At 44.7% G+C, this 140,757-nt stretch overlaps 13 protein-coding genes across 15 annotated transcripts; 5 read left to right on the top strand and 8 right to left on the bottom strand.

The window, feature by feature from the left end:
• Window positions 1–41,421: 41,421 nt before the first annotated feature.
• LOC131294511 (ficolin-1-like) lies at window positions 41,422–42,306 on the bottom strand. The gene has a single exon (XM_058322558.1). It carries the CDS (start codon window positions 42,304–42,306, stop codon window positions 41,422–41,424), a length of 885 nt encoding a protein of 294 aa, XP_058178541.1.
• Window positions 42,307–64,824: 22,518 nt separating this feature from the next.
• LOC131281038 (signal recognition particle receptor subunit beta) lies at window positions 64,825–65,899 on the bottom strand. Its single transcript, XM_058310290.1, has 4 exons — window positions 65,760–65,899; window positions 65,387–65,696; window positions 65,191–65,316; window positions 64,825–65,120 (listed from the first exon to the last, which is right to left on the bottom strand). Exons 1-4 carry the CDS (start codon window positions 65,863–65,865, stop codon window positions 64,928–64,930), a joined length of 735 nt encoding a protein of 244 aa, XP_058166273.1. The 5' UTR covers window positions 65,866–65,899; the 3' UTR covers window positions 64,825–64,927.
• A 364-nt stretch (window positions 65,900–66,263) lies between these two features.
• Window positions 66,264–68,081, top strand: LOC131291736 (vacuolar fusion protein CCZ1 homolog). Its single transcript, XM_058320742.1, has 3 exons — window positions 66,264–66,429; window positions 66,504–66,601; window positions 66,667–68,081. The coding sequence occupies exons 1-3, from the start codon at window positions 66,346–66,348 to the stop codon at window positions 67,832–67,834; spliced, it is 1,350 nt and encodes a 449-aa protein (XP_058176725.1). The 5' UTR covers window positions 66,264–66,345; the 3' UTR covers window positions 67,835–68,081.
• Window positions 68,082–68,402: 321 nt separating this feature from the next.
• Window positions 68,403–79,593, bottom strand: LOC131281142 (spectrin alpha chain). Of its 3 annotated transcripts, XM_058310400.1 has the most exons (7): window positions 75,543–79,593; window positions 74,561–74,602; window positions 71,573–73,496; window positions 70,894–71,497; window positions 70,552–70,581; window positions 69,297–69,906; window positions 68,403–69,218 (listed from the first exon to the last, which is right to left on the bottom strand). In XM_058310400.1, exons 1-7 carry the CDS (start codon window positions 79,527–79,529, stop codon window positions 69,090–69,092), a joined length of 7,326 nt encoding a protein of 2,441 aa, XP_058166383.1. In that variant the 5' UTR covers window positions 79,530–79,593; the 3' UTR covers window positions 68,403–69,089. The 3 variants fall into 3 exon arrangements, with proteins under 3 accessions (XP_058166383.1, XP_058166384.1, XP_058166382.1); XM_058310401.1 differs by lacking the exon at window positions 74,561–74,602; XM_058310399.1 differs by lacking the exons at window positions 70,552–70,581; window positions 74,561–74,602.
• Window positions 79,594–82,153: 2,560 nt separating this feature from the next.
• Window positions 82,154–86,112, bottom strand: LOC131292349 (protein sarah). The gene is made up of 2 exons (XM_058320807.1): window positions 85,991–86,112; window positions 82,154–83,343 (listed from the first exon to the last, which is right to left on the bottom strand). The coding sequence occupies exon 2, from the start codon at window positions 83,110–83,112 to the stop codon at window positions 82,246–82,248; it is 867 nt and encodes a 288-aa protein (XP_058176790.1). The 5' UTR covers window positions 83,113–83,343; window positions 85,991–86,112; the 3' UTR covers window positions 82,154–82,245.
• Window positions 86,113–86,578: 466 nt separating this feature from the next.
• LOC131285860 (large ribosomal subunit protein mL46) lies at window positions 86,579–87,557 on the top strand. The gene is made up of 2 exons (XM_058314718.1): window positions 86,579–86,802; window positions 86,867–87,557. Exons 1-2 carry the CDS (start codon window positions 86,617–86,619, stop codon window positions 87,482–87,484), a joined length of 804 nt encoding a protein of 267 aa, XP_058170701.1. The 5' UTR covers window positions 86,579–86,616; the 3' UTR covers window positions 87,485–87,557.
• LOC131285871 (ragulator complex protein LAMTOR4 homolog) lies at window positions 87,550–88,083 on the bottom strand. Its single transcript, XM_058314729.1, has 2 exons — window positions 87,845–88,083; window positions 87,550–87,785 (listed from the first exon to the last, which is right to left on the bottom strand). Exons 1-2 carry the CDS (start codon window positions 87,991–87,993, stop codon window positions 87,608–87,610), a joined length of 327 nt encoding a protein of 108 aa, XP_058170712.1. The 5' UTR covers window positions 87,994–88,083; the 3' UTR covers window positions 87,550–87,607.
• An 864-nt stretch (window positions 88,084–88,947) lies between these two features.
• Window positions 88,948–92,762, top strand: LOC131294510 (KAT8 regulatory NSL complex subunit 2). Its single transcript, XM_058322557.1, has 3 exons — window positions 88,948–89,611; window positions 91,003–92,133; window positions 92,188–92,762. The coding sequence occupies exons 1-3, from the start codon at window positions 89,059–89,061 to the stop codon at window positions 92,760–92,762; spliced, it is 2,259 nt and encodes a 752-aa protein (XP_058178540.1). The 5' UTR covers window positions 88,948–89,058.
• A 2,317-nt stretch (window positions 92,763–95,079) lies between these two features.
• On the bottom strand, window positions 95,080–96,810 carry LOC131280931 (DAZ-associated protein 2). The gene is made up of 4 exons (XM_058310176.1): window positions 96,506–96,810; window positions 95,980–96,038; window positions 95,597–95,905; window positions 95,080–95,516 (listed from the first exon to the last, which is right to left on the bottom strand). The coding sequence occupies exons 1-4, from the start codon at window positions 96,525–96,527 to the stop codon at window positions 95,328–95,330; spliced, it is 579 nt and encodes a 192-aa protein (XP_058166159.1). The 5' UTR covers window positions 96,528–96,810; the 3' UTR covers window positions 95,080–95,327.
• A 247-nt stretch (window positions 96,811–97,057) lies between these two features.
• Window positions 97,058–99,607, bottom strand: LOC131286711 (exocyst complex component 7). The gene is made up of 6 exons (XM_058315704.1): window positions 99,560–99,607; window positions 99,330–99,495; window positions 98,672–99,263; window positions 97,828–98,594; window positions 97,298–97,754; window positions 97,058–97,235 (listed from the first exon to the last, which is right to left on the bottom strand). Exons 1-6 carry the CDS (start codon window positions 99,605–99,607, stop codon window positions 97,133–97,135), a joined length of 2,133 nt encoding a protein of 710 aa, XP_058171687.1. The 3' UTR covers window positions 97,058–97,132.
• Window positions 99,608–101,351: 1,744 nt separating this feature from the next.
• On the top strand, window positions 101,352–107,919 carry LOC131282272 (cyclin-T). The gene is made up of 11 exons (XM_058311685.1): window positions 101,352–101,627; window positions 102,065–102,182; window positions 102,269–102,479; window positions 102,601–102,646; window positions 102,712–102,802; window positions 102,920–103,081; window positions 103,148–103,301; window positions 103,365–104,027; window positions 104,100–105,261; window positions 105,361–106,498; window positions 107,340–107,919. Exons 1-11 carry the CDS (start codon window positions 101,368–101,370, stop codon window positions 107,811–107,813), a joined length of 4,479 nt encoding a protein of 1,492 aa, XP_058167668.1. The 5' UTR covers window positions 101,352–101,367; the 3' UTR covers window positions 107,814–107,919.
• A 4,560-nt stretch (window positions 107,920–112,479) lies between these two features.
• Window positions 112,480–124,976, top strand: LOC131294509 (SEC14-like protein 2). Its single transcript, XM_058322556.1, has 5 exons — window positions 112,480–112,533; window positions 122,029–122,098; window positions 123,658–124,462; window positions 124,582–124,736; window positions 124,816–124,976. Exons 1-5 carry the CDS (start codon window positions 112,480–112,482, stop codon window positions 124,974–124,976), a joined length of 1,245 nt encoding a protein of 414 aa, XP_058178539.1.
• A 791-nt stretch (window positions 124,977–125,767) lies between these two features.
• On the bottom strand, window positions 125,768–132,178 carry LOC131282574 (mediator of RNA polymerase II transcription subunit 14). The gene is made up of 6 exons (XM_058312078.1): window positions 131,759–132,178; window positions 130,252–131,686; window positions 127,865–130,010; window positions 127,585–127,793; window positions 126,226–126,957; window positions 125,768–126,145 (listed from the first exon to the last, which is right to left on the bottom strand). The coding sequence occupies exons 1-6, from the start codon at window positions 131,911–131,913 to the stop codon at window positions 125,903–125,905; spliced, it is 4,920 nt and encodes a 1,639-aa protein (XP_058168061.1). The 5' UTR covers window positions 131,914–132,178; the 3' UTR covers window positions 125,768–125,902.
• Between the last annotated feature and the right edge of the window lie 8,579 nt (window positions 132,179–140,757).

Here is a 140,757-nt window from a genome sequence, read left to right as displayed (position 1 = left end):
TTCCATAACAAAAATATTCCATACTATTTCCTCTAGCTGGTTGTTGTTAAATAAACCACGATAGAAGCAAACGACCACTTTATCTCCTGAGCATCATTGCCTCCAGGACCGCCGAAGATCGTAAACGGAATTACTCACCAGAGCTTTATTGCGGGCACGCACATTGCAAGACTTATTTGGCAGAAAATTTCCTCTCGTGCCTCATTTACCGCTTAAGCTGACGGTAATTCCGTAATTGGGCGTGGTGGCACATGCTGGGCGCTTCTTTCTTTTTTATATCCCCGCCGAAAGGTGCTCGCCGATCGTGTCCAGTTTCACGCGTGTTCTCGAGAAAGTCGCTTTCTTTTACGATCCACCAGCTCGCGAGGCGAGGTGATTTTAAATTCAATTATTCATTTACAACGACCGAAATCTGCACGGAAGAGACGGTTTACGATGGCTCTGGGGTTAAATTGAAAATTTAATTACCTGCAGCATGCAGCTTAAACATCGACAATGCCTTTGGGGCTGGCTCAGGATAATCGATGCCGATCGAAATTAAGAGAAACCGTTGGCTAAAGGTTCGTTAATTATCAATTCCGCCAGCAAAACCGGTAGAACAAGTATGGTTGTAATGTTTTTACGAATCAGTGCAGGTGACGATTGTAGCACTCTGCAATTATGTAAATACTATAATTATTTCTACCTATTTTCCGTTTTTTTCGGTAAACAGTAAACAAATTCTTGAGGAAAAATATTAATGATGTATGAATAAAAAAAGGAGATATAACTTTTAAACAGAAAGAAAACGAAATGTGATCAATGAAGTCAAGCTTATGTCGGACTAGACCGTGTGTCCTGCGCGAGATGAGAAATGTTACTCAATCGATTTGCTCGACTCAATTCCCACAACAGCATAATTTGTAAAAATAATCACCCTTCTGACACGACCGCTCCATATCGAAACACTCTTTACCCCGCCGAGCATAATCGCACACTGGATCGATCGAGCGCAATTTTCCATTCCGTCCAACAAATTAATCACAATTTGCCGCCAATTATAAAACCAGCGTGACGTTGGCGTCCACTCATAATGCTTAGAGTGCATAAGAAAGGAAAAAAAATATGTCAGTGCCTAGCGGAGGCGAACATGGTTCGAATCGCGAAATTAGTTTGCAAACGCAAACGTGCCAAAGCAAATAGCGGACGTTCCGATGTTCGTTCGGAAAGCGTGCGAACAGAAATTCGCGTTTCGTGACCCGCGAGGCCCTGTAGTGGTAATGGGAGAAAAAAATGGAGTAAAATAAAATAAATAAATGCAAACACCCGGCAGCGGTACCGGATGACGCCTACGATCGTGCGCGATCGCCACCTCTTTGCTCTCTTTCTTCGAAGAAAAATCGAGACCCTCACACGTACGATGCATCCGATCGATTGTGCCTTTCGGTGATCAAGTAGCGAGATGGCTGGCCATCGGACGACGACAGCGACGGGACACACTTGGCGCGTAACATCGGCCAAGCCACCGGCGAACACCGTGCGGTTTTTTTTGCGCCAGCCGACGGGTCGCCGTGGGGGCCCCGATAGCCGCATAATAACCTTTTAATTTTCACCTAACTGCCAACAGTGATATTTTAAATCGCACTCCCCTATCTGCAATCATTAGGCGTCGTTAGCGAGGTGATTTATTGCGATCGCACCCGTCGCGCCTTCCTGTGTCTGGCCGGCCCGGATAGATAAATCTGTCTCGGAAAAGCGACACGTACGTCGGCCGCCGGCACCTCCGCCCGCGCTCCGAGCTCACACGCAGCGGGTGGTCGCGTCCTCCAGCCAGGAAAAACCACCACACAACGCCCGACACAGCACGCGGCATGCAAGTCGCATGCGATCGACCAACGGTGCAACGGTCGCGCCGGCTGCCCGGCGAATAAATTGCTATCGAATCGTTTAATCTATTAGCCCGCGGTCGCGGTCCCGGCCCGCTAATGACGGAGGCGGCCTGCGGGCGAGGACGGCTCGCTGGGAAAACGTGCCGGCATGCAGACTGCGCGAGTCACCGATCGTGATTCAACTGCGTGCCGACGTTCCTTTGCGGTGCTTTGTGGAGGAAATCGTCGCTGGAACCACGAAGGGGGTTTGATTGGGCTGTTGGTTGGTTGGTTTTTCTCAAGACTAGTCTCAAGAGAAGATATCCTAACACCATTTAGATTGTTTTGATTCATACACCGCGCAGAGCGGCTTGGATGCCGGTAGTAAATTCAAATTTGATTTATTCAATCACTCAGATAACATGGCATGGAGCAAGCAGATCATTTTTATTGACCAAAAAATAGGGCAAAAACCATAAATAGCTACACAGTTCAGCTAATAGGCTAAAAGCTGTATTTTGCTGTGAAATTTGTATAAAAAAAATTAAAAATTATGTCTTAGAAATGTTAACTGCCAAGATAAGAGCATTTTTATGTACCAACAAAAGAGAGAGCTGCAAATAAATATAAATGCTATAAATGCTACAAATGTTATAAAAAAAAACAAACTATCTTAGAAACGGTAAGTGTTAATTTAAGATAATTTTTTAGGTACCAAAAAAAGATAGAACTGATGATAAATGCTACAAATGTTATAAAAAAAACATGGAAAATAATGTACAAAAATATAACAAAGGATCAATTTTATCCGACTTTGGAATTATTTCCACAAATAATTAGATAAGATTAAATTTCAGCATATTCACAATCATTCATTAAAAAACACTCATCGTTGGAAAAGTTGTAACAGGACATTGATACTTGTTGGTATTGGCAACTTTTTCGTCAGTGGCGGATTTACGCTCATGGGGGCCCTAAGCGGTCAAATGAACGGGACCCCTATAAAATACCATGAAAATGATAAATTTTCGTCTTGTTTATATCCTTTTCAACAAAATAAATGTTAGTAATTACTTTTATCCTACAATCAGGGGGATTCCTCGAAGTTTGATTTTATCAATTTTCTCTCAGGATGCCAAAACTTTTTTCTGTCAAAAACGCATTGCTCGATAGGCGTTGGATGAAACTGTATAATTGTTGTCTTTTGCTTGATATATCCCAAAATCTTGTTGTTTTAACGGAAATACATGCTTGGTTCCAATTGATTTTCTATAAAACATTTTTCTTATGTTACTCTTCAACTCTGATTATATACTGAACTATCCATTCAGTAGTTCGTTATGGTTCTTAGCATTCATTTTTATATTATATTATTATACAGTAAGTTATCTACTATTGCATTAAAAACTTGGCCCATGGAGGTTCGGCGCCCCTTGTGAGCTCAGGGCCCCACGCGAAGGCTCCTTCCTCCTTTAAGAGAAAAACTTATTTTAAGTAACTGCTTTGAAACTAAAAACAAAAATTTCTTTTCCGTGAACTTTATTGCCTTAAAAAGCGTCCTTGCAGTAAGCTTCCGTGCGCAGCATCCAAACGCTTAACATTTGATTACGGAATAACGTTTGGACGAGCGAAGCATTCTAATCCATTTTCACTTCCAGACGTTCGCGGGAGGGATTCCTCGAAATGAAAATTAGCAAAATATGTTCACTGAAATCTAAACCTCATCCACGACGCGCTTCGGGGGTTTCAGTTCCGTCCCGTGCCGTACTGCCTTTGCTGGTGGCATGTTTAGCTAAAATAAACAATTTTCGTGACCGCCCGAAGGGATGCTCGGTTTGGTGCAATAAAATTAAAATGGACCCAAAACCTCACCAACATCCGCCAGAGCCACTCGTGCCATACGGTGGGAGCTTCGATGGGACATGGTTCGCGCGCTGAGAAGCACGCCAGTGAAAACAAAACTCAGCAAACGCATGACGAGCCGGGCGACCGGCGGCGACAGGCGGCTTGACTTGGTGGACAGCTGAATCGTGCTCCGTTCCGTGGAACACCGTCGTCGGGACGCAGAGATTCCGGGCGCGTGAACATGCACCCAAAATATTTGTGCTCGGCCTGTTCGTGCCGAGGGCTAATCCGTCTACGAATCCACGAGTTCGCAAGTCGCGCGAATTTCTTAACATATTCCAGTCCTTTTGCCCTCTCTCGCTCTATCCACAACCAACTTTATCATTCTGTCTTTCCCAGTTCACGGAGAATTTTTGCGTGGTCCTCCTGGGCCAGACTACAACTATTAAAGTAGATTATATTTTAATTAATATTATAATTCATCATCAAATTCTTTCCGCTCGCAGCGCTCGTGATCGTCTCCTTCCCGAATGCTTCATCTTTTCTTTTTCCCTTGCCTCTTCAAGGATATCCCAAAAGCACGAACGCAACCATGGCGGATATGTTTTCCGCCGGCCACACCGTCCACCGTTCTCATGCATATAAATTGATTTATCCTTCACGAGCTCGCGGGTTTGAAAATTCAATTTTGCCCTTTTTCGAAGATGAACTTGAACGAAGATGAAAAACAAGAAGAATGCTCCAAAATAAACAGTCGCCTGCGAGAGGTATTATTTGTTTCTGAACATCGTCAAAATTCCACTCTTGTTTTTGGTACGGAATTTTTATATTATTTAAAAAGAAACGAACGAACGAAGAAAACGTCTCCGGGGAGATCTTTAAGGATCGAGGGGTTTGTGTTTGAAAGGGAAAAGGGTGGCGTTGGGTGTTGCGGTAAACGTGTCTATGTTAGGGCGCCTTAAGTCAATTTTCATAAATTGAATAAAAATCTATAAATCTTTCCCCCGGGATCTAATTTGCTTATTTTTATTTGCTTTTTGAAGAAGTTTCCCAGCCGATCCTAAGGTCCGAAGTTGTGGTGCATAATATCCGTAAATACTGTTTCCTTCGACTTGAGATTCTTCTCCCTTCACGAAAAAATGTTCAAAATTGCAATGCTCTCATCGTGCGCGTTATCTCCCTTCCGCGGGGTGTTATACTGTTCACAAGTTCGCAGTTCCGCGCCGGATCATCTGCCGAGGATCAAAATTTATGATATCCCACCACCACCACCACCACCACCACCACCACCACCATCACCCCCTCGGTTTGTAGATCGAAGGTGGGCTATGTAAACATGTTCGGCCCGCGTCAAACCAAACGAGAAGAAAGACGAAGATCACGCGGATTGGATCAGCGGAAAATTGAATTTAATTTTCAATATGTATCACGATAAATCTTCGATCGGTATCTCGGAGCGGATGCATCGTACCGGTTTCCCATAGCCCACACAGGCATCGATGCACATACGAACACACACACACACAAACTGGCGGCGAGAAGTTGTTGATCGACTGCAAATTTGTTCCCGCGTGCAATACTGCTGACTGCGCTGGCACGGAAAGGGTTTCCTGCATCTCGCATGTGCAAAAATGGCAAACCGTAAAAGCCTCCCCATTCCCATGTTCGGCGTTGCGCTCGTTTGCAGGCGAACCTAATAGTTTTGCGGGCTCGTTATGGGCTTGTTGACGGATGCGTGTGATCATAGGGTGCGGCAGGTGTTGAGTTTAATCGCGATTGCTTTTAAACGATATTGGCTCGTTTGCTTGATAAGCCACTTTGCGACGAAACGCCAGCCAAGCCCATCATGCAGCGTAGGTCATAAATTGAAAAATTAATTTTAAGGCACTCGACATAACGAGCGGTTCTTGTCTGTGATGTATGGATCGCGGTAAAATGTGTTTCAATAAACGAAATAGAAATTATAAATTACCAAACTAACAACAACTCTTCCGACCTGTTTGGATTTCATTTTTTTTTTTTCAAATAACATATTGGTAAAAATAATCTAAAGTGGAAACATAATCAGAAATATTTTATATAGTATATAACTATACTCACAAAAAGAAATTTTGAAACCTGTGTGAAATTGATGTTTTTTAAAACATAGTGATAAGAATAACCAGAAGTAAAAACATAATCAGAAACCTTTATAAATAACTTCACACACAACAACAATGATGATGAAAATAATAATGAATTTTTTAGTACAAACACTAATTTTATCGCAAAAGCAACACAAAGCTCGTTACTATTCGCTGCTGATGCACAATCGTCACGTCAATTGGAGGGAAGCCCGGGTAATCAATGGACGGAAAAACCACCGGCGAAAGATAATCGCGTCAAGTGACAGCTCGAAACTGGGCTTAGCGCTTTCGTCGGCGTCGAGTCATGGCCCATTATTCGCGAGCATCACGACCTCGACCGAGGGCGTGTCGGGCGTATGGCGCGTGACGAGAAAACGTTGCCCTCCTCCCAGCACCGGGTAATGGTGCCACATTTCCGCCGACTTTGCCACTTTTCCAACCGGGGCGTCCGGTGCCACCGAGCTTCGAGACGCGTTCCCGACACGGATCTCATGGACGCCTGGGATGCACGGTTTCAAGCTGAACAGCTCATCGGGAACCCATCTCAGCGAGCCACTTTTGTGCGGGGCATGACGTAGCAGTCCGGCTGTGGTTGCCACCGTCCGATCGATATTTATGGGAACGCGTAATGGAAGTCGATGGATCGTTTGAATAATGGCCGCCATGTCAACCGGAAGCCACCGGCCGGTTGACAGCTCTCGGAGGCAGTCTCGGGAAGCTCCCTTTTGAAAGAAGACCGATGTTCGGATCGTGATCGGGAGCAGTTTTTGGTGTGAACGGACGTGTCTTGTGCTGTTATAGATTATTTGTTTGCTTTTTCTCTCTTTTGTACCCAACTAAGCCAAATAATTTCAATCTCTAGACCTCCCATGTCAACATTTGTTATTATTAAAGTTACCTAATATTTTTCAATAAAAGTACAAGGGAACAAGAACTGTCTTCTTCCTAAATCCATGGAACCATCGTCTGATACTTGGCATCACTTCATTGAACACTTTGGAAGCCAACCATTCCAACGATGTTGTACCAAGCGTTGTAGCAACTTGTCCACGATCTCGCCCTCACCCAGCAGGACACGGACAGCTCCAGCTGTAAAACACGCTGCTCGGAATGAAATCCGACAGATTGCAGTACACCTATTGCTTACTAACATTATTTATAGCTCTCGAAAGTGCTTCAGACACGGCACACGAGGTACGACGTCCGTAAAAGTCCTCCCTGCGATGTTGCGCTGCACTTTCCCTTCCATCCTTGTTTTCGCTCCTCCATCGAACCAACATGGCGCTGGGAAGAAGGTGAGTGATGGTGTGTGTCATGCGGCATGCGGCAACCCTACCACACCGAGCCGGCATAGACTACCCGACGACACACTCGCCCCTACGCCGGATGATCGCTGGTCGTGCCTGGTCGAAGGTCCTAGAGTTCGTGACTTCACGGCAACAAGTGGGAGGAACCTGGGAAAACTGGCAGCCGACGGCAGCCCGGTGCACGCTTATTTAGACACCCGCCCCTTTCGGGCCCCGCCGGGAGATATTTATAAATTACGTGATTTCATTTATATCCCCCGCCCCGCCACCTTCCCGACCCTTGGGAATCCTCAGACTGACGAACTGACCGTGACTATAAATACGGCAGAGCGACCGGCAGCAAGGGGGTACTATAAATCGCCATATTTTATTTCTCACCGCAAACGGTCGCAAGTCCCAGGTGCATTTACCTGATGCACGCGGTGCATTAATCGAGAGCACCGAGTGCACCATTAGAGCAGGTAATTGGAGCCCACCGTCGGGTCGCCAACGCCGGCGCGGAGGAAGTTGCGCACGCCACGTTCGCACGATCGATCGGGAATGGGATTTGATTGATTTATGGAAAGTGCAGGAGAAGCTCGTCTAACCTCCGTGCAGAGTCCGTGTGCCACCCCCGCTCCCTCCGTGTGTCGGTGTGTATCAGTGTCTTAATTTATGTTCCCACACTTAGTCTCGTGGCACTTGACCGTCGGGGTTGAACGGTAAGATAAAGGATGTCGACTCCACACGCGAAATACGCACAGTAATATATCGCCGTAATGATCAACAAAGTGGCTATGATTACTTCTTAGCTTGTGAATGTTGCAACAGCTTAGAAATAATTTAGAATTGACTGTCCATTTTTCAATTCTTAAAGCCGAGTCAAACGATTGTAGCTTTCAGATATCGTTATTCGTCAAATATTTTCAGATCCTCAAACCAGCGCCTTTTACACGCCATTTCCATGTTAAAGTAAAATGTTTCATTGGTTGGTTTATTACGTTTCTTATCAACTTTTGGTTTATAAACGTCGACAAAGCAATCCATGCGATTTAATTCACTCGTAAGTCTATTAACCATTTTTTTTGTATTCTCTTTCATTTTGTTGGTAATATTCAGTCATCTAATTAAATTTGATTATATACAAATGTTTTTGAGTTGTATTTAAATAAAGTAAAGGAAGTATTACGTTACCTCGTGTTGTGAAAAACAATGTTAAGAAACTTCTAGTCCAATGCCACTCAGACTATTGAATGTAACTTATCGATCGATCAAAATTGCAACCATTTATCGTCTACTTCACTGTTTGCTTCATTAAATCAATTTAAATTCGTCTTATTTCGATTTTCATTACCTCAACTCCCGTATCTTCCAAATATCTGTTGATGATTATAAACCATGACCTTGAGGCAATATTTGCTAAAAGTTGAAGAAAAATCCCGGACCGCAACGGTTGCACATGTCCGCCCCGGTTGCATTCCGATGCACCGTCTAATCAAGATCGAGACACATTGAAATCGACGCAAAACCTCACCATAAAACGAGTTAATTAACGTTCACATTTGTATGCTAGCACCTGCTTGACCGCACATTAACGCAAGAAGAATGCATCCTCCCCACGGGATTAGGTTTCTGGAGCATATTCTAACTCCAGCCGCGCCGGTCCAGCCGCCCAAAAATAAACCAATTAAACCCGCAGCCTGCTGCTCTTCTAAGCAAACAGGAATAAACAGGTTCGCGGGATTCGCAAAAATCAGACTCCTGTCGAATGGCGGGTTGAAAAGTGTTCTTCCAGACACGAGGTGAGTCAGTAGTGTGGGGCTTCCAAGAACCCAACCCGCCCGTAACCCATTTTTCGGCTTAATATGTTTTTAAGCGCCCGTTCAGTCGGTGTTTTGCAGACACCCTGCCACCCTTCCGGCTTCTCCCAGGGGTGGCGATTTGTAATCTCTAAACGACAACCAGAAAACGAGGCCCGCGAGACAAGGCATCACGGAAATGTCGATCGAGTTATAAACGGGCTCGTGGGTTCGCGAGGTGCATCGCCGGAGCACACGGCCGCTCATAGAACTGCCATTCGTAATAACAATAATCACCAACGTGCGCGCCGATACCTTTTCCGGGAGGCATTCCGGTGCCGCAAAGGAACCCCCGTCCTCGGGGAATCGTGCATAAATGACAGACTCAGACACATACAGACGCACGACAGGGACACTGAGACCCGTCCGCTTCCTTCGGCATTGTGCCCTCTGGCATTCGCGTTCAGCGATTTGCAGGTGTCGATGGTCAGGTTCGGTGTTTTTCTTTTTACTACACAAATTCCCTCCTGGAGCGATTTTCTGACTTACTTTTTATTTGACTGTTTAGTCTTGCACTTTTTTTATACTTCTACCTCCCTTTCTTGAAGGTCCTTTGGAGGCCTGGATTGACCAACGTTCAGAGTAATCAGATGCCATCGGATGATCGCGGTCTTCTCGGGGAAGGATGCAAACTCCCGGATCGTAATGAGATTCATCCGAAAGAACTGCAGCATCATAAAAAAACCAACTTGCAACTAAGAAAATACATGCTGTGAGGTGCTTCCAAATAAGAGCAAATGAAAACGAAGAAAAAAAAACCGAACCTACCGCGGGACTAGGCCATCGGAAGATCGCGAACGGAAACCCACATCGGCCGAATAAAATCAAACCAAACCCGAAAATCCCCAAGAGATCGAGTGTATGGCGGCACCGTGATGCGTTTGTCGCCCCAGGGTGGCACACTGGATCGTCCGACACCGAAAACCGATCATTATCATCGTCTGGATTGTTTGGAAGATGGGTCCGCCAGAACGCGGCTGACCACCTCCGATGGCAGAATGCAATTATCAAATTTACATACGCCCAAAGTCGACCGAAGCGACCGGGACCCGAATGGACTTTGTCCATCCGACCGTGTTTCTGCTGAACAGTTTGATTAGAAACCGGGAACGGGGAAGGGCCAGGGATGAAACTATCCTTTTGGCTTTTTTTTTATTTTGAGACCAACATCACCGAAGTCCTGTGACCCACACAGTGCGACCCGTGCCGTGAGCGAAGAATTATCAAATCAACTCTCGCTCTTTCACTCTTGCTCGTCCGTCCAGCGTCGCAATCCTCCGAGTGGGTGTTTCCTTCCGATCGTTTTCATTTCAAATGACCGCCCCCGGGTCCCATCCGGATGATGGGCGAGTTGGAAAAGCGTCTTCCCAAACATCTTCTAATGGTCGCCGCCTTTCGCGAACGCGCACGCACTCCTTTTCAAAAGGATGTCGTTAAATTCCGTCCTGCAGCCTCCTTAGGCTCGGGGTACAAAGTGTGTACTAAGCGACGACGTTGTCCAACCTACAAGCTGTCCGGACGTTCTGTATCCCCTCCTCGCTCTTCTGCGTCTCGGTCGAAACGGAATGACTCTATTAGCCCGGCCTCGATGGGGCTGGAACGATCGTGTCGTACAGATTATCATAATGTAGTTTTAGTGAGCCCGAAAGGTGCAATCGAAAGGGGAGCAATTATTGAGCATTAATTTTGCATTCGTTGCGGCAGCTGGCCAAAGTGCCGATTCATGCGCGTTGTTTGGGGGCAATAAAATATTATTAACTAAATCAAACCACCAGGAAAAGAAGACGTACTTAGGAAATGTCCAGAAAATGGAGAGGAAAGGAAAGTTTTAGTAGCTAATGAGGAATCTGTTTGATATTTTATAAAATTGTTCAACGTTTATTTGTTTTTGAGAAAATAATCAGAAGTGTGGGGCTGTTTTGTGGTTATTTCATTTAAAAACACCTTATTTTTAATTAACAAATAACGAAAAATGAATGTTATAGGTTATACGCTCACGTTGCCAACCGCTATGTTTTTATATTACTTGTATTTGATTGTGCTTCATACAATAAACATCAATTCATAAATAACTTTAACGCGTTTTTAATTGAATTGTTGCTCATTTTTCCAAAGCTTTGCTGAAAATTGCTGTTTTTAACTTCACGAGAAAATGTTAAGCTTTAAATTCAACCCCCTGATACTAAGTACCTTTCTACGTAAGTTTTCAACAAGACAGCGGACTGGGACTACAACACTGCTGTAAATTAGAATTTTGCGTTTGATTTCACAAAGTTCTGTTTGCTTTATTTATAAAAAAAATTGTAGAGTTTTCGAAGCCCTTTATCATCAACACTTTATTTTACAAAATTCCCTATCCAAACGGTGAAGTAGTGTTTTTAAATGTCAAGTATTGATGAATAAATTATATTTGCTTTGTATTCACATTATTTTAATGACGAAACAACTATTTTTTGACGAAAGAGACCCTTCTTCATAATGAGTTTTTTTCATCAACGACTGAAAAACCGAAACGTCTTAAACTGGTCGTGGACGGGTTGACTCTACTTACATTTTAAGCAACAACCCTCGACTGGAAACTGCACGACTGCACCGTCACAAAATACCTGGTGCTATCTCGTAATTTGTTGACCCGCTGACGTTGACCTTTGGTGGCTCACAAAGTAGCAGTAAAACCACAAGTTCGTCGTCGGACGAACCCGGCTGAATCTCTCCCGCCATAATAACACGGAGCAGACTTGCCAAACGTGCGGTTCCGGCCGGTTCGCTGGCGGGTACCTCCCACAACGGCGAAAGACTTCACCACGTATGATTTAATACTCATTAGCATTCCGCGGCCGTTCCGGTCCGTGGCAACGGGATCCGGGTGACCCTGGAGATCGAACCGCCGGATGGTGGTGTGTCATCTTGTTCCCAGCAGCCCGTTCCTTCGGCCGGACTCGGGGGGTTTTCTAATTGTTTCCCGACAGCTTTTCCCCTTTTTTCGCTCCAAAAGTGGAGCCTCGGCTTCAGCCGGCGAAAGGCTAATCTCCAGCGTTGTTCATCCCAACGCCCGCTAAATCACTCGACCCTATGATCATCGAACAGCGTCAAAGGGAGGAACCCCTCCGTTCGATGGGAAGCGGGGAGAAGTGGGTGAGGTAGGGGGACCTCCAAATGAGAGGCGGCGGATCCATGCTTAACCGGGTTTTATGATTTATGGGAAACTTTAATGGCAGCCATGGGATGGGACGGATGATCCGCTGCGGGACGAAATTACGGACCCGTGGGTCAGCCGACGAAACCTTTACCTTCCTTTCCCCCAAGCCCCGTTGAAATACGGCCCTTCCCTTCGTACCGGGGTCCAATTTGCTAAGCAAACAATACCCGCAACGAAATTGGAACCTACCGATCTTCTTTTTGCCTGCCTTCGGGGGCCTTCCCGGAGATGTCTTTTCATTTCGCAGCTCGCGTCCGGTGGCGCACCGTCGCTCGTCGGCGACAACCCGCGGGCCCATAAATCACCCCGAACCGGGGTCTCCCTCCGCCGAAAGCCGGTGTGTCGTGTGCACGAGAAACGATTTCCGGCCCCCAACCTTTGAGGGTTGCGATCGGCATGACTGATTGGTTTTGATTCGGACGGACATTCGCCAGGCACGCAGCATATCGGTAGCTCCGCTTTTTGTGTGGAGCTTAATTTAATTGAACACAGCGTTACGTCCAGCCATCAGGCCGGGCTCGATCGTAAACATCATAAATTTCAGTTAGCTTACGAACCACCGAATATCGGTCCGAAGGACCCCTAAAGTATCCGGTTTCTGTTATGGGCAATTAAAAGCTTTTGATACATAGTCGGGTTTATAGATCGGGGCGGAAAAAATCTGGCTACTTGAGGGTCAAAACCTTACATAAAAGTTTAATGATACCAACATGAAATGAAATACTAATGAACAATAACAAGAAAACCCTCAAAACTCTTCCAATAACGTCATAAAATGTTTAAAAAACTGATTCTTTTTTGGAGCAAATAGATCAATGTTGATATTTTACGTATTTTGTAAACATAGTATTGATAACATAAATAAAACATAGTATCTTTCTGATTTCATACTTTATAGATGTATTTCACATACAGGTTCATCTTCTACTACAATCAGAAGCGGATCAATCCGTTCGGGGGCCCCAAGCGGTTGGATAAACGGGGCCCTCCAGACATTTCCATTGCTCTAAGTGTTTCTATACTTATGGCCAAAATTGGACTTATTTTTTACATCAGCTAGCAATCCTTGATACATATTTTCAGGATATAACCTCCATGGTTTTTGATAGGTATAATTCTACAAATCTTTTCGCTACTATGCATAACTTCGTCACATATCTTATAGTAAATATTAATTAAAACTATCTAAAATAAATAAACAAATTCAACAATATAATCTGATAGGTAACTTACATTTCCTTTCGAAAAATTTGCTTATTTTATGAAATCAGATATTAGATCTTCATTATCTGAAAATAATTACTCTGAATTAAGCATTCTGAACAAGTTAATACAATTCCTTTCGTTCTGTTTCGTTTTCATCCGTAATGAAACAGACCTATTGAAAATTAATCATTTTATTATTTTTTTGCGATAAATGTCATGTTTATCTTTTTTTAAGTAAATGCAAATGTAGATTACTGTTCACAGATGTTTTTTATGTGTGCTAAATCACAATAGGGTGTTTTAAATCGCTCTCAAATTATCAAATCATTTTATCAAATTTGACAGCGATGACGAAAACAGTTTAAAAGGGTAACAATGCAGACTTTTGCTGATGGACCGTGAATTGAGAGCATTTTAAGTCAAACGGTCATTATTAGATGAGAAAGAAGATTCATGAAAACATATTCTGGCAAGGTTTAGGTGAAAATTAACAATGGTTAAGCAATATCAAAATACATCTGTACTAACTATGATCAAAGTATGTATACCACTGCTAGAATAAATAAAATCGGTAGTTACTTTTGAGATCTGGGGTTTTCATCACGGGGCCCCCTTAAGCTCGGGGCCCCCCGCGGCCGCTCAGTCCGCTCATAGGTAGATCCGCCTCTGACTACAATGGTATTTTCACGATTTCCATTATGAATATTAAGAATGGTGAGATGTTTTAGGATCCATTTCAACTGTTTTAATCAATGAACAAAAACAAATTGATGGATAATCAAACTCTCCTGATTTTCTCTCAGCTGCGGTCACGGAACGTGCCTGGAGCGTCTCCTTCGCAAGTTTAAGATGAACCATGGAAAGAAAGGCCATACCCGAACGCGTTGAGGTTTGCAACAGAGAACATAATAATCATCGACATCCGTAGCTATCATTTTCCACACAAAATTGGAACCAAGTTTTTCTGACCCATTTCAAGACCCTGGCTGTTGGTGAACAAACCACACAGAAGGGCGTGCTTGCAATCTTTCGCTTTTCCTCCCAACCGGACATAACACCGGCAACCGCAACACGATCGACCCTGGGAAAGTGGTAAACTTTGGCGTGTTCGCACGTGCCACCGAAAGGGAAAAAAGAAATTTTCCTTCACCTCACAGTGACCGTCGAGCCGAGCGTCACCTTCATCGTTCTTGTTGCAAGCTGATTGGATTTCACTAGAGGAAATAAGTCAGGGCGTTAGGAGCTTCACCAACGACGCGGAAGGTAAGCCTCACGACGTGGCTCGAACGAAACACGAATTCAATAACGAAGAAACAAGACAGACGGCATGAAAAATTAATATGAAAACAAGATTTAACGTCGCGTTATTTTAACGTTCGCGGTAGTAGTTCCGTACGGGGGGAGAACAGTGCAGTGCGATGTATTGGCGACGTGAAAACCCGAAAGCCCTTCGCGTCGATGATCAATGACCGGGACCGGATTATCGAAACAAATCCAACGGGCACAGCTGCGTAGGTCACGTTCGCTCGGAGCGGTTTTCTGGATAAGATCCTTTTCGGGGAGGTTAAACGTGGCGTTGTTAAATGGCTGACAGTGGTCTGTGTCGCAATTTGTCACATTTCCTTATTTTATTTCCATTTTGACGGTTGCCCTTCGCGGTAAATTGAGTAGTACAGGGAAACGATTTAACGATCGTTGAACGATTGTACTTCAATCTGTTTGCGTCGACTGTCAACGGTTCGTAACAATCAAATGGGTTACAGGTTTGCTGTTGCCTGAGTTTACATTTAGCATTTTATTGTGTTCGTTTACATTTACTTAATTTCAAAAGAATAAAGATTATGATCCATCGATCTCGTAGCTTTAAAATGTGTATTATTCACTTAAATAGCACGTATGGAGCGACAAACACGATACCATTAAAAAGTATTTTTGCTTCTTAGCCTTTTGCTATCTTTTTTATGAGTTATTTAATTATTAATTTTTATTCAACTCAAATAACCTACAAAACAACATTTTTATTTTTTTACTTTTTTTTACATTTTATTATCCTTCAAGCATCACTAGCTGGAAGCAGTTTTTTAACTATTAACGACTGTATTTTCCTCTGTGTGACACCACCTTTATGCAACGATTCCCAAATGTGTTTGATCAATCAACATTTTAGCTACTTTCTCTTTTCCTGAACTAATTCTGAATTTATCGATGTCTTGTCTCTTTTGAAATGAGCTTTTGATTCGTCTTCAGTTTTTCGTTTTCAATAATTCTTTAAAATTCAGCAAGCTTTGCATTTCGGTTGTTCTAATTCAAGATAATTTATGTTTTTTTCCACCATTTCATAAATCATTTCAGTGTGTGCGACATTTTTTATACAAGCATTAATTGATTGAGCACCCATTACATCGTTCCCTTCACCATATTTTGGATGATTTGCTAACAGATGTCTTAAAGAGACAGAATTCAAATCCATCCTCCCCATCCTCACCAGCGCTAAAATCCAACTCACCCTAGACCACCCCGTGCGATCTCCAATCCGCCAACGAGGAAACACGGGTTATCAATTTGTATCACCAGCTAACTGATATTACTGACGACCGGTGTGACTCCGATGTAGCGGAAAATTGCCCGGCTTAACCTGGCAGTGAGCACGCCAAAGTACCACCGGCGAAGATCTTCGCGGTCTCCCCCAGGATCACGAGCAGGATCTCGGTGACAGTAAGGCAAATGAATGGATCCGCGGTGGCAGTCTCGCCGGTTCTGGTCGGTTCTCGTGTGAGAAACGCGAGGCCTCCCGGATCGTGGCTTCCACTAAACGGGCCCGCCATGCTCGCCGTATCGGCCGATCGATCTCATAAAAAGCAAATAAACATAAATATAAACGAATTAAAACTTATACAATTACGAAATTATCATAATCATGATCATGATCGTCGTTGTCGTTCAGGGTTTTATGTATGTGTGTCTTTTTTTTCTGTCCCTCTTTTTGCAACTGATCTTCCAGTCCGATGCTTGATCCACGCCAATTGTACAGCTTCCATATGTTCTGCACGACGCTGCACTCTCACGGTGTGCGGTGACCTTCCATAAGGAGTCCCACAGGAACTCCAGCTCACGAACGAGCGGAGGAGGGGAAAGACGAGAGAAGGATCCACCAACCACACCGGCTTACCATCCCTGGTAATCGATTGGCGCTCGAGCTCGGCGGCGGAAAACCGCAAAGAACCTGCCGCTATCGGGAGCATAAATCTTTTATTGACTATTTGAGTTAATTATTTCGTTTCTGAATTGCATTTCATTTGTGCAACTCCGCGCAAAATCTCCCGTAACGGGCGGTCGGGATCTCTTCATGGACCACACACACAAACAATTACGTATGGGCGCGCGCCCGCGCGTGCACCGGAGGATGGTTGATCGTGGCTTTCCAAGATCGTGGTTTGGTAAAAAAACCGCCCGCTGCTGGCTCCACTTCGAAAATCGTCTTGTCCGACGTCGGGTATGAAAAAATTAAACGACCAGTCAATGCTAAACTTAAACTAGCCCTCCTTGCTAACCAGGCATACGTTGTCGATTTTTTTCCTCCTCCTTCTTGAACATGAAGGAGCTGTTGGAACGTTAGCTGGAACGTTTTAATTGTAATCGGACCACCGATGTTGATGTCGCGGAGTTCAGAAGGCGAAAACGGAACGGCCATGCGCACATGGGCGTACGCTTAGCGCCCTTGATTCCTTGATTGGCCGTCCGTCCGTGGAAACGATGAACACCACGCGAGTACACTCGAGCACTCGCAAACATGGGAAAGAGATTGATAGAGGCAAAGAATGGAAACCCCACGGTGCATCGATTTTACGATGCAATTTAACGTTAATAAAGTCGAATTAATAATGGACAATACGGAGCAAGGATGTCAGAAACATGCGTAGGATGTCTAAGGACTATGAGAATTTAATGGAAGATAGATACAGCAACGAGTTGCCATCAATTGTGAACATGTTTTGCTTTGGCTAAATTTTGGACCTAAGCTACCCTCTAGAGATTTAACTCCGAGCAGTGAGGGCACAATTTCGATTTTTGTACTGTAAGCGGAACTACTCATGGTAGAACCGATGTTTATGCTCTTTGGCCAACCTGGTTTTCGTTGTGTTGATGTTTCACGTCGGTCAAAAAGTTCAAATAAACGCATTTCAGTCATAAGGTTCATTGTTTCTTTTCTGCATTCTTTTGATTGCAATTCTGACTATTGCTCACAACTTTGCCCACTTTAGAATTTTACTCATCAGACAAAGTTAACCATATTGATTTTTAAAATGTTTCTTCACAATTTGTCTTAACTTTCATTTTTCACTCTATTTGATCATGTTTCATTTCCTTTGTACTTGCAAAATTCTTTTCAAAAACTTGTTCAACTTAACAAAACACTTTCAAACGGGCACACAAGTTATCAGCTACTAGTTTATTTTACTTGTTCTCTATTTTACTCATGCACATTTTACAAATATTTCTAGTTCATATTTTAACTCTTCGATTGAAAACAAAAGCTTTTGTTAGTAGAAAATGTGTTATATCTATTTGATGGTCAGCTTACAAATGAAATTTAATGGCTACCATTGTTTGTCTTCACGTTCGTCGCTTCCACCTGTCGATCGCGGTGATGTGAATGTCATTTTTCATGATCACTGACGGACTGGCAGCACCAAAACCGCCGGCTCTGAGTTATTATCCTTTGAGTAGCTGCGGCGGCCAGCATCGGTATTGTAATATCCGAATTTTTTCGTTTCCCAAACGTTGAAACAACCTCCCGGTCCGAGGAATGGGAGCCAAGAAGGGATGATTTAGGATCGCTGGCGATAAAAATTATAGTTCTATTGAATTCTACAAAACCGACCACGGTTTCGGGTCAGCCAGCGTCACATTATGGCAAAGGGTAACAAACAAAAAAAAAGGCCAGATCGTGGTCTCAAACGCGAAACAAACTACTCAACTCATCCGCTGAACACGCATCGGGTTCCCGCTTCCAGGAACGGTCCGCGCGATCGATCATCGCTCGCGCTTCGCCCGACCAGGGTGAAACGGTTATTTATGAACTATAAAACTAGTTCGCGGATGGCGCACCGCGGCTTTGGGTCGGTGTTATTTTTTGCGAGGCTTAGGACTTTTCGCGAACCACGCGCACGTTCAAACGAACGGAAAAGATGCCGATGCATGCGATGCGCGGTCCGTCAGGATGCGAAAGATTTCCCACCCAAAGCCGGTCGGTCGGTAGACATTTAGGTCTTTTTTTTTGCCGTTTCTGTGGACGCGTTGAAATGTTTATGTGTCTTGCCGGTATCCGGAATAGGCATTTGGGGGTTTGGAACGTCCGTTTTTTGCCCTTTTTTCTGTCCCGTTTCAACCGTCTGGTTTTAGGGGTTGCCTGAGTTATGACCGCCGGTCCCGGGTTGTGCGCCGACGGAGATGTGCTTTATTTTTGCGCCCCGAGAATGGCGGACGCGCTTCATTTGTTTTCGGCGTCGGCGCGAAAAGCTGATGCGCGACGAATTCGAACCCGCGTGATCCGACGACAAGAAGAGCAAAGAAGCCGTCTCCTAGAAAGGGGGAGAAGGTTCCACGAGGATACGCCATTTCCGGAAATAGGCATCCCACTCTTCTGAGAAGATACCAAACGATTTAGTACACACTCTCAAATTTGTTTTTAATGCACAAAAACAAATGGATGTTACAAACACAAAACCGATTTTCTTTCTCTAGAAATATGTAGAATGGACCAAATTGAATAAAAAAAGTCCAAATATCGATAGATAAAATATTATAAAATAAATTTCAATACACTTTGTAAATAAAATTCCCTTCTACTGTTCTCAACAAATATATAACAAACACATTACATTAAACACGCAGTAATCAATGTTTATAATTTCATTTAACAACTGTAGCCAATTTAAAATCAACCACTCGGACTTGCCAAACCTGCCACTTTGCCCTCATTACGCTTTCGTGCGTTTGAAAGGTCTCTTTGTCAACACATGTGTGGGCAGAACCGAGCGCAACCGTTCCCTTTTTGCCAATGGCATGAACCATCACAACTCTCGGTGGATATAAAATAGTCCTTGCAGCAACCGCAGCCGGTGATGGCGTGCAGTTGAAGCTAATAAAATTAAGGAAAATAAAAGACCCACAAACACAGAACACAAACTGTGCTGCGAGAGCTAAAACATACCAAACTGTTCTGCCCCTTAACCGAGGGCCACGGGCTGCCCGGTGTCCCAAAACACGGTCGACAACAATTATTTAAAGTTAATTATATTAAGTAACATCAATTAAGGAGAAAAATTTATATATATTATAGAGCCCCCTAATGACCTCGTAATGATGCCGAAATTTGCTGCCGATGCGTAACGATTCGGCCGAGGGGTTCTGGCGACACGAAACCATGGCACCAGGCAGACCTCAGGAGTCTCAGATTTTGCACCCAGAACAAAACCCCCGGAAAGACTTCGATGCGCGTGGTGACAACGAACCCTTTGCACGGTTCGCACTTTCCTTTCTTTCTTTTCCATTCTCGCGTTGCTGGAATGGTAATCATCAAACCAAACTAAAATGAAACGGAAAAAAAATGCGAAACAGAAACAGAAAACATGCCCGTTCAGGTGTGATGCGATAATCAATGCAATGAGGTGCAATTTGATCTGCCACAAGCCGTATATGAGAATGCGGCCCGACCTGAACCCGGACAGAACCTGCAGGAATGTCCACACAGCCGGTGCGTGCGCCGATGTCACGACATTCGTTGCTGCAGCTGTCCCACAAGTCCGACACGGTACGGATCGGTAATGGTTAAACCATTTAATGTTTGTAGAAACTTTTTGTTGTAAAAAAAAGAAAGTAATTTACCTCATCGTTTGCAATGGAATGTAAAGTTTGGATTGTGTTTTGCTCAATTTATGTTAGTACGAATTTTTTATCAACTCCAACGTGTGACATATAAGTACAACAAACAATATTTTATTTTTACACCTTTTCAAATCGATCCCAAATAATCCAAAATTGTACCACTGTATTTTATGTATTGAATGTATAATTTATTGAATGTATTGAATAGATTCATTTTCAAGTCATCCTCAAGATCGATTAGACTATACTTATTTCAATTTTAAAAGAACTATTTCCATAATTTTAAAACTAATTTCAATCGTTAACTAATCCGCACATCACTTTAGTTGAGTATATTAATTATTATTCCTCAAGAGTCAAGCCAATGGCCACATATTCTAAGAGCAAACGGCCACTTGGTGTTCTAAAGCAATTATACAATTACTTGTAAAACCTTCAGCAACTCGACTGCCAAGAAAGTAACGCGTTGCCGCAAGAAACATTTCCAGCTTTCATGCGTTAAAAGGGTAATTGTTCGCTGCGTGGCACCCATACGGAGTGCTTGCCCCATAGAGACCTCTATCCACTTCATATATGTCACGTACACTTGACACCCGGTTGGGAGCGACCTCCGTCGGCTCGTAGGGCCCCATCCCGGTGCTGGTGGGTGGTGTTTACTCCCCCCCTTCTCCTTCCCAGACAGACGCAGCCAGACATCGACCATTGTCGTCATTTAACGATCGTCTCGCACCGGCAATCACTCGCTTCGGCGTCCGAGGACGATTTCAACGACACCAGAAACTCTTTTTAAAACACCCTACCGTTCGACAATCCGTGGGAATGGACAGGTACGCACGGGGACCCAAACGGATGCTCGTTACACGTAATGTGACCGCACCGGACCCCGCCCTGCGAAGAAACCGTCCCCGAGGGAATGTATTTTCGTAAACGACGATGGTCAGCGTTGCGTTTTGCTTCCAACCGTTTTGCCGGGACCTTTTCTAGCGTGCACCAGAACACACTTAAGTTGAACAATGCAAAAAAGTATACAACCAAGCGGTAACACGAGGAGAGCTTCGGGGAAGAAAAATCGACATGAAGAGCATCATCAACTTCAACAACGAACCCGTACACCGTCCTGCTGGTGGCAGAACATGACCGTTCGACTCGCCAATCACTCGTCAATTGCCTAAGAGTGCGCACGAGTGTGTGTTCAATTATCCGCCAGCAGGCGAACGAAGGCGACTGTCTCAGCCGGCGGTTGGGAAGGAGAAATTTTTGGAATTCTTTCGCCACACGAGCCGCACGAAAAACGCCCCACGGAAGTGTTCGTCAAGTTGCAGCGAGTTGTTGCTAAACCCTTTTTTTGTTTTTGCGCGTGGCACATGGTGCAAAATTCTTGTGCCATGTGTTCGACAGGATCGTGTGGCCCAAGTGTGACAGCCCACGTGCTGTATCGGACTCAGGCGATGGTGCTTTAGCCTAGCTGAGGCCAAGTGGGCGACCGAACCGGTAGCTGTATAAAAACAGCACTTCAGAAGTCGTGAGCTTTGCTGCCTTTCGAGCGCCTGCGGAATGTTAAATCGAGATGAGAGCATTCCAGCGTGTACCTTTATGACTCTAGGCATTTCGAGTTCGATTGTTTATTTGGCAAACCTTCGTTTAACTTCGTGCGGATGTTTTCTTGAACAACATAAGAAAGGCGTGCTATTAACTCACGTAACTCACAACCCAAGCAACACCTGGAATAAAAATGTTCCTCTGTTCGCGCAGCCAACGTTTCATTCCATTTCCATTGTACACGAACCCTCGGCTAATGTCCACGACCAATCTTTAATTTACAAATCAGTTCCGTTTCCTTCCACGCATTAACCTTCCGAAGCGGAGATAAACACTGACACGATATGCGGCCTGTACAAATAAGCAAAGCGATGTTTTTAATCGAACCCCTTGATTTGGTGCGTTACAGGAGAAAAGAGAAAAAAAAGAGAGGGAAAAACTTCAATCCAACGGCTCGCGGAATCAATGGCCGGACAATAAATATACCCGCGGCACATTTAATAATCGGTTATAAAAGCGACCTTAATAGGCTCTCATTATAGCCTACCGGGGAGAACACCACAAAACCACCACCAGCAGCAGCAGCACCGGCACGCACCATACTCTCCAACCTGAGGGGTGGTGAAGGGGGGAGGGGCAGGATATGTTGATCTTGGCACCTTTCGCTCAACGCGCGAACACCTTGTAGCGCATGCCTCCCCTGGGAGGCTCCGTCATGATAAACATAACCTTAGCAAGCCGAAAGGTGGATAATTTCTATTTACGCGCCTTTCGTTTTATGTTGCATGGAGTGCGTGCTATCGAGCATGCGGCAAGGATGGTTGCAAAATTATGCTTTTGTTGCGATATTTGTGTTTGCACGAAATGCGAAAAAGTTTGACTTAACATTATCTTTGTTAGTCAGTGCTAATTACCTTTCATGAACATGTTTTTGCTTGTTTGATTTATTTAAAAAGTGTTATTTGATTTCGTATCATTTCGTTATTGTAACTTTTATTTCATTTATATTTTTATTTCAATTTTTCATTTCATCTTTTTTTCAAGTTTCATATTTCCTTCTACGTAATTTTTGAACATTTCTACAGAATTTAATAGGAGTTTTGGCTACATGATTTGTTTTATGTAATCTCTTCACAAATTTTTAATTCATATCCATTATTATGATGACATTTTTTTTTCAATTTTTCACTTCATCTTTCTTTCAAGTTTTATATTTCCTTCTACGTCATTTTTGAACATTTCTACAGAATTTAATAGGAGTTTTGGCTGCATGATTTGTTTTATGTAATCTCTTCACAAATTTTTAATTCATATCCATTATTATGATGATATATTTCATGGAGCTTGTTTAATATTCTATACATTTTTTTTTCTTTTTCAGGAAGGTTTTCATTTTAATTTTGTTGTCTTCAACGTGTATCTATTTTTGAACATCTGCACAGAATGAAATGGGAGTTTTGGCAACATGATTTATATTGTGTAATCTCTTCACAAATTTCTAACTCATATCCATTATTATGGCGATATATTTAATGTAGCTTGTTTAATATTCGATCGAAAGTTAAGTCCTTCTCTTCATCAACACAAACCCACGCCCCTAGAGTATGTCGGGCTGAAGAGGATCTTCCACAAGCCCAGAACGCCAGTGACAAGTGTCAAAACCACGATGCTCGTGTGTCCGTGTTCCGTACAATCAAACGGCATTAATCAAATTACTCGAACGACCTACGACACAGCCGACGGACCTGATGGACGCATCGGGATTATCCGAAAATTGAATAATGGATAAATTGCCCCGTCTTGACGGCGACACCGAGGAGCCCTTGAAGGTCCCAGGTTTACAGTTTCCAAACACACACACACACACATACACAAAAACAGAGAGAAAAAATCACCGATTCGCCTGCCGACGCCGGCTTTCGAGCAGATCCGCTTGAGGAACGGAACGACAAACGGTAAAGACGGATCCCACTATCAACCGCGGTGATGGATAAGTGTCTCCAGTGTCGTCCGTGCCGGGCGCGGGTCCATCAGGTTGGAACCGTTTCCCACTACAAGATGAATGGGTCTCCCCGCCGGGTTTCCACCGCCGTCGCTACTGCTAGTCGCGGGTCCCGGATGATGACCGTGTGACAGGAAATAGAGTCTATAATGTTTAATTGAATAAGTGTGGTGTGAAGGGAGCTTGTTAGCTGCCGTGCTGAGCCTGCGGGAGATAATTAATCACAGCCATCGAGTACCGCGGCTCTGCGACGTTCTTAGACGACCCCCGATGTCGGTGGGAATGGTCGATTTTTTAAAGGAATTTCTTGCCAACCGTTTCGTGGTTTTTCGATAATGTTCTACTGCCTGAGGATTTTTGTTCTAATGTTTTCAATTCGGCTGAGATCTTTTCTAAGTAAATATTAAACATTCTTCAGAAGAACTAAACAACGTTAAAATGAATTAGAAGTTTTGCAAAACTTAATGTCTTTGGCATGGTTTAAAAATAAAAACAATCGATAAAACTCAGGTCACCCCAAAGCCCATTGCAGAAACAAACTTGTAGCAAACATATTCTCAACCGAAACAGTGCACGACACGAACGTCTCGCGCAGCACGTCTTTGTCCGTCAAAATGTCCCGAAGCCAGGCATGTGCAGCTGGCTGGTGATATTTTATTGTAGCATAAAACCACCGAATTATTTCAACCGTCAGATAAACGGCTTGCCTCTGCTGGAGTGGCGTTGGCGAGAAGGGCATTTGGTGGCATTTGGTGAAGAAAAGCAAGAAAAATCAGCCCCAATGCGAACATCACGCAGCGCCTAAATCGCCGTAAAGCACTGACCCGAGGGGCCCACGAAAGAAACGCGTATCCCGAGTGGCGATTTTGGGAGCACGGTGGAGGGGGGGGGGGGGGGGGCTGTCGCGGGATGCATCGTAAGTTTCTGCGGGCCTCCATTCCGTTAAGGCAGGAATGGTTCTAAGGCAACAATAAATACCGAACGTGGCCCGTTTGGTGCGTGCTGCAGTCGAACCTTTGGGAAAGCAAAAAAAAAACGCATCAGGAATGCAAACGTGCCAAGCGGCTTTTGACGATTTCGTGGGGAGCCGAAATCGTTGTTGTTGTTTTTTTTTTTATTGTTTTACTTTCAATGCTCCACCAGAATTTGAGGCCACCGATGCCTGCACGGTGAGGAAATTTCAGCCTTCGGGTACTTCGAACACAACGCGTTGGCCAAGATCAAGGAAACAAATACTAAAACAAAACCAAAAACCTACGAAAACGTTGCAATTGTAGCAACGGGAGTGCAATGACACCATGATCGGCTTTCGTCCGTCCGGCATGAAGATATTTATCCGCGCACCCAAATATATGACAGTCGTAAAAACCTATCGCTTCCCGCTTTAACGTTCGGCAAATTTTGGTGATGCCCGTTTTTCCTGAGGAAACTATCGATTTGGCAAATCGAATGCGTTTGTTTGCGCGGAAAAAACCCCCGCCTCGCGAGGCACTGGAAAGGAATTTCACACGCCCCAAAAGGGGGAAAAAATGGGATGGGCAGAGCACATGGGGATGGCCAAAAGAAACTTCAAATACCTCAATTTGCCGCACGTTTGATTGCTCTCGATTGCGGCAGCATGATAACAGAACAAATTATCACACTTGAACAATGGTATTTTTTCTTTCAATAAGATTCCGTTTTACTCTTTTTAATGCGCTCTCAAAGAACTTAAGGTTCCGACAAGTTGGCTCATACGAATTGTTGTATTCCATCCTAACCGATCACGTATTCAACCATTTTGGCTCTATCCTCCAAACCACGTCATCTTCGTCATCCTAACAACCTCGTTAGATTAGATGGCAGCCCGTTTTCTTGTCCCCCAATTACCGAACGGCCTCTAATGGTAAACATATTCCAACGGCTCGACCGAAAATTATCCACCCCAGGTGCGAACCCGTCCACATTAAAGTTTGTTTATTTTTCGGAGCCATTTGTGGGATTAATATTCTAATTTCCAATACCGAACACGACGATGCAACCGTCCGGGCTAGGAGGAAAGCGGGAAATTTGAGAGCTTTCGGGAGGGAAAGGTAAGAAAAAATTTCCTCCGCATCTGGATTCGGCCTGGACTTGAAGAAGAAGAATTGAACGCCATCTTATTCGGAGGGCCCCGAACCTGTCCACCTGCATCTCGGGGCGCACGGTGTTAAACCCTATTGCGCGTCGGTCACTTTTCCACCGCGCCGAAGCCATTTGAATGATAATGCGCGCACGATAATAACAACTCGTCGTAAAATGGAAATGATATACATATTTACATTATCATAATATTATTAACGGCACCCCGGATTTAATCGGCCCCGGGTGCGAACGGGTGTCGGTTTTGGAATGTGCCACCACCAGCGTGGGGAGGGGGGTGATGGGGCGTGCGGCATCCTTTTGGTGACACCGCCGGACCGAAAGCGAAACCCCAACCGGACCGCGCTCCGGTTTAATGTGACAATTTACAAGCCAGCGCGCGCGCACGCGAACGCACGACGCCGCTTCCATGTTGGGTCCGAGCGAAGTCGGGTGGTGGTTTGTCACGAGCGGCATGTTACCCGTACCATGTTCTTGCCCGTCCATCCACCACCCCAAGCCCCTCGGGTGATCGTTATAGCGTTGTCTATTAAGAACCGTGACGAGATCATACGTGTCGAGGCGGTTGAACGCCAGCCAGTCCCGCCCGATCGGGTTTCACGTTTTCCGTGCCATGGGCATGAGTTTTCGCACGTCTGTGGTACGCTCCGGTGGGAATGCTAATCCGTTCTTGGCTGCCAGAGAATGGAATTTACTAGATGCGTATAAAGTAACACATTGCGGATGTTAAAAATTTGAAAAGTAAAGCTTCGCAAAGTAGGTTTCGTTTTTGTCTTTTTTGTGCTATAGAAAAATCATTTCATGATAACTTTTAGTGAAATAATATTACCGTATAGGAAAATTTAAATTTGTTAACAAAAATTTAAATAACAAGTCGTTTACGATTGCCTTAAAATACACAACAAGGTAGAGCATCAATTTTACTCACCATTAAATGAATTCTTTATTGAGTAAAAATTATTTTAAATAATTCTTTTATACCCTTTCAAAGAATAAAATCTGTGGTTGACGATCTATTTCAGCCAGCACTATCCGAAATACGTTTGACTTCCACCGTGCGAGATCCGTGCACACGTGATTGGCAAGCGACAAGTCCTACTGCGAAGCTGTCAAATTAACCCCGACCACGGCGAGGATTCACCCATAAAAGTCACCTAACGAGTGAAGTCCGGGCAGGGATGGATAAAATCGCCTCCCCCCTGACCGAAAAATGAAGAAGAAGCCAAAATGAAACACTGCGCGTGGTGCCACGGTGCGCTCATTAGCATTTTTCTGGCCGCGGTTTTCGAAGCCAGAAGCAGCGGGAGTGCTGGTAGCAAATGCGCCTCAGTATGGACCACATTTAGCGCCTTCGCGATCGCGCACACCATCGCGCCAGAAATCAAAACACTCGTAAAACGCGCAGCACAGCTCGTGACATGTTTTACGATCATATTTCAGCGGCTATTAGGTCGCGCATAAAATGTAATTTACAATTCGCCGGATTCCCCGTTGGCGTGTTCCACGTGGATGTGGGTGGGAGCAGCAGCGGGAGGAGGGTGGGACAATTCGTAAATCTTCATCCGCAGCCTCGAAGACGCGGCTCTCGGCGGCGCATTTGGAATGAGTGTCCCGCATGGGGCACGGGAAGCACGTCCGTCCGGGGCGAGTAATGATTTAATCTCGGCATGAAACCGCACGTCCAGCGTGACGGCTCACGGACTCAGCATGCCGGCGCTGGGATTCCGGGACACTGGGACACTCTCCCAGCGTGCTCTCCCGGCGTGCGCTTCAACCCATTGTGGGGGACAATAAAAACGTTTCCTTGTGGCCAGAACCTTCCCTTCCCATCAGATGGGATCAGAACGAAAACACCCGCAACCCGATCGAACGCGATCGTAAAGATGTCGAAAAATTGTCACACAGATCAATTCCGTTTCCAGCGTGCCCAAGATGATGATGACGATGATGAGGTGAGGCTTTGGTAACGAACGGAACGAACCTTGCACTTGCCAAATTTTTATTTACCATTTTTCGATCGTTTTGGAGACACATGCTGCGAGAAGCGATCGGTATACCTAAACCGAGGGAACACATCGTAGTCTGGTATGAATATTCATCGGGCACCGGCCTCGGTTTCCAGTGGAGCGGCAGGTCCACGCGAGCACCGTCCGATGGACGTGTCATAAATATGTTCCGAAAATTATAGGCCTCCCTCATAATAAACCCCACAGAAGGTAGGAATTTTGAGCGAAAAATCAAAATATTTCGTTTAACCGCACTTCGATGTAAAGCAATTGACGTCAAAGCGAGAAACTAGAATACTGCAATGAAAGTAGTTAAAATATTACGAAAAAACAACTAGGTATTTCACATTTATACTTCAAAATAAAAATAGTTAAAATACCAAAAATACAACTAGGTATTTTTCACATAAGGAATATTTTTAAACACATTACAAATTTTGAGCGACAAATAAAAACTATTTCGTTTAACCGCACTTCGATGTAAAGCAATTGAAGTCAAAGCGAGAAACTTGAATACTTCAATGAAAGTAGTTAAAATACCACAAAAATACAACTAGGTAATTAACATTTATAATTAAAAAAAAAATTAAACCACCACAAAAACACAACTAGGTATTTTTTACATAAAGAATATTTCTAAACACATTACAAATTTTGAGCGACAAACAAATACCATTTCGTTTAACCGCACTTTGATGTGAAGCAATTGACGTCAAAGCGAGAAACTTGAATACTTCAATGAAAATAGTTCAAATACCACAAAAATACAGCTAGGTATGTACACAATAAGGAATACTTTTAAACACATGAACAAATAGCCTTTTAATTCCCCAATGCGTAGAGAAATTTGCTGCTAATTTAGTGAAATCTTCAATCATTGTAATTTTTCTTAATTATCGTTTGATCGGAAGTGTCCAATTTACGGATTAAAGAAACCGCTTACAAAAACGAATACTTTGGAATTTTTTAAAACTTAACCCTTAAGCCGCTAATTGTTTTGAAATACATTCGCATTGAATTCTTGACGGATAATCGCTGTTTTTGTTGTTACTTTAATCCTTTTTAAGCCTTCATAACATTTAAGCCTCAACCACCGTTTCAAGCACCTTGTTACGCGTTGTTTCAAGCCTCCAAAAGTCTTGTACTCGACGCCATCCCGTACAAGCGAAATTCTCCAACATCGATCGAGTCGTTGAATAAAAACTTAAATTAAAAAATACTCGTTCGCTTTGCCACAAATGCCACACAGCGTTCGGAATCATCCTCACCGAGCCGATCTATTTGTCAACGTATTCGCCAAAATTGTCACCAACCACCGAGGACGCAAAGCCGCGCCAGGGCGACATGCATTATCTCACCGGAGGGTTCTTGGTTCGCGTACGGAAAACACCACCATCGGGAGGAGAATTTTCGTTGGCTCCCGGAATTCGTATCCCGCGGTCGCCCGTCCACGGCCTCTACCTCCTTAATTATGCTTAATTCAATTAAATGCTCCACATTCCGTGTTCATCACATATTTGTCAAGGCTCGCACACCTGCCTTTGGGGAATCGCGCATCGTTTCTCCGAGTTTCTGGTGCCAGTCGGTCATTAGCAATCTTTTTTGCCCCCTGCGTCGGCAAAGCGTCCGAGTGGCGTCGGAGTGCCGCCTCGAGGAAAGGATGCTCGGTCCGGATCTCGATCGTTTTTCATATGCTTTCGGGATTTCTTTCTTTAAGATAAGTTCTTGCCGATGACCGGTTGGAATAAAAACAGCATGCCTTGGGAAGATGTCCTGACCCGTGCTCGGTACGCAACAGTTCCCGGCCCCGGTAATCGCATGTCTCCGGTACCGCCAGATAAGACCGACAGACCTCGGAGAAAAGGATAACGCACCGGACGCGGGGTGCTGGCGACGTACAAATTGAAACATCGCCAGTCGATGCTTAACCACTTCACAAGTCCGAACCCGGACCGGAAACGGCCCGCAGTACTCCACTTACCTGTCTGAACCTGAAGGGCCAATTATCCGGCGTACTGACCAGTGGCTCCGGCGAGCGTGCGTGCGAGCGTGTCTGTCTAGCCGTGTGCCAGTCGCATGCTGTGCAGCGCCAGCCACCGGAGCCTTATCGAACCGCAATCTGCCTCCAGCGATCTTCCGACGTTCCTCCGTGGTAAGAGCCGTTCCGTTCGGGCTGAACAAACAAAATCCGTTTGCTCATTGACTAATTACACTTGCTGCTCTCGAAGGTCCTAAAGGAATCATGTTCGCTCTCCTTTTTTCCCCAGCAGCTTCCACCGTTCGGTGCACGTGGCCCAAAGAAAATGGTCCCTTCTTCAACCGGTTCCATTAGCGCCGTAGAAAAGACGGGATGCTGGAACGGAACGGAGGACCTAAAAAACATACACAAAGATTAGGAAACTAATCGATGGCTGCCCCCCCTAGGGACCGCACGCTGCGGGGGGAGGGAGAGTTGCGGGGACTAAATATTTCCAAAACCATCACGACGAATACGTCTGCACGGCTAAGCGCAGACTATTTTTCTTCCATCGCGTTTTGTTTCAACCTTTTTACCGATCGCTTGTAGACGGGCGAGAAGAAATGTTACAAACATTTCTTATCGTTCGCCGCTTGGCTAGCGATTGCTGCCAGGCGCCGAACGGCTATGGAGAAAAAAAGGAAGACACACCAAGGACATAAATGGACTTGCCATAAACCCCCTGCGGTGTCCCAAGTTTGTCTTCAGAGATCGATTTATATTGTCCATAGGTGACATATTATTTGCATTAAGCAAACAACTTCTAATGAGATGGCATTGTATCCTAATTTTAACTAATAAGCATGTGGAGGTTAACATGAAAATCAAAGAAAAACATTTGAATATTAAACACTAAAATTAATTCTAAATTTTATGTCAATATTTTAAAATGGTTAAAATCGGAGCAGCATACTTAACTAGTTCACAAAAAAGTAACAATATGTCATCAGAAAGCAATACGCCTTAGAAGCGCACGCCGGAAACCGTTTTCCCACAAAGAATGAAAGGGAGAAAAAAATAATGGAAAGAACCAACACCGTATCGCTCAGCCCGTCAAACGCATGAATGAAAAATGATCCTCACGTCGCCGCGTGTTCGAATGTCATTTTGTGTTTTCAAAACAGCACACGGCTTCTAAAGGGGCGCTCGTTTGACGAAGGATGCAAAGGGGAAAACGGCCCGCAAAGGAAGCGAAAACCCTCTCGAAGACGTCGAAAAACGAAGGTTTGAGTCAAAAACTCACCTCGAAGCGCAATGACGAAAGTTGAAAGAGTGAGAAACGAAAGAGAAAAAAAGGATCGTAATGGCGGGCGCGACGGGCACGAGATAAACGCACACCAAAATACACACAATTTCTAACCATTTCCTGCCCAACGAACCGAGGCTAAGGCGTAAGGGGGAAGAGTCGAAGATCGGGACGGACTAGAAGTAAGCCAACGAGAAAATTACCCCAAAGAAAATGAAATAACCCTAGTTGTAAGATAAAGATGCACGCGAAAGACGATCCCTGCACGATACGGCACCGGACCGAAAAATCCAAACCAACAACGACCCGGTTTTTGCCAGGGTCTCAAAGATGCTATGCGCGGAAGCAAAAAGGGTCCGTAGAAAATTACGCTCAACCTCCTTCGAGTGCGCCTAAGATGATGACTCACGATCGTATGGACGCGTCGTGGTCGTCGTTGGGAGCGGATTATCGAACGGTTGGCAGGACAGGGGTTGTTTCGACAGGATTATGAAATTCCTCCCGATGGTCTGCCCCCGCTGCGGTCAGGATGCAGCTGAACGATGGAAAAGTATTAATTACCGCACCATTGTAAGACGACGTGGTCCGATCCCGAACCACCCGTTCGTCGTGGCCGTGGAGGAGATGATGGAAACATATTCAAAAACTAACAACGATGGACACAATAATAATAATAATAATAAAAAACGCAACACGGTGGCGTACATTCCATGGAAGGATCCGATCGGGGTTCGTCGCTTGGTGGGCAGTTTCAAAATCGTTTCCTTCGATATCCTTTTAGTCCACTGTGCAATGTTGTTTGCCTGTCCTTTCGTATCTGCGTAACAGAATCCTTTCCTCGTGACCTCGGTGGAGTTGTTGGAATTTTTACATGTGTGTGTGTGTGTGTGTGTGTGTGTGTGTGTGTGTGTGTGTGTGTGTGTGTGTGTGTGTGTATGTGCAGCTTCTGCAGTACCGCACGAAACACGATACCCATCCCCCGGGCCGTATCTGTCACGCGGGTCCCCTAATGATGGACACCGAATCCCTTCGTCGAAGGAATGCATCGGTTTTTTTTTTCTTTTTTTGTTGTTTTCGCTTCCACCTCACTACCCACACATCCTTTTTAAGTGTTCCGCGGTTTCGACTCGAAGGACACCCACCGGTGTCACACGACACAACTCCGGCCGCCGGCACACGGCAGAAAGGAGGAACACATCACCGCGTCGTCGTTTAGTTCGGGGATTTTGCTTTCGCTCGCCCGTCGTCGTCCTGTGTTGAACTTATCTTGGTTTCAAATTTCCGACAACGCGCGTGTACATCCCGTTGGCCGGTTGTGCGGTTGCTTGTTGCGTGCTGCGGGTTCGCGGCCGAAACGGGGGGTGCCGTGTGCCACCCGGACGCAACCTAGCATCTGCATCTTGCCGTCGGGCGGTCGCGCGGTCTCCCGTGGTCGCGCGGTGCACGTTAATTAAACCCCCGCTGAGCCGCCGGCCGATTACTTCTTCGGCTTCTTCTTCTTCGCCGGCGGGCCGGACGGCTGCCGCGACGGCCATTTTGCAAGCAGCTCCACGCTCGAGAACGCGCGAACGAGTAGGCGTCGTGCTTTATGAGGTGTGGGCAATCAGCGGAAAATGGCCGTAATGCACCGATCGCATGCGCCTTTTTTTCGCTTCGACTTGTGGGAAAGTGGGGCTATAGGCATTCAACCCGGTGGGGTGGAGTGGAGGGGTCTCTTAACATCATCAGCGTGTAGTAAAAATTTATGATTTGTTGCCAGTTGGCACATTCTTATTCACGGCGTGACAGTGCGCGACACATGGTGTTCGCGGATCGATCGGAGATCGGAAATATTAATTTTATAATAAATTTATTCACAGAGACGCAATCCGCGATAAAAAGTGCACTATACATGGGACACTGATTTGTAGATCTACGATTAGTGGACTGTTGTTTTCAACACCACGAACTAATGAGGATAACAATAACCTTTAGTTGAACCCCAGGTTTCAAAAAGCTGTCCGTGGTGTTGTTCGATTCGGTTAAAATCGTCTGAAATAAAGCAATTAAATCGTAATGTTTTTGCAAGTGTTGAAAATGCTACCAAACGATAATTTAATGGATAAAAAAACTATAACTTTTCTGTACAATTTGGTTAACCTTGCTTCTTATTTCGTAAAACTATGGAACACTGGCCTTGAAAAACCAATTAATGGTGATTTTAAAAACAGTTTCTTATCAGTAACATATTCGAGAACGCCTGGCTTCAAACGAGTTTGATAAAATACTATAAAAGCGCCAATGTGGTAGAACTATATTTTAATAATCATTTATGAAAGGAAACAACGATGAAGTAAATTTCAGATTCGTCTCGAATGTTTAGATTTTTACCCTTTGGTGTTTTTTCATCAAACCTAATTTTGCATTGAAGTTCGATCATTAGCATCATGAGTCAGAATTTTTTATGCAAAATTTCCTAATCAATGTTCAAAGGCACAACGCATAAGGAAAAGGTTCCATTGCCCAACTCAGCATGCATGGAAAGTAACGGTTTTGAATGAACAAAGGATGGATTTCTCCGCCAAATTTTCTTTCTTTTCTAAATTAAACTCGACACAGCAGAAAAACCATTAATTTTGATGCAAAAAAATCGAATTAAACCCGAAAAACCAGCACATCAACGTGCTTCAAAGTTTATGCAAAATCACCTTGCACCAATCAAGGTGAATTGATTTTGCAAACTAATACCAACCACGATCCGTCTCGGGGAATGCAGATGCAAAACCTTGCCATTGACCTACCGTTAAAAAAGGGTTAAACGGCGCGAATCACATAATCAATCCCTAACGGCCAGCCGATGATTAGACGGATCGTGCTCGCGTCCCTTTCCCACGAGCCCTTTTCGTTGATGTGTGTGACAAATGACAAGTGAATGATGTGACATAAACTCAACCACAACCGGTAACAGCACCATCGGCGGTATGAAAAAGGGGTTTATAAAGAATTGCACTATTCAATCGGAGCGCTCGATCGAGTAGAAAAGAAAATTATTCAATCACCCAGGGACGGAATGCTGTTGCATATTATTTTGCATAGCAAGCAGGGGGTTTGGAAACCCCCAGAAGACATAGGCTTTAGACCCGGAGAGCCGGAGGACATCATTAGTGTCAGCGTTCTGGTGGGTTCGGTTCGGTGGAACGGGCCCGAGGTGATTAATTGACCCATATTATCCGCGTCATTTCCGCCCAAGATGCACCAATGAATTGGCACCAGCTGCATCCTAGGAGTGCGGAGTCCTCCCTGGATTCCACCCAGCTGTCGCCCAACGACCGAAGAATTGATGAACCGCGAAGTATTTTGCATAAATTATTTCTTCGCGAGACACTCGCCTCGTCCGTTTAGTTGGCCGTGTTTACATACTTTGTTTGTTTACACAAACCAGCTACTTAAGCACCCGATTTGTTTACCCGCGCAACCCGTGTGTGGGGCGCGAGAAGACCCCGAAGGGCAACCGGTTTCCTTCACCAGCCGGTGAGAGATCCTTTTTTTCACTTCCTCCCGTGAAACTCGGGGATAGCGGCAGGAAACACTAGACACGGCTGCAACGTAGGTACCTGATTATCAGCGGAGACGCAAAGATTCACCCGTGCCAATGGTGGCTACCGGAGTTGTTGCTGCACGCAACCTTTTCTCGTCTTTCTTGCCTACTTTCACGTCAGGTCGAGCGGTTTGCACGCTTAATTTCCCTACACCACCTAGCGGCCTTGGAAGGGAGTGCTGTAATTTGCATAATTGTAGTCGATTAATCATGATTAATAAAGAGGTTTTCGGTCGGGTTTTATTGCTACGTTCAGGTGGCGACGATATTTAATCAAACCTTCCTCCATGCTTTGCCTTAACGCGTTTCAGCACACGTGCATATGTCGTAAGGTAATATCCTTAGAGTAAGGTGAGGCAAAAGGGCGCATCTAATGTTTGCGAAAGAATAGCTCACTTTAGATACCTGGAAGGATCAAGATTTTCTCACAAATATATGATACAAAATTTGTGGAAACGCGTGAGACAAATAATCGAAATTTTCCCGCACTTCGATAGGATGTAATGATCATGGTTTGTATCTATCTTTTGTATAAAACATATCAACTGCAAATGTCCCTTTTTGCAAAAAGTCTGTTTCTTCTTCTAATAGACTAAAACACCATTCCTTAAAAATGCATCCTTTCATAACTCGAATAGTATATTTTCATATCACGCACACTTTCTTAAGGATTATAAATCTTAATTCAAAATTCATCATTGATTTGATGGATCGCTACTCTAACGCGAAATTTATATTATTTTTAACTCTAGAACGTTTAGTTTATTTACACCGGAAAAATTTTATCGATAAACAGTTCTTTATGTTATTAACATATTCTTAAAATAACAAGCGAAAGTTCTAACGAAAATGGTGTTTCTCTTATAATATATTTCCAACACCGACGATTTAAAATCCTTCAACTAATTAAATTAAAAGAAACAGTTTAAAGCAAAATCAAACACTCGCGCACCGATTAATGCGATGCGTTCCTTCGACCCCGAAAGGCATCGAAGGCCACCGTTGGCCAAGCATCCAGGGCCGAGCAAATCGTTGAATAAATTTTCAATTAAATACCATCAGCCGGATACTTTAGTAATCCATCCCGCTTGACCTCGGCCGGATCCAGACGGGCCGTTCGTCCCCGCGTCTGGTAGAACACGACCACCAGAACCAGATCCGGCGCTAATGATTGAAGCGTTTCCCCGACCCAACGCACGTCGGCACGCAGCGACAGACAGACTTTACTCCCACGCCCGGATCCGATCGATCCATCCGACCATCGTTGTCGACATCGTCGCGGTCTGTCCCTTTTTCGGCGACTTCGAAGTCCGGCGATGATATTTATTGTGCTTCAAACGAAGTCTGGCCGGGTACGGTAGCCCTCCCGTAGCGGGCTACGCCGGGACCGGGTTTTGTTAATTAATGAATTAGTTGAAGTGAAAGTTTTATTGGCCGACGCGGACGCGCGTGGGCGGAACACCAATCGTCTCCAAATGCGGCCCGGCGGCCACCGTCTCGGGGATCGGGCGGATCGAACCTGGCCCCGGTGCAATATGCATTGGGGCTGCAGCTTTGGAGACTCTCAAACCGGTCGCCTCGGTTCGGGCCGTATTTGTTAATTGTAATGTCAACGGTGCAGTAAAAATTAAACCACCACACCAAGGTGACATCATGCAAATTATACTCATATTTCTTTAAGGTTTCCTTATATCCTGTTAATTGCTAATTGAGGACGCAATGGTGCTGAATGTAGATTTGTTTTAAATGACCTACATGCGGCAGGTGGTGTGAAAATCATTGTAAAGATATATTTAAATTATCTTTTTTATTATATTTTTGTGTTGAAGAAAACACACTCGGGATTTTTCAAAGCAATACATTTTGAGTTAGCAAAACCTTATACTCCAATGTTTCATTTTAAAATTTATTCTAAAAAGCTTAAATATGCTGTTTCTTGTATCTGCATTATGATAATTTATTTGCCCATTGCTCTTGTTTCTAAGCTGGAAAGATTCCGTACAAATTATGCCTCCTTTCTTATTTCCTCCGTCTTTGGTTCCGACTTTTTTTCCCCATTCTCCTAATATTGCTACAGCTTGGCATAATTTCATAAATTTATAACCACAGGAATGCGCCGCTGCGAATCATCTCGGCAGGTTTCGGGAGATGACATTAATTTCCCAAATATTTTTCCTACACATCAAAGCCATTGCGGAAGATCGAATCAAAGGCAGGATCTTTTCCAAGCGATTGTTTTTGCTCTTGCTCTGCAAATGTAAAAAGAATATAGGCAAGCCAAAGGAGCGGCAAAAACAAACCTCTCTTTAATGCGCATCGCCGTATAAAGTTATGTTTGATTTTATTATAACGCTTTTTCTCACATTATACCACGTTGTAATTTGTGTCATCATTATCCATCGATAGGGTCACAAATCATCCGATGCTCCGTTATGATTTCGGGTCTCTAATAGCATCTAAAACTGGTTGATGGTTAGACACTTTTTATTTTCGCCCTTTATCTTTCTCTCTCTCTCCTTCCCGGTGCATTTCTTTCGACCCATTTATTTTCCGGTCCAATTCTCAAACGTTGCTGAACGATTCAAGCTTCCTTGTAGGGCTCAAAACTTGTCCTGAAAGTGCAGCTGCTTAGCCGAAGGACGTTGCTGGCCAAAACGATGCTAAACGATTCACACGACACGGCGTTGCTATAAACTAACAAGCGATCGTACGAAAACAAACTCCAAGCCATAGCAAAGGAGTACCCAAGTACGGGAGAGGGAAAAGAGGGGCCTCCAAAAATGCAGACTAATAAAAACGACAAATGATTTTCGTTTAGTTTTCATCGATAGCTTTTTGGTTAGCGCTGAATCTCACAAAAAGGTTTTAAATAATTAAATTTTAAATTTTTCTTACGTTACTAACAAAACGCGTAAATTCAATAAATTGTTTCAGTCAAAATTAATATAAGTACGAATTGAGACATAAATTGATTTTGTATTTCATTCAAATAGCCTCCATATTGATACTGAAAATGATCAAACTATACTTACTCGAAATCAAAACAACCGAAAACGCTATTTTCTACTTGGATATGCATCGTAAAATCACCTTCCGTATTATACCGTAGAAGCACCATACTTGGCGCGGGTCCAAACTTGGCGCACTTTCTAATATTTTCTTCGATATTAGACTATTTCCAAATCATTTCAGCCTAAAATATGCAGTCAAATATTTGTTTATGTTTGTACAATACATCCGCATCAAAACATGTTATTGGCTTTTAGTTATTGAATGTATATATAATTAAATGAAAAATTCCATCTCACAAGTGCGCCATTTTTTACCCGCGTTAGCAACGCTACTAAGGAATGGGTTCAACTGTTTCCAATAATTAATACGCAAAGGAAAAATTATTAGGGATTTTATTTATCAGAAACTGTTAAAAAGTAAGTATTTTCAATGAAGCATGGTTAGATTCGGCGTTTTTTGAGATTTTTATGCTAATTTTGAAGCGAACAATTTTGCGCCAAGTTTGGCTCACAGTGTTTCTAATTATTCACCGTGGAGAATATGCCTGTTTCGCTGCTAGATATTTTTGAATCATAGAAGGCTTTGATGAATGAGATTATAAAAGTTCGCGATGAGATAGTTTTATTTCCACGAGAGAAGCCAAAGTCCGCAGCAAAAAAAGCTAAATTGTTTTTTGAATTTCTGTTGAAAAGTGATTCTATTGTTTTAAGTTGACATTTGAATATAGCTATTGAATTCAATGAACTACATCCATTTTGTTTTAAGTGCGCCAAGTTAGGAACACATCGCGCCAAGTAAGGAACATTGCAAAAACCATGCGCCAAGTTAGGAACATAAAGTGCCACACAAAGAGTTTCTGAAACTTGAAGAAATAACAATTTAAGAGTTTCTCACTTATTTTTCTTATATTCTATGGTAGTTAGGCTAGCACTGTGCAGAAAATGGTATGATTTGACCGAACATTGATTTTGTTATTCAACTTGTTATGCAGAATTTCCTTAACTGCGCCAAATATGGTACATCTACGGTATACATTATTTGGGAAACGCTTATGTCATCAGTTCCAGAAATGAAATCAACTTCTTTTTCTACTTCTCTCGCCTTCGACCATTTTTTCACCCGTTCGTCATCGCCTCGAATGCGCTTACCCGATAGTTGGTTCTGCTTTGACTCACCTCCGAGCGGACGCCTAATCGCCTCAAGTGGGAATAGTTTTTCCGACGCAAAGCGATAACGAAGGCGTTTCCTCAGAATGGGAATCAATCTTCACCAAAAATAAAAAAGAATGGAAGCCTCCTCAACTCACCCGAGGACCATCGATCAGATCATCCTAGAATCGCCTTTTCTGGCCATCCGAAACCGACGCGGACGACCGATCTATAATCAAGGGCGTGCGTGCTTTCTCACGCAACTGCGTCACGCCACGCTTCGCTTCGATCACCCGAAAGGAATGTGTGCCCTCGGAGGGGTGGGCCGCGATCACCGGCTCTTTTTACCCGTCTTCGATAATCGTCTTTCGATTTCTCGCGGTTCGATAATCTTCCCCCACCATCCCCGAGATGGTTTCTGTCGCCCTTTCACCCTCCCGCCGCAACACGAAGCAACACGTGCTTTCGCGGCGATCGTGCGCTGGGGCGGTACTCGAAAAAATCGTGACTGATAAATTCAATCAGGCTCTAATCGCGCCGACTCGTGGTCGACGGACCCGGCACTGAACTTCGCTTTTATTGAATCTAGCTTGCCCGCCAGCCGAATGCCGGCGGCTTTCGTTCGGGGGCGGGAGCCACCGATCTGTCTTCTCTCGATCCTCTGCGCTGGAACGCCATCGGGTGAAGGCCACGAGCCAACGCGGCGAGACCGCGCCGAGTCGTGGCGTGGAGTAAAACATAATAATCAGTTGATGGTTATCAACAAATGATTTATAGGCGTCGGATTGCCACCGTGTCCGTGGCCGCGGGTTAGATGGACGAAGGAGATGGAGTGTGTTTAGCGATCGCGCCGGGAAGGAAGAGGAATCCCACTGAGTTTTCTCCCCTTTGCTTGGTCGTAAAACGTGCGGCACGATAGAGAAATCTATTTCTTTTTCCGCCCCACGGCAGTCACCACCGCGCGCCACTTTACGTATGAACTTAGGACCGCTTCGGGATGGGGTTTGTCTCACGCACTTCGTAAGGAGAGTTCCCTCCCATCGAGGGAAACGTCCGGAAAGCAAAACCCCCTGACCAGCTTCTACGGGTAGTTCCATTTTGTAATCAATTTACATTAGCGTATTGAGATGCATTGCGGCTAAGATAAGGCAACCATGGCGCAACGGCGGTGAATACTCCCAACAGACGAAGCCACCCTTTACGCAAAGCCTGTCGATCCTACCGCTGGTTAAATCATTGATGGATGCCGGATTTGGACAACCAAGAGTGACTTTCCGTGCTTCCTATCTCTGTAGTTGCGTTATAAAACGCATTTAAAAGGCAGAGAAAAATACGATACGATTGACCGATAGGATCGACCGGACGGTGCGAAGGTGACGAAGGTCAACAAGTCGTCACGCCGACTGCAGTGCCGGTAGGTACCAAACCTCGACGTGGGCCGTACGAAAATCTATTTTAATCTGACAAATTCGTAAGCGCCAGTCGATGAGTTAATGAGCAATCCAGAACGATGCTCACCCACCCGAAGCGGAAGCTCGTAAATCCCAAGAGGATAGAATTTTTCGCCCGCCACTGGATGAATGCAATTGGAATGGGCTCATTATTGATAAAAATGTTTCATCGCGTTCCTTCGCGCTGAGGGCTTAAAGAAGTAATTTTTGGTCATGGAAAGTATTGCCAGTTGTTTCTCAAATGCATCACCCAAGGTTGCCTTATCGTTTATCTACACCGTTCGCGTTGACTGCCGAATTGAGAGATTAACATTAACGAACACGTTGCGAGCTATTCTGCGTGAAGATCGGGATAGCAATTCTAATAAGTAATAAAAATAAGAAGGTTGATTACGTAAAGATTATTTGAGATTTAATATTTATCTGTGCTCCACCAGGTAGTGGCAGAATCCATTTCAATAAATATGTTTTAATGAATATATCAAATGGATTTGTCAAGTGAACGACTTAAATATATCCATAACTAACCAACACTTCGCGATACAAAGCAATAAATCCAAACGATGCAATGTTTTTTGAACTATAACTCGAGTTTTTATTACTCAATTACTCCAATATCTCGATATATGATGTTTTCATTATTCAATTCGTATTTATAACTTCCACCATATCGGAAAGGTCCATATAAAAAAACTGTTAGATTTTTTAAACATAAACTATTGCTTGCCAATCATTAAACAAGTGTTTTTGACATTTCAAACTAACGACGATTAATATTGTCGCACGAAAGCGATTTGATCGAACGCATGTACATATAAATCTTGCAATTATATTGTACCAATACATACAATAAGTGCGAACGTTTTTCGGGAGCTAATCAAAAGTACGACTTCGAAGCATCATAATGGTTGATTTCAACGAGTAATTCATTCCTCGAAATTGTTGCCAAACAAGTCCCTGTTCGGCCGAATGCTCAATACCATCGTGAAAATATATTCCGTTCAAATTACTGCAATAGAAAAAAGGCTGTTAAAGAGGTGTGACACTTAAACCGTGACTAAATTTAACTCATGAAATACGAACCAGCGAAAGCACTTTCTGTACCACCAGCCTCCTTCATATGCTTCCGCACAATGAGTGCTTCCATATCCATCATTATCTTTGTCGAATGTAGAGAACTTCATTCCATTATGGTATGTCAACGAGTCTCCAGCGGTTCCTGAATACTTTCCCACGGTGAGCTTGTACTTTTCCTCCTCACTCGCAATCTTGAATTCATCATAAAGCGCATAGGCTGAGTTTCCTTCGAAATCTTCCAACAGCACCAACAGCTCGTGTCTTCCTGAACTCGTCATGATATGAAGCTTCTCCAAACCCAGCCAATGCTCTCCGTTAATGTTTCCGAATCCGTGCTTGTACATCGTCCAGTTGCGGTGAAAATCGACGGACCTATCAATCCGTCGCTGGAACATCGTCCAGCCACCGCCAAAATGTGACATGCTATTCACCGCGTTCAGTGTTTTTCTAATTTCCTGGATTTGTGCGTTATTTTTATCAAACAGTGGTTTCATCTCCTCTCGGAACATTTTGTTCGAGTCTCGGAGATCCTTGAATTTTGATTCACTTTCATATTTCACTTCCAGGAGCATTTTAATGTTTGCGGCGCTTTGATTTTGCAGGTCTTGCATTTGAAAGGATAAACTACTTTTTTGTTGATCCAATGAGATATTTATCTCCTTTAGAAGTTGTTTAAACTTTGACTCACTCTCGATTTTCATTCGTTTTTCTTGTGCTGCCATCTTGTGTTCAACATGAACTTTGATTTCCTCCAGCTGCTCCGTGTGATACTCGAGCGACAGTTGAAGATTGTCCAATATTTCTTTGCGAAAATCGATCATAGCCCGAACGATCGCTCCCATTACCGTTGGCATGTCGGCTGTAGCTTCTCCTTCTGCTGTCCATCCTAAACGCACTAAATTGCACACAATAACACACAACAGCGCTCTTTTTAACAACATGTTTCACAAACTTCACTCCAAAATTTTCCGTGGAGTCCGTTGAAGGTTCTACAAACAACTGAACGTATCATTGCGAAGAAACATTGCTCGAGTCATAAACGATCGTGCCATTTGGTGCGGTCATTTACTTCAACGTTCACAAAAACATTCCATTGATAATCATCCTAGAATGAGTTAACTTAGCTAAAGGTTTTGAGCAGTTCTCACAAAAACTTCGTTACATATAGATGTTTTTACATTTTGTTTCGTTGTTATTTTTCATGACGTTTGAATCATACTTTTGTTTTCAAAACATACTAGTTTTTATTAACCTAAAATGGGTTAATTACTTGATCATAATCAAACTGGATTTCCATTGGCGTCATTTCTGTTCAAAAATACCGTGGTTTACGTAGTTACCCAGTCGTCAGATTCCATTGTAGATTAATAAAGTTTTTGAATGTTTTACCTGAGGGCTTAAAGAAGTAATTGTTGGTCATGGAAAGTATTGCCAGTCGTTTCTCAAATGCATCACCCAAGGTTGCCTTATCGTTTATCTACACCGTTCTCGTTTACTGCTGAATAGAGAGTAACATTAACGAACACGTTGCGAGCTATTCTGCGTGAAGATCAGGATAGCCATTCTGATAAGTAATAAAAATAAGCTGGTTGATTATGCAAAGATTATGTAAGATTTAATATTTATCTGTGCTCCTCCAGGTAGTGGCAGAATACACTTCAATAAATATTTTTAGATGAATACATCAAATGTATTTGTAAAGTGAACGGCTGAAATATATCCATGGTTAACCAACACTTTGCGAAACAATGAAATAAATCCAAATTATTCAATATTGTTTGACCTATAGCTCGAGTTTTTATTACTCAGTTACTCCAATACGATGAATAATATTGTTGCACGAAAGCAATTTGATCGAACGCATGTACATATAAATCCTACAATTATCTTTTTTCCATACATACAATAAATGCAAACGTCTTTCGAGAACTAAACAAAAGTACGGCTTCGGAACATCATAGTGGTTGATTTCAACGAGTAACTCCATCCTCGATAATCTACCCATACAATACCATGTGCATTCGAGTGGTTCTGATGACATTTAAAATATTTTCCGTTCAAATTACTGCAATAGAAAAAAGGGTGCTAAAGAGGTGCGACACATAAACCGTGATTAAATTTAACTCTTGCAATACGAACCAGCGAAAGCAATCTCTGTACCACCAGCCCCCTCCATATGCTTTCGCACAATTATTGCCTTCATGTACATCATTATCTTGATCAAATGTAGAGAAATTCATTCCTTTTTGGAGAACCAGTGAGTCACCAGCGGTTCCCGAATAATTTCCCACGGTGAGCTTGTACTTTTCCACCTCGCTCGCAATCTTGAATTCATCATACAGCACATAGGCTGAGTTTCCTTCGCAATCTTCCAACAGCACCAACAGCTCGTGTCTTCCCGATCTCGTCATAATATGAAGCTTCTCCAAACCCAGCCAATGCTCTCCATTTACATCTCCGAATCCGTACTTGTACATCGTCCAGTTGCGGAAAAAATCGACGGACCCATCAATCCGTCGCTGGAATACCGTCCAGCCACCGCCCAGGTTAAAGTTGTTGTCGAAGTTACAAAAGACCAAGAATGTCTGGTCAATGTTGCCATAAGGGCTAATGTAGAAAATTCCTGTAGACTTAGATTTCATCCGGTCACATGAACTAGGAACCAACACGCTGCTAATCTCGCGAAGTGTTTTTCTAATTTCGTTGATTTCATTCTTCATTCGGTTTTCTTGTTCTTCCATCTTATATTCCACATGAACTTTGATTTCCTCCAGCTGCTCCGTATGGTACTCGAGCGATAGTTGAAGATTGTCCAATATTTCCTTCCGAAAATCGATCATAGCCCGAACGATCGCTCCCATTACCGTTGGCATGTCGGCTGTAGCTTCTCCTTCTGCTGTCCATCCTAAATACATCAAATTGCACAGAATCACACACAACAGCGCTCTTTTTAACAACATGTTTCACAAACTTCACTGCAGAATTTTCCGTGGAGTCCGTTGAAGGTTCTACAAACAACTGAACGTATCATTGCGAAGAAACATTGCTCGAGTCATAAACGATCGTGCCATTTGGTGCGGTCATTTACTTCAACGTTCTCAAAAACATTCCATGGATAATAATCCTAGAATGAGTTAACTTAGCTAAAGGTTTTGAGCAGTTCTCACAAAAACTTCGTTACATATAGATGTTTTTACATTTTGTTTCGTTGTTATTTTTCATGACGTTTGAATCATACTTTTGTTTTCAAAACATACTAGTTTTTATTAACCTAAAACGGGTTAATTACTTGATCATAATCAAACTGGATTTCCATTGGCGTCATTTCTGTTCAAAACTACCGTGGTTTACGTAGTTACCCAGTCGTCAGATTCCATTGTAGATTAATACAGTTTTTGAATGTTTTACCTGAGGGCTTAAAGAAGTAATTGTTGGTCATGGAAAGTATTGCCAGTCGTTTCTCAAATGCATCACCCAAGGTTGCCTTATCGTTTATCTACACCGTTCGCGTTGACTGCAGAATTGAGATATGTTAATGTAAATATCTCGTTGTGGGCTATTCTGCGTGAAGATCAGGATAGCAATTCTGATAAGTAATCAAAATAAGCTGGTGAATGATACAAAGATTATATTAAGTTTTAATATTCATCTATTCTCCATCAGGTAGTGCCAGAATCCATTTCAATAAATATGTTTTAATGAATATATCAAATGTATTTGTCAAGTGAACGACTTAAATATATCCATGACTAACGAACACTTCGCGATACAAAGAAATAAATCCAGACGATTCAATATTTTTTGAACTATAACTCGAGTTTTTGTTACTCAATTACTCCAATATCTCGACGATAGATCAAGTTTTCATTATTCAGTAAGTTTTTTAATTTCCATCATATCGGGAAGGTTACGGTCCATATAAAACCAACTGTGAGATTTTTTACTCATTAACTGTTGTTTGCCAATCCATAAACAAGTGCTTTTGACATTTCAAACTAACGATGCACAACACTGTAGCACGAAAGCAATTTGATCGAACGCATGTACATATAAATCTTGCAATTATATGGTTCCAATACATACAATAAATGCACACGACTTTCGAGAGCTAACCAAAAGTACGGCTTCGGAACATCATAGTGGTTGATTTCAACGAGTAACTAAATCCTCGAAAACGTGCCCATACAATACCTTGTTCCTTCACGTGCTCCTGACCCCTTTCAAAATATTTTCCGTTCAAATTACTGCAATAGAAAAAAAAGTGATTTTAAGAGATGGAACACAGAAACTGCAACTAAATTTGACTCTTTTTACACGTACCAGCGATAGCACTTTATGTACCACCAGCCCCCTCCATATGCTTTTGCACAATTATTGCCTTCATATTCATCATTATCTTGATCAAATGTAGAGAACTTCATTCCATTATGGTCTTCCAACGAGTCACCAGCGTTTCCCGAATACTTTCCGACGGTGTGCTTGTACTTTTCCACCTCGCTCGCGACCTTGAATTCATCATACAGCGCATAGGTTGAATTTCCATCGAAATCTTCCAACAGCACCAACAGCTCGTGTCTTCCCGATCTCGTCATAACATGAAGTTTCTCCAAACCCAGCCAATGCTCTCCATTTATGTCTCCAAATCCGTACTTGTACATCGTCCTGTTACGGTGAAATTCGACGGACCCATCAATCCGTCGCTGGAATACCGTCCAGCCACCGACAAGATTAAAGTTGTTGTCGACGTTACAAAACACCAAGAATTTCTGGGCAATGTTTCCATAAGGACCAACGTAAAAAGTTCCAGACGACTTAGATTTTATCCGGTCACATGAACTAGGGACCAACTCACTGCTCATCTCGTCTAGTGCTTTTTCAATGTTGGTGATTTGTTGGAAAGTTTCATTTCTAAGTCTATTTGCATCCTCCTGAAGTATTTTGAAGTTTGCGATGCTTTGATTTTTCAGGTCTTGCACTTGAAAGGATAAGCTATTTTGTTGTTGATCCAATGTGCTATTTATTTCCTCACGAAGCTCTTTAAATTTTGATTCACTCTCAGTTTTCATTCGTTTTTCTAGTTCTTCCATCTTGTGTTCCACATGAACTTTGATTTCATCCAGCTGCTCCGTGTGATACTCAAGCGACATTTGCAGGTTGTCCAATATTTCCTTCCGAAAATCGTCAAAGCGTGAACGATCGCTTCCATGACGGTTGGCATGTCGGCTGTAGCTTCCCTTTCTGCAGTCCATCCTAAACGCACCAAATTGCACAGAATAACACACAACAGCGCATTTTTCATCGACATCTTTCACAAACTTCACTCCCGAATTTTCCGTCGAGTCCATCGAAGTGTCTACAAACAACTGAACGTAGCATTTTAAAGAAATATTGTTCGAGTAAAGAACGATCGAGTAAAGAACCCTTAGGTACGTTTATTTACTTCAACGTTCATAAAAACTTTCCATTGATTATAATCCTAGAATGAACTAATTTTGCCACAGGTTTTAATGCAGTTATTCTAAAAACTTGTTAGTTGTTCCCAGCCAATATTTGTTTTATATTTTGTTTTTATATTTTGTTTTACATATGTTTTTTATATTTTTTTTGCGTACTTATTTTTCATAGCGTTTGAATCACACTATTGTTTCCAAAAACTACTAGTGTTTGTTAACCTAAAATGGGTTAGTCACACGATCATAATCAAACTGGACTTCCATTTTGGTAATATCTATGCAAAATACCAGGGGTTTACGCATGTTACTCATTGGTCAGATTTCATTGTACATTTTTAAATAGTTTTTGTAGATTTTATCTCCACCTGACTTCTTTCTCCCATGAGTAATGATTTCATTATTCTGTTGCTGTGCGTGGTTTCTCAAAGATTTTTCATCAGGTATCTTTTCTTACTTTTTGATGTAACAACCGTCTTCGGTCATATCCTGGCAGTTAAGAACTTACAAACCTTTTTAGAAAAAACGACAATCCTTTTGTTTATTATATTCTAGCCTCTATTCTAGGCCAGATGGAAAATATACAACCTCGAGTGTACTCGAACGAACTGAGCGAGCATAAACCATATGAAAAACATTTTTGGTTTGATCCGGGACGCTATTGCAACATGATGTGCAGTTAAGCTATAGTTACTCACTTTTTATTATTTCCTTTCAAAAAGCTTTGCTTGTATTAGTTGTTCTGAGCATTAATTCAACTGACACCCTTGTTATGATTATTTTTGCATGCAATTGTTTAGAAATATTAGATAAAGAATTTACGCCAAACCATATCATTCCTTTTTTTGTTCGTTCCATACGCTACATCGTGATAGTTTTTTTACAATAACATTTATGCAATCTAGCATTATACAAATAAATATAATCCACAATTTTCTTTTAACGTAGAAGACTTGTTTCAATTATATTATGAGTTGTTTTTTTTTCATCAAGATATCTATTTATTTCGCTTTATTTCGTCTGGTAATTACATTTAGTTTACAACACAGAACAGCGCAAGCAAAGAAAATCGAAGGTATAATCCTGCGATTTGCCAAAGTCACCAGAGTGCTAGTTAGTAGCACGACTGCGAAACATCATCGTTGCTGATTTTAGCGAGTAGAAATGTTTAAATGTGGCCCAACTCACTCCCCATTGCTCATGGTAACCTTTGAGAAAATATGGCCCGTTCAAATGACTGCAATAGAAAAGAATGAAACAAACACTTGTATGAGTTAGGATACGATATGGTGAGCTTGTATTTTTCCACCTCGCTCGCAATATTGAACTCATCATAAAGCGCATAGGCTGAGTTTCCTTCGAAATCTTCCAACAGCACCAACAGCTCGTGTCTTCCCGATCTCTTCATAGCATGAAGCTTTTCCAAACCCAGCCAATGCTCTCCCCTAAAGTCTCCGAATCCGTGCTTGTACATCGTCCAGTTGCGGTAAAAATCGACGGACCCATCAATCCGTCGCTGGAACACCGTCCAGCCACCGCCGAAATGCGACCTGCTGTTTATCGCATCAAGTGTTTTTTCAAATTGTTGAAATTTTAATAAAATTGAGTTGAACTTTAACTCATTTTCGTTTTTCATTCTGTTTTCTTGTTCTTCCATCTTATGTTCCACGAAAACTTTGATTTCCTCTAACTGCTCCGTGTGGTACTCGAGCGACAGTTGCAGGTTGTCCAAGATTTCCCTCCGAAAATCGATCATAGCCCGAACGATCGCTTCCATCACGGTTGGCATGTCGGCTGTAGCTTCTCCTTCTGCTGTCCATCCTATGCGGACCAAATTGCACAGAATCACACTCAACAGTGCACTTTTTAACAGCATGTTTCACAAACTTCACTCTAATTCCAATTTTCCGTGGAGTCTGTCGAAGATTCTACAAACAACTGAACGTATCATTTTGAAGAAATAATGCTCAAGCAAAGAACGATCGCGTTTGAATTATACTTTTGTTTCCAAAAAGCTAGTAGATTGTTTGTTAACCTAAAACGGGTTAGTCACACGATCATAATCAAACTGGATTGCCATTTGCGTCATTTATGTACGAAAATACAGGGGGGTTTAAGTACATTACTCATTCGTCAGATTTCATTGTAGATTTTTTATAGTTCTTGAATGTTTTACCTCTCTCTTCCCCCATACTAATTTATTCTATAACTAATGATTTTAATGCCTTTCTGCTGGATTCTCAAAGAATGTTTATGAAGTATCTCTTTTTTTTCTTTGGTGAATAACCGTCTTCGCTCATTCGCTGCCTGTTAAGGACTTACTAGACTTTTTCTCTTCGCAAACGTGGACAGTCAGCCCTCTCTTAGAGGCCAGCTTAAGCTGAGAATGCAAAGAAAAATGAGAAATTCCTTTTTATTATTATTTTTTTAAGTTTAATGTAAATCAAACATTCCTATGCTATTCATTTCTTGTTTTCGTCATGTGTACTAGAAGCTATCCTTTTTTTATTAAACTAAGCACTACAGCAGCAATTCTTTCACACACAATCGCAAGCTCAACGAAATTTACTGTGCGCCAAAAAATATGTGATACACACATATACGATCATTCAAACTAAATTATATTCTAGCCCAAATTCCAGGCCCGGACTTCAATCGCGTTGTGCAAATGAAATATTCCTTTTTTATCGTATAGTGCGGGAAAATAAGACTATACATATAATTAAGCATCCACCTCGTACACGCTCAGGTGAAAAATAGTCACTTTTTTATGATTTCCACCCTAGAAGTTTTACTTGGATTAGTTTTTCTGAGCTTTGATATAATTGGCGCCCTTGGAAAACTACGTATGTTTGCAAGTAAGTGTTTAGGAAAGTTCGAAAAATAATTTACACAAAACCATATCATTCCGTTTGTTAGTTCGTGCCATACGCTACGTCATAGCAGATTTTTGTTTTTGATTTTGCTCAGCTGCTTTTCCAGTGCATAATTTTCTACAATAACATTTATGCAGTCCAAGATTAAACAAATAAACTTTTTGCAAGCCATGATTGATCCACAATGTTCCTTTATCGCAAAGGGATGGTTTCAATAATATTATGACATGTTTTTTTTTCAATCGAGATAACAATTTATTTCACTTTATTTCGTCCGGTAAATACATTTAGTTTACAAAACAATGAAATAGATTTAAATTAACTAGGCCACAGAGCAGAGGGCCACAGTCATCCGAGAGCTAGTTAGAGCCACGACTGCGAAACATCATTGTTGCTGATTTCATCGAGTAGGGATGTCGAAATGAGTTCCAACTCACTCCATATCGATTATGGTTACCTTTTAAAATATATGGTCCGTTCAAATGACTGCAATAGAAAAGAAAGAAACAAACATTTGTATTAGCTGAGAATGAATGTATGCGTCTACATTTTACATGTGGAATACATACAATACCCCAGTGATTCCAAACCACCATGCTCCAGATAATGCTTCAGCAAGGTTGCCATCGGATTTATCATTATCTCCATCGAATGTAGAGAACTTCATTCCATTGTGGCGTGTCAGCGAGTCACCAGCGGTACCCGAATACTTTCCCAGGGTGAGCTTGTATTTTTCCACCTCGCTCGCAATCTTGAAATCATCATACAGCGCATAGGTTGAACTTCCTTCGAAATCCTCCAACAGCACCAACAGCTCGTGTCTTCCCGATCTCGTCATAACATGAAGTTTCTCCAAACCCAGCCAATGCTCTCTTCTAATGTCTCCGAATCCATGTTTGTACATCGTCCAGTTGCGGAAAAAATCGACGGACCCATCAATCCGTCGCTGGAATACCGTCCAGCCACCGCCGAGATTGAAGTTGTTATCGAAGTTACAAAAGACCAAGAGTTTTTGGGCAATGTTTCCATAAGGACTAATGTAAAACATTCCGGAGGACTTAGATTTCATCCGGTCACATGAACTGGGAACCAACACGCTGCTGATCTCGCGAAGTGTTTTTCTAATTTCGTTGATTTCATTTTTCATTCGATTTTCTTGTGCTTCCATCTTATATTCCATATGAACTTTGATTTCCTCAAGCTGCTCCGTGTGATACTCAAGCGACAGTTGAAAGTTGTCCAAGATTTCCTTCCGAAAATCGATCATAGTGTGAAAGATCGCTTCCATTACGGTTGGCATGTCGGCTGTAGCTTCTCCTTCTGCTGTCCATCCTAAGCGCACCAAATCGCACAGAATGACACACAAAAACGCTCGTTTGAACAACATTTTCACTAGTTCAAGAATTTCCGTGAAGTTCAGTCAACTGTTTTCAATAAACTGAAGGCTTAGCTCAGCTTGCATCCTTCAACATGATATTCCACATGATTCAATCAAAAATTAGATTAAGTTTATTTTTTGTATGATCTAATTTTTCTACCACTTCATTGTTTGGTTTCAGATGTTTTGTTTTTTACTTCATGTGTGACCAGAGTTTTTGTTCGGTAGAATTGCCCGAATGCTTTAAAAACAATAACATCACGATCTATTTTGAAAAAACGAAAGAATCTGGATGACTTGAATCATGTTTTTATGAATGGGTTTCGTTAGTCAAATAAGGGTGCGTAAGAGTGCAGACGGAAAACAAACAATGTTTTTTAAATATTCTGATTTCCATATGATGTTTTCTGAGAAATCTTCAACAGTGGTCCGCTTTTTGACGTTGCTACATTAGTGATTCCGTTATTTTGAGAATTTTCACATATTCCATGCTTTCTACAAGCTTAAAATGATTGAATATCTTCGAACAGTTTTTCATGAGTACAACTTTTTTAACTTCAATGTTCTGCGAAAAAAAACAAACAATTTAAAAAAACCTTTAAAATAAGTATAGCTTTAGTTCCAGTTTTCTATGGCTAAACTACACCAACAATACAATTCAGATTTCAAATCAAAACATAAACATGCTGCAAAGGTGCATCGTTCTCTCCTTAAGAAATCAAAATGAAAACAAAACCCACCGGAACGGTTATCTCACGATAAAGGAACCGAACGGCAAAAGAGACCGGCCGCTGCCCGTCTGTTTCCATGTTTTATTGTTTTATTTCCAGATTGATTTTATTGACATCCTTCAGTTGCACCAACCAAGTAAAAATCTTATGACTCACCCACGGGGCCCGATTCGAAAGTTGAGCTCTTGCGTTACGAAGACGCATTGAGGATCTCCGGCTTGATTGTATTTTATTAGTCTGGAGATGTGTTACCACTTGCACTCTGACTTCAACCGCATACGGCACGCTTTGGATGTGAGTTCCAAAAAAGCACCTTGATGGAACAGAATATGAACTTGTTTTGGAACTTTCAAATGACGTATTTCGTTCAACTGTAGTTTAAAAACGTTTCCACGTTTGATAAAAATGACATACAAAAAACTCACCGCTGAAACACGGTCAGCTGCAGCAACGCAATCTCATACGTTTTCCTTCCCCAATGCACCACCGTACATGGCCAAATGGCCCATCGAGCAATCGACATCGGTCGGCATGGAAATTTCTCATTTTGCACACCGGATAATGGTTCGCAATCGCGCGTGACTTGAACCAACGTTGGCTGACTCCAATGGGCAGAACATTTATCCACCATGCTGCTGACCTGCCGGGCCCGTCGAGACTTTCGTCGTGATATAATGCTGAGATCAAGATCGCGCTCCATAACCGTTCCGAACACCGAGCCGCGGATCGTTCGAGGGTGCGATGAAATTGATTTGCATGCTAGTAAAATTTTAATACGGATCAATAACGCCCCTGCCCCGGTGTGGGCCATGTTTTACATACTTATTTTTATAGGTTTCACTTTTTTCCTCGCCACCTCCTGTGATTCGACCGCCACAACCTCCAAAGGCGAGATGAACTGCGAACAAAAGCTTGCAGATCGCAAACGACTCCGCGGTCAAACAGCTAAACGGTGTCCAGGCAAGGAAACATTATTACCCATATGAGATGTAGCTAAGATATCCACAACACAATGTAATGTTGCCCACAATCTTCATTCCACCGCACAACCTTTTGCAACGATCTTTGTCCAGTTTGAAAAAATCTATGGAAAAAATCTATGGAATTAAACTCCGCATCCAATCACAACTAGCTTCCGTATCGTAAAGAAGCGCTTAAATGGACGCGAATAAACGATTTCATGCAACTTGTCGTGTAATATAAAAAAAAAAAACAAAAAACACAAGAACATGGTCATAACGCACGGCAAAGACGACCAACCCCAATCCTAAAGCGTGTTGTTTACATGCAAATCCCCAGTTGCAATTTCCGAGTTGTAGCATTAATGTTGCATAAATATATAATCGCAACATATGGTCAAACTCAATAAAGGTTTCAAGCCATCACTTAAATAAGGGCAGTTGTTAAGCAATAAATATTTCAGAGGATTATATTTCACATGCTTCGAAACTGCATACTCTTAATATTTTGTATCGTAATCACTGACAAATGAGATGAATCAAGATGAATGACAAAATAAGTTGCACTATGAAAGATGATATAGCTGGTTAGAATGATCATAAAACAGATTGGTTTTGAATGTAAATTCACAAACTTTAAACTTAAACAGAACTATATAAGCTGTTTTAACAACATATCTTGGGAAAAAGTAGAAAGATCTTGTCAGCAAAACTATGTCGTTCTTTCCTGTTGAGATGTTGGAATGGAGAACTAACGTAAAAATGTTTAGACAAAAAAAAACCGAAACCCAACCCCGCACTCGTCACGAAACCTCTAATTCTTTGTGTAATGTTCTGGTGGCAGAAGAAAAAGCACCAGCTCACTTCCATCGTCGGGAGATCTGTCCAATTTTCTGAACCCCCTTCCGAGCGTGCCCGAAAAGTGGACCGAAAATTGTCCCCCGAAAACCATTGTGTGGACCACCACATTTTTCCCGGGCGTTTCCCAGAGACACCTTCACTAGCGCAAACAATGCACTTGGTAGCACCATCCATCCATCCATCCATTGGCCTATCCGTCCATCTGGAGACCGACGGGGGTAAATTGTTCCTCAAACAAACCGAGAAAAAAGGGACCCATCCTCCTGGCGGGCCACTTGATCGCTAGCTCGAAGATCACGAACGGAATCGAATTCAGCCTATCCAGGGAGGGGGGGGATGAGGGAAAGGTCTTAAGCGGTTCGAATACCGTCCAACGCGCCATCGTCGTCATCGTCGTCGTGCAAACAAAGGGGTATCAGGTTTAAACGCATCGGGTCGCGACGCGAGTCTGAAAATTAACGCCACGCACGGCCCGCTCCCTGCCGATCATCTCTAATGGGACTCGCACTGGGATGGGATTTTTTGAAGGTAAGCCTTTTTTTTCCCCGCTTAGAGGAAGGGGGAGTAGATGCGAGGCAACAGGCAACAGACAAATCAGTGTTCAAGATCTACGGGTCAGAAGCGGGTCGGCGAGACGAGAACGCGCACGGCTCGACAGTTTAAACACGGGCCGTTTGTCTGTCGGGAGAAGGGCTAGGGGAGGACCCGATGCGAATGACAAAGGAAAAAGGAAAACCAACAACACCCCGAACACAAACCGGCGGCCACTTCACGCACCGCACCGTCAAGACAGACACGGGAGTCCTACGGAGTCGCTACACGATCACGATCGTAACCTCCGGCAGGACCCCTGCTGGGCGTCTCGGGGCAGAAGAAGCAACCGTTGGCAGCCGCCAGCTCCGGCCAGGAGCCTCCGCCGGCCGAACCGTGGGCTTGTGCTGCGGGCGGGGGACTTATGCTCGGCATCGGACGGGCGGAAAACAAATTCATGTGTCGCGTGGCGTGGGAACGAAACACGGCTCGGCAATGGTTCCGCGTTTCGAGTCGGACCGCTCGCGTGCAACAAAACGGTAGAGGCTCTAATGGAGGCACACGGCTCAGCGAGGCAGAGAATAGGAGAGGCCGGTATGCAGCTAGGGTTGTGTCTAGGCCGGGCGCTTCAAGCCACAACTTTACAGCCCTTACACGCCCACCAGAAGAAGGAGTTTCCCTTCTAGCGTTGGCCTCCGGGTCGAAGTCAAGGGCAGCACGCGTTCAATCTTTCCCTCCCGACTGCGGGAAGCTCTCCCGAACTTCACGTTTGGCGCGAGAACCCACCGAGAGAGTGTCATAATTTAAACGAACATCCCGAAACCCCATCTCCTCCTTGGAGCCAATCACCAAGACGTACCATCTACAGGCTGCAGTCACCGCAAAGGGCAGCACAATGAGCTGAAGGAGGTTCCGTGCTCGTCAATCCTACGTCATTTTTCCTTCTACGGCATAGGCGGCCGGACCAGACACCCTTTCGGATCATTCCGGAGTTCACTCACCATCCGACCGATAAATCTCTTATTTATTTATTCGATTTGCTTTACCCCGAGATCGTGCGGTGGATCGATCGCCCGAAAAAGGGAAGCCGTCCGACTGGAGCTACTTCTCTTGTTCCAGTTGAACTTTGCAGGATTTGTGAAGGTGGACTGAAGGAGCATTGTGCACGTTGTGAGCGGATCGCATGTTTTGCGATCGATTCGTCGACTGATCGCAGTCAATCGTGCCTCAATCTGCAATTTGATATTCGCCTTACCATCGCGCTTTCATTTCGAACGACGGTACGATTTTTGTACTAAATCGTGAGTAGCTTAAAAAAAGCAGGGAAAACCAACTGAGCTTCTCATTTGTAAATAAAGTAGATAAAAATTTTAAAAAATTGTTTTGGGAACGAAAACTCCAAACTAATAAAAACATATAAAACTAATAATTTTAAGTTCAAATTTTTACCAACCTCAAACTAAAATACTATACTTAAAATCCACCACAGGTGCACATGAGTACCTTTACTGCATGATGAAAAATGTGTCTCGTTAGCCATTTTAACGATGTCGCATATGCATAATCTTTCCACGCAGATTTTCCTTCTTCTCCGACTCAGTTTTACAAGTTGGTACATTGCGTAGGTAGAACAACGAACCAGCTTGATGCAATGTACCTGGCGTCGATTCTCATCGTGTCGGGCGGAAGGAACTCACTAAGGAAGATTCAATCCTGCAGAATCATTCCCTTCGTTTATCCGCCCGACGGAGGCGCCGCTAGCATCCAAAACCAGAAACAACTCCCACAGCAACTCCTTCCCCCATCTTCCGGTAGGTAAGCCTAAGTGGGAAAAGCATGCCGGATCAGTCCGGCAAGTGAGTGAACTAAGTGAAACTAATTGCATTTGCAACACAGATTGATTATTTATTGCACCGACTTGGTATGCCCGCGCCGAGATCTCGAAATGAAGTCGTGTTCGATTAATGTCTTTCCACGGGTGGTTTACGACTCGAGCCAGAAAGGAGGCAGGCGGGAACGGGGATGGTTTTCAATAAGGACAATCCTCTTGGCTAGTGAGACGAGAAAGACATTACATTAAATAAAAACAGCAGACGAGAGCAGGCAAATACCTGAAAATGAAAAATGTAGGAATTTGATGCCATCGGTTTACAAACATATAAATTTTTCCTAGCCTAACAATAAATAAGAATTTCTTTTTAAAAATTATGTAAAAACGATAAACAACAGTTACAGGAAATTAGCGAGCTGCTTTAGCAGCCTTCGAAACATCATATATGACTTGGGGGTAAAGTAGGTGGAAGTCACAATACAGTCCATTTGAATACCTCCTTTTTAGATGGAGGAATACGTATTACTTTTAGAACAGCATAATTACATTTTAAGCTGTTACACCATCCTGCAACTAATTCTCTCGGAAAATCGGAGATCTTTTAAAAGCTGCATCAGCTCGTGTCTTCCAGATCTTGAGCGGCAGAATTTTTGTTTTTCATTCGTTGTAATTGCTCTACCATTTTATTTTCCATATAAAATTCTATTTTTTCGAGCTTCTTCATGTAATTGTCAAGCTACAGTTGAACATAATCCAATATTTCCTTCCAATATTTATTCCAATCCAATGAATCCAATTTATTCAATAGTTCCTCCAAAGTGAAAATTATAGCTTCTTTTCTTGCCGTCCACCCTAAGGTCTGCAATTCGCACAGAATCACGTAAAATAACCCCAGTTTGAACAACATTTTTACCAACTTTACTCTCCAAGTTCACTGTAGCCCGCCCAACTTTGTTAAAAAAGCTAGATCTGCTCGCAACGTTTAATGTTTATTAGTTCATGCTATCCCGAATCAATTAAATTATTATTTAAAATAAGTAACATGCAGTTTTTTTTTTAGCAAAAACATACTTCAGTACGCACGAGCTTGGTTAAAACCACACGGGACAAATTCCTGCCACATTAAGCCCACCATTTCAATCCGTATAGTTGCAATTATAGTAACGAGAATGACAAAAACATAACGAGCATTTTAACCTTCCATATTGCAACGACTTAGTTAAGTGTTCTATGTACAACAGGCCTAACAAGAATCCATTTCTGTAGAGGAGTCTTCATAAACGTTCGAAGAGACAGAGGACTCAATTCGCGGTGTCATAAAAATGACATTTACTGGTGAGGAAAATGGTCCCGGGATGCAAACGGAACACACGTCGCCACCTTGGAAGAGGCGTCTGTTCCAGCAAGAGGTTGTCCGAACATTAATGGTGGTCTCTTAAACCCTACCCTTTAATAAGCTGGCTGCGATTTGTTAAAAACTAGCCACCGATTGCGCTGTTAGCTGCTCGTGCCTGTGCGCGCGAAAAAACCGATCACATTTGCATAAGAAAATTATTACGAAAATTAACGGGTCGAAAGGACCTTTCGAAGCGTCGCTTCTAGCTAACGAAACAAGTAAAAACCAGTAGGCGTTATCTTTAGTTTGTTCACGCTAACGAGTGTACGCACAAAGGGCCGGCGTGTCGCGAGTACAAAATTATAGCCCTTCGTGATTGCATTTGTTTTATTGCGCCACCATCGAAGAGCAAAAAACTAATTGCGCAGCTGTTTTGTTCGGCCGGGTAAAACTTATTTTTGTAGAAAATATCATAACTTTTCTTTTGACAGATGATTTACAAATCTTTCAACGCTACCTCGACGTAACTTTAGGTAGTTATAAATGGGGTCAGCAGTTGGTAGTCAGTTTTTGTAAAAGTGATAAAACAAAAAATATCGACGAAGAAAACTAGTTCATACTCATACACCTAGCCCCAAATATTTGTAAGAAATATTAAAAACATTTTTTACTAGAATTAAACTATATTATAATAACGAATTAACAATATGGCAACCCCCGTAATACCAAAATAAATAAATATAATTTAACTATAGCATCGTCAATTTGTTATTCGATTTATCGTTTCCTATTATCTAATTCTGTTTGTTTATTCAACAAACTATTTTAAGATGATTAATGTAAATTTCACTAGAAGATGATCATTGTAAGATGATCGTTGATGATCAACAAGAAGTGTTTATAGGTTTACATACCATTAATCTAATCGGCACAACACGATTAAGTACTTAGCACATTTAAAGCAACTGCTTAAGAACCATTCGCTACTTTTGCGAACAAATAATGTTTATCCCACGCGCTTATGTGATCCCACAATTGTGGGGATAAGGCAAACAACGTCCCCTCCGGCATGAATGAACATTACCAGGCATTGGCGGGTTTTTGATGGCACAATTCTCAGTTTGTTTCACAACTTCCCAAATCGGTCCCGGCGCCGGAAGCCGTAAAAAGCGCAACACCCTGGCGAGCTTCGGGGACGCCGTCCGTCCGGTTCTGTAGCTCCTAATGAATTCCTAACACCATCTTAATGAGCCCGTAGGGCGCACGGAACGGGCCCGGACGGCTCCGATCGTTTTGCTCAAGTCATGCTGTTTTATGTGTTTTTTTTTTCTCGATTTTTCAGGTGTTTTGTTTTCCTCTCCGGTGTTAATGTGTAGTACAGAATTCAATTAAACGTCTTTAAACGCTCCCTAAGCATCGAAATGGGAAGAACGGACGTGCTGCCCGAACTGGAAGTGCGTCCGCCCGGGCAATGGTGTGCCGGATGGCCATAAAGTGGCGTGTTGGGCCCATCTTCCCACCGGCGAAACTGGCTGACGCCACACTACCGAATATCGTAACACTCCGTAAATGTCCATTTCCCGTGCCGTTCCAGAGGCCACTGTCTGCGTACGGATTTTATCACTTTTCTCCTTAAGCTGAAGAATTCTTTATTCGAACCCGGGGTCCGGGTTCCGTACAGTTCGCGCTGTGGGAAGAAACTCTTTCACGGCTGCCTTTCGAACAGGCGCCCAGTCGGTTTATGGTACCAGGCGGCGGTTTGGGAATCGTGTGCCATTCATAAAATAAAAATCAATTACACAGCGAGCATACATGGATTCGGAGAATCGTTAACGGACAATCGGATGTGGTTTTGGCTCCTGGCCGAACAGGATACTGCAGGATGCACCTTGTCCTCTTTAAAAGATCATAAAAACACAGTGACAGTTGTTTAAAAACTCATTCCAAATGCACAGCCATTAGATCACTAGAATATTAATGAACCATATTTTCTTAGTACCATAAAAAACCCTCTTCAACACATAAAATCTGTTACCAAAAGGTTTAAAATGTAAAAGTGAATTAGAAACCGAAACAAAAGTCACAACTTCCAGTTTAGCAATTCAATGTGCCAAGCCGAAGACGACAACCGATACTATGGCGCCCGTTCCCAGGAAAGAAGAGCGAACGAACCTTACGAACCATCCCGCGGAGACTTTGATATATTTCTTAATCAGTTCCTGCAGCACTGGCCGGGACCGACGGCTTTCCATCAAAATTCCAACCCGCGTGGCGGCGGCTGCTTAACCGAAATTGGATCGATTTATTTATGACACTTTTTGCCACCGAAAAAGGGTCCCGCCGACAGTTCCCGGTGCGCCGGTTTTCGGTTTGAAAATGGAACCGAACTGGAGACCGAAAAGTATTCAACGAAGCCATCTCTCGATCGTGAACGGTATAAAGCGACGAAAAATAAATAACACCCAACATCCAACTAAAGCCAACCGCTCGGAAGCCGCTTTGCCTAATGCACGAATCGCTCAAAATGAACCTTTCATCGATGCAGCTTCCGGTTCGCCGGGGTCTTAAAGCCGCACGTTGAGAACAATTTATGTTCTCCACGGTTCGTCCGCAGTGTCGCCAGTGTCGTCATCGGCCAGAAGGGGTCTGTTTTGAAGAACAAGAAGAAAAAACAACTAAACTCCAACCCAAAGCTCCAACGGACTTCGGGGCAGTAGCTGCAAAGCGCGACACTGACCGCGAACGCCTCGTGGGAAAATCCGTCATAAACGAGGCGAGATTATAAATTTTAAAGCCCCTCCGCTGTCGTCTGCCGATCCCTCTCGATCGCCTCGTAAAGATCGATACGTTGATCAACAAAAAAAAAATACAAATCAAAAACGAAAAATAAAACCTGCACGCTGTCCTCACTGACCAGCTCGTTTTGGTTCGATTTGAATGAAATCCTTCCTAACCTGCCGTGAAGCAGCTCGTAAAAGAAAAGTACGAAGTGGTAGCATGCAATAGGCTGGAGTTGCGCGAGGAACTCTAAACACGCGCCGGGATTTCAATGATTTTTCTTTTTCGCTATTTTTTTCCTCTGCCAATCCAAATGAGGAAGGTGCTAAAGCCGGCGCGATGCCCTCTCATATTTGGGTTTGCCATTCGCGAATCACGACCAGAGTTGATGATTGATTCATTTCGCATGGTTTCCATATAACGTTTAGGATAGACTTTGGAGCGATAGACTGTTGTTTTCTGGGAGGATGATTTAATTAACTATGTATAATACATAACAAAATATAGTGAGAGTTTTAAGAACTTAATACTGTGGTATTTAATTTATTAATTCTATTTAATTTGTTCGAAATAAAATAAATTGCACTCCAAAAATTTTGAATTGCTTTAATTACTGAACAGGCAAATTGATTTTATATATTAAAATAATTGATTGTTATAGGAAAAGTCTAACGAAGACGCTAAACAGAAGAAGAAGAAGAAGAAGAAGAAAAGAACAATAAGACTCATTTTAAAACCCCAACTTATTGTTTAAAACCATTTAAAAATGATTTTCATTCTTGGATTTATGATGCTAATTCTATCGGATCTTTCCCAAGTGAAGAGGAAAAGTGGAAATTACAAAGTAGACAATCTCATTTGAAACGTTTGTTTTGACACTTTCCCAATGTACTTTACACCTCCCAAAAAGTACCATGTTACGCACGGCCGTAAAAGAAATCCAGGTCCAACGCAATGGCAAACAAATTCGGGTGTTAATGGTTGACACTGCTAACCTCAACTAATCTCGGTGGTGTAAGAATTGACCGATTGTCCGAGCTTCCCAAACTCGAGGGTTAACATTTCGTTTCCATTTTTTAAATTATCTAACCAAACCCGCTCATTAGGCTCCCGTCGATGTTTTCCTCTTGCTCTCAAGCTGAGCTAAAAAGACAGATTAGTAACCATCTACGGTTGAATGGTGTATTTTCTTCTACTCATTTAAAGGCTTATTTTTAAGAAAAAAAAAAGAAACAAATGAGGTAAAGAAGGGAAGCCGTTGCCACAAACGAAGCGTTTAATCTCACGTTCCCGGAGGCGATCGTTCCAACGAAGGTGACCGCGATCTAACTCACCCTCGAACGCATGAAGCTCTAGCTGTCGAATGCGTTGTAATTACAATGGTTCCAGTGTAAGTTACTCTGAACTGGCGCAAGACGAAACGTGTACCGGCACCGACACTTGGTGGCTCCTAATTGGTGCCCTTTTTGGAGTCCCAGGATGCTTCTAGCCGTCAAGACGGTAAGTAGAAGAAGGGAAAGGACACGCTGAGAGACTAAATGTGTTCCCGGATACAAATCCCAACTAATTAGGCAACCGCTGCATTGCAAGGCAGGTTGAACTCCTTGCAGGCTTGCCGAACCCCAATTGCTAAAATCAACATCGGTGAGGCGCACCCTTAGGGCATTCGCTGACCTTCCCTCAGGGGGTGGAAATGGAGAGGGGGGGACCAAAAGGAGGCTTTCGGGTGGAAGGCCATCTTCGGAGGCGACACCATTCGCACACGCATTGACAGCAATTATCATTACGGAGCAAATACGAAATAACTAGTATTATTCAATAATTTTTGCATGCTCCTCGGGACCTCGCACGGTTCGCCTCTTGTGGAATGAGCCGTGGAATTTGAACTCCATCCCTTTGACGAATCCTTTTGCTTCGTCCAAACCGAAAGAAGCCTTAATACACACACACACACACACACACACAAATCACATTGCAAGCACTCACAAAACAAAAAAAAAATTCATCTGTAAACGCCGGGGTACAAGTGCTTCAAGTTCTTGAAGTCCTGAACAGACGGAGTCCCCACAAACGGGCAGCTGTTGACAGCGCGACTGGGCGTCGCGAGTTACGTTCTCGAGCACAATCAAATTAAATGGCAATGCCCGAAGGGCCGAAGCACCGGGTAATGAAGAAGCTGCCGAACATTAAGCTTAAGCTTAAGAGTTACGTTCTAAAGCCTCTGCCATACCGCAGAGGTACACATTCATCGTGGCCATTGCTTCTCCCGTACGCGCAAAGATTCCAAACCTGAACACCCATCAAAACGGCGTCGAAGGAAGATGCTCTCTCCTGGTGGCCGCTAAACGACCGACAGGGCTTGGCAGAGGGATTCGCTTCGTTTCGATGCCTTCAACCCCAAAACCTGAGGTGGAGTAAAGTGCACGCGCTGCAACACGTTACGCCTTCGGGGCTAATCTCCTTGCAAGCCCTCGTAGCTTTGAACCGTGGGGGAAACCTCCAAATTCTCAAATACCGCACACAAAAACCCACAATTCTTATCCCTTCGTGCTTCTCGGCGAGGACACGCTTGAGAATGTGCAATGTCCAGGAACCGGAATCGTGCAGCTAACATTAGCGGGGCATACGGTGGCTAAGCAATCGGATCCGCTTAGGATGCGGCCAATTAATAACAATAAGTAACCTTTATTCCTCGGCGGCCGGTGCGCTCGTTAATCGAACGATCCCTAATGAGGAGTCCGGAATTCGTTTGAGCAAATTAATCCGTTTGTGTGTAGGAACGAAATATGGAGTATACTTTACGTGATGTTCAGGTACTTCTCAATCGTTACCGGTTTCCATAAATGGATCCTAATTGTTGTGTATTTTACGATTGTACGGTTTTATTGTCGATTTTTCGGGGTTTCCTTTCTAATAACAGCTGGAGGCGGTTTATGTTTTTTATTCATATCCTAAATATATTCTTATACCTTTTGACTATACCGGGAGAGAATGCCTATAATTTCCATAACTGCTGCATTTTGGCAATATCCACAAATCAAAAAGGACGGTATAATTTTTCTCAACTTTTCCCTTTCACGGGGCAAAAAAAAGAACCCAAACGGTCCCGTACCTTAAACAGAATTAGTGATTTAAGACAAAATGCTCCTTCGTCCAACGAAACTGGTGTTTATTCTTAGACCAATTGATAATTATCTAACGGTATCGTGTGCCGGCGCTACCACGAAAAGAAGGCGCCCGGAACGGTATGGGCCATTAGCAGCCATGCTTGGAGCACCAAATCTCACACGAAAGCTGGCTGGCGTCAGTGAAACTTTACCCGGTTCTTCCCAGAACGCCCGAAAGGGCGAGAAACGGAAACCGATCAAACGGTACACCCTTTAGGCGATAACGAGACAAAAAAAAGCGAAAGTAAATTTATTTTTCACATCCTACACTCAAAAGATGTGGAATAGAAGACACCAAATCAGAGAAGAACTATAAACCTTCCGGGAAACTTATTGAAATTCAAATTTCATCAGCCCCATTAAAAGTATCGCGCTTGTGGATTTTTTTCCCCCCATTTTAACATATCCCTTTTGTTGTCCCTTGGCATTTCTGTCCACTTGGTATGGATGAAAATTGGAGCCCTTTTTTCACCGCCCTTCACGAGATGTTCGCTTTCCCACGTCCTACGGCAGGCCAGCATCCTTTCGTTTATCGGCGCGAGGCGATCGAAGAATTTTAATCGTCCCTTCGAATCGCACCAGACCGACCCGAATGCGATCATGATCCTCCCGTAGCTCCCGTAGCCTTTTTGGGGCTACGTTGGGCGATTGGGCAATAAAAGGGAGATCGTGTGCCATCGACTATCGGGCTACCGCCACCCCGAAGCCTCAGCCTCCACAGGGAAGATGATGACGCTGCTGTGTTGCTGCCGTTTGCGTGCACCATTGCTGCTGCCAGGCTAATCTACTCATATTACCACGATGGATGGCTCTTTCACGGATATTTATGGGCTCGAGTCGGGATCGGCATTAAAACGCCAGCCCTCCCGGAGGCACTGGGCTTTCCTGTGTCTGAATAAAACTTTCATGAAGCCCATAGGGGAACCGGGAGGATCCTGCCAGTGATCTTGCGGCCCAGAATCAAATCGTTACATGTGACTTTCGGGTCGGCTTGGTAATTTATTACGGTAATTTATAGCGCTCGCTGGAAGGCTGGTCTCTTCATCAAGAAATCTTCCGTTTGGCAAGAGCGAAAGAAATCGTTATCGATGGGTCCTGCTTAACCGTTAGCGGACGCATCTATGCATGTGCTTACAAACTTTCTGTCTGCCATGTCTACCCAAGCGTTATTTAATGTTTACCCTTGTATCTGACAATTTGATTTTATTTTTTAAGCAAATATAAATTAGTAATTAGATTAAATCTTAATTAATCTATTCATCACGTAAGTTTGGAAGACAATCTTGAATTTTGACCCATTTTAATTTAAAAAAGCGAAAAAAGTCACTCACGAGGGTAACTCATTATTGCTGACGGGCTTTTTACGAGTCGGGAGCTTTTGAGCACGCGCAGAGCTTTCAAGCTGCGAAAGCAATTATTTAAATTATGTTTTGGTAAATAAAACACTGGAATAACAAAATTGATAGATGGATGGTTCGCAGACTTTTCATTCATACAAACAGGCATATTTCAAACAAATTTTAGCTTTTAAAGTATATGAGAAAGAAAAAAAACAAATGCACACACGGACCTTCCACCTACAGCGACTCCAAGAAAGCGGTCAACTCGTCGTACTGTGTTTCCTTGGCGGAGCAAGGCACGAAACGGATACGCTGTCCGACCTGATCGAACTCGAAATCAACGTTGGCGGATTTACCCAAAAATGCTTCGGACGATGAGCTGTTGTCGACCGATTTAAGTTGGCTTCTTCTGGTCTGCCGAACGATATTCCTGAAGCAAAACCGATACCAAAAGTTATTTTAGTTTTTTACCTTTTGTAGCAGTTGGTTTGTAATCTTACATTTCCTTTTCCAGCATGCTTTTGATGGCAGACTCACTTTTGGCGAGTGTTTCGTCTTGTTTGTTGCAAAGTATGATCACTGGAATTTTGGCAGTTGCTTTATCCGCCAAGATAGTGTAGAGAAAACTGAAAAGGGAAACATGTAAATTACATTTTATGTTCAACTTTTTGTCTATTCTTCGCTCAAGTTACTTACTCTGCCACATCTCGAATGTCCTTCTGCACAGTAACGCTATCGATTAGGTACACTATCGCCTTCGCGGCGTTTTTGTATTCATCGAAGAACTTTCCTCGCAGCCGCTCGTGCCCAGGAACATCCACCACCTTCAACTCGCGTCCCTTTTCGGTCTTGAAGAAGCCGACATTTTCCTTGATCGACGTGAACGTTTCCCGCCCACTTCCCAAAATGAGATTCGAGAACAGGAATGTTTTGCCGGAATCGCACAGACCGGTGAAAAGTACCGCAGATCGGACGGTTTTCTTCCGCTTCCACAGGAATAGCACCACTACGGGAGAAGAATGTTGGCGTGAAAGCAATGTGATGATTACTGTTTCGCTGAAGATCTCACCTAAAGTAAGAAGAACGACTGCTAATGCGATCAATACTGGGGTGAAGTCTAGATCGGCAAGCTTAACCGACGGTCGGGTCGATGATTTTCTGTTAACTTTCTCCATTATTTCCTACTTTCCGCAACGAACCAACGTGAATCGTCAACAGAAACAGAAATGCGCAACATGACAGTTTGCGCAAACGTCACAGCTTCGTGGACCAAACATGACGTTTTGTAGAAAGTTATGGGATTTATTGCGAATGGTCCTGTAAAGACTCCTGGAAAAAACAAAGCTTATTTTAAAATAAACAACTTTATAAACTCTTGTTTCAATATACCCACTTGTTTAGTTTCCTCCTTCGTTGGCCAGTACAATCATCAATATCTGTATATTTTGTTGATTAAAAATATTCACTTATTTTATGGAGCATTCCTATCTGGCGTGCCATATTTGTAAACAAAACATTTGTCATCCTAGCTGCCACAAGAAACCTTGAAAATTGTGAAAAAAGTGATAAGAAAACACGGTACCCTTCCTGCAACAACCGCTAAAACGGAAACATAAAACACCAATTTTTAGTGAAATAGATAACGCAGTGCTAAAATGAATAATCAAGTACTATCTGCTGAGCTTTCTCTGCATAGTTTTTACATTTTCAACTCAGTGTTTGGTCCCAAGGAAGGGGAGGTCAGTACTGCTTGTTTATTTACTGATACCTCGAACTAAAAACATTGCATGCTTACCCTCGGCTCTAATTCCAGGAGGAGAAAAAAGTGTTATTCTACCATCCCCAGGATACAGACATCGATACCAAAATAAAGGACGTTGGATTGAGTGAAGCGATCATCAAATTCAGCAAGTTAGTTTAACCAGGCCCTCAGTCCACAAGGACGGAATATAGTGTAGTAATTGTTTTATTTGCAGCACCTTCACCAAAGATGATAGCGTGCAGACCATGCATACGCAGAAAACTTGCCAATTTTACTTCCAACCCGAGCCGGGATACTGGATGATCATGACCCTTAATGTTCCGTTCGAGCGGAAGTCCCGCGAATCGGGCGACTACAACGAATATCATGGCGATACGATACACGACACCATCTTCCAGTCGGTGCTTCGTCAGTCGTACCGGATGTTTCGCATGTTCCACGGAACGTTTCAGGACAATCTGCGCCCGAACGAGGATCTGGATGCGCAGGCGAATCTGATCGGGAAACTTGAAGCCTTCTACCAGAGCTACATCCTGCACCTGCAGATGAAAAAGTGCGACGTCGTGGACGCATTCGGGAGCGTACAGTACTTGCCACTCAATCAGCTGCTCTTCCTGCGGGTGCAAAACTTTATCAACATGATCGAGGCCACATTCGCACCGATCAAGCATTGCATTTTTCTGTACAGCGATCAGGTGGTGTGGAGCGGGCTTAATCCGACCGATCTGCACACGCTGTACGAGTACTTCCACAGCCCGATGTACGATCACTTTGCTAAAAACAAAATGGCACACCCGACGTACGTCACGGAGAAGGGCAAAATCAAACGATACTCGCTCATGGTCTGCCGCAAGGTGCAGAATATTTCCCTTTGTCTCCTACTGGATGACGAATCGGTACAGAACGAACAGTCCTTATATCTGGAGCTAAATGCCGTCGTCAATCCCCAGCTGACGAGCATTTCGTCCGACATCAGCCAGCACTTGCAGACCAGCGGAGAGACGGGCTACAGTTTCGGGTGCTCCGGAGGAAGCAAGGAGGAATCTCCGACGGCACCAAAGTTTATCTATTTCAACGAAATGAACCTGCAACACCGAGGGACGGTACGGTTGGGTCAGCAGCAGTACCAGTCCATCGCGGGCAGTGGGCTTCCGAACGATGTAATGAATTTAATAGTGGATCTTCTGGATGACGTCCGTAGTAACCGTTCGAACGTAATGGATGAAACGATCGTTAAGACACACGACGACTATTGGATCGTAAAGCGCAGCTGCAACTCGCGGCACGTCTTTATCATTCTCAACAAAAGTTCGACCCTGATCGACGTGACGGAGGATACGAAAAAAATACTTGATCAAAATATCAAAGGTATCTTCTTCTAGAGAATGCGAGAGGGTCGGGGGCGTTATAAAAATCCTTACGAGAAGTTATAGCAAGTACATACGCGTTGCAAATACAATCCTTTGGGAATGTTCCGTTTTCTCTGCATCAAATGCAAGACGTGCTATATATTCTTTCTAGTATATTTCATAGCTTGATTATATGTTAGATCAATTTTGATTATTGACATTTGTTTTGCAGTTAATCTTATAACTGAAATAAAGCAATACCGCAATAAACCCTTTTTGATAACCATTCCATTAACAGAAAATTTTCCTTCTTTGAAACCACAAAAAATAGATGACAACAAATACAATTATTTAAAAAAAACACTTGAATTAATTTTTGATGCAATCATTTATTTCAAGAGGGTATAGTTATATTTCGAGAACGTTTGTCGTTCGTTCTGCCCGAAGTGATGCCAGGTGATAAATAGAATTACGTTTAGGATACATTTGCAGTGTATTGTGTGCATTGCTGTATGTGCCTGTTCCTTTCGGCTTCCGAAAGATGCGCACGCACTCACAAGAATATTTGACTTCATTGCGCTATTCATATATGTGCGCCGCACAGCTAAGCGCCCTCGACGTTAGACTCGAAATTGAACGAGATATTGGATTCGATATTGGTGTAAATAAATACTTCACGTATCTCTCACTATCAATCAACATATGCATTAAGAGTACCGGAAATATGCCGGATTTTCAATTTTAACGTCGTTTCCAGTATTGTTAGATTTAAATTTTGCTTTATCAACGGTAATATTTTGTAATCCTTTTTTTTAATTTATTTTGCTCCAAGATGGACACAAATAGCTGCTTTTGAACGCCTACACACCATTCAAAGACAGTTTCGTATGCAAGAAACTGGCCAGAAAAGAATCTCTCTATCCGTTCTAAATCCCAGAGGGTGTTGATGGTCGATCGGTTCGATTTTGCGCTCGTCGTTCGATAATATTTTTTTTCTTTAGCTGCTAAACACGTGTACAAAAGCGATAAAGCGTTTTAACAATGATTCGCACGAGGAATAAAACGGGCGGAAGGCGGATTTTTCGGCTCTCGTTCTACTATCACCACTACTCACACACTACAGTATGTTGCTTGCATGCTCGAATGTATATAAATATATAAAATCAAAGTAAAAATATATTATGTGTCGTCTTGCCGCCAAGGTGACGATCGACAGACGCGATTTTTCTTATCGTCAAAATGCGTTAAAAAACAATCGATAGCAATTGCCAGGAAAAAGTGTGGGTCCTTAGTTTTGGAATAAAGTTCTCGTGAATTCCACATAGTCCAGGGCACCCGTAATCGGATGGCCGGTCTTCGGGTCGTTGTATGGTTTCATGCGCTGCACGCAGTAGTCGGCCATATCTTTGGTGAGGTTCTGTAATTTTGAAATACAACAAACGAAGAGTTAAATAAACATTTAAAAAAATATGAATTGTTCTAGCAAAATACTCACGGAATAGAGTTCCTCCTTCGTGACGTAAGGGCGGGGACGGGGATCGGAGGCGGTGATCGCACGGAACGCGTTCTCGATCTCCTCGAAGCTTTGTACGTTCTCCGTTTCCTTCGATATCATGAAGGCGATGTACTCCTGCAACGACACCTGGCCGTCTCGGTTCGGGTCGACCACGTTCAGGATTTCCTCGAACTCCGGGTCGGGTTGGCCCTCCTCCACCATTGGCAGATCGTAACCGAGGGCACGCAGGCAGGATTTGAACTCCTGGTGGTTCAGCTTGCCGCTCTTGTCCTTGTCGAAGTGCTTGAACATCATCGAGAACTCCTTGAGCGAGTCTTCCGACACGCCGGACTGGTTGCGGGCCTGGATCTGCTGCTTTAGGTTGTGCTGCATGCGCATGGCCAGCTGGTCGAGCTGATCCCACTGTTGCGCTAGGCCGACTGTCGAATGTTCCGTGTAGCGGTTGTCCAAAATAAGATGTTCCTCCAGCGTCGCACCGAGCTCTTCGATCTTCTTCAGATCGCCACGGCGGGCACGGATTTCGTTGGCCTTGTGACAGAGCGCTTCGAATTGTTCCTCCAGTGAGCCAGATCCGTCCATCAGCGACGTTCTGTAGAAGGGTGAAATACCAAGTATGATTATAAGGCCAAAACAATCTTTTTTATCACTCGATAAGATTAAATGAAAATTTTCACACTGCCAGCATCGGTTAAGAAATGTGACAAATATTGGCATTCGGTTATGAAGCATGAGTAAACAATCATGTTATTTTAAGTGCGGCAATTGTTATGTTTTCGCTTTAGAATACCTCATTCAACAATAATCATTTACTCTGTGGCGGATCCCTTTGCATAGAATCGATCCGATCGAGTTGCCATAGTTTTCAGTCAGTTCATCATCGCGCTATACATCCATCGATGGTAACTAGATTCAATTGCTTCTATGAAAAGCGATGCACCACAGTTCTGAAACAAACGATCTTCGATTTGAGAAGAGTACATCATATTATCGAAATGTATAAACATTCTCGATTTCGCAAGATGTACCTCTTACTACAATATAATGAACCGTAACCGAATTTTATGTATTTAGAAATATTTATCAATGCAAACGCAACATCTGATTGCGTGGCATTGGCTTGCTTCAGCGTTCTGGTTAATGATGGCATTTGTTTAGCGGCTTAATTAAATAGTTTTGCACTGCGGAAAGCAGCCCTTTTTTGGCGTTTTTGTCAGTCACACATAACTTTCATTACCCATTCAAGTCCCAGCCAAGTATGTTGTATCTATTGTTGGGTAATACACACACACAGACATACACACACATGTACGTTGTGATACGGTGTTCGTGTGCGGTCGATGCAGGAGGTAACAGAAGGGTAGAGATGTGAACATAAGGAGAGTGGATTTAGTGATACTGTGTGTGGTGGGCGTGTTTGTGTGTCTGTTTTTTGTGATCTTTGAAACGTAACACACACAGGGTGGGCCACACTTCAATCCTCAGTAGATTTCGAAGGATGTGGTATGCAGTGGATGTAATTATCTGAAATAAAGAAGAAGAAAAATACCCCCCACCATAGCCCAACCCATCGACATACCTCGTTTCCGTCAGCCACTGGTGGAACAGATTGGCGTGCTTGGCAAACTCCTTACGCAGCTTATCGTTCTCCTCCTGGCGGTGCACCTCCTTGGCCAGCTCGGCGTCACGCTCCTCGATGATCTTCTGCAGATTGCGCCAGGTATCCTCGAGCGCCTCCATCGTGAACCAGGTGTACGGGTTCGGACCGACGTTGAAGCTCTTGATCTTCTGATCCAACGCGGCCAGCGCCTGGAAGTCGACCTGTGCCGACGACAGCGAAGCCTGGAAGGCGGCATGTGCCTCCCGCAGTGCCTTAATCTCCTCGATCGAATTGCAACGCACCGGATCGGTCAGATCCTCCTCGGCGTTCTCAAACCACGAGTTGAACGCGGACGCCTTCTTTGCGAACGTCAGATACAAATCCTCGATCTGGCGGAACTGATCCTGCATGTTGAGCAGGCGATACTTGCGGGCTTCCGAATCGGCCCGGAGCTTCTGCCAACGAGTCAGCACGTCCTCGTGACGCTTGAGGATGGCGGCCGACTGGGCATGGTTGGCGTTGATCAGCTGATCCTTCAGCGCGGTAATGTTATGAATGCCCTCATGTTCAAACGCCGAGAGACCTGTGAAATGATGACCATGAGGGGAAACATTAGCAACGGGAAACTGTATGTTTGGCCTTTCGTTGAATAACTTACCAGCATCGAATGTCTCCTGCTTCGTCAACAACGTTTGAACGGTGGACAAATCGCGACCAAACTCCTCGGACTTCACGTGGTTCTCCTTGTCCGCGATCCAGCTCTCGACCACGTCCGCCTTCCACATGAACTGCAGATAGGCGAAGTTATCGAGCAGTGCCGTCTTGCGTCGGTTGGCCAACGCTTGTAGGTTCTCCAGCTTCTTGTCGAGCTGCACGCAACGCTGCGAGATGCTCTCTCCGTGATGGTTATTGTTCGTCACCAGCGTCTGACCGTGGTCACGGATATCGGCACAACGCTCACGATGGGCCGCAAAGTCCGTCTCGAATGCATCGTGCTTCTTCATCAGACCCTGCACGGCCGCCATCGAATCGCCATAGTCTTCCACGGACAACAGCTGTTGTTTCTCGGTGATCCAGGCTTCCTCCTCTTCGACCTTCGCCAAGAACTGCTGGTAGATGAGCGACTCATCGAGCTTCTGACCACGGGTTGCCGCAAGGCCCTTCAATTCGGTCCACGCCTGATTGAGAGCCTTCAGTCGCTGTTCGATCTCCGGCACGCCCAGGTTCGAAACGTCCATCAGCTTCTCGCCCGCTTCCTGCACCGCCTGGATGGCCGGCTCGTGCGAAGCCAATTCCGCTTCCAAGCGCTTGTGCTTCTTCTTGAGGTTCTGTACACCGGTCAGATCGCGGCCGTAATCGTCCGATCCGACCAGCAGCTTCTTCTCCTTGATCCAGCTCTCCTCATCGGCGATATCGCGGAAGAACTGGTGCAGCGTGTTCGCCTCGTTCAGGCGGGCCTGGCGGTGCGCAGCCAGGTTGCGGATGCGCTCGTACCGCTCGTTGATCGACTGACGCTTCTCCTGGATGCCGGCACTATCGAACTGACCGCTCTCAACCAACGAATCCGCCTGGCTGTTCATGTCCTTGATGCGATCCTCATGCGCGTGGATATCCGCCTCGACCAGTTGATGTTTCTTCATCAGATTCTGCACCGACGCCAGATCCTTACCGGCGTCCTCCGACGTCAGCAGACTCTCAACCTCGCCGAGCCAAAAGTCCAGATCCTTCACGGCCGCAATGTAAGTGCGCTGCTTGTTCGCCTCCTTCAGCTTCAGCGACTTCTCCGTCGTCTTCTGCGTCAGGTACTCCCACTGGTCGGCGATCTGCGTCAGGCGCTTCTGGACCGCCTCCTCCGAGCCACTGCACTGGTTGCGATCGATCAGATTGCTTCCCATCGCCAGCACGCTCTGGATACGATCCGCATTGGCCGCCAGTTCCGCCTCGAACGCCTGATGCTTCTGATGCTTCGACTGGATGTTGGCCGGATCCTTGTAGCTTTCCTCCGTCGCCAGCTGCAGCTTCTCCGCGATCCAGTTCTCGATCTCGTCCGCGTCACGCGAGAACTGCTGCAGCGTCTGCTCATCTCCCAGCCGCGATCGCTTCTCGATCAGGTCCTCCTTCAGATGCCGCCAGCGGTCCAGCACCTCCTGGCGCTTGTCGTCGATCAGCTTGCCAGCGTAGTGCTCCTGCTGGATCAGCTGATCGGCCAGCACCTGCAGCGCGCCGATCTTCTCCTCATGCCCATTGATCGCCTTGTCGAAGTCCTCGTGCTTCTTGATCAGCGCCTCCACGTTGTCACCCTTCGAGTCGACCTCCTCCGCGTTCAGGAAGGCTTCGCGGGCGCTCATCCAGTTCTCGGCCTGCTCGCAGTCACGCAGGTACAGCTGCAGGTCGAGGTTCTGGTCGAGCTGCAGCCGACGCGCCGTCCAAGCACGCTCCAGCTCTTCCCGTGCCTTGGCCAGATTCTCGATCTTCTCTTGAATCTCCGGAGCGGCATAGTGGTTCGCCTGCAGCAGCTCGTTACCGAACTGCTCGAACGCGGAGAACGTACCGGCGCGTGCATCTACCTCCGTACGATGCTCCTGTGTACGGAAAATCGATCAACCGAACGAAAGGAAAATAAAACAATGTCATTAAATAATTCACTAAGACGGTAAAATAATGTTTTTGAATGATGTGAGCTACCACCCTGAGCCAGAGTGAAAGTGAAATCAAAAAATGGGTGTAATATGGAATTAGGAAAAATAAAATAACTATATCTCACACATTTACCGAATGAACGTAAATGAAAACTATATTATTAATAGCACATATGTGAGAGCCTTATTGCACGGCAAGCCGGAGCCAAATATGCATGAGAAGTGTGTGTGGTTTTTTGTTACTTCCACTTCGTGAACTGATTAATTGAAAATGATAATCATGTAATGGCATTTAATATTATTGTATTATGTAGGTGTAGATTAACTTCATGAAGCTCCAAACTAAGAAACCAACTATGCCATCCATTGTATCGTTAGAAAATGAATCAAGTTCTGTTTCGCTCCTGGCGCGATCGCGATCGTGAACACGATCAAAACTTATGTTAGCTTTAGCGCTTGACAAAACCATTACAGCAATTCAGGTAAGCAGCGCTATAAATGTTTATCATGTGAAAGGGGTGAAGAAAAAAATACAGTGATGTAAATAAACGGACCATAAACAACATATCACATTATTAATGATGTGTGTACCATATTACAGCATAGACCGCAAAATTATGACAGACAAAAAAAAGAACCACAGAAAACTATCAGCCAAAATATAAATATATCCATATTTGTTCCAGAGTTAATTACATCAAACAAAAACATAAAGTGTCGCCAAATTAGAATGCCGAAGTTACTATTGAAACAGAAACATTTTAAATTAAAGGTACAAAGTATTAAAACCACAATAATCTTACGTTACAAGTACAAAAACGATTAAAGCGTACGCAAAAGGCGATTAACAACAGTGAGTGTGTGGGTAAAGTTTGCTTTTAAAATGCGAAAAAGGCGAAAATGCGCGGGCGCTATTGCAATTTGTTTTAGATAAAATTGGGTTTAGAGTAAAAAAAACTAAAATGAAACGAAGATAAAGGCTGCTTTTTGCTGCTGTGGGGCTGTACCTGCGGGATACCGCAACGAAAATCTATTTCGGCACGATGATTCTATGAAAAAAAAGTAATTAAGAAAAGGTCACAAATTTGGAGAAAGAATAACATATCATTTTAGTACGTTTAAATTTTGTCTGTCCAAAATGGTAAATAAGGTGGAAGAAAGTTTCTTACAAAACGGGTTTTTTGTTTGTACAATAATTGTTTTTTGCTTTCGTGCTGCCAATAATTTCCAAAATGGTCCAAATACTTCATCCGGGGACGAATTGGGTTTCCAATCAAACGGAAACTTAAACACACAAATAAATGAATAAAATTGACCGGTCTAATATTTGTGCACATTAAACGGCAAGCCTCAATGAAGTGCTGGTTTAGGGTGAGAAAAACACGATTCCTTATGCTTTTCGTAGACGGCACAATGTTGTCCACTGCGAGGTGTGCGTGTCTCGTATTTTTGATAGCTCATTGTATAGTTCGTTGTTTGCATCAGTGTGTTCATAAAAGTTGATGGCAATAAATGAAAACGTATAGCTTGGCTAATAATATCAACTTTGTGCTTGAACGATGCTCGACCTGTGGACACTTTTAAGGGACATTCACGATGGTCAAACGGAAGACATGATAATGCACGGACCATGAATGGGAACAGACACAAATGGTAACACAAAAAACTTGGACTTGGAATGGGAGATTGAAAATTTCACACAGTATTCCATTTCAAGCAAATAATGAATGGTCAAATAATTAAAATTCGAACACTCCAATGAGAGAATGGCTTTGAAAGGGAAAAAGATCGAAACAGTCGTTCACGTTCAATTCTTTGTGGTGAATGAGATCTAGGATTCTCTTTGCTTTTGAAAAGCACCATCAAAGTCTGTCTTTATAGGGACGTTTGACTTGTAACACAGCGGAAGACGATACAGTTCGGCTATCTGATGCCGATTTGAAACTCCCCTTTACGGAAAAGACCCCCTGAAGGACCTGATTTTCTCACCTGATGACGCTCGATCAGTGCCTCCGCACCGGTCACATCGTTGGCGAGTTCTTCCGACGTCACCAGACCCATCATGGAGCTGATCCAGGCGGACAGATCGCGGTAGTCGCTCAGGAAGCGCTGCAGATCGTACGAATCGAGCAGCTTTTCCTTGCGCTGCTGCGCCTTCGTCACCACCTGCTGCCACTCCTCGTTGATTTCCTTCTGCTTCGCGTACGTCTGCTCGGCCGTGTCCGGGTGCGACTGCATCAGCCGGTTCGCCGTCTCATCAAGCTGGCGGATTTTGTCCTGCAGGGCGGCCAGATCGCGCTCGAGTCCTTCGTGTTTGCGCTGAAGCGTTTGCACACCACGCAGATCCTTGCCGAGCTCGTCGTTGTTCAGAGCATTCTCCTTCTCGGCGATCCAGTCCTTCGTCTCGTCCACGTCCCGGTGGAAGCGTTGCACCTCGTGCGCCGATCCGAGCTGGCTGGCACGCTCCTGCGTGATCGTCTGCAGCGTTGCCCACTCTTCGTTGAGCGTTTGAATTTGCGTCTTGATCTTGAGCGCCGCCTCGGTCTGGCCGAGCGAAGTCAGCTGAATGGCGATCTCGTTCAGCTTCGCCAGACGCACCTCGTTCGCCTTCAGATCGTCGTTGAAGTCGTCGAACTTCTTCTGCAACACCTCCACCTCCTCCAGGTCCTCGCCGACATCCTTGATCTGCGCGTGGCTTTCCTTGTCCTTGATCCATGCGGCCAGGTCGGCGGCCTCACGCACCAGCACGTACGCCTTGACCGTCTCGTTCAGCTTGTTCTGACGCTCGCGGGCCAACGCGAGCAGGTTATCGTACTGGCTATTGATCTGCGTCTGGCGCTTCGCAATCGAGTGCCCATCGATCAGGTTCTGCTGGCTGGCGCTGAGGCCCGGATCGATCTTCTTGATGTACGCGGCCGGCACGAATCCCTGGCGATCGTTCACCTCCACCTTCCACCAGTCCTTGTTGTTCGAGTTGAGCAGCGTCAGCACGTCGTTCTTCTTCATCGACACCTCGCGCGGCGACTTCTCCGTGTAGTCGTACAGCGCCATCACGCACTCCTTACCCGTAATGTCGACGACGGGCGTCTCCTGCTGGCGGCAGTTCTTCGCCTGCTCCTGCAGCGCCTGAATGGTGTTACCGAACGCCTCCAGGTCTGACACGAGTGCCTCGTGCTTCTTCAGCAGCGCCTCGGACGAATCCTCGTCCTTGCCGTAGTCCTGGTTCGACACGATCGGTTCCTTCTCGCGCATCCACGATTCGGCCTCGTTCGCGTCGGCAAAGTACTGGTGCGCCTGCAGCGAATCCTCCAAGTCTTGCTTGCGCTGGTTCGATTTCTCCTTCAGCGAGTTCCACTGATCCTTGAGGGCATCCAGGCGTAGCTTAATCTCCTCGCTCGACGTCGGCTGCTCGCCAAGCATCTGCTCCCCGTTGGAGATGACCCCTGCGCACCGGTTCTCGTGGTTGTTGATCTCCGCCAGCACGGCCTGGTGCTTCTTGATCAGATTCTGCACACCGATCAGATCGCGACCACGGTTCGTCGACGCGGCTACCGGTTCCTTCTCACGGATCCATGCTGCCTCGTCCTCCAGATCTCGGAACAGCTGCTGCACCTGCAGCGAATCGAGAAGCCGTTGCTTGCGCGTAGCCATCGGTTCCGCCAGTGCCGCGTATCGCTTCGACAGGGCTGCCTCCTTCGAGCGGATGTTGTCCGCATCGAAGTGACCGCTCTCGACGAACTTATTTGCCGCCACCTTGATCCCCTCGATGCGATCCTGGTGCGCCATCACGTCGGCCTCCAGCAGGGCCTGCTTCTTCTGCAGATTCTGCACGCTCGTCAGATCCTTGCCGTAGTCCTCCGACATCAGCTGACCCTCGACCTCGCTCAACCACAGCTCGATGTCCTCGACCGTGCGGTTGAATTGTTGCTGCTGCGAGGCCTCCTGCAGCTTGCAGCCCTTCTTGTCCGAAGCGCGCACCAACGATTCCCACAGCGTCACGATTTCCTGCATGCGCGCGTTCACCTTATCGGAAGCGTAATGACCCTTTTCGGCCAGCGTTTGGCCGGTCGCCGTGATGTCCTCGATGCGGCTCTTGTTCGCCGTCAGCTCATGCTCGAAGTTGGTGTGCTTCTGCACCTTGCCGTTCAGGTTGGTCGGATCGAGATAGCTATCGTCCGTGGCGAACTTCAGCTTCTCGCTGATCCAACCCTTCGTTTCGTCGCAATCGCGCTCGAACTGCTGCAGGGCGTTGGAATCTTCCAGCAGCTGCTGGCGGACGGACGACTTCTCCTGCAGGGCCGAGCGGCGCGCCAACAACATCGCGCGTCTTTGCGCGACATCGTCCGCCGCGTAGTGCTGCCCGTCGATCAGCTTCGTCGCGAATACGTCCAACGCCTTGATCTTCTCCTCCTGCGCCGCCAGACTCTTCTCGAAGTCTTCGTGCTTTTTGATCAGCGCCTCCACCGAGTCGAGCGAATCGCCCAAATCCTCGTTCGCCAGGAAGGCTTCCTGCTTCGCCATCCACGTGTCGGCCTGTTCCGTGTCGCGGTAGAACAGCTGCAGATCCATGCACTGCTCGTAAAGGATGCGACGATCCTCCCACAGCACCAGCAGCGAGCTCTTGTCGTTCTCCAACGCGGCCAGCTTCTCCTGTACCTCGGCCGCCGCATAGTGCTCCCGTTCGAGCAGCTGTCGGCCCGCCTCGGTCGTTAGCTTGAAACTGTCGACGCGGGCATCGATCTCGCCCTTGTGCTCCTGGTGACGCTCGAGCAGCGCCTCGGCCCCGGCCACGTCCTTCGCCAGCTCGTCCGCCGATATGATCGCCTTCATGCCGTTGATCCACGACACCAGGTCGCGGAAATCGGCCAGGAAACGGTGCAAGAAGTAGGACTCGTCGAGCTTCTGCTTGCGCTCCTTCGCCTTGGCCGTGAGCGACTGCCAGTAGGCGGCAATCTCGGCCTGCTTCTCACGAATCTGGTCGCTGTGATCGGCGTGGATGCTGCAGAGGCGGCCCGCCTCCGTACCGAGGGCGGCCACCTTGTCCTCCAGCGCCGCCAGATCACGCTCGACACCCTCGTGCTTGCGCTGCAGCGCCTGCACGCTGGCCAGATCGCGCCCGTAGTCGTCCGACGAGAGCACGACATCCTTCTCAGCGATCCACGCAACCGTCTCATCCGCATCGCGGTTGAACCGTTGGATTTCGTGCGCCCCGAACAGCTTCTCCTGGCGCAGTATGGCCAGCTGCTTCAGGCGCTGCCAGGCCTCGTTCAGTTCCTCCTTCTTGCGCGTGATCGTTTCCCGCTCCGGGTGCCCGCCGAACAGCAGCTTGTCGGCCAGCTCGTTCACCTCCGTCACGCGGTACTCCTGCGACGCCATGTCCTTCTGGAACTCGTCGAACTTGCGCTGCAGCACCTCCACGTGCTCCAGGTCCTGCCCAAACTCGTCCGCCGTCACGAACGCCTCCTTGTCCTTGATCCAGAACATCACCTCCTCGCAGTGGCGCAGGAACTGCACCAGCACCAGTGCCTGCTGCAGCTTCATGCCCTTCTCGGCCAGCCGGGACAGCAGCAGCTCCCACAGGCGCTGCAGCTCTTCCAGCCGCCGCTTGATCGTCTCCGACGCAAAGTGGCCCTGGTTGATCATCTCCTGGCCGGTGTTGTCCAGCACCACGATCGCGTTGCTGTGCGCCGACACTTCCGCCTCGAACGCCTGGTGCTTCTGGATCTTCGCCTGCAGGTTGGTCGGGTCGCGGTAGCTCTCCTCACTCGCCGCCTGCAGCTTCTCGTTGATCCAGCTTTCGAGCTCGTCCGAGTCGCGCTTGAAGTACTGGAAGCGCCGGGAATCCTCTAGCTTTTCACGCTTCTGGCGCGTCTCGAGCTTAAACTCGCTGTAACGGTTCAGCACCTGGTCACGCCGCTCCTGGATATCCTCGGCGCTCTCGAGGATGCGCACCTCCTTGGGCGTAAACTGTTCCATCGTTAATACTCGCTGTTGTGTTTCGTGTTACTCTAATTTAACAATATACTAGCTCCCTGCTCCTTTGTCGTTAGCCTGCAATAAACGTACCAGTCATTTCAACATTCACAATCACTCATTTTTATATTCCGCTACATACCTCTGATGATTTTTGTTCGACAGCCGAATTCTTTTCCGTTTTCTTTCCTTTCTGCGGTAATTTCTCTGTTGCTTCTTTTCTGGAAAGATCAAACATAGAAAAGAAGGGAAAATAGTACGAAGGTTGGAAAAAAAAGATAAAGTTAATAGAATTACCGGGAAAACGTGAGAAAATTATAAACAAATCGAACCGTACGCCCGTGTATAGGGAACCCAAACCCAAATCCCAAACCTTTTTCCAGAACCAAAACGCTATACACTAGATGGTTTAAATCTATATCAAACTTTATTTTGACAATTATAATATGTATATATTTCTTCTGCTCCATCAATAATAATTGATCCATTTCATTCCATCTTTTGTCTGATATTCCACCCCCACCCCGTGGTGGGGGTCACACCCCCTCGAAAGCATCTATGCATCCTACAACTCACTATTGATCATTCTCACTCCTTGCGTAACCAGTTGGGTTTTTCTATTGTAAGTCCTATTAGTTTTTAGCAGCCTGTTCGTTTAACGGTTTACTACATCTGATCCTTGGAACCACACGCACACACAGACATACAAACACACACAAACACGCATACGCTCGTTCTCGGCCACATAATACCTCACACCATCGGCGATCGACTCTTTGATCATCTTCCTCCTACCAACCACTCTCGCTAGAGATCAGTGATAAAATCAGGTTCATTCATGTAGGAAAAAAAGGAACCGTTTCTTCTGCTTTACATACTTTCAGTTTTTTTTTTCTAAACCCCCAGGTTAGTCGGTTGATAATTGTTCATGCCGTTGCGATAAAATAGGTGATCCTTTTGGCTGTGTTTTTTCAACATCCACCCGGGATTTCAACGCGTTGTTTGCGTGTAGTTAACAAACTAAAACATGTTTTTTTTCCAGTGTTAAATATTTATAACGTTCACGATATCCTAGCTCTAGGTTTATCTGTAATATTTCGTTTACTACTTGTTTTCCCACGTTCTTATATATGTTGATCCACGCTACCGTCTCTCTACGCTGTCCAATATCATTTAAACGCTTCCCGGTATACGAATCATATGTTGCTGTTTTTTTTTTGACTAAATGCAGCACATGTAGGACGTTCTGCCACACCCAGCTGCTTTTTCCTCCATTCGTTTTTTCTGTGCCCAATGGGTTTTACTGGGGTTTTCTTGCTTCAATATAACCAAGACGATGATACGCATTCGCTGATACGTACTTGGTGGTGATGGGTGTTGATAAAAAACACTTGTAAAACATGGATGGATGGACAAAACTGTTCCAAAACCTAACCGACCACCACCGAACAACAACGGTGTATTTCTGTCAACATTTACCAGGCTAGAGCTAGGACGACACCACCACGGGGAAATGGCTTTCCCCCCGGCGGTCTACAACAGCACAACGATGGGAAAGGAAGACACAGTATCTTCCGGTAACAAACATCGTTAGAGTTCAAAAATGGGATACAGTAAATACACACATATAAACACACAAGCGCACACCGTCAACCATTTTACGTGTGAACAGCCGGACACACCGATAAACCGACACCGGGAGGAAAGGTTGAGCAAAAACATTAGCCGATGGAAAGGAATGTTATCAGCCCGGAAACCCGTGGGTAAAGGGAGAGGGGAGGGGAGGTGCGATTTTGCACCCTCATGTGGGGGGTGGGTGTAGATGGTGGCGTTGGTTACGTAATTCGTCCTAACTGGAGTGTGGGGACTAGAGTCTCGATTCGATTACGATTATGAAACGGGATTAGCATCGGAGTCCGCGCGAGATTATATGATTTCATGTTGCCTTGTTTTCTTATCTTACAGAAACCAGGCAACATTACGACAGTAAATAATGTTTATTGGTTTTTAAAGTAGAGTTTTAGTTTTTAAAAACCGTAACTCTAACCTGTGAACAAACTAATGTATAACTTACTAATTTAGTTACTAACGCTCAACATAGACCCGAATTTATTACGATTTGAGATTTCATTCTTTCTATTTTTCCTATGTGTTTTCTTCCTTTTTTGATAATTTTCTTTTTTTAGTTCGTTTCACCGATTCCCCGCCGTATAAAGAGTGTACAAAAAATAATAACTACCCAACAAATCTTAAGTTCCGATTGTATATCGATTGATGCAACGCGCATCGATCAATTTGTACAATACGATCAATAAATGGTACACACTCAGAACGCTTCTAACACGCAACCTTATCAACTTAACCATAGGAAACGCAACAGATAACATATCGTTTTGTTTGTATCTCTTTTTTGTTAAATTCGAAACATAACGGTTTCGATACCGATAATGTGGTTTTAATTAACTATTACTTCTCTCCCACATGGTCTCTCGATTACGTTATGTGTTGCCAAAAAAGACGAACCCGAAGCGATCGTATTTCGCGCTGGTGTAACGGTGGAACTAAATTGATTTGAACGTTTGCCGCGTGATTTTAGTAATTTTCTGTTTTACTTCTGATTCCAACCATCTCGTATATGGCGAAGGAAGGAAGGACTTCTTTTTTCTTTTTTAATTGTACCCCGACCCTCACAAGCACCGTCGTTCTGGGGTCCTAGGACCTAGGCGGAACTCTTTCGCTCCGGACAGCGCGTCTGCATTATCCGTGGCTTGCGTACCACGTTCGAGCCAATGACGTTCTCTTTGTCCGGATCGTCATCCTCAAAGCTGCTACCCATGCTGGACGACTTGCCACCGCCCGCCGTCTCCTCATCTTCACCTTCGGCAGCCGCTGCCGCGGCCGCGGCCGCCTCGAGCTGACCGGCGGCAGTGTGCAAAATGATGCCCGGATGGTGCTCCGATTGGGCGTGAATTTCGTGGCTCTCGCCAGGCGTCAGACTGGCTAAGGCGGCCAGCAGATCATGGTTGACGAGCGGTTCGCCCTCCTCCGCCGGCTCCCAACCGGCCGGCGGGGATGCGGGTGGCGAAATGAGGAACTGCTTGACCGGTGCCGGTGGTTTGAGGTTCGTGTTCGAAACCGGCGTCACCGGCTGCGCCAGATAGCAGTTGATGATGGACTTCCCGAACGGGTACTGGTGCAGCCGGATGCGCGCGTTCGCGGCCGCCAGCGCGCTGTCGTAGTTGACGCGCAACCGGCGGAAACTCTTCAGCCACTGGAAGGTGGTCTGCTCCGAGAACGTCCGGAAGAGGTCCTCCAGCTCGCGCTTCAGCCCGTCGTCGCCAAACACCTCCGAGTGGATGTTGGTCACGATGATCGAGGTGGGCAGATCGTCCAGCAGGTCGTCGTCCGCCACCGGGTTCGACTCGCTGTCGGAATCGTACGCACTCGGCAGGGCCGGATGTTCGTTCGGCAGACCGTCGGTCGGATTGATGAACAGATTCTCATCGTCCGTCGGGGTCGTGGGAACGGGATCTTCGCTTCCGCTACCACCCTCCGAAGTCTGCCGCGCGCTCGTTGCCTGCGCCATGCCCGCCGTTCCTAGCCGTGAAACGTGCCTCTTCTCTTTCTTCTCCTTCCTCTTCTCTCTTCTGATCAGTGGGATCGCGGATCGGAACGTCGGAGTGTCGGTGGTTCGCCTACTTGGACGTTAGCTCTTCACTCCCTCCCCCGCAGCCGGTTCACTTTTGTTCTTCTTTCGGCGCCCTCTTTAAGTCTGGGGCAGCACCCAGTGCACCACCACACCGCGGGCCGCACTCTACTACATTTTGCGGAACAATTCCGTTTGCAATGCACCAGTTCATTTAAATGACATTTTTTTGTTGTACGTTCGATTCCGTTACAAACGCGTACAACATCGCGCGCACGAAAGAAGAACATAAGAATTGGCCCACATTTTTTATTATTTTGGCACATTTTTTTCACCAACCGGGAAGTGAGAATACAGAGAGAGGAAGAGAGTGAAAGGGCGAGAGAAAAATAGAAAAGAAAGCAGAAAGAGAGAGAAATAGAGAGAGTGTGTGTGTGTAAGACAGAGAGAGGGATTTGTCAAACGTTATAGATTACACAAAACGTACTAAAAAATATGTTTTACTCATTGCTTGTGAACATTACGAGATGTAATCGTTGAGCCTTCATTTAGCGATCACAAGGACAGTAGGAATAGCAAATGGGACATTATCTAACAATTGCTGTATGTAACCTTCCACTTTATATTGCGTTCTACAACATAACTGTAGTGATATAACATAAAAAAAATTGATAAGCTCTTACACCAAGAACCTTCCTTTCGCTCAGCTGGTTTATTTGACTGCAGAATCAAGTACTCTGCCGAGTTACTAGTCACATGATACCACAAACACGCAAATAATGATCGCAGCATTCATTGGAATGGGTATGAAAATGGGGTGCCCAACAGATAGATTTCTTTTTTCAGAAACAAGAAAAGATAGTAACACAACTGTTTCATGTTCAGTGTAACGTGCAATCAGCCCAGAATAACCTAAAGACACGAGCAAACTGACGGTACCCTCCAACAAGAGCAATTTCTATCAGCGATATCGATACCCACTCAAGCCGCTCGAGGAGCATTTATAGTACGCTGGGCGGAAGGAAGCGGTACAGCTGGGTACCCATTTCCCGTTGGTCCGCGGTTCGCTCGGTTATCTCTTTTTCAAAACTGAAAACGTCCGTGGATTTTCACATTTCCCGCAAACATCAACACACATCTCGTATCCGCGGGTTCTCTCTCTTTCTCTCTCTTTATGTCTCTCTTTTTCTCTCGTTCGCTTTCTTTTTCTTCTGTTCTCCATCATCTAATGTTTCATTTAAATCTCTAGCTGGTATAACCAAGCAAGCCACAGTATGTTGCCACGGAACCACCATTCCGGGTGGAATGTTCAATCACTAGTAACTGCCAGTTTTGACACTCGATAGCAGGGCACACTGGAATGTGGGGAAGCACTTCCGATGCGTGAGTAGATTTTTAAACCGGTCAAACGAGGGTTCAAACAGTTTGTCGTCCCACTGCTTGCGCTATTTACAACAATATCGATTCGACCGCTACCAACCTTGGTTAGATAATTGGAATGATAAAAAGTTCGAATTCATGTTAGAAACTCGAAAAAAGCAAACATTGTGACCAGATTAATCTAGCATGTATAGTGGAAATGTTACCATTTTCCTCTACACGACAGGTTCACCGTGCAACGTTACTTTCCAGCAAAAAAAAATTGAGAACGCTTATCTTATCTCAAAAGACCGTAGACCGCACACAGAATCGTCACGTTCCTTCCGATTCGGCCAGGGAGTGGTGTCCAGTCAATCTTACCGATGACATAGTGCGGCAAAAATCACCCCATACACCATTTCATGAATTTCCTTGCATCACATGTACAAGGCCCAGTTCTCATCAGCCCATCCCAGTCAATGATTCCAACAGCATAAAGTGGATGTTTTTTTTGTTCAATTGAATAATAATCATATCCCCCCGTTGAAAACGAATCTCGTTCTCGACAACACGAAGCTCTGCAGAGTCCCGCCGCCGGTTTGCTGCATGGCATCAGTCCGTAATGTTTAAAAATAACCCACCCAAAAGTGGTGACGTAATCCACGCAGCGGAGCTGGTTAGTTTATAAACGTGCGATGCCGTTCGTATACTTCCAGCGATCAACGGCATCAATGCAGTAAAGTGTCTTGGACGAGGGTCAACATTTACTTTAACCTGCCTTTGGACACTTTTAACCTACTGTGCACGACCCCATGGAATGTTACTGTTTACATACATTTTTCGTTTCGAAAGAAACATGTTCCTTTAAAATACAACATGCAACCCGATTATAAACAATTGAAGAAAAAAGTTACAAATAAACAAAGTAAATAACACTAACAGAAAAATGTGTAAAAACAAAATTACAGCTACATTCAAGCAGCTTTACGGATGCGTGCCTTCAAAACCGCAATGGGAAGTTGAATCAAAGGAAAGTATCGATTTTTCACTTTACCCACCCCGTCACGGCGGTGAGACGCGGGGGGATGCGTATATGGAATTTATCGACTTGTGACTAGCAGACTTTCTTCATCACGGGAAAATCATACTATTTTCCTCCTAATATATCAATCACATCGTGGGGAGGACTTTTCGTACACCACGAACCCCTAGGGGCTCCGCTTTTTTAGACTGGGTGTGTCATTTTCGCTTCCGAACTTTTTTTTCCTCTGATCTCATCAAACGCTCTTCACCTCCCCTTTGCTCTATCAACCGGGATGGGATGGGGGATGGGGAAGCGCTACTTTTTCTCGCTAGTACGGAGTACGGATCGATTTCGAGGTACCGATGCGACGGGTGAACTTTAACGCAAAAAGAAGATATTTTCTAGCCGCTCACACCAGCTCATTGCACTACTTACGGCTTTGGCAAGCGTTTGATGTAAGATTATCCTTTAGTTTTTCTCGTTTTCTTCACTTTTTACGCAACTTTTGGGAGCGTGATATCTTTTCACCGCAACAGCTAACTTTCGACTGCAAAATGGCGTTCCACGACAACTAGCTCGTTTTCGACTAGTGTTGGCAGAATCGGGACTCGGAAGATTCGAAGATTCGATCCCTAGAGGGATTCTAAAGATTCGAATCCCTGTAGGGATTCAGTTTCCCCATCACTACTTTCGACTGCAAAATGGCGTTCCACGACAACTAGATCGTTTGCATTTGTGCTTCTTTTCATATATACAGATTTTTTTCACAGGACCTTCAGAAACTGTTTGTTTTGATTTTGTTGAAGTAAATTTAATGAATTAATTAGAAGAAAATAGTTTTGCAGCTCGTTTATATTGACTAGCTAATTATTCCAAATATTTTTCATAAGCAGTTAATTTATAAAATTAAGATTTATTGAACAGAAATAAATACGGCCAATTCTTAGTTTTCTCCATGTTTTTGCACTGGGCCAGTACCCAATGACAGCTACGATAAAAACATTGCGACAAAATTGAGAATTTTGGACGTGATCTTCAGCAAAACTAAATTTTCTGATATAATGAGGTTTTTGGTAAACCCGGTAGCAACACAGGTTGCAAGGTTGCTAGTGAGTAGATCGTTTTCAGCGCAAGTCAACGCGGCAACCCCACAATCAGAACAAAAATGGGACCTCTATGCAGGAGTGCTCGTCGAAAGGTTACCGATCGTGACGAAAACACTAGAACCCCTCGAGACCAAATTTAAGGTAAAAGACACCATCCTGGGAAGGAGGATGACTGTATTAAAACCCGCCTTATTTTCCTATGCAGGCTATGCTTGATCAGATCGAATTGGAGAAAAGCTTGAAATCCAATCATGAGTTACGGAAAGAAACTGAAAAGCGTCAGCTGGAACTGCTCAAAGCCGGCAAAATCGACCTCGATTCTGAGGCACTGAAGCAAACCGCTCAGGATCTTGAAGATGCTTACAATGATGAATTAGCAAAGTTTTATCCAGCTCCCCGGACGACGGAAGCTGATAAGAAAAATGATATCCGCTCACTCGATCGCAAACTGGAAGAAACCCTCGTTCTGCTGGTAGAGCAAAAGCTGGGAAATAAAAGCCATTACCTGCTGCCCCAAGGCCGGCATAAGGCTGGCGAATCAATGCGACAAACAGCAGAGCGTACCCTGAAAGAGCACTGTGGCGATGCACTTCAGGTCACTTTCTATGGCAACGCTCCGGTCGGCTTCTACAAGTACAAATATCCATCATCTTCGCGAACTGAAACGGTTGGTGCAAAAGTGTTCTTTTTCCGCAGCGTGCTTAAGCAAGGCAGTGGGAATATTGCAGATAGTAAGCTAAAATATCAATGGATGAGCCAAAAAGAATTACAGCAACAATTACAACAAGCATACTATCAAAGTGTTGCACAATTTCTACTATAACTTACCATAGCAATGAACCGTTCCACTGAGACAGTGCGATAGTAAATACAAACTGTTAATTAGATTGTAAATCTCCTCAAAAGCATTCGATCATTTACTTTATTCCGATATTTGCGTAAAGAATTATGCAATAATTGAATGATTATCCGGTTCCATGCCGTTGTTGGTATTCGCGTCTACCCGATTTCGCTTCTTGATCACGTAGATACGCTTGTTTGAAAGGCATATGGTGTAACTATGGTCGGTGAACACGATTGATATTTTCCGGCAAGAGCGCGCTTTGAAGTTGGCTGGATCCACACTGAAAGGAACATCGTTGAGGTACAGTTTTTGTTGGGTATCATTCTCAATCATTCTTACCTCTCGGTGAGAGTCAGCAAATTGCTGATGATATTTGCACTACGTTCATCATTCTCCAACTCGCCGCCCGAAGCGTGTACGGACCCATCTTCGGACAGAACCAGATAGCCAAGCTGATCCGGCAGCGGATGACGATCGAGATCTAGCATTTTACTTCCTGCAATGGCGCTCTTATCACAGTTCACTCTGCACCGCTCCGGGTGATTGGTGCTATGGTGATGGTGCTGTAGCTGCTGAGATTGATGATGCGATTCGCAAACCACCTCCACCGATGGACAATCACGAGCGTTACTGCTGGTGGAAACGACTGCCGAGAAGCTGGAGCTGCTAGTAGCTGTTGCGGCACTAGCGAGCGTTAGCTGCCCGATGCGGTTAAATTGTCAAATGAAAAAATGCGTAAACAGCCGGAAAGCTACCAACAACCAGTATTTGATAGTACTCATCAACTACGGCGCACAAGCCAGCGGATCGCGGGCCGTATTAAATGCACGTTTTTATGGGACGTATTAACACTCACAACACGCTATCTCTTGGACACGAACGAGATTTTTTTACAAATGTCTGCTCGTCACAGTCTGGGAACTATTGATTTCGTCTAGTGGTGTTTTCTTATTGACCTTGTGTACTTCTTCAATGCAGTATTCCGTTATCAATGTTGGCCTCGGGCTTTCATGTTGCGACAATACGCTGCACCGTATTCAAGTGAACAGAATAGGTAAGAATTATTATAGAATGCACCACAAGGTCTGGAGTTTGTGATGAAAAGTACTTCAAAACTGAAAAAATACAGTAAAACTACGTACCTAATAGTTTCACGATGCCAATTTTCCCTGTTGTTGCAAGCGAACTGAGTTTCATCGATTGTTTTGATTTGTCATCGAAAACAAAATATTTTGCTTAGAAAGCTTCATCGTATTTGATACATTTCTCGACGACTCACAGGGTGCTCACAATACCTTGCTATGTGATGGTCACAGTGAGCAAAGAAATCACCTCTCGATCAAGGTTACCAGTTCTAGTAATCTTGTTCTCGATTAGTTAGTGCTGTATTCACCTTGATCCTGTCAGCCATTTCAACAAATCATAAAGCGTCAATCGTACAACAATCTGCTGCGTGTTTTGTAGTGAAAAGAAAAGTTCCTTTTCGCTGCTGAAAGTTTCATTTTCAGGCGTGTGAAATATCTGCCATTTCTGATTACTATCAACAGTTCGCAATGGGACCGGTACAGCAAGTGCGCCCAATTAATCGAAGTGCCCATGGTGGAAGCTCAGGCACGGGCATCGCATCTTCCAGCGACCAAGAGGAAAGTTTTCGCTGCCAAATTCATCAGGAAATCGAGCGCAAGGCAAAGGTATGCGCCAACACACTGTACGAGTGCTCCCTGCCCCGGGTGGAATCGTACGCCTACTGCATCCGGCACATCCTTCAAGACCCGAAAGCACCCTACAAGCAGTGCGGATTTTTCTACCCCAACGGACGCCGTTGTCCGGAACCTTCACCGCGGTACGATGCGAAGAAGGACTACGGGACGAACTACTGCTTCGAGCACAGCCGGCAGACACAGCTATCGAAAACAAAGTCCACCATCGGCAAGCTGGTCCCGGTGGAAACGACGGAAACGCTGCTCCATAGCCTGGCGCACCATGTTAAAGTGGACAAAACCAAACAGCACTACATGGGGAACAACACTCCGCTTAAAATTACCGTACACGAGGATGACGACGAAAATGATGTGGATGTCGTCACGCCATCAGTTGATCCATTTGGTGAGTTTTCGTCGGTTAAGTCAATTTGCAGAAAATGTTGTTTTTATTGGGATACAATCACGTTCTTGAAAATTAATTCAATTCATGTGAAACACATCCTCTTAGCCAATTAGAAAGGGGCGAGCATTAATGCCCAATCCAGCATTTGCATTAAAGCCCAACCCAGCATTAGCATTCACTCCAACACGAGGTATACCTCCGAGGACACTGCCAATAAGGCCACCCACTCCGGCAGCGACGTTTCCTACCGCGGCACCAGCGGCTTGCGCTAATCCTCCCAGTCCGGTTCCAACGTTGTTGATAACTCGTCCTTCCATATTGGTTTTCGCTGTAAGAAGGTTACCACCTGCATTGATAACGTTGGCAGCGCCGTTTCCAAGAAGACCGATTGCACCCGGAAGAATTCCGGGGGCAGCTACTCCCCCAATAGCGGGACGACCAAACAAACCTCCCCCGAAGCCAATGCCAATACCAATGCCTCCACCGATGAGGGGCCTACCGCCTCCATTGCCACACGTCCGGGCAGTGGTCGTCGTCGGTGGGACAGTCGTAGTTGTAGGTGCAACGGTGGTGGTAGTTGCGACCGTTGTTGCGACCGTTCCAATGGTTGTTGCTGCTGTTGCGGCCGTAGTCGCAGCCACGGTTCCGGGCGTTGCCGTGGCGACCGCAGTCGTTCCCGCAGTGGTGGCCGCAGCTGTAGTAGTCGATGAGTTTGCGATTAACACTTGGATCAGGGCAACCAGTTCTGCCATCAGAGATGGAGAAGTGGCCGAAAGGGTTACACTCTGGGAGCCATCCGCGGTCGATACCGTGTACGTGTTGTCCGAGTTGACCGTAACGATGATGTTAGTATTCTGACCCTCGACTAGCAGGGACGAACCAACGACAAGAAGCGCCAATAGTACAAGTCCTTTCATTTTTTAAAGTATTGCTTGAGTCTGCGATCTTGAATGGGCATTTCATCCCCTTTTTATACCGGCAGAAGTAAAATGTTTGATGTATTTTTTGAAGCTTACAACGTGGCGCAAATAATGATAGACACTCTGTACACATTTCCTCGGTGACATATTAGTGCGTCTTTCTTTCCAGTTCCGGATGCAACATTCACTTGTTGAAAACACTCCAAATTCGTTTTCAATCAGCCGTCTTTGATAATTTGCTATGTAGACATTACGTCTGTAAGAGGCTGGGTTCAAAGCTCTCATTGCTTCACATCAAAGCACTCATTGTTCATATGGTTTCATCGAAACTGCTATGAAAACCTTCGTTGATGCATATGACGCTCCACCATATACAAGCCATTCCATAGTTTTAATTTTTAAAGTAGAAGAAAAAAGTTGGAGTTTTATTCAATAAACCCAGTTTAATTAACAACCCTTCTCTGCTTCCAGTCGATGTGGACGTTACGGCTATCAACGATTCTGGACGCATCGTCCTGGACTATGCGTCCGATTCCAGCTCGGAAGATGAGGAAACCCAACAGCCTACGTACGGAACGTCCTGGAGGGGCCAGGATATGGACAACTCGGACAACGAAAGCGTCGACTCCCAGTGCGACGATCCACTCAAGCACGCCGGTATCTACACAGCCGAGGAGACCACCCGTATCACCAAGGAGAAGCTAGCACGCCTCCAGTCGCTCTACGTGGAGCAAATCCATCGTCTACAGCATGTGCTGCGCGAACGAAGGCGTAATTTCCTGCGCGATCAGCGCGCCGAACGCGAGACGCACTGTAGCATTTACGATCAAATCAATGAAACGCCCCACGAGCGGGCACTGTACGAGAAGCTGAAGGGATTGAACCGCTACCATCGGAAGCACGGTGTGGAGGCGATCCTGCAGCGCAAGTATCTGGAAAAGCGTGCCAAGGCGACGGAGGGACTGCAGCAGAAACCGCCTCCACTGCCGAAGTGCTCCTACACGGAGGGTGGCGTAAAGTGCGGGGAACGGACGCTGCCGTGCTGTAAGCACTGCCGCAAGCACATATTGGAGGACAAAAAGCAAGTCCTCTTTCGGGCGTGCGGTATCGAGAAGAGTGGCATCGTGTGCCAGGAACCGCTGGCCGGTCTGTTCGAGAACGTTACCTGCCCGCTGCATTTCGAGCTGCCAGCGCAGCGCTCGTTCAACAAGCGGAAGTATGAATCGGAATCGGAAGGGGAGGCAGAACCGTCGGTTACTATGGATGGGACTTTTTCTATCCCAGCAGACCACCCTTCCGGTGTGGATGACGCGAAAACTATGAAGGAGCCCAAAACTCCCGTCGTGCAAGACGATAAAAAGAAAGTGAGGCACGGCACGGTCAAACAGGAATCGAAACCGTCCATAAAGTCGGAGAGTAAGCGCAAAAGCTTCAAACAGGAAGCGCCGGCCCAACCGAGGGTACGGAATACCCGTGCCACCCGGGCAGCTTTGGGGCGTCGCCATCAGCAGGACAAAACACACGAAACGCTTGATGGAGCAGCAGCCATAAAGCAGGAAAAAGAGGATCCCCCAACGATCGATCCTACCGTAAAGGACGAAGGTAATGTTATGACCGTGCATGGTAAGAACGATCACCAGCTGTGTTCGATTTTAGATGAAGAACAACTGCCAGTCACGATCATTCAGAAGAAAAAACTAAAACTGGAGGAAGAAACGGTGGAAAAAAGCGATACCAAGGAGGAACCGATGGATACAACGACCACCACGATGGAAGAACAAACCCGCGAAGTTGGCGATTCTAAAGAGGCGATCAAGGAAATCGACGATGAGAAGAAACCAGAACCAGATGGAAAGGGGGAGGCACTAGTAGATGAGAAGACCGTAGAAGAAGTACCGGTCAATCCGACTACAGACGAAAAAGAAGATGCAAAAGGAAAGCTCACGGAAAAACTGTCGATCGCTAGGGAAAAGAGCGAACCAGATGAAACAAAAACATCTCACAGCTCCCCGGAACCGTCCAAGCGACGGAGGGTTGGTTTGGAGTCTAGAGAGCAATCGCTCGAGAAAAACAAGGACACAAAAGAGCATGCCAATACTGACGATCCGTCGTCGGATTTGTCGATAGTTGAAGGTAAAAGTACCACAGCTTCTGACGAGGAAAAAGCAGACAAGGTAAAGCAGGAAAAAGCAAACAAGGGTGTGGAAAAATCTCGACGACAGCCGAAATAAACTTTTCACACTAAAAACATTTTCTGCTAGCGTTTAAGGAATAACCTTTCTGGGAAAAAGCATAGCAGTTTGTTGCAATTCAACATGTTTTTACGAATACGATACGAACTGTTTTAAATTTCTAATTTTCAAAATAAAGATAACCTGTCAATTCAACTTAGTTTTCTCCCTTATTTTTAGACAATTTCAACCTCTTCGTTGACAATTTCACTATTTTTGACCGAACTTTTACTCAACAGAGTACACGAAAGGTTCCCTGAAGAGTCAGGATTTGTTTATCCATCGTTGAGGAAGAGAGGACCAAGGCCGAGGTTTCCCGTTTTTTGTTTCTTTATTCATATCATTCCGTGTTGAAATACCTTTCTCACTTCGTTTGACTTCAATCACAAAAATCCTATGCGAAACAACAGTTTTCGCCTCCGAAGGAACAAAACTACAGTGTGACAATGTCGTAGTAATTTATGTAAGGTTTAATAATAATGTATATATATATATATGTATGTATATATATTGAGTTATAGTTTGTAAATTTTGAAACAAAAAACAAAACTCAGATGTAGTAAAACTTGTGTATAATGAACTGATAACTCCAATGGGATTGCTTTTGTTGTAGTGACTTCGTAAATTTGCAATCGATATTTTATGCAGTCTCGCGCGTCAATTTCGGGTCTTATCATCGCATTCTTTCAAACTTTTCCGCATTCTCTCCAACGTCTTCATATACTGATGGTCACATTGCCGTGCATCATAAGATGGCATTTTCATATCTTCCTATCATATCAGCAATCTTCACTATTCAATTCACTAAACATGATGCACATTTCTCCCATGCTTTCACTTATCAGTTGTCTCCTCGTCTTATTCACTCGTGCAATAAACAATAGATGGCTGTCTGAGTTTTTCTAGGAATTCCGCACTGAATATCGGATCCATATGTATATATATATTTTTAAAGTATAGCTATATATACTTTCATGGAATTAAGGTTCTCAGCCGAACTAGATCACTTGATTTTTTTTAACTATAATCATTTCCATATTGTTTGTTTTTCTCTACTCATGTTTTGTTGCCAAACTGTTTTCACTTTACTACTATTACTTTGTGTGTCGGATTCATTTGCTACGTTCATGCCTAATTGCATTCGGGTTACTTAATTTGCCCATCAGTTCTTCGTGGTTTTGTGCTTTTCCTTGCTATTTGCTGGTGTGCCCTTTAATTCTGTGGCCATCGTTAAATGTTTCTTGCTTTTTCCATTTTCCAAAACATTATTGGATTTGATTTGGTCATTTCCTATACGCTTAAACGCTTCGGTTTCACAAAAAAAGCCTTTTGGCTGTTGTTAGTTGGTTCTGTAGTGCTCACTTGGTTTCATGACTTTTATTGTGTTTATTTTTACTCATTATCGTACTCCGTTCACTATTCATCGAATTACGATCAAACGTATTAACCGCGTGTAAATCGAAGTCGTGTTTTACTTTTCAAAATTGCTCATTGCGGTGTATTTGCGTGTTTATGTAATTTCAACTCCTCTGCACTAGATACCATAGTGCTACGTTTGAATTTCGTTTCCCACATATCCGATTTGTTTTGCGTACCTATTGAACAATAGGGGATTTTTTTCTGTTTTAGGTTGGTGGTTGAAATACCATGCCAATAACTAGATTTAAGATCATTCATTCCCTTTAACCATTTGCTAGTTTTACATGTTCTACAGGACGACGTCCCATCAAAAACATTCCACGCTACATTCTTGTTGAAGTTATAAATCTTTTCAGTATTTGATGATTAATAATTTCGCTACATTTGAGCAGTCATGTGGGCAACTGGGGAACGAAAGTTTGCATCCTCTGCCGTCGAGCGATTGTGCGAATCGTGAACATTGGTGATATTTTCTTTTAGTCTGCGCTGCAGCGTTGAACACATATGTTTTCAGTTAAATTTTTGTTTGTAGCAATTTTGCACATATGACTATATAAGGATGTATCGCAGTAGGCAGTTGGCTCGAGGAAGAGCGCCAGCTTTGTTGTACGCAAACAAGATCGAAGGTTTAGTGCAAATTTTTATCAATAAGGAGGAAACTATTTGGAAGAAAAACATCTCGACTTTGATAGGTATAATTGATAATAGTCTCGTAGTTCGTTGTACAAATTTAGAATTAAATTGGGTTTCTACAATCGAACACAACAATGGGTATAATTCAGTCGAAATGCTACAAAAGAATTTTATGAAATGCTAGTCAGCAAAAAAGAAAAGGTTCTTGGTACGCCCTCTATTCAGATATAAATTCTTCCACACGTGAAACTGACCATGCGATTAGTTCTCTGACATGTACAAGTACATTGCACCTGGTAACAAATCACTCGTTTCGTTCGATTCTAGAATGGTTTGAGTTCTTTTCTATTCGGTCCATGCTCGTCCATCTCAACATAGTCTTCAATCTTCAAAGCTTCTGAGCGATCCCTTTTTTAAATTTCTTTTAAGTTTGTTTTTTATTCCGGCACAGCCATTACGCCACCAACCCGTCGGGTTAGCTCGTCCGGAAGGCTACAACAAAACAGCGACGCTTCACCAGAAAGTGTATCCAGCTCCACCTCCGCCTCCAAGAAAACTGCTCTTTTTCTTGGCCAGCACGACCTGCTGGCCCTGCATGCTGGCGAGCTGTGCGCCGGTCGGGGCCAGCCCTGGTGGAGGCGGAGGAATCGTCGGCTGTCCGCCGGACTTACCGAAACGTGCACCAGCATCGAACATGGCACCCTATGATAGTATAGTAAAAAATAAATGAATGTTAAAGGTGATGCAAGGTAAACCATTATTGTTTTCAAATGTTTCGTTACCTGAACTGGATAGACTGGTGTTTGATAAAGCTGCGCCGGTTGGTTCGGCGGAGGAGCGGCAGCAATCTGATACTGGTACATCGGCTGATGATGTACCGTCTGCGCCGGGATGGCCGTTACAGCGCCCGGTGTGGCCGCGTACGGTGGCGGCGGAGGAGCAAACTGTGCTTGCGGGGATGGATTCACACTCCAACTGGCGTTACCGTAAAATGGCTGTGGCACCATACCGGGAGGATATGGCTGGTACGTTGGGGCCATACTAGTCATCACCGAGTTGTACGAAGGCGGAAGTTGTGCTTGTGCGGGCATCTGCAACGAAGGCCACGGTAAGGTGTGTTTGTTAACACAATTAACCCCCTCCTTGGGAGATTTGAGCAACTCACCTGTCCATTCATATATTGCTGATATGCAGCTTGCTGAGCAGCAGCATCATAGGGATATCCTGTGTGCCGACGAGGCAAAACAAAAAAAAAACAAGAGAACCAGAGTTAGAAAACACCATCGCAAAACTCAGTACAGTGTAGAAATGGAAATGTGGAATATTTGTGGCTGCATTCACGAATACTATCATGTGCGGATTTTTAATTAATTGCACGCAAATGATAACCTTTTTCGCCGAAACCATCATCGAGGTCGAGTCTTTCGCCCTTCTACATAACGATTTCACAATTTGTTCATTGCTTTTCAGCATCATTCATTTCACGGGATGATTCACTTGGAGAAATAGATAAAGTCAAAAATACTTAAAAATGGCGTGTGAAGCGGAAGAATATTGAACTACATTTTTTTCCGATGGCAGGCACGCAGGATGCGGAAGGTTTGATCAACTTCCATTTTGCATCATCCTAGCTAAGATTTGTGGAACGTTTGTATGTTCTAGAAGAGTAGAATATCTCGTCAAGGACTCACCATTAGCTCCTTTGTTGTTCATGATAAGTTTTACGTTTGTTTTGTTTGTATATTCGTTGCACCACCAGCGAAAGCCCTTGCTAGGCACGCACCGAGGTTCGTTTGTGCTAGTATATATGTTAACTTGTAAATTGATCACTAGATATATAAACGCTCATAGAATGATTATAAAGAGTTTATAATATAATCACTGTTTCCGTTTATGGACTCGATGGCTTGGCCTCACGAAGTAACACTTTTTGCACTTGGTATATCGATTTGTTTGTCTAAAATTGTCAGTCCTGCTTGAAACAAGCTGCAGGAATCAGACGATTTCGCAGAATGACTAATGCAAGGTGCATACAACATGCTTTATATTGTATTTACCTTGCTATTTTTTCATTTCTGTTTATACTCAAGTTTTAATGATCGAGCACGTGGGTCGGATGACAATTCTAACTCATTTCAAATATCCCACATCAATTAAATTGCCAGTTGGAACAAATTCAATTTCTTTCCTTTTCTTAAACATCGAAAAGTTTTACTTGTTGATAAATATTTTATTGATAATTCATAGCTTTGTATTGTTATATGAAGAAGGCATTGTATAAATTATAGTTTAGCGAGTTCCGTCACTGGATGACAATTTTAAACTGTATCATCAAAAAATCTGTTCAGCATGGTTGTTACATCAGAAGGGCGATATTTAACGTACTTGTCAATGTTTTTGCTGAACTGTACATCGGAATATCTGCAAGAATCATTAAGAAGATTAGTAATAAGCGACAATGACCGATACAATTGTGTACTTACACTTCAAAGAACGCATTGTACTTCGGCACTATGTGCTCGGTGTTATCTCGCTTAATGCCCTCGCGCAACAGCACGTCCGGCACAGAAACTGCGCGCTGTATCTTCACAGCGTCTTCCAGCTCTTTGTTGAAGTTGGAAAACCGATCCTTGATTGTAGCTCGTTCCTTATCCTTCACCTTGCTATTGATCGGTCTCGGCATGTCGTCCAGTGGATGAATGAAGGAAACCAGCTTCGCCCACGAGCTCAGATATGCCTTTTTCAAATCTTGAATCATTTTCTGGTACCGTCGCTCGCAATCGTGCTCGGTCAGTGCGACAATGTCGATCAGGGCTGAACGTTGCAGTGATTTAAGAATGTAATGTGTGTTGTTGAGTTTGAAGAGCTGTTTTGTGGCCGCATCGCTGTACTGCTCTGATTTGGTGGCGATGGTGTAGTTCAACTCTGCCAACACTTTGCCTATAAAAGAAAAAAATGAGGTTTCAATTTGGATTTACGATACTACTTCTTTTCTACCAGCTACGATACTTACGCACATAAATCCCGAGGAGTGCTTTATTTTTCTGCTCGATCGAAACCGCCTTATGTGTGGCGATACGGTCAAGATCGTTTGTGTAAAGTGCTTCCGTTTGCAGCAGCCCTCCGATGGTGTCGCAATGCTCCTGCAGCTGTTCTAGAAACCAAATCGTATTCGATGTCAGCTCATAGACGGTCGCATCTCTCGGAACGTTCGAACCACCACCGTAACTGATTGTGCTTGAGGTCATGCTGACCATACCGCCACCTCCGGCATCATTCCGTACGGACTCGATGAACAGCTCCAACCCCTTGGAAGCCGTCTGTTGCAGACGATTAAGCACCCCCGACAATTGTTGCTTTTGCGTAGCGTCACAAATTCGATCGATATCGGGTTGAAGAATTTGAACGTGTTTCAATGCGGAAAATATGCCAAGAGCAGCCGACCACTCCTTGCGGGAGATACTTCTCATCACTTTGGACGTGATCTGCTCGGCATCGCGGACCACCATTTCGATCGACTGTTGCGATAAACGCGAGAATACTTCATTGTGGCGGGATGGCGGTATGATGTCGTTCAGCAGCTGTCGTTCCCAAACGAGCAATTTCTGCAGACCGAGCAGCAAAACGAGATACTTTTCCAGCTCCTGGTCGTTATCGTTCCCATACTCTTCCGCAGCAAGAATATCACCAAACGAAGAGTTCTTTTTCATCGCCAATCCGGCCGATTGGCCGAGTGTCTGGGATGCTTTCATAAACATTTTGTTGGCTTTGCGTTCGAATCTAAAGTGGAAAACAAAAGCAGAACATAAGAGTACGGGTTTCAAACTAAATACGAAAAACACTACTGCAATACTCACATTTGCTGTAAGCGAGCGGAAGTTGTTTTCTTTACTCCAGCATCGGTCGTCCGTCCATACGCGTGCCTTGATTTGAGCGGTTCATTACCCCAGCTGCCACTCTTTTGATGGTCTTTCAAATTTTGCAACGATCGCATGATCACTTCCGATCGTTCGTCACCAAAGATTTGCACATACTCCCGGCGCAGATTATTATCCAACCATTGGGCGATCACATTCAGCTCTTCCCTAGCGCTCGGTGGTACTTGTTTAATTGAAGGGCAATCCTCGTTTGAAGAATCTTCCTCAATGTAGATCATATCGAGTAAATCGACCGGCTTCAGTGGGGTGTTGTGTTTCTTTAACAGCGATTTAAAGTGATTATTCAATGTTTCGCAGCCATTGTTGAACAAACTGGTCACGTTCTCCAGCTCAACGCTCTGTGGATTGTTGTTCAGGAAGTAGTCTTTCGCTTTTTTCAGCTTGTTCAATCCGTCCAAGAAGGAACCAATATTTCCCTCGGATGGTCCCTGATGGATTAGATTGCACACATCTTGGGAGGCATCATAGTGCGAAAGCACCTGTTCCATGCACTGGAGTGTACTGTCGAGGTCTGAAGGAACGGGAATAGGCAGATTATAGCGGAAGATTATTTTTTTAGCTTGCTGACTTTTCTTACTTTGCTGCTGCTTTTGCAGGTTCTTGGTTATATTATAGACGGGCAAAATCGTGTGTTCCAGTTTGCCCAACCGCTGCTCGAACGAGTTCAGTATTTTGGACATCGACTGCGTTAGCTCGGAGTACTTCTCTACATGATCTTTCAGCAAGGCTTGATTTGTTTTCTCCTAAAAACAATTGGTAAAATTCAAATGACTTCGTACAAGCATAACCAACAATGCTCTTGTTTACCTTTTCTAGTTTTAACTCAATTTGAAGCGTATTTTCTAGTCCGCTCATTGTGTGTTTTAATAATTTTATCTTCCCAGGATGACGCACCTCGCAAAACTAAACAGATTTGTTTTGATACTGCCGCGACGTAGGTAACGGTAGTAACCGCTTCACACATCGGGTCAAGGTTGTTCAATCGGTAATCGGTCAGCGATCAAGATTCTTAGAACAAAAACTCGATTGTTTACGGTTTGCCAGGTAAAAAAGAGCAGTTTTAAAAATTTATTTAAGTTGAAGAATCGTCATGTTTAATTGATAACATGAAATTAATTCAACATTAAATGTAGCATCTTGTGGTCTGGAATGCAGTTGCACATGTGTTGGTGTGCGCGTGCAACGAACAGTTTGACAGCAAACGTCAGCGAGCAGCTCGTTGTCAGGTCGGCCATTACGGAGTGAAAAACATATTCGTGTAGTGCATTTTTCTACAACAAAATAATACCATCCAACTCACATACCATCAGCTGGAACCGCTGAACTTACGATCCTGAACATGCGGTTCATCGTTTAGGATAGTTTTTTAGCGCAGCCAAAGCAACCCAGCGAGTGCACGACACATTTTCACACCGGGGCCAAGCCAACCAAGTCAACCAAAAAAAAAGCTAAGAAAACGGCACGACACGACGTAAGAAGGCCCTATACTCTCTTCTGCCCCCGTCTCGTTCCCTCTCTTCTTTGCCTTCGCGTTACACCATTTGCCTCGAGACGAATGGCGTCTCGGAAATGGTGCGACCAACTGGCTGCAATGAAATGATGAAATCCTTCCATCCGCATTGAATGTCCCGTTCCTCCCGGGGGAAGCGCGCTTGTTCGCAGCCAACACAACGTGTGCCGCGTACCCGAGAGTGCGTGTGTGCGGGCTCCTTATGACTAATGGGAGTCGGAAGTCGGATGCCCACTACTGGCTCGTGGACCGTAGCGTAAAACTGTTCACGCGTGTCGTAGCAGACGTTGCGAGCACGTCCTTTGCCGAAGCCTCGTAGTGGCAGGCGAAACACAACAAATCACGCTGTCTCCACAGTGCTCGCCATACTTCCGTTTGTAAGCGAGCTATGTGCGTAGAAAAATTCTTGGGTACGTGACCCATGGTCGTGTGTGTGTGCGTTAGCGCGCGTTTAACGGTAATATGTAGAGCGTTTTCTTCGATCGAAAGTAACGTGCATCGTCCTCGAGTGCAGGTAAATCGTCGTGAGGCTGTGCTACTTTTATTTTTTTCCCCGTGCCGTCCCCGTCAAGTGGTTGGTAGTTTCCAGTGTGAACAAGTACGCGCCAGTTGTGAATGTGTGTGGTGTGTGTATGGGAACCTCTCGAAGGTGTGTGCGTAAGCGAGTGTGAAAAGGCTTGTTTGTGGGTTGGTCGGGTGAAGCGAGGAACGGGGGAACATAGCGCAGCGGCTTGTGTATTTCCCGCAAAACGTCACCTTCCCCGCAAAAGGCAGATCCTTTGGATATTGAGAAAAATATAAACAAAGCCAACATATACTAGCCTTCCAGGTTATCTAGCTCAGCTGACAGTGTTTATGCTCTTCTTATAGTAACGTATCCGTGCACAACATCAAGTAACCTACGACGATTCGTGATAAACAAAACAGTGCTGTTGCCCGAGAGATGGCGAACGGAAGCGTGAATCACAGAAAGTGAAACTACTGACGTCACTAGCGAAGGCATTGAAGTTATCTTCACGACCTGTGTCACTACACCGCAGCAGCGTCAGTTCCTGTTAGTTCCATTGGCCGCTTGCGGCTCGACGGTCTTACACTGGCTAGCACCATGTCAACACTGCCGGAGGCGAGGGCGGCCAGTGGTCGGAAGGAAGGTAAACCCGGTTCCCACGAACAGCCACCGACGGCTGCCGGTGGAAGCGGAACGACCGGAACGACGAGCAAGAACGATGACTCCAAATGGTACTTCACGGCCGAGCAGCTCGCCAGCTCGCCAAGCCGCAAAGGCGGCATGGATGCGGACCAGGAACTCATGTACAGACAGCGGGCAGCCAACCTAATACAAGACATGGGTCAACGGTTGCAAGTGTAAGATTTTGTATTCCGTTCCTCATCTGTTCTTTTCACCTTTTTCCAAAAATACTTTGCAACGCCAACTGCCTCAAACCCTTTCAAAGCCTGCTGTTTTTTTTAACCTAACGTAGGATTAATTATTATTATTAAATTCAAATTCGGTATGAATGTAGGTTAACCTTAATTTATTTTGCCTATTTTATACTTTATTTTTATTATTTTTATTCAATTACATTCAACGATAGTAATATATTGCTTTTTGGATAAAAACATTGTAAAAAATATGTGATATTGCCTACATTTACGTGATACAAATTTTCTACAAAGCGTTCTGATGTTTTCTACATTTACCCAACCACTTGTTCTCGTAGACACTCTTGCATTCCTTTTTCATGTTCTAATTCGTAAGATATGTACATAACAATCTAACTTTTCGTAAATTTTCATTTTAGCTCTCAACTATGCATCAACACAGCCATCGTTTACATGCACCGGTTCTACGCATTTCACTCCTTCACCAATTTCCATCGAAACAGTATAGCTGCGGCCGCACTTTTCCTCGCGGCAAAGGTATGTGGAACGTTGGAAAATGGACATGAAGACAGGGCCGACTATGGGGCATATTCCTGCAACACTTTCCTTTGTGCATTCTCCAGGTCGAAGAGCAACCGCGCAAACTAGAGCACATCATCAAGGTGGTACACATCTGCCTGGGGCTGGAAGCGCCGGACCCGCTGCGCGAAAGCTACGCCGAGCAGGCGCAGGATCTGGTGTTCAACGAGAATGTGCTGCTGCAGACGCTCGGCTTCGACGTGGCTATCGACCACCCGCACACGCATGTGGTGAAAACCTGTCATCTGGTAAAAGGTAAATCTCGCACACGCTGCGAATTTTGCCCAAACATTTTCCCCGGTATTACGCCCAATTTTTCTGTTTGTTCCGTCCTCTTTCTTCCTGCAACACCATCGATCTTGGGTTAACTCTCTAGCTTCCAAAGATTTGGCGCAAACATCCTACTTCATGGCATCCAATAGGTGAGTTAATTGAAGCGCGAATGCTTTTCTGGATACTAATCGCTTTTCGAATTCGACACTTGCAGCTTACACCTTACAACCATGTGCCTACAGTACAAACCGACGGTAGTGGCCTGCTTCTGCATCCATCTGGCTTGCAAATGGTCCCGTTGGGAGGTGCGTTCCTGGCCGCGTAGTGAAAGCAATTCAAATACTGATACTGATGGTTATTTTGATTCTCAAATTCTCCCCATTACTATGCTACGCTCGGTCGGGGTCGGGTGTGACAAACAGATCCCGCAGTCGAACGAAGGACGCCACTGGTTTCACTATGTGGACAAAACGGTCACACCGGACTTGCTGGACCAGTTGACGGACGAGTTCCTGCACATCTTCGACCGTTGCCCGACACGATTGAAAAGCAAAATGAAATCGATACGGGCCGATCAGTGTTTGGTAAGGGTTGGAAAGTTTTTTGTGTATGAAAACCCCCGTTTAATTTCTGCTCCCTTCCAATCGCAGGACGAAGCCAATCGACGTGGTGGAAGTAGTGGCGGTAGTGGCAGCAGCAGCCTGATGGCTGTTCCGTCATCATCTTCTTCCTCGCGCGGCGCCGATGAAGGTGGCTCTTCTTCGTCGACTTCTAGTCATCATCGTCCCAAGCAGAGCGCTAATCGTAAGCATGCGATCATAAATATCTAGCATGAAGTGGTTTTAATGTTTTATAATTTCTGTACAGCCGATCAGTTGATCAAACCACATGGGATGTCGTCATCCGGCAGCCACCAGAAAATTCCTTCCTCTTCGTCATCGAGTTCCGGCTCACGATCCCGCCCCCAACAATCGTCCTCGAGTGGTAGCTCCGGCGGTCCACAGCAACCGTCACAGCACTACGGAAGCAGTAAAAGTAGTAGTAATAATGCTAGTAGTAACATTGGTAGCAATAGTAGCAAGGCACCGCCTACTTCGATGCAATCGCACCGGCAATCTTCGGCACCGCAAGGTTCGTCGAATTCCTCTTCCCAATCATCGCAGCGATCGGGTTCAGGGTACAATGTGCATGACGGTAGCAAAAATCGCCAATCGTCATCCTCAGGGATCATGAATCCAACGGCGGGAGGAGGAGGAGGAGGAACGTCCGGAGCACCAACGTTACAATCGTCGGGCAATTCCGGCTCTTCATCGTCCATGCATTCCGGGTACAATCAGATGAAAGTGGATCGGCACAGTAGCAGCAACAGCGGCGGTCAGAAAGGTGTTCCCATTAGCAAACCACAATCTTCATCTTCGTCCGGCTCGTCGGGGGCCATGTATAGTGTTAAGCAGCAGCAACAGCAGCAATCTTCGTCGCTGTTTTCTCATCCACCGAGCTACAACCAATCGGTCAGTGGCCGCTCCGCTGGTGGAACAACGAATCTTCAATCAGTCACAGACCCGCAACAGGCACTCTCCGGGACCGCTAACCATTCGGGAGGCAACCCGTTGTCGTCGTCGTCGTCGTCGTCGTCGAAGGGCCACTCCCAAGGTCCATCGGAGTCTTCATCGTTCCGCCTGTTGGACGAATCCTTCGGCAAACCGGTGGCAGATCCGATGCAGATGTGTACGCCACCGAAGCAAAGCAAACCATCGTCGATCTTTAGTCCGGACTGGAAGGATTCCCAGCACGATACGACCCTTCCGCCACCACCGCCACAAAGTGCGCTCCCCTCGGGGAAATCACGATCGAGTGGTCACCATGGAGGAAGCGCGACCAGCGGTGGTGTTGGAGGTGACCGTATGGTGAAGCAAATGAAGGGAAGTCCTGGCGGGAAGAAGCAACAACATCATGGTTCTTCCCAGGCCATTGCTGCCGGATCTCAGGGAGGATCGCGAACGGAAACACCGAAGAAAGAGCGTCACAATCAGCAATCGCAGCAGAGTAAACATCAACCATCGATGGGACACGAAAAGAAACCGTTGGTACCACCACCGTCCGGTGCGTCGCTGCCGATGGCTGGAGCTGCCAATCCTAATAACTCTCTGAAGCGAGCCCTTGACGGTACGCTTCTACATACGCCACTATCGTCCAGCGGAAACGATATGCCTGCCGGGAACGGGGCGGCTAATATGGTACCGTCGCAGTTCAAACGACCGCACCCAAGCAACGAGCAGATCCGCCAGGAGGACGGGACCGACTTCCGAGAGCAGAAGGTGCGCAAGTTTGAATCGGGCATCAGCCATACGTCCTCCTTCCTATCTGGGTCGCCTTCGGACAAACTGTTCAATTCGTCGTTCGATGCAGCCAGCACGTTCGACAAGATGGACGACTCGTCGTCGATGTTTGACTTCAACGATCCGGGCACGCAGCTACCGCAGCAGTTGCTCAGCGACTCGAAACCGTCGACGCTGGCCAAGAGCGGCGCTCTCTTCGGCAACACCATCAATGGCATCGAAACGAATGCGGCATTCGTGCGCAGCCTGCTGGAGGAAAGCTTGTTCAACGAAACGCCCAAATTTGGGTCGCTTTGCAGCACGACTTTGGGATCGGGCACGGGCACAACGGACACGACCGACACGACGAAGCCGATCGATACGATGGACATAAAACCATCGTTGCCCGAAATGAAACCTTCGCCGATCGACGCGAAACCTACGGTGCTCGACGTCAAACCATCGCCGATCGACATAAAACCTTCCTTGGGCGATACAAAAACTTCACCAATGGATATCAAACCGTCGCTTCCGCTGGTGGGTAGTTTACTGCAACCAGCAACGACGGCACAGCCACCGCCACACGCGTCGACCGGTGATCAGCAGCAACAGCAGTTGGTGGCTGGAAGTGGAGCCCCGCCTTCCTACCCGTGGGTCGGAGGCAATGCCAATCTTACCGGCGACAGCACGAACAATACGGGTGCGCCTCCGATACAATCAGCGCTTCCTTCAGCGGCAGCGGGTAGTTCCACCGGAGACATGATGACAACAACGTCGGCTTCAGCAGCCTCAGATCCCGATACGGACCAGGGTGGACATCGCTCGAAATCGGAGAAGAAAAAGAAGAAGGAAAAGCACAAGCACAAGGAGAAGGACAAATCGAAGGACCGTGACCGGGAGGAGAAGAAGAAGCACAAAAAAGACAAGGACAAACACCGCGATCGGGACCACCATCGGGAAAAGGGTGATCAGCAGCACTCAACGGGAGGTGACGGTAGTAGTAGTGGCGCCGCAACCGGTTCCCATGGTTCACAGCAGCAAGATCAACCGCCACCGGGGCCGATCAAAATCAAGCTCAACCGAGCGATCATCCCACCGGTGATGGACACTGGGGGTGCGAGCGCGGGCGGTGCGGGATCACACGGCACACATAGCAATAGTGCGGCGAATGATGGACTGAAGATCAAAATTCCAAAGGATCGGTTGTCCGGTTCGTCCTCCTTACCAACAGCAGGCAACGGCGGAGGTGGTTCGGCACATCCAAATGCTCACGCCAGCTCCACCGGTACCGGTTCTTCTTCCTTGAAGTTGAAAATTTCCAAGGACAAAATTGAGCATTACAACATCAGCGCTACGAGTGATCCGAACGGAGCTGGTGGCATGTCGCAAGCTTCGTACGGTGGAACCGTAGCCGGCAATATTTCTGCCGGTGGATCGATGATGATGGGAACGGCTACCGGGGCACAGATGACGATGGCAGGTGGGCCACCCGTTGGCGCTAGCAGCAGCAGCAGCAGCAGCAGTAGTAGTAAGAAGAAAGACAAAGATCGTGACAAGGATCGGGAAAAGGGCAAATCAAAGTCGGGTGCCGACCATGGCGGACGGCAGAACGGCAGTGGGATGGCCATGACCACGGGTAGCAGCAATGTTACTGGAAACAGTAGTAGCAAATCTTCCAATAAGGTAAGTTTTACCCTGTTCATAGAAAACTTGTACTAGTGTTAAGATATACCGTGACAGCCGAGACCCGGCGTTACGCTGGTTAACAACGCTATTGGCATTCCATTGTCGTTTTGGTTTTTGTCGCCAAACATCGTTTGGTGGACGATGCTTGACTTGAGTGTTAATTTCGACATTGATCTCTTCAGGCATGAATAGCTTTTTTATTTTTCGTTTTTCTAATTTCAGAACGTTTGGTTTTTTTTACCAATGGTCATTTGTGTGAAGTATGGATAAGTCTCCTAAAAAAACCTTTTACACGCTTTCCAGACTGCACCGTCGCGTAACGCGACGTCGCCTGACAGGCGCTGAACTCCATGCAAAAAAAACCTAGCGCGATTCGCGCGACATCGCGCAAGGTTTTTTTTTATATGTTGGAATAGCTCTATCGGTATTGTAAACAAACATAGTTTGTTTTGGTTTTCACAGTTTGTTGTGGTTTTAATCTTGGACATATGGCTGTCACAGTCGGTCCTACAGCACGAGCCTCTGCATAGGAGCTCGTGACAGAGTCGGTATGCCTCTGAATACGAGTAAGGGAACAAACGTTCGACTTAACGTAGGAGGATATACCCCGACTCGCATAGTGAAAGAAGAAGAAGTGGTTTTAATCAATAGGCTAGGTACACAGTACTGGTACGAAGAAGGACTGTTTCCGAACTCTTAGTACTGCAAAAACAACTGATTGTAGTGACTTTAATGTTCCTCCTCGTCTTTTTCGTGTTCTGTACGCGGTTAATGTTAAATGGCACATACATTCATAAATGAAATACTGACACTGATCAACTCCCATTCGTTATTGCAGGGTCTATCGAATGTTCAGCAGCAGCAACAGCAGCAATATGGCATGTACAATGCAAACCAATCGGCGGCGGCGGCGGCGGCAACGGCCAACGCATTGGCCGCAGCAGGTATGGTATCCGGAATGCACGGTTACCACAGTGGATTCGACTACCTTCAGCAGCAACAGCAGCAGTCGGCCGCAGTGCTACAACAGCAGCAACAGCAGCAGCAGCAACAATATTACTCCCAATATGGCCAGCAGTACGGCCAGCAGCAATCCCAGCAGCAGTACCAGCAACAGATGGCGGCAGCCGCTACCGGCGCGATGATGATGAACGCCGTCGGGGGCGGTGGCGGCGCAGGAATGATTGGTAAGCTTCCCGGACAGCCGGGTACGGGCATGCAATCGTCCTCGCTTCCGCCGTACTACTACGGGTCGTCTGGCGCGGGAGGAGGAGCGGGAAGCAATAACGCTGGTGGGGGAATGAAAAAGTAAGACCACACTTGACACGCTACTGCGGCCGGTGGTACGTTTTAAACTACTTGTTAGTAGGTAGTTTTATTTTTCTCTTCAATTCTGTATGCACAAGCCCTTGTGTGTAGTGATCAACTGTTCGCTGATCGGAACAATAAGATTTACTTTTCAAACATTTTTTTTATATTTGCTCTATTATTAATGCTATATTTCAATAACAAAACTTCCTTTTTTTTTACTGTCGCCAGTTCGTGCTCAATATTTTTTCTTTTACAATATGTTACGACAAAGCGTTTGGCAAGTTTTCGAAAATTTACAATACAACGGTTACGGTGGAGCAAGTCGCAAGCGATATCAAATTGATTGGATGATTTTAAAACGGTAATCGCTCAACGAAACTTACTTTTGTTGATGATGATAATATTGATGTTAAAACAACAACGTTTTTTTTTTGCTGCTCTGATAGCCTTTACTGTAACAATTTAGTTTTAAGTTTTTGCTCGCGTTTATTACTTTGAACGAATGCACTGCTGTTGCTGTTGCTCGTAAAACGACAATGGTTATGAAAACAAAGAAAAAAGAGAAAAGCTACACGACTGCATCGGATGAATTGTTGCGCAAACGTAAGGCAACGTGAAGAATTGCATGCACATTTTCGATAGGCACTATAATGCGGTCTAGCGGCTGTTAGAACTTGCGAACAGTAGGTAGGACGAGTGGTGGTAGCACTCCGATGGGTATGTAAAAAAAAAAAACAACTGTTTGATAGAATATATAAACGTGATGAACTTCTATCGATAGGCAAGTGTTTCCTTCGTGAAGCTGTTTTCATCGTACGTTGATAAAAAAAAAACAAACAAACTGATTCCTAGCTCTTGTGCAGTATGCTTAACACATAGACCCAGCTGGTTCAGTGTCTTCAGTGACTTGTTGAATGCTATTACAAAACAGCGGATTGGATTTAATAACTGAAGAAAGAACCGGAACACGACACGAACTTCTCAGTGTTGCCGGGTCAGGAATTTACGCTCTGTCTCAATGTGACGTTGTGAGGATAATTGATAAAAGCAACAAAAAAAAAACAACCTAAAAACACGCTGTTCTGTGGTGTGTAAAGTGTTATGGGAACTTAATTGCTCTTCAAAAACAAAAGCAACAAAAAATATTAATAATTAAACATTGAAGTTATAATTTAAGTAGAACATCTTTGGACAATTATCTTTAACGAAAGAAGGGAAGTAGTAGTTTGCAACGAAAGGGTAAACATACATTGTGCGCCACACTTCCTAGAAGTGTACTATTTGTTTCGCTCTCGTATGGTGCATCGATAAAAAAGGAGCACGAAAAACACATAAACATTGATAATTAGAAAAAGGAATTAAAACAGCTGAAAAATACACCCACAATCCTACCATAGTGCGAAGATAAATTGAACGACGGTAAAGCCTGTTTATCATGGCCGAAAAAAAAACCAACCGGACGCTAACTATATCTAACTTGGCAATATTAGACGACTGCACCACAGGGTCGGGTCTGTACTCGTCTTGCTAGCCGCACCGTCCGCTGGGAAATGTATTGTGTGTACCAAAGGCGATAGGAGAGGATGGCCGCGCCGAGTCTGACTGTGAATGTGACGGAATAAAAAGATACAATGCGATTGGAGGCGCCATCGCTGCGCTCTGTTGTCGTGCTGAAAACGTGAGATTGGTGTGTATTCATTTACCATTTACTACATCTTTCGGCTGCTGCATACTCTTCTCATGCATACATTACTTCATACTATACTCTGCTAACGGCTAATACAGTGTAAACTCTAAATGGTACCGATATCACACATTTGCTTAAAGATGAGAGGGGAAAAACAAATAACCAAATGGTATATACGCGGAATGCGAAACGTCTGATTTGTACACTTTTGAGTACACACAATCTGCTCTTCGTTAATGAGAGTGTACTAAAACTTAACTGCAGGCTGCAGGAGAAGCAATAGTTATAACCAAACCAACTACTAGTGGCAACTACGAGGTAGATATGGGAAATTTATGCATATAGAAAGTATGATACGATGCAAAAGAAAGTAACAGAAGATAGAGGAAGAGTTGCAAAACAAAACGAACGCTATGAAGCCGAGTAAAGGTAACCATTTGACAACTATCTAACCACAGAAACTCATTGAATATAGACAATTGCTGAGAGAGTAATCACAATAAACTCAACTTAACTGAAGATTGTCGTAGAAAGTTCCTCCCACCCTTAGAAGGGATGGGGTAACCGGAAAGGCGACACTAAAACCTAAAGCATAACTATTATAAACACTACAAAAAAAAGCCCACAGCGTACAGTTTAACAAAGCTATACACAGAACAAAACACATTTGAACTGATAAGTCTGAATTAGATGGAAACACATAAACCGTAGTAGAGAAATGGATGCGTAAACAGATCGCGAAAACCGAAAGCGATAGTTAGTCCAAGCGAGTGAGAGCAAACCGGGTACAGGAGGGCGTAGAAAACCACTATACTCACGAGGGTGAAGAAAATGGGACAAATTAAAAAAGAGGAATAAAACAAAAATTAAACGTATGAAATATCTTGTTAAAAAAAAAGAAATACCCACAACACAATTAACTAAACGCAAAAAAAACCCATCCTTCCGCAATCCCTGTGCAACTAAGAGAACGCGTAATGGTTAACTTCCGTTTTGTGGCCAATCCTCCGACGAGAAATGCACTTTGGTGTGCACGTTTCTTACGTTGGCTGGATTGAATAATATGTTTCAGCCTTTTGTCATTACCTTAACCAAGCTTTACGTTTACCTTTATGTTAAAAGAAGTGCAGCAAACGAAACGCATCGAAGCTCGAAAGCGGGAAAAAGTGCGCCAAAGTGTAGAAAATTGATCAGTTGCACTGGTTGCAACCGTTATTGATGGAAAAATGGAAATATTCTTTCGCAACGTTTCGCTTTTTCCGCTGCCAGCGCAGCAGAACGCCAACAATCCAAAAGAAATGGCAATAGAAAAGAACGCGAAATGCCCCGCTGCGAGAGGTGATGATAAGAATATTGGATGGGTCGATGCCCAGAATCGATGCTATACGGCGATAAGGGAGGGAGATTTATAAACCTATGGAAAACAAACAGAAAAAAAACAGGACATAAAAATAAAAACAAAATAAAAAACCATCCTTATTTATAGTGTATATTTATTAGGTTTAAGTGCGGCAAGTGCGTATGTAGCAAAGAACTTGCATGGGTTAGTAATTCAGTTCTTGATTAGAATACTTAGAATCCTGAGTTGTTTCTTAATCGTTTATAAAGTATATGGTATAAGTTAGTTATGTTTAGTGTCCTTTAGGCTGTTAAGTAAAATAAACGAGGAAACTGAAGACAGCGCGGTTGTTCATCGGTTTTTTTTTATTTCCGAACTGTTTGTTTCAGTGGTCGATAGTATTGGTTTGAGCATAATTATTGAAAATTTATTTTTCCAACACGTTAAGTTTGAAGTCGGCCGGTACACAATCTTGCACGCAATCTCGATGACGGGGACGATATTTTTCCCGAGCGAAAAGCGCACTGACAGCCTGCTTCGTTGAGTTTTTAAGTAGAAGGGGTGTGCTTGTCGAAATACAAACAGCGCGACCGATGTTCACGTTTCACGATTGCAGTCTTCGACGAACCGCCGTACGCGATAGACGTGCGATCGTAGCACACCTGTTTTTACCTTAAGACTACGTGGGATTTCCCAGTCCGACCCCGACCTCCCCGAGTTGTAGGTTAGTTTGCGCGGCCCCCGGCCCGGTGGCATGTTGGCACGTGGTGTTTAGTGATTTTCCCAATGCAAAACTAAACTTTTTAACCCTTCTCGTCGCGGTTCTAACGGTTTCGATATTCGAGAAGAGCGTGAAGGAGAAAGACGAACAACATTAGCTTCCCGGTCATGCCACCGGTCGGCGTCTAGCTTGCGCGAGTTTATTTATTAATTTTATGCGCGAACCTCGCACCGTTGCGTGTTGTTTTTCTTTGATGTGGCTTCGGTCTGTTTTGGAACTGTGTGTTTTTTTTATTTTACCGTCGTGCGTCGAATCAGCAGAACGCGTTCAACATGATGCGCCCGTGTTGCGGTGAAGCGTGCAAATGATTTGCCCAAAGCACTGTTCTTTTCCGTACTAGTGTGTCTGTGTATGTGTGGTTGCATTTTCGTACGTGTGCCCACCACGTTGCTCTATTTTTCTGCTCTGCATTTACTTGTACACTTTGTGGTTTACTTATAACTTCATAAACAGAGCTTTTTCTAGTGTCGAGACCTCAACATTAAAGATGATTTTTTCGAAATTACTACAAAAGTTCAGGAATTAATTAAACTCGTAAATTAATGTTTGTACTTTCTTGTTTACACTTTTAAATTTAAAATAATGTAATGCACGAGTGCGGCACGAGGGCACCAACACGTGTTTGACAAACAATTGATAAATAAAATTTCAGATTTTTTAAAAGTTTACTTTTTCCAGCAAGTTTCTTGAAATAGGACAGAATAGCACATCTTTTTGTTTACCATACATCGAATTCTTTAAAGTGATTGCAATAACGATACAGTGCACGACCAAAAACAACAGGAAAAAACCATCCACGGCTGCAGATTGCACCACAGTTGGAAAGAATACCTTCGGAACACCGATTGACTGACAGCACAATGTCAACGAAACTACCGTCCCTACAGGATGACGAGCGTTTTGCGCTGATGAAGGTGAGTGTTGGAATGATCCAGTACAGGTGTTCGATACGCCCGGCCCGTGATAAGATAACACGTTTCTGCCGCATAATGTTTGCCGCCCCAAAAGGGGTCACGTACCCGCTTTTTTTATTTTTGTTGTTGTTGCAAATGTTGACGTATTTTGTGACAAATTTATCTGCGGATTTTATTTTGCATAGCTAAAGGGATTTAGTAAACATTACCATTCTGGATTTTTTGATATTTTTTTACATGGTGGAATGCTTGTCGCTTAAAAACTTTGATGCCAGTAATAGAATTTATTCTAAAAAGTTATAAGCATACTTTCACGTAATCCTAAAACCGGTAAACAATGTAAAAAAATGTTTCTAAGCCTCGATAAAAGTCACATTCGAGTAAACTTGCTCATAACTCAACTAAGTTTATAGTAGTATCGAACAATCAGAGTTTGTACGCATCCGATTAATAGCATTTAGTGCACTTTGGGTGCAATTTCATGCAACGCCACGTAAAAAGAAATGTAAAACCCTTTTCGCACCGTCCTCCGGTCGTCCGTTCCGCCAGCAGGCCACCGATCGCGCGATCGTGTCTCGTACAATTAGAAAAATGGTTTCCACCACTGACGGCACTGGGAAAACTTACTCCAGCTCATGGAGGGTGTATGGGGTGGAGGGCAAAAAAAACAGTACCTCGTTTTACCAAGCGTGTAAAATTAGTGCCTCGATTAATGGTGCTCGATACGACCGTCGATTGGACGCACATCCGGGTGCGATTTTCTGGCAACCATCGATAACGTTCCGCATCGAGTTTGACATGCTACAATTGTTGAGCATTAAAGTGTGCTTTAGGGAGAATTTTAGTCGCGGTAATTAGTTGATCCGAATGACAAGATAAGCTATGAACATTGAACTGAAAAGTATGTAGTTTTGTATCTTGTTAAAAAAAACACGAGGGGATTTATGTCATTGTGGAAAGTGATGAGATTTTTATGATAATATTTTCCATCACTCTATTCTATTTCAATGCAAAACATCATTCTTGTCCAATTGTTTTATAGATTTTTCCTACCACCGTGTGCTTTAAACTTACTCAGGAAGATAGCTTGTTGCTTAGGCCTGAGTAAAAACAAAGCCTATCGATTATTGTTACTCGTATCATACCAATAAATAAGCAATCGGACAATTTGCCAATTTGAATTGTAATTGTGTTCCACCGATCGAAAACTGTGAGATGACTTGCACAGTTTATTTGTGCACGCAATTGCTATCTTATCTCAAAATACTTTTACTGCTCTAATCGCGATAACGGTGGTATAATTTTACTGATTAGAGACCGAGCGGCTCTTTTTCATTAGGAATGATATTTTTTTTGGTGGATTTTCGAACTTGTTTTCAATGCCGATACCATTTTCGTGGAAAAATAGAAAAAAAACAGAAAGCCCCAACCTTGACACAGCACAATCGCAACCACTCCTTCCGTTCTGTTATGCATTCGAGCGCGGATCATCCGCTAGACGCTCTTTTCTGAATAACTTAAGATTCCCCGTGGCGTTAGAACACGGTTCGAAGCATGTTTTTGTCGACCTTTTGGGTACGTTTTAGCCTTTCCTCCCTTCGACGGCCACAGCCTTCAGCGTGGCGGGCCAAGGGTGGATGCGCAGTTCGAAAAATGTGTGGCCCGATTCGGTTCGATCGAAAGCGATTCCAACTCGCTACCGGCTGAACGCCGCCACACGTGGCGTATACGGAAGTGTGCGAATGCGGCCAAAGAAACCAACCAACAACTGTAGCTGCGTATCGCGAGCTGTTTATGACTTTGTCTAATTTTTTATTGTTCCTTTTTTCGACTTTATGGCTTTCATTTCATATTTGGTTCACGCACCAAAAGCAGCTACATTCACTTCCTTCCGTAACCTTGACGTCGGCCACGGACGTCTGCTTCGAAGACGAGTTTGTGTGTGTGTGTTTTGTTGGAATCCACTTGTGATGTGATTCATGGAGGATAGAAAAATATCACGATAGTTCGAGCATTCCGCAGATAGTGTGAACTAATTTTATGCAGGTTTTACATTCTTCTACATTCGTTGAAACCCGCATTAAATATTCCTTAATATCACCTAATCCTTGCTCAAAAGTATGTTATATTATTTTGAAAATTAGAAAGAAAACATACAGAAAGAAGAAAGAGATCCAATATCATCATAAAAATTCAAAACGATCAACAGATTAAGCGAATAACGCAAAATAGTTGAAGTAGCTCCGTTGAAGTCTTTCGATCGTAAAAGCGACGAACCCTTCGACGATAGTTTTCAGCGAAGCGGTTTACTGGTCGAATCGAATCTAACCGATACAGGAATGTAAAATAATTACTCTACCGATACCGATGTAGAACACTGCAAATTACGTTTAATAAACGCTTATGACGCACTTAGAAGCCTTGAAATGCGTTCGATAAGAGTGTTTATTTGCTGTTCATTGTATTTAAATGATCGCTTTAGACACTATTCAAAAATACACAACCAATCCAATGTCTTCGCAAATGATTGAGCATTTTTGTCCGATAGGTGTGTGATTTCGAACATTTAATTCCCGCAATACACTACGCGTTTACAAGGTGTAGGGGTTTTCGCACCGTCAGCATCCCCATTGCACTTGAGACCGCTGGTAAGGGCAACTTTTAGAAAAGAGAATTCATTCTGCTCGTTGTTGCTGAAGTTGTTGTTTAACTCCGTTGCAAATTATAACAGTGTGGCTGGTAATTATTTCCACATCATCGTCCACATCGGTTGATTGGTCCATTCCGGGCGTTCGACGCATTCGAATGGTGGCGTTAATGACGATCCGGAAGCGGGCTATCAGTAGTCAGTAAAACTACCATGTTTGGATGACACGGAAACCTACCGACCGCTGGAGTTTGGTAAGAAAAGTGTCTGTTTAATAAATATTTATAATTTTACAACCGCTATCCGAAGTATTTCCTACATTCAGCTGTCAATTTAAGTGACCAACAAAGTCGCCATTATTTCGCATAAACGTTTTAGAACGTACAACAAATTAATAAAATTAATTTATTCAATGACGCAGTCTGAATTGATTTAATTTTTATTTATAAAGATATAGCATTTCGGGGTCACACATTGTAACATTTGCCACGAAGATTTAGAACCTCGCAAGAACAGCGATCATGAACTCGAACGTGTGATCAAACTGCATTGCGATACTTCTAGCCTCGGGTAACATTAGTCAAGCGCATCGGAACCGAAATGTCGTGCCATTCTTGGCCGATGACCGACCGCTTAAACTGTCTTGAGTAATTGAGTCCGGCCACACACTGGCGATTAATCTACTCTTTTGCCCGCCTATTTCGCGGGAGCTCGACAACGTCGAAAGGAAGGGAAGCGAAGAGTGAAAAAATGGATTAGCAATCTGCATACCCTTGGCAGACCGGACCGGTCAGTCACTGTGCCAATGGGGTGGTCGGTTTTTTCCCCTCTCAATAATGCATTCACAGCGAACGAGCAGCTGTTTACCGGTTCATCTGGTGCCAGGGTCTAGAGTGGGTTGTCCGGCGTGTGCACTATGGGACAATGGAACAGTGCAGTGGGGCTAAGTTTTTGCAAGTTTGTGAACGTCCATCCACATGGAGGTATTTTTTCTCCTTAGATTATTATGATTGGAATGTGATTTTAAATGATTTTCTTTTCGCCCGGACTAAAGTGGATTTGACCATGCACTTTTGCCTCAGAAATGTCTAGCCGAAGATGTGAACAGGTTTTCCCCCATTTCAACCCTTCGGCATCGGCCAAAGCAAATGGTTGCCCGACCGGGCGGCTGGCAGGGAGTCAATAATCGGTCATGGTGTTCGACTTGTGGCCCCTCGCCTCGACTGTTGCGCGATCCCAACTCCACAGCCTCCACTCGCACGAGGGGTAGGTGTTTAGAAAAAGTTGCTCACCTTCAGATGCAGTTTTCCGCACCGCGGCATGTTGCCTTCGGCCCTTCCATCGCGGCCCCGCATATGCATATTCCCGTGGCATGGCTTAGGGCTGACTTGTTTTTCCCGGCAAGCCGTCGCGTCGAGTTGGTGCAAGACAAAACCACTTCGGTGCATTTTCGACCGCGGCACGGAGACTCTCCCGTTAGGTTCATATTTTTTTGAAACGCATCGCATCAAGGTCGGTCGCTTGAGAGAAGTGTTTGAACTTCGGCGGGGTGGAGGAAAAAAAAAACTTACCACGGGCCGGTTGTATAATGGTTTGAAAGCAAGTTTTCGTGAAAATGTTAAAACCTTTCTGCGGCGACTTATGGTTAACTAACGACGCCTAATTTGCATACCGTTGACCTCTTACGTTTCGGTCAAAATGTCTGTGTGTTACTGGTTGGGAAGGAAACTATAATCATTTTTAAATGTCTTGCGTTTCTCTATGTTACATTGCGTTTAAATATGATTTTCGTTTCTATTTTAAACATGCATGTTAGGAGGCTAAATTTTTCTATATCGTATAAATAGCTTAAGTACTTTAACATTTTTACATTCGCAACTGCTTTGCAAACCGACATGATTTATAGCGCATAAAATTGTTGAGTCAGATAGTTTCGCTTCCACAAGCGTGTGGAATTGACTTACAAAGATCGCCATTGTATGCATCACCTTGATTTGAACCCCGCTGAGGGAAAAGATGCACGTAACGACTAAAAATTATCTGTCAATAGCTGACGATCGTGAATGTCACCGTTTCGAATGATCAACTCCTCCGGAGCACGTGCGTCCCGGCGCTGCTGAGATGCATTACTAATGAACGTCTTTCCGATCGGGATGACAAAGCCCAATTGGGGTTCCCAGTACGCAAATGCTGCCCTCCTTGTCCAAGCTGTCCACCTCGAGCCGGAAGTTTCTCTACAGCTTATACATGTATTTTATGCCCGGATGTAACGCGATGAAACTATTCAGTGTGAATTCTTTTCCTTTGCCGATATGGCATTCATCCGACAGTAAAGTAAGCCATTTTCTAATCATCATTAGCTTTCCCCTTTGCCGGTAACGCAAGTAATAATATCAATGTTTGTTTATAGGTGGTTGTAAATCAATTTATGCATTTATTGTTTTTGGTCTGATGAGTTTACGATTCAAAACCCTTGATGGTACACAAAGGCACTACCGAACATGAAAGTTTATTTGTGTTCTTTTAATTTTCATTTGATCCTCTTTTTAATCAATAATTTGTTAACTTTACTCACTTTTTCGTTAAAGAAACAAAGTCGAAAACATTTACAATGCTAGAAAATTTTATATCTGAACAATATATTTAATACCACCTTCATATCCATCAAATCTTTCGATACCGTGCATCGTAATTTGGTCCTTCCGCAAATCAAAGCGAAACACACTACAAATGAACATTAGCTACTTTCATGTCATTTATCATTTTTACATTACACAATCGATGAAGCTTGTCCATGGTACAAGGAAATGGGTCCGCTCTATGAATGGTTCCACAGGTGCTAGAGAAATCTATGCTTTCTATGTCGCGATTTGAAACGTTTCGAAAGAAATGGCCCTTTCTTCGGCGCAGCTCTTTTTTGTCGATGAAAATAAATCAAAAGTGTTTTGCAGCAACCTGTGCAATGTTAATCGATGTGCTGCAGTTCAGCTTGTAGGTAAGATGTTGGTTAACATTTGCCTTGAGGTGGAGGAGAGGATCGTAAGGACCACAAAAGAAGCATCACACTTAACGTCAACTCGTCAAACCGAATGCGAACGCCACGTTCCCTTCTGGCGACCATGGGGAGGGAGGGAGGATTGAATTTGTGCCGGTGAGTTTGCACTTTGCCGACACTAAACACAGATGGTACGTAGATTATTGACTCTGTAGTCTTTCCGTTCACACAACCCTCCGTTCCCCATTTGTGCATCCACCCGGCGATCGTACCGGCTTCTCGGAATGACCCGCGAAATCACACCCGGTGTGTCCGACAAACGGCACGCGGAATCTATGCCAAAGCATCGTTTCTTCAGGTGTGGGCACATGGAAAAAGGTGGTGGCGGAATGGTTGGCTTGAAGTGTGAGTTTCGTTTTGGTGCAATTTTTGCCAGCCCACAATGATGGATGATGGCGCTGGAAATGCGGGGAAAAGTCGGAGAGAACAAAACAAAAAGTAGCAACCCTTCGCGCAAATGCGCACAAATAAATTGTGCGAGTTGGAAGATGTTTCGGGTTTTTTTTTCCTTTTTGCCTTATGGCCTGCAACAGTTGCGAAGTGCGTGATGCATGGCAAGCGGGGGTTTGTGGTGCTGTTGCAATTCTAATGCGCTTTTTCTGCATTCGTTCGGTTTTTGCCTGATGCGCAAAAGTGAACAAACGGAGTGAGTTATTAAGGTGAAAAATGGATTGTAAATGGACAACATTGATCTACAACATTTGTGCAATAATGTTGTCGATAGGGAAAGAGTTATTTTCTATGTTCGAATCATTTTTATCACTTCATCGTACGTAGTGAAAAAGAATATGAATAAAAGGCTTATAGGATATTAAAAATAAACCCTGGTTGAAAGCAATGATAGTGTTATGAAGATTTCAAAGATGAAGAAAAAAATAAAAATTATGTAAAAATACCCTTTATATCCAAGCATTGACATGTTATTACTTTCCTCTTTCTCTCCGCGACAACGAAGACCCCGAGGTCCTCTTAACCCAATTTATGTTATTGGGACGTAATATCACTCTCTCCTGTTAACATCGGATACTTTTCTTAATTAACATTCACTCCCCGAACATGCCGAAAATCAATGCCCTTCACCTGATGGCGCTGAAGGTTCACCATTGTTTCTGTTACTTTCATCTTTTATATTTGTATGATATAATTTTGCGTATCAACAGCAACAAAAGAAGAGGCTTAATTTTTGGCATTTTTTATTCATTCAAGTATCTCCATTCCCCGAAAAAACTCACGGTGCGATTTTAGGGGATTTTGATGGCCACCGATTACTTTGGTCGATTGCATTCGCGTTCCATGAGTTCGGCGCAAATCGGCGCCAAGTTGCGTAACGCCGGCCAGCCAACCACCGACCTGATGCGGTGCGCAATGGCCAGGCCTGATCTAGCTAGGCAATTGCGTAGGCCAATGCCAGCACTTGCCAAGGTAAATATGGTGTCGGTGTTGCAGCTTGTACGTGCGCACAAACACACCGCTGTTGCTCACCGTCTTTAGGGAGCCGGAGTCCGAGGACCATGATGATGATAATTCGTCACTGTTGACACTGACCATTGGAATGGACAACATTTTTCAGCTCTCGACGGGCGGTTTGCCTATCGTTTTGCCTTTATGATGTCGGGTATGGCCAACTCGGTAACGGTATTAGGGCTAGGTGGTTCCGAAAAGGTGAAGAAGCTTTTTTTTCTCGGCTTGAAATATCAGAGACCTTTACCTTGAAGGCGTCACATCAATTTTTGGTCCGCACCGGTTTACTGACCGACCGACCGGGTGGCCCAGTGTATGGTTCGTATGGAGAAACAATTGAGACTTTTTTACGCAATCGGGTAATGGGTCTTTATTCGACACCTTGATTTGACCTTGCTGCAAGTCATCGAAGCTGTTTTTATAAATTGTATCAACAATTCTATAACTCAAAAATTATTTTCTAAACTTAATCGGGTTTTTCAACAAAACCACGTTTGAACAAAAAGAAAAGCTAAAACAAATTTTTCTAAAGTGATCTTTTCTGGACCTAAAAGCTGATGGTTTTCATAAAGTATATCCATAATTTATCGTGATTAACATGATTTTGAAAATTTATGCAAATCGTATCCAAAATACCCTTATAAGATCCTCGACTTCAATGAAGTATTGATGATTCCTTTTACTTTTATTATTTTAAATCAATATTTCCCCAACTAGCAGCCAGTCTTCAAAGTCCAACATAGTGCTGTCCTTCGCTTAAGGTTGGCTCGATTATGGCGTAGGTGCCAACTGCCGTACCAGCGCTTAATTATAAGGTCACCCGTTCTTTGATCCCTTCGGGCATTGGGTTATGGGGGGTTCAATATTGTCGGAAGTAGAAATGAAAAACGAAAAGATTTCAGTTTCAGTCCACAGGAAGGACATCGAGCGCGAAGCTTTAAAAAAAATGGAAGAACTGCTTCGGAATCATTTGTTGTGAACGTTGGATGTAAAGGAGATTTTAACACGTAATTTGTGGTATTGATATTGGATGCAATCGGGTATCCTGTTCTCTGTTATGGTACATTGATTTCATTGCTTGTCGTGGCGACTGTTCACACCCTTTCCGGGAGTTGGCACTTCAGCTGTGTAAATATTGCTACCGCATCGAGATGCAGCTTTATTGGCCCGGTTTCGGTCCCAAGCTTCCATCATGAAGGATGAGTTACGATTGAAATCAGCTTCCCAGCAACCCGCTCGAGCCGAGCCGAGGTTCAAGTGCAGTTAACTTTCCATTTTAATTATCCATTCACTTCTCTCCTTGATCTCTCCCTCGATCTACCGCACTTTAACTACCATGAGCCCCGCGATTCATTTTGCTATTCTAAGTAATTAACGATTATGCACCAACACAACAGTCGGACGGCCAGACTACGATCGCGGTCGATCTACGGTTGAACCAAGCTATCGTTAATTTATTTCTCACCTTTAACTTTCGCCCCATGGCAATTGATTTTTTAAGCCTTCAGGCGTAGGTAAGATTACAGTCAGAGGCCCCCTTAGTGTAGAAGGCTTCCAACAATCGGGGGTGGCTCCGTTTGACCGCCAAACCTGACACTGGATGCTACGCGTCGGGTAAGGTCAAGCACACCGACCATGTGTCATCGCACACATCTTACCTTTTTTCTGAACGACACAGAACAAATGTGCAAACCGACGGAAAGGGTCATTAGGGCAGCGAGTTTTGTTGTCTAATTTAATCTTCTCTAGCCATTCGCATCGCGCCACGCGCAAGATTAATAACGTTGACGGCAACCCGTGTTTGGCGTGATTTAATTGCCGACCTCGACATTGGTATCCTGGACCTGGAAAGACCGGTGACATGCTCGTCGCGTCCGTCGCGTGTTAACAGTGACGTCAGTGCCTCAGTGGTTGGGAAGGAATACTGGTGGAAGGGAAGCAGTAAGAAATGTCTCACGGTTCGCAGATCAAGAACACGGGCGTTCATGGAATGACCATCACGTGACGGTGAGGAAAGTCGCCTTTCCTTCTTGCCTCTTTCCTTTCGGATGGAGTGTCTGCTGGGTTGATATTGAACTAAATACCACGTGCTTGCTGATGGTCAGCGAGATATGGCCTGAGAACGTCCACAACCCGTTGTCACCAGTGACCTTCACATTGTCCGGTGCGATTTGCGCTGAATTGGGATAAGACTAACCTCAGGCGATTGGCGTTCATTCCTTGTACGGCGATCACGCAGCATCTCGTCGCCTATCGTACGCCAACTGATGATGACGTTTCGATCTACTACCGTATCTCACTCCAATCTCCCTCCTTCACTTTTTCGTTACAGTTTCGGCGCCAGATGGCTGACATACTAAAACCGGAGCACGATGATTACTATCTACTACGCTGGCTGCGAGGTAAGCGAGGGCACCGGAACCGGTTCGCCGATCTGCAATAACAACCACTGCACACTTTCCAGTGCTTCAGTTTATCGGTGTGGGCTGGTTGTTTGGTTGCAAATAATTAGTCGTCGCGTGAAGAAGTAAATATTTGAACTAACTGCACACACCACCCCAACCTACTGCTCTGCGTGGCATTTATACAGCAATTTGGAACCGGTACTTTAGTGCATTGTCAACGGAATAGCTGCAAGTGCTGCGAAAAAAAGAATGCGTGGCACATGCAAGAGAGGGCACGTGGCCTCTAGAACGATAATTACACTCGACGACACGCTCGTAGCCGTCTTGAGAACGCCGATTTCCATCTCGGAAGGTTGAGATTGTGCAACAAATCCCGTCGAATGAGTTTGGAAGCGAATGAACAATGCGAAAGCTGCGACATTGGCAAAAAAAAAAATGCGACGATTGCCATCGTTAAAGCTAGCGAAACGATGCGAAGAATGGAGGGTTTTTTTTCGTTTCGGTTTGAAAACGGTTTCATTTTTTGTTGGGATAATATTTTTCCCACAACGCACAAACATTCCAGTTGGTGTTGACTAGTTACGGAAGTATTATGTCAAAAGAATTCAACCGCGAAATGTTCAGCAATTTTAAAAATTAGTTATCGAGACAAATGTTTAAAACCGAAAAAAATAAGTTTACATTTTGAGTGTAGCTACAAAAATATAAAATTATAAAGGAACATAACTGTTTTTGTGTATCGTTAAAGTGCAGTTTTTAATTTTTTGGAATAAAATAATAGTTTGAGGCTGAATTATGTAATGTAAAGTAATAGCATATGCACTTTAACATTCTAGCAAAATTTCAGAACTTTGACGTCAAGCTTTAAGAAACTGAGATGAAAACAGATTGAGGTATATGAGGTTTTAAAATCGGTTATTACAATCAAGCATAGATTTGTAAAAATATTTTAAAATATTATTTAACGTAAACTGAAAAGAAAAGAAAACATAAGAAGTGGATATTTCCGGTGAGTAGCAGCGACTTACGTGGGGCAGAATGTATAGGTTGAAATGTGAGACAAAACAGTTTCAAGTCTTACAAAGTTAATTTGAATGTGACCCCTTTTAAACTAAATAAATTGTGCATAAGAAAATATTTTCAAATATTTGATGAAAAATTCATTACACAAATTGAATTGTCCACAAATTCAATTTAATTTCTTTGAATGATCAACTGTGTGAGATTTTTTTAAATACATCAAAGCTGGTTGAATATTATCGGGGTGCGTTTTGCCCCACGGTCCGAACCATTTCGCCCCATTTTCAGTTTCACGTGGAAAAAAATTGTTTTTCAAAACCTTGGTTTTAGTAACATCCTGATATGTTTGATTTGCGTTAATATTATTATTACATAGTAGGCGATGTCAAAGAAGCAAAAATTGAAAATTATAGGTTTAGTTTTGATTGCACTGACAAAAGTTTATGTTGTTTACTTAAGGGGTGAAATAGCATAACCTATTTACTACTAGCAGGAAAACTGGACCATTAATAAAGAGTTTTGCATTTTCTTTTCAGCACGCCAGTGGAATCCGGATGCAGCGGAGAAGATGCTGCGCGACTCGATGAAATTCCGCGAGCGCTGGAATACAGATGAGATCGCCAAGTGGCCGACGCCGCAGATCCTGCGCGACTACAGCCCGCACGGTGTGTCCGGCTACGACAAGGAGGGTTCGCCGATCATCATCATCCCGTTCGCCGGGTTTGACATCTGGGGCCTGCTGCACAGCGTGTCCCGGGCCGACATCATCCGCATGACGATGCAGGCGCTCGAGGGCTACATGCAGCTGGCGTACGAGCAGAGCCGCAAGACGAACGATCCGGCCAGCCGGCAGTTTGTGGTCGTGTTCGATATGGACAACTTCAACCTGAAGCAGTACATCTGGCGGCCGGCGAGCGAGGTCGTGATTTCGCTGATCAAAATGTACGAGGCGAACTATCCGGAGATCCTCAAGTGCTGCTACATCATCAACGCACCGAAGGTGTTCGCGTTCGCGTACAACATGGTGAAGAAGTTCCTGGGCGAGTACACGATCGACAAGATCCGGATCTACAAGCCGGACCGGAGCAAGTGGCTGCCGGCGATTCTGGAGCGGTGCGACGCGGACCAGATTCCGGCGTACTTTGGCGGTACGCAGACCGATCCGGATGGCAATGTGCGGTGCGAGAAGAAGATCTGCTGGGGTGGTAAGGTGCCGAAGGAGCTGTACACCTCGAAGGAGGACAGCTTCAACAACAATCTGTCGTTCACCGAGACGGAGATCCGGAAGGGTAGCAAGCTGAAGCTGACCTTTGACTGCGAGGATGCGGGCTGCTTTTTGAAGTAAGTTAAACGTTAAAACATCGGTTTTGAGAACCACTGACAATTGATTGTATTATTAATTTACGGTCTGGTTTACTTTCGCATGATTAACACATCCCGTGTTTTTTCCATTCCTCCAGATGGGAATTCCGTACGTACGACAGTGACATCAAGTTCGGTGTCAAGTGTGTCAACAAGAAGACGGACGAAGCGATCATCGAGGTGCCCCTGAAGCGGGTGTCCTCCCACCAAGTGGACGAGTCCGGTTTCATCACCTGCCAGCCGGGATGCACCTGTACGTAAATAAATATTTCACGTAAATTCGGTGACTAAAATACCTTTTCTTCTATTGTTTGTTCCATCCTTCACCGCAGATCACGTTCTGTTCGACAACTCGTACTCGTACTTCAAGACGAAGAAGATACGCTACTCGGTGCTCATGACGGCGCCCCTGAGCGATGTCGAGCAAACGATGGCTCCGGTTGCGGTAACGGAAGAGCTGGTACCGGAAACGGAAGCCGGCGGTGAAGATTGAACGCGCCGCGCTTCAAAACCCGCGTCTCCGATTAGTCATACGGAGTTTCGTACTTAAGCCGGGGTAGTAGAGGGTTGGTTTTCATACATATGTATATTCTTTAGGATCGTTACAGTTAGAATGTGTATAGACTTTAACGTGTTGTTTGTTTCCCTTTCCGGGCGAAAGAGGAAACGATTGACACCAATTTGCTGCGTTCTGTTCAACAATAGCAAAGCTAAAATGATACGTTAAAAATGGGGGTCGCCATTCAATTTGGCAGCACAGGGGATCGTGCAACGGGGACACGATCCATGCACACGATTGATAGGTTATCGCCTCATCTTGACGATTGTAATCGGCATTTTTTGATTGCAAATTGGGACCAAACTTTTTTTTTTCAGTAAAACTACTAACTTTTTCATCTAGAACCAAAGATGTTTTCTTACCCATTTCGGAAAACTTTCCTTACAGCACTATTTTTTTTATTCACATACAAGCGGTATGCTCCGACATTAGCTTCCTTCTTACAATCACTTATCGAAACGGTTGTGTTTTGGGGAATCCCGCGCTGGGACCTGTGGAAGATAAGTGCATTCTATCACTGGTGATATTTGATTAGATTGTAAGCAGTGTTTGACCACATTGACTATTAACCATTTCACTACGAGTAAGGCTGTAAAATATGAGTATTGACGGGTGAATAAAATGAAATGAAATAAAATGAAAAATAAACATATGAGAAGCGGTTGTTTCGTTGTTCGGACTATAACATTTCGACACTTAAAATAACATTCACCAGGATTTTAAATAGCAAATGTTTACTATATTTTACATATGAATTGTATCAATTAAATAGTTTGAGTTATAAAGTTTATCCCCTCTCTGGTTATGGTATTACGTTTTGATTCATACACATTTCACGCTCCGCCGTCCCTTGGATTCACTCAATTCGGACCGCCTGGTCCAACACCACCCGGGCCACCGGCTTGGGGGCCTCCACCAGCCCCACCGACCATACCACCATAGCTACCCGGTTGCTGCATTTGCTGTTGCATCGGAGAGTGCATCATTGGGCCGGGGCTGGAGCCAACCTGGGGCGCTATTTGTGGCGTAGGACCAGCGATCTGGCCACCCATTGGTCCACCGGGACCACCGGGGCCACCACCCGGTTGCATTACACCGCCGAGCTGAAAGAGACCAGACGATTAAAGCTCAAACCCTAAGCATCTCGAAAGCACTGTGAAACATTTCGGCTGACGACAGGTACCTGCATTTGAAGCTGTCCCGGTGCTGGAGGCTCGTTCGGAAGGGTCAGTGTAAGCAGCAGGTCGCGTACAGCTGGGAACAGCGAGCATTCGTCCGGCAGCAGCACCGAACATTCGGAGAATCGACGCAAATGTGCGCTGACCGCACTGGTCAGCTGGGGTGGCATCGGTTCGCGCCGCTCGGCCAACGTCGTGTGGTTCATGTTCATATCGTACACCATCGGTAGGAGCATCGTGACCGCGTCCTTCCACTCCATGTTCGGCAGGTACGGAACGCGCGTGATTTGGATGAAGAACAGAATCTTCTGCCGGTGCGACAGAATGGTAGTCGTTCCGACCGGCACGATCGGTGTGGCCGATGGGGGCATGCGCAGCACGAACTGCACGTTCCACTTGTTGCCCTGGCCGAGCTCGGGCATCAGATCGAGACGCATGATTTGGATAAAGTCCATCAGCACCTTCGCCGGCAGGTTGAGCATGCGGGTGAAGCTGGTCATTACGGACGGCCGGTAGGGCGGAGCGGCTACACGCTGATCGAAGAACTGTTCCAGAATCTGCAGATCCTCGGCCGCCCACTGGTACGGTGGCTTGCCGTCCATCATCGGGCCCATCGGGAGCTGAGCGACCTTCAGGTGGAGCGACTGCATGTGGTTCGGATTGAGGAAGACCTGATATTGCAGGCAGTCCGCCTTAAACACCACCACACCTGGTTCGTTCGATGTGATGGCCATCAGCTGGGAAAAAAGCAATGAACGCAAATTCATGATTAAAAGAGTGTCTTAACAGAATCTGTTTGGATTAGTAATGTATGTACGTACTGAATAATGAATGATAGTTTTTTGTAACTCTTCTTCCATAGATTCACTGAGATTCGAATCCCCAAAGAGTGAATGGGGAACAAGCAAAAGAGTTCCCACAGCGAAGCCCAAAGAAAGGTTCAATTCCGAAGAAGGGATACGAATCCCAAGAGTGAGTTTCTGGTCGAAGGAAGCGAATCCCAATTACTAATCCTTATCAATGATTCAAATCTAAATGAGGGATTCGAATCTCAAACATGGACTAGTGTTTTAATGATGTTTTTGTATTGGATTGGGTTTCGATTCTTTGTTACGGAGTCAAATCTCTGTGGCGATTTGCAATTCTTTCACTCACTCATCCTCTCATATTCTGGATTCAAACCCCCCATGGCGACTAATAACTCATTTTTCACGTTTGAATTCACAAAAACGTAAGTGAAAGATTCGATTCATCGTGAGTAATGTACAGCCTGATTTAAATCTCTAAGAATTATGATTCTTATGTGCTAGTTTGGAAGCAATTTTCAACCATTGCTCTGCGCTGGATTGCATTGAAATACTTACACTATCCTCCTGATGGATGATACGCTGCAGTTGACGGCGCATAAACACCGAGCCAAGGAATCGCTCCAGCGGGCTCAACTCCGGGCCTGGAACTTCCTTCTGCGGATGAGATGTGGCACGGCACAGCGTATCGAGGGCTTCGTATGTCAGAAGCGTCGGTATTGCTCCAGCCCACGAGCGTGCCGGTAAAACACGCGATGTATAATGAGCTGCAATGAAGAGAATGCATGAGTAAAAGAGAAAAGCAATGGCCAATGTTGGTGGGTGATGTGATGCTTACTTTGTACTTTATGCTCCGGACTCTGTCCGGGACGGGGCGATGGTCGTGGCATACCGGGCGAACCGGGCCAATTCGATGCGGCCGGCGAGAGCGCGGCGAATGGGCTTCCGTCGGTGTGGTTCTGCATGTACGCTAGGTTGCTGGGACCGGGCGAGTGAGCCGCCATCGGGCTCGGCTGTGCGTTCAGTGGCGAGGACGGCATCAGACCTCCGCTCGGCGACGGATGTGGCATGTGGGAGGCCGGCGGGGAAGTCATGTTGAAGTTGTTCATATGACCCTGCTGCCCTCCTTGGCCACCTTGCCCTTGGCCTCCACCACCACCACCAGCTCCACCAGCGCCACCTCCACCACCGATTGGGTGCGGACTGGCGGGTGTGTGGGGGTTTGATCCGCTCGGAGGGGTCAGAGGGGCGGCAAAGCGTAGTCCTGGATCGCGTGGACTTTGTGGACCACGCATTCCGCTCGCGCCACCAAGGAATGTGTTCGAGCCTACAGAACCGGGTCCTTGACCACCACCGCCACCTCCGCCACCGGCACCACCACCGCCGTGACCCGACGGGTCCTCCATCGTCACCGGAGACGGTGGGTTGTCATCTTCCGACTGCGAGCGTCTACGGAAGACGGCTGTTTCGTCGACATACTTGGAAAGGAACCCCTTCAGACCCTGCGTCGGAGTAAACTCTTCCACCACGTGGCTACGATCGAAGCGACTGTAGGCACCGTCGCGGATCGTACATAGTCCACCCCCGCGGAACCGTACTTCGAGACAGTACACACCCTGGAAGGAGATACGCAGCAGGTTCGGTGACTGCGGGACAATGCAGAACGACAGGACGGGGATCTTCGGTGACTGCAGGATCGCTAGGTGCGGTATGATCGGTAGCTTCGCGATCGAACTGAGCGGTTGGTACGTTTCGTGCAGGATGTGCACGATCTGCGCCAAGCTGTAGTTATGGTTCAGGTGCGCCTGTAGCTGATCGCGCATCATCGAGTGCGCGTTGATCGCACTGTTTCCACCGGCGAACACCAGCCGGAATTCTTTCGCGTCCGTATCCCAGCAGATGCTCACGCTCACCTCCTTGTTAGGGCCGTACGCCAGCAGGAGACTGGTGTAGTTGTACGACCGGATTGCGACCATATTCTGCAGGTTGTACTTTTCGTTCTGCAGCTGCTCGCGGAACTCGTGCACCAGCGTGTATAGGTAGACGATCTTCGACCAGTCATTCAGCAGCTGATCCACCACCTTGCCGACCGACTCGACCGGAAGCATCTCATACTGAAGGTAGACGGCCCGCCGCATACCCTGCTCCTTGTGGTGGAGACTCGGTAGTGGTGAGCCGTAGAACACAAGCTCCATCGTCCAGAGCCGTGTTTGGTTGCTTTTGTTTACTTGCGCCCGAACGGAAACGGACAGGAGCCGCTTGAGCAGCGCATTCCAAACCTGCTTGTCGAGCGGTGGGACGTGTACCGTTTTCGGTTCGTTTGAAGCGGCCGCCTTTGCATCGGCGTTGGCATTCGATGGACCCTGCTGTTGCTGTTGTTGTTGCTGTTGCTGCTGCTGCTGGCCGCCCTGTTGTCCTTGCTGCTGTGGGGCGGGAGGAATTTGTGGTGGTTTTGGCTGTGGAAGCGTCAGTAGCTTCAATACGAGCGATGTCGCATTAGCCTCCACCTGCAGACCACCGTGCGGAATGCGTCTGTGGGAGAACTCCTTTGCCAGGGCCACGAACGGTAGCTTCTCGTCGCACATGGCCACGACGTGCGCCAGCTCCGGGATGAAGTAGGCGGGATAGATGGTTTTTTGCTGCTTCATTGCCGGGCCAAGGCAGGCAACGGATGTGCTCTCGACGGTGGAAAGCTTGCGCTTGCTGCAGCCCGCTATCGGATCGTCAATTATCGTGCCGGGACCGTGCGTTGCCACGAAAGTGTCGAACTCTATCATGGAGAGCACACGGAGATACATTTTTGGCATTGTTGCTGCCGTGTCATTGCCGGGTTGCGATCCGGACGATGAGGCTTGTGCGCTGGCGACGTTGGGTGATCCGTCGGGTGATTGTCCTTCCTCGACGGAGGACGGCTTCACCAGTACCAGGTAGAATGTGTACGTCATCTCGTTCGGGCATGTTTTCTTTTCCTTCAATTCAACGATCTAGTAGGAAGGGAGAAAGAAAATAACATTACTTACTACCAAATCGAGCAGTAGGCTTTGTAACTGAAAATGTATAGCAATTGAAAAGTATCGACAGAATCGTGGAGGTTTCAAGATCCGGTATTGAATTAAACTATTTTACTTTCTATAGGACATGAATATCGTTATTAGGATAAATGAGGTTATTTCCTTTAAACGAGAAATTGCTCATGTTTTGATAAGCAAGTTACTTAATACTTACCAAGATAACATTAGCGTGGCGGTACAGTTGTATGAAGACCTTGTGTGGTCCCATCCGAGTAATTGGATGATTCGGTGGCAACACCAACGGCAATCGGTCCTGCGTAGTGGCCGGCAGATGCTGCAGTGTTTTCTCACACCTACGCTGGGTAATCCAGTACCGTAGTTCCGATATCAGGTGCTGTAGCTTCGACCAGTCGTTGTTTAGAGCGTGTTGCATCTCCGGCATGATCGGGCAGTCCAGATGCTTCGGCACGTGACACCGCAGCATACCCGTATGCGTGTCGACCGTGATGTAGATGTGTTCGGCGCGCAAACAAGGATTCAGTACCGGCACGGTCAGCATGGCCGGAGTGCCCTGGATGTGGTAGTCGACATCCTTGAGGAATAGCTGCAGTTCGGCTTTCACGTCGTTGAGTCGTGCCAGGGATCGTACGTACACGGTGTGCACGAGCAACCGTTCCATGGACAGCAAATCGGAGCGTACGGCACGGTCGGCGATGTCGGCTTCCTTGTTGCCGATCGAGGGAACGTGCAGGATAGCGAGCTGCTTTGCGGCATCGTTCGGATCGGTCTGGATCGTTAGCCGGTAGCCGAGCTCCGATTTCGGATCCTTGTTAGTTAGCTCGCGCCAGTACGAAACGGTCAGTTTCGATCCGACAATGTACTCATCAACATGGATATGATCATCCAGGCGGTCGCGTATCAAACGGAGCGTTTGCGTGTACAGCACCTCGAGCTGAAGCGACTGGCAGAAGTAATGCAGACAGGTGTACACTTCCGCCAACGCATCGGTACAGTCCACGATACGCCCTTGGATCAGCTGGTGGATATAGTTAACCTGTAGTGGGTGAACAAGCGCCTTCCCATCGCCCGTCTCCTTATCCTCGACCAGGAAATCGATATCGAGCAAGCGCCACGGAACGGTCGGTGCGTCTCCCATCACCGTCAGCGACACCTCGAACTCGTGGTCCACCTTGAACGTGACGCGCCCGTTTTCGATACGAAATTTGCGCAGCTGAGGAAGCAGATTGCCCGTGACCAACCGGTGCTGGATGACCTGATTCAAGCGCTGCAGCGTTTGCCGTTTCTCGGCCGGTGTGATTGGGTCGGGCGGAACGATGCGCTCCCGGATGACCGATGGAAGTCGCGAGTAGCTGCCCGTGGTGAGGATTTCGACCGCGGCCGGTATGTGGAAGTTGGGCAAACGGGCATGCACGAGTGTTTCGCGAGCCACACGGGACAGCATATCGGCGGTATCGATGAACAGCATCGACTGCTTGTCGAGAAATCCCATAATTTTGGACGATTTGTCCACCTTGGAGGCCGAGTTGGCCCATTTCACGAGCGCCAGCAGCCGGATAAACAACTGTCGAGTGCTGGCGGAGAAGTTGTAGATCTCGATCTTTCGATCCATATCGGTTTTACGTGGTAACCTACAAACGAAGGGAAGGTTTGGTTGTGGACAACAAAACGCAGCGTTTCGCGATATCCAGAGCAATACTTACAACTCAGCAAGGACTGTTAGCTCATGGTACGTCCGTTGGATGATGAAATCAATCAGCCGATTCAACGGGATCAGATTCTGACGCTGCACCATTTCCTGTCCCGTCGGGATGAAGCTTGTCACCGCTCCTCCCTGCTCAAGTGGTTGCGGAGCCATGGTCGTACCTTTTTAGTTCGCTATCCGTTCGAAACTATCCTCCGCTCCTTGCGTTAGTTAATATACGCATCTACAATACTACACTGATTGGAAACGCTCGAAGGTGCAATTGTCGTCATATGGTACGCAGAATGGAACCGTGTTGCTTTGCGTAGGCACTTCTTGCACACGCAGTTTCGCGACGGCACACTTTTGCACGGGACGTGGATTCCTTTCGAGAAGGATTCGATTGTACGTTTCGTATTTCGTATTCTCGGCCAAACGAAACACACCACGTCCCATGTCCCTCCGGACAATATGTGGAATTTGCAGGAATCGCAAACAAACGCCTCAGCTATTTTTTCTCGGCAACCGACTAAAAAGTCAATCACTGAAGTAGAGTTGGTACAATCGGGATTCGAAAGATTCGAAGACTCAATCCCTCGATGGATTCAATTCGGTTTAATCCCATTTGAATTTTTCTGCTGTGGATGAAATTAATTTCTTATGCAAATAAATCAATGAATTCAAAAAATGATATAAATAATCAAGAAGGAGGATGTGCACGTAAAACACGATGGAATGGTGATTCCGTTTCGGAATTCCCTACGCGGATTTGATTTTCCCATCACTAGCGGGAACAGCAGTGTTGCCTAAACTACAAAAACCTTACTTTACGACCAAGGTTAGTTGCACCAAAATCATGGTCAATTTGTTAATCACTTTTTAGTTTCAAACTCGCTTTGTATCATGTGGTACCTCAAATAAAAGGTCTTTGAAATCGAATGTTTAAAGTTCTTCCATACTTCTTAGTTATTGAAAAAAATAATTGTACAGGAAAGTGATTAGGAATCCTTGGTGGAAATTTATCGGTTTCAACCAACCTTGTTTAAAATGAAATAATTCGTGAAATATTCCTAATCCAAACTCGAGCCAGGTGACTATTGTAAACACATTGGAAAATTGAGACATTTAAAAACCCGTTAATATTTGATTTGCTTGTCCAACATGTACTATTTCCCCTTCGAACTTATTTGTACATAAATGGAGTGAAATAAATCCAAATACCGAAGGTGCTACATTTCATTATTTCTATACAAAATAACTTGATATAATAATAATTTGTAGTTTTTAGTTTTAGACGGTTTCCATGATTAATTTCCTCGTTAATCATCAGAAAATGTGCCTGTTACTGTTTTACTCATATTTTTATGTTCATTTGTAATTCTTTGCAATGAATGAAAATTTGACACAGCGTAGGTATCCTGAATTTTGCCAAATTGTATCTGAGGAGCTACTGATAAGCTATTCCCCATACCCCGGAAGTTTTGTTACTGCAAACAGATGAATTTCTGAGCTAAACTTGGCCCAAATGTAGAAATGGTGTCAGGAAATTCTAGGTCCTCTCCTAGCAAAACCAGCCAGGCCACAAGGAACCTGTTAGTTTGGGCAGAACTATGACCAAAGGCCGAATGGCACAGGGAAATCTAAGAATAGTGCACGCGGTGGCCCAAAACCCCAACACTGGTCCTAGTTTCATCCCAAAGAAGTCACGCAAGACACTACCGAGATTGTCCCTCAACCGTAACAATGCGTTTGGGGCGACTCATTTGATGTTGGATGTTTAATTTTAACCTTCACCGTCGTCCGTCACCGGGAATGTATGTTGCCGACCGAAGTGGCAAGGTGAGTTAAAAGGTGAATGTGAGGCAAGGTGAAGTTCTGGAGGAAGTGGTTGATCCTTCGAAACGTAGAAAACCCAAGGCAAGGGTAGCGTTAATCGATGTCACAAGATGCGGTCCATTGCCCGTGCCGACTGAGGCACCACTAGCACGAGCACTTGGGAGAGCATTGATAATATGGCAAATGCAAAAAGGCTACATTGTGACACATGGGCCATGGTATTAGACGGCGATCTCTTAGGTCCCGTGCGCAAGTGTTTCCGCACGGATGGGCGGATGTGGTGCACATTAAGCATCGGCACCAGTGTGGCACCAGTCGCAATCGTAAACGGCATTACCAGCACTCCAATAGCCCATCTCCTCTTGCCGGTACTGCACTCCAGTTCTCTTTGCGTCCTCAAGACTCCTATGCTATGTAAGAGATTTAGTATGAGCAAATGATCTTCATCAACCAACTGTCGAGGAGGGGTCGGGTTCCTACATGCAGTGGGGACGGAACTCGTCCCGTTTCGCTTTGTCTTTGTCACTTGTGCCGAGTACTCCAGAAGACAGCTTTGGCCACGCTGTCGATGCGATTCTGCTGCACCGTGGCGTCAACCAGCTCGACTACCGACCGGCGAATCGAGGGCTGGTGGCTGGGCGTCCCGTTGTTGGCTGGTTTATTATTAAACCATTTTAATGAGCAATGCATTTCGGTGCAAATTGCAAACCAACAACCGTACGCTGGGCTCCGGGCAAAAGGCACACAACAAGGGTTCTTGCTCCTGTACCGTGTGGAGCAGGGACACCGAGTCGGTGGCAAACTGGACGGATCTCATCAACCGTGTGTGTGTGTGTCGGTTTCTGGGGATGCATTAAACTATCAAGGACAGATCCGACTCGTGCCCGGTTGAATCTTTCTTTGGTGTTTTTGGCGACAGGTCGCAAGAGCTGGAAGGGTTTGCCGGGAATGTACAGCGAGAGCAGCTGTCGGTGCCATTCTTGAGGAAACCATATTTAGCACGTTTGTGACAGATGAACAGAGGCCGGGAAGTTTTTGCAACGTGCTCGGCGACAACTTCACCGATCGGTTCGGTGCATGGTGTTTTGCTGCTTTCAATTCTAAAATTTGCTGGATGGAACATGGACGTGATTAGGTAACAACTATTGAATGGACTGAAGTAAAAATAACCTTCCTCATGCGTTTACTAAAGCCTAACAAATTCAAACTCATCTAAGCTATGTTCTGAACAGAACAGACTGTACAATCTACCAGAACTGAGAAATTTACAGCTTTTTCCTATTATAAAGCAACAATCTCTGGGAATTAATCGTTGAATCATTTTTCGGTTTCAGTGAATCAGTTTTCCAAATGTTGGTTTGGTCTTACTAAGCATCAGTAAATGGTTTATGTTGCTAACTTTAATAAAGAACTTTATAAAATCTTACAAATTGTTGACCTGATGTAAGTCCATGAAATAAGCATTATCAGATTGTGATTTTAGTAATTTAGTAAATTAGAGGTTAACCCTAAATTATTTATTTTTTTGTTTGTTTAGTGAATATGCATTGAGTAGATTTCAGGATTAAAACCAACATTTTTTCTTTAAAATATTTATAAAACATCTAGGTTGATGGGTCGAATAGGTTTAACAGCAAAAAACATACGGCTTCTAAGGCATTCCTAGAACACAATATAAGAATCTCAAAACGTTTTAAAATGAAACTATTGATCTTCTGCCAAATGGACCTATAAACTAAAACAAATTTTCGTTTTGTAAATGGTAAATATTGCTTTTGAGAGATACATTTCCATTCCACGATAGTTCACCATAACTAAGCATAAAGAACTGCTTACTGTATTCGAAAATAATCATTTCTAACAATATGTGCTGCTTTCTGAATATCTCTGGGTTTAAGCCTGCTTGATAACCCTCACTAATGGAAACTTGCATTCCTTCTTATCAATACGTTAAAACGACCAACATTTCATTCACGATTTAATGACGTTTATAAGACCTCTTTAGTGATAGTATTTTGTCTAAGGAGTTAGTAAGCGCTGTTCAACCATTCTATTGGTGTCAGGGTTATGTTATACTCCTCCAGCCTGCATCCATAACCGTATCCATGGACGTAGGACTTGACTGAGATTTTCCTCTGGTTGATCGGTACCGAAAATATCCGACAAATCCGTAACCACCTAACAACAATCAAGACAAATCCGGTCACGCCTGTTATAGTTCGTGCGGCGCCGGTGGGAGGAAAAACTCGTGTTTTCCAGGGCCCGGATTTGAAAACAAACAAAATCTCATCTCTCACCATCAACCACCATCCTACGTCCCGCCGGCAGACGGCCCAGCACCGGAGAAGGGGCAACAAACTGTTCCTCCCCGGATTCCCGGTACGATCAATTTGGAAGGGACGGATGAAACCACTTTCGGGACCCAACGCCACACAGTCGTGGCTGTCTAGCAGAGGGTCCTTTTGCCGCAGTTCGAGGAAGAAGCACGGTTCACTAACCTGTACCGGAACAACACCCTCCCTCGAAATCAATTCCTCGCTCCCAGCCATCGTCAAATGTCATCCGAAGCGGAAACTGAAAACACATGTACCAGCGAAGCTAAACCAAACCGCCCCGCAGCGACAGCCGGAACACTCTTTCTGCTTCGATGAATTTAACATTTTCTCGAAAAAGAGAACAATAAAAAATGAAACCATGAAGGAGGAACGCGACCGGCAGGAAACACAATTTAATGAAAAGAGCATGTCTTTGCAAAGGCGGAAAAAATGCAACAGCACAAACAACACGATCGAAACTGCAATCAACGCAACACTTCTTCAACAAGTGACTTTTCAACGTAGCTTGCCTTCTTGCACAAGTACCGGGAAAAGAACAAACAGGGAAAAAGGGAGCATAGCGGATGCATTAGGTTGCTCATTTGGTAAAAATTGCCACCGAACCAAACGGCACGCGCCTTTTATGTTTTTTACCCCTCTTGCACATGTCTACAACGAAAAAGGATTTACTTTAATTAGTGTTTCTCTTTATCTACAGCATCCGCTTTCATAAATCTCTTTATTAAGTTCACATTTCATTGTTGCATCAATTTAGATCTTTGCGGGATGAAGAGTTAACTTTTAATAAGTACATCTTGCTTGTTATAATTTTTTTTAAGTTGTTAAAATTATGACCCTCTCATACATGGAAGGAACTTTTTATTTATAAATCTAATCATGAGAGACAGGAAAAGATATAATTTTCCACAATCTTCGAGTGTTATCCGGATCTTTTCCATCATCAAGGGTCGTTTCGAAGGGCATAATCCATTGCAATGATGAAGAGTGAAGCCAGCTACAGCCTTTCCTTGCCGCATCTTCCAGTTGCACGATTAATCTTGCCTCTTATTTTCCACACTTCCGCGGACAAACGAACGAGCTGATGAGGGAAGCAAGAAAAAGAAAATCCTACCCTACGAACTCGCGATCGCTCAAAATGCATGTACATATGTACCGCACGACGATCGTCGCCAGGATCAGCGACTCGTTTCCGGTCTTCAGAGCAAGTACAAGAAAGGCACGGGCGATCCTGTGCCACCCAGATGGAAAGCGGTGACTCTGCGACAAGCGCGTGCGGTGTGGAAAAAAGGGGCAAGCGGGAAAAGGGCACGCGCATCGGAAAATGGTGGAATGGAGCGGGAACCGTGAGCTGATGCTGTTGTTGGGGTGTTTACGCTAAAGCATCCTAAGCAGATGCACCAGACGCAGAAGACGACGCACCCTTTCGGAACGGTGTACCGTGTTTACCGTAAGGTGTCAAGTTGAACGGAAAAAGACAAATTGAGAAAGTTCCATCGAGTGCGTTTCGGTCGTCCTTTGGAGGCGGAAGAAAAAGATGCCGAAGAAAAGCAAGGTTTTTTTCTACTTCCCTGTTTTTCTCTTGAAAAACGGTCCTGTCGATAACGTTTGTCAGAGGTACATAATTTGTGGGCAAAGATCAAAAAGAACTCGTTGTCGGGTGACTTAAGTATAAAGTACCGTTTTTTAAAGAATTTGTTTTGTGCAAAAACGGTGCAGCCTTTTACGATCGCCAAAACTAAAATAACGAAGGTTTCCTTTGAAGATTGGTTGTCTATAGCGACATAGCAGGTGAAGTCTTTGGAAAAACGTTGGTCTGGCATGTGCCAAAGTTTTCCATTTACCGTAACTAACGTTTCAGCTCACTCTTCTCTTTTTTTGCCTCACTGCCACTTTTTTTAAATTTTACCAAAAATTGCGGCAACAAGAGGCAAAACTCTGCAGCTCCAAATATGCTCAGTAGAATTCGAAGAAAGAGTATTTTTTCTGCATCGATCGGTCAACCTCAAACGATACTTTTTCTTTTGCACCTTGACATTTGGTTTTAAAAGAAAATCGGCACGTCGCAGAAGGGATAGCGGTAGAACGTGCCAACATCCTGTTCGGGAAAAGATAAAAAAGTGAAGAGCGAAGCTTCCTTCCATGCAAGTCTGCTGAAGTGCGTTTTCTATATGAGTGTTTTTTAAAGCTACAGTTTTTCTACACTCTTTTCAAAGAGACCATATACTCGGAAGATGAAACAAACCGCCCAGAGTTGCACCACAATACACCAGGTTTAAAGGACCATGGTACGTGACGCTGAGGAATGGGTGAAACATTGTGAACTTGTGTTGCTTTTGTCGGTTTGCAGGTGCACAAACGAGCAGAACCGTTGGGGTCTAACGGTACTTTTTCCCACTTGAACCCCAGGAAGGGTTTTTCCTCACTTTTGGTTTTTACTTTTTACTTTTTGGTAACCATGGTTTCATACCTCTGAAAAATGTTGGCAAAACTGTTTCAAAATTACTGTTTCTAAGCATTGCAATGCAATCATTTCCATACTAAGCAAGTAAGGAAATATAAATGAGCAACAACGAATGGGACCGGTGCAGGGAAATAAGAGGAATATAAATAGATATAACGTCGATGTAAACTATCGGGAAAAGATAAAAGCCTACTACGAAAAACTGTTAAAACTTCTGACGACCAAAGTTGTATCTTGTAGAAAACATGTAATTCAAGTTTCAATAAATCCCTTTTTTAATTTTATATTGGGTATAATTTTAAACGCGCTAAATCAAAAATCTGGTATAGAAATAAATTATTACTTATTATTTAAGTGTACCGTAGCTAAGATGCCATTGATCTGCGTAGGTATTCGACCTCCGAAAATGCATTTCATCGTACTTGAGCTAGAATCAAATACATCACACAGTCGACAGTGCGCCAACGAATCGTTCTTCAAAACCACGAGATGAGATCGGATCAGCAATTGCCTAGCGTTACTGACGATGCACAATCGTGCCCTGCATGCGTCAACCATACGGGATTGCGCGAGACGCACTTGCACATGATTTATGCGTTCTTTGGAAGCATAAGCAGTGCACACTAACGATCGCGAACGATGATCCCTTCACTCCGGCTAAACTCCGGCTCCGGAATGGCAATGAAGAGGTCGTTTGCATCCCATAAAAACGATAATTTCTCTTGCTGATGAGGCGCAAACTATTCCACCGCATTCGCTGCCGAGATTTTCCGACCGGACTCGGGGAAAGTGAAGGACGTCCAATTTTGATCCATTTCTGCCAACTGTCAGTCGACGCATTAAAGGTCGGGAAAGGTGGCCCTGCCAGGTTGACGATCGCTTTGGGACGGTGAATAGTACCACTTGAAGTCCTTCTGCGGCTTACCGTCAATTAGTAGGTGGGTGGAACCGTTGTAGGCCACACACGCTGCAAGTAGATTCGAGGAACTATCGTCATCATCAACATCGTAGTTTGGGAAGCATTCTGATTTATGCGTGACAAATCTGCCACCGTTCTGAGGGATTGGTGTGAAGGTTGTCACTCCAGGCTCGGGACATTTGAAGGTTCTCGTTTCAAGAGCTCTTCGTTTCTGTTTTTCAAGTCATTAAGTGAGCATTTTCTAAACACGATACTTATTCACCGTACAGCATATTTACTGGAGAGGATTTTTATTTCCTCAATGTCAATAAAATTTCTTGTTTTAATTGATTTGTTTCTTTGTCTTCCATTGTCGGAAGTGTAATTTTATGCACATAGAATTTTATACCCTACCAGATCCAGACACCAATAAAATGAGGTTATTAAATGAACTGATTGTAGGGCACGTCCGACAAATATTTGGTCGTTACAAATGCACAAAATCTAAAATGCTTACATGTACTTCAAGATTGTTTATGTAGGTTTACGACAAACTTCTCCCGAGCACCAAGTAAAGCAGTTTATCCATGTTTTATATCTTATGTCGTAGGGAACAGAAGCCTCATAAGTGAAGACCGAATCTCTTCAGCTCTTACTGGTTTCCTAATCAGGAACCGCGACTCATAAGAAACTCCCAAAAAAACTTGGGAGAACCAGGCTTTTTTTTGTTCCAGCTCGGAAAATGTGTCGCCGGCACGCGTCACAACGCACTGCCAGCTGTTTTTCCGGGTATCGCGCGTGCAGGAACTGGCTGGAAGATAATCTATTTTATGGTTGGTTAATTTCCGTTCACTTCCACATGTTTCCCGTACGGATGCTGCGTAGTCAGCGGGTGCCAGACGCTCGTTTCGGCATTCCCCGTCGTCATTCCTCGTGAGTCAGTGGTCTCGGCTCCCAAAACGATCGTGCATTGTGCATCCAGTTGTTGTTCGCTTCGGGCGCGAACGAATCCCTAAAATAAAAGTAACCTCACCCGTCACCGACCATCCTAGTCACCGAGATTTGGAGAGGCCTAAATTTATAGCCAGCGGCAGCGCACATCGCTCTCCGGAACCGCTTCCACATAGGGGGAACTGATCCCTGGCGTTGGGGTAGAGTTTTGTCATCAGTAGCAACAGCAGCAGAAGCAACCCACTTGCCCGACCTATTCGCATCATTAACGCGATAGCCGTGTCTGTCGCACGCTTTGCGATTTTTCCGTTCCCTAACAACCAGCAAAGAACCAACATTCCAATGTCCTCGAACGTGGCTGCCTTTTGTTGATTTTTTTACTACTCCCAAAGAAAACCTCCATATGCCACCGCGTGCTTCGCGGAATCAATTCTTGAAAAGATCTGATTGAGGCGTCGACGAAACACTGGACTGGACTTAAAATAAAATCATGAAACAGAAGGAAATTGTTACGAGAGCACGAACCAAACCTTACG

The sequence above is a fragment of the Anopheles ziemanni genome, chromosome 2 (assembly GCF_943734765.1).
Source record: "Anopheles ziemanni chromosome 2, idAnoZiCoDA_A2_x.2, whole genome shotgun sequence".
Classification (NCBI taxonomy): domain Eukaryota; kingdom Metazoa; phylum Arthropoda; class Insecta; order Diptera; family Culicidae; genus Anopheles; species Anopheles ziemanni.
Note: the sequence above shows the minus strand (reverse complement) of the source record. Positions and strands in the feature narration are given on the sequence as shown.

Bases quoted from the DNA above. Each gene is read 5' to 3' on its own strand.
- LOC131294511 (XM_058322558.1), bottom strand. From the start codon at position 42,306: ATGCCAACGGTAATGGGAGCGATCGTTCGGGCTATGATCGATTTTCGC.
- LOC131281038 (XM_058310290.1), bottom strand. From the start codon at position 65,865: ATGGAGAAAGTTAACAGAAAATCATCGACCCGACCGTCGGTTAAGCTT. The intron at 65,697-65,759 runs GTGAGATCTTCA...CTTCTCCCGTAG, and splicing joins AGTCGTTCTTCTTACTTTAG to TGGTGCTATTCCTGTGGAAG. The intron at 65,317-65,386 runs GTAAGTAACTTG...TTCCCTTTTCAG, and splicing joins GACATTCGAGATGTGGCAGA to TTTTCTCTACACTATCTTGG.
- LOC131291736 (XM_058320742.1), top strand. From the start codon at position 66,346: ATGAATAATCAAGTACTATCTGCTGAGCTTTCTCTGCATAGTTTTTAC. The intron at 66,430-66,503 runs GTCAGTACTGCT...CTCTAATTCCAG, and splicing joins TTGGTCCCAAGGAAGGGGAG to GAGGAGAAAAAAGTGTTATT. The intron at 66,602-66,666 runs GTTAGTTTAACC...TTTTATTTGCAG, and splicing joins GCGATCATCAAATTCAGCAA to CACCTTCACCAAAGATGATA.
- LOC131281142 (XM_058310400.1), bottom strand. From the start codon at position 79,529: ATGGAACAGTTTACGCCCAAGGAGGTGCGCATCCTCGAGAGCGCCGAG. The intron at 74,603-75,542 runs GTGAGAAAATCA...TTTTTTTCATAG, and splicing joins CACTGATCGAGCGTCATCAG to AATCATCGTGCCGAAATAGA. The intron at 69,219-69,296 runs GTGAGTATTTTG...TCAAAATTACAG, and splicing joins CGAAGGAGGAACTCTATTCC to AACCTCACCAAAGATATGGC.
- LOC131292349 (XM_058320807.1), bottom strand. From the start codon at position 83,112: ATGGCGCAGGCAACGAGCGCGCGGCAGACTTCGGAGGGTGGTAGCGGA.
- LOC131285860 (XM_058314718.1), top strand. From the start codon at position 86,617: ATGAGGTTTTTGGTAAACCCGGTAGCAACACAGGTTGCAAGGTTGCTA. The intron at 86,803-86,866 runs GTAAAAGACACC...TTTCCTATGCAG, and splicing joins CCCTCGAGACCAAATTTAAG to GCTATGCTTGATCAGATCGA.
- LOC131285871 (XM_058314729.1), bottom strand. From the start codon at position 87,993: ATGCTAGATCTCGATCGTCATCCGCTGCCGGATCAGCTTGGCTATCTG. The intron at 87,786-87,844 runs GTAAGAATGATT...TGTTCCTTTCAG, and splicing joins TTGCTGACTCTCACCGAGAG to TGTGGATCCAGCCAACTTCA.
- LOC131294510 (XM_058322557.1), top strand. From the start codon at position 89,059: ATGGGACCGGTACAGCAAGTGCGCCCAATTAATCGAAGTGCCCATGGT. The intron at 89,612-91,002 runs GTGAGTTTTCGT...CTCTGCTTCCAG, and splicing joins GCCATCAGTTGATCCATTTG to TCGATGTGGACGTTACGGCT. The intron at 92,134-92,187 runs GTAATGTTATGA...GTTCGATTTTAG, and splicing joins TCCTACCGTAAAGGACGAAG to ATGAAGAACAACTGCCAGTC.
- LOC131280931 (XM_058310176.1), bottom strand. From the start codon at position 96,527: ATGAACAACAAAGGAGCTAATG. The intron at 95,906-95,979 runs GTGAGTTGCTCA...CCTTCGTTGCAG, and splicing joins AGCAATATATGAATGGACAG to ATGCCCGCACAAGCACAACT. The intron at 95,517-95,596 runs GTAACGAAACAT...ATACTATCATAG, and splicing joins CACCAGTCTATCCAGTTCAG to GGTGCCATGTTCGATGCTGG.
- LOC131286711 (XM_058315704.1), bottom strand. From the start codon at position 99,607: ATGAGCGGACTAGAAAATACGCTTCAAATTGAGTTAAAACTAGAAAAG. The intron at 99,264-99,329 runs GTAAGAAAAGTC...CCGTTCCTTCAG, and splicing joins CCTGCAAAAGCAGCAGCAAA to ACCTCGACAGTACACTCCAG. The intron at 97,755-97,827 runs GTAAGTATCGTA...TTTCTTTTATAG, and splicing joins ACTCCTCGGGATTTATGTGC to GCAAAGTGTTGGCAGAGTTG.
- LOC131282272 (XM_058311685.1), top strand. From the start codon at position 101,368: ATGTCAACACTGCCGGAGGCGAGGGCGGCCAGTGGTCGGAAGGAAGGT. The intron at 101,628-102,064 runs GTAAGATTTTGT...TTTTCATTTTAG, and splicing joins ATGGGTCAACGGTTGCAAGT to CTCTCAACTATGCATCAACA. The intron at 105,262-105,360 runs GCTCGACGTCAA...GCTGGTGGGTAG, and splicing joins ATCGACGCGAAACCTACGGT to TTTACTGCAACCAGCAACGA.
- LOC131294509 (XM_058322556.1), top strand. From the start codon at position 112,480: ATGTCAACGAAACTACCGTCCCTACAGGATGACGAGCGTTTTGCGCTG. The intron at 122,099-123,657 runs GTAAGCGAGGGC...TTTTCTTTTCAG, and splicing joins TCTACTACGCTGGCTGCGAG to CACGCCAGTGGAATCCGGAT. The intron at 124,737-124,815 runs GTACGTAAATAA...CCTTCACCGCAG, and splicing joins CTGCCAGCCGGGATGCACCT to ATCACGTTCTGTTCGACAAC.
- LOC131282574 (XM_058312078.1), bottom strand. From the start codon at position 131,913: ATGGCTCCGCAACCACTTGAGCAGGGAGGAGCGGTGACAAGCTTCATC. The intron at 126,958-127,584 runs GTAAGTATTTCA...CTTTTTTCCCAG, and splicing joins TCATCCATCAGGAGGATAGT to CTGATGGCCATCACATCGAA. The intron at 126,146-126,225 runs GTACCTGTCGTC...GGTCTCTTTCAG, and splicing joins CGGGACAGCTTCAAATGCAG to CTCGGCGGTGTAATGCAACC.